Consider the following 132,230-nt stretch of genomic DNA (forward strand, 5'->3'; position numbering starts at 1 on the left):
AAAATGGGAGTAAATATGCAAACTATTTGAAAACCAATTAACTACACTTGTAGGACTGCAAGAAGTTTTGTAAGGAGAATTATATGAAATATTGCAGGGAAAATTTATGAGATTGATTGTAAGCTATGGACTATTAAAAGTACTGTAATAGTGAAAACAATGAAATGCAAGGCTAAGTGATGAAGACTGAAAATTAGACGTCATTGATGGAAGTCCTAGGCTTATAGCCAAAATGTTGTATAAGATAAGAGAAGATGTTATGTTTTGTTTGGAAAATGTATATAAAATAATAAAAAATATAAAAGAAGAAGAAGAGTGTTTGCATTTTGCTATAAACACCTCATATGTAAGTTCCATTATACTCTACAGTGATGCATATGGCAATGTGTATTGGTGCTTTCAGAAAATAATTTCATGTGGTCTGAAGTCACTTTTTCAAAGAGCATGGCTTTCCCCAAGTAATCTTGGAGAGTGTAGTTTAGCCTTCACACAATTAGAATTCCCAGCACCCTTAATAAACTACGGTTCCCATGATTTTTTGGGGAAAGCTGTGTGCCTTAAATCTGCATTGTAAATGTATGGTGTGGCCCTGAGACCTGAAGACGAGAGGTGAGACGCTCCCTTTACTACCCTTAAATTTATACCCATGTCTCCATGACTGAGCATCTCAGATTAAACCCACCATTATGTAGGGAGGACAGAGCACATGCTTTTCATGTAGGAGGCCCTAGGTTCATTCACTGGCATTTCCAAGTAGAAGCCACCTGCTTCTCAAGGCTCCAGAGAGCTGCTGCTAGCCAGCGTCGACAATACGGCACCATATGGTCCAATGGTCTAATTAAGAACAAGGCAACTTCATAAGCTCATGCCCTCATCCAGCCTGGGGACTAGTGAAATGACTCAAAAAGACTGAAAAAGGATGTCTGAATTCCAGAGAAAGACCAGTGTGAATTGTGGAAACAGTTTTAGCAGACTGGCAATGCACATAACACCTGTGGGGCTGTGTGTGTGTGTGTAGGAAAAGAAGACGACAAGAACAGCAGGCTTAAAAATGACAGTTGCTCTTTATTTGTCATGCAGCCATGCATGGGTCCATAGCCATTAGAATCAAGCATTAGAATTCAGTGTTACAGTTCATAAAACAGCAGCAGCAGAATAAGCAATCACGTTTTCCAATTTTGATTTCACTTCAAAGAAGGCACCAAATACGATTTTGCTGTTAAAAAATAAGCTCCGTGCATGTTACAACACAGGGTGAGAACAAGATCTTATCACTGGTGTCTCAAAACTATTTCCTTTTGGCAAGATCTGATGACTTTACGGGTCTACGGCTTTCCACTGTCTCCATTTGAAATTACAAAGAACATGCCCAAACAGGAGAAAATTACAAAGAACATGCCCAAAGAAATTACAAAGAACATGCCCAAACAGTGTGTGCAGGCTGATTCGTGCTGCCTATCTACCTGGAAGTTCCCATAAGCTTTGATGTTAGCTGTCTATTAAGCATAGCACTGAAAGCTGTTAATTCAACCAAGAACTTAACTTTAAGTACAAGCTTAAATCCGATTGCCATTCAAGGGACCTAAGGATGTATTTAAGGTTAACCATCTACTGCACGAACTTTTCTAAAATGGTATTCCCTTTTTTTACACACACCTAGGAGAAATCATGCAATCACTGAACAGTGAGACCCTGTTGCTTAGTAGAGAATTTTGAGATGTTTGTTTAAAGAGCTCTACGGATGGCTCACTTGATTTGTCAGCACAGGAGCTCACTGCCCACTGGCTGCAGCTAATCCAGGTGCAAAAATCTGCGATCTGAGTCAGCAGTGCTGGATCAGGGTGCAAATGTCTGGATCCACATTGCAGGCAAACTCAAATGGAAAATGTGACAGTATCAGAGGGGAAGAGCTTTGCTGAGCTATTTACACAGTGGGCTGAAGAGCTTCGATTTGCAGGTGGCAACGCTCATTGCCATTTCAGAAGTGGTGGTGGTTGTGGTGAGTTAACACTTTTAATAGACACTTTTCTTGCTCGAAGTGGTTTTTGATACAATTTTCACACTGGAGCTTCCTCCTCCTGCACTTGAGGAGACACGGCCCCCGCCAGAACTGTAGCTGCTACCCATACTGGCTCCGCCGCCGAACCCGCTGCCGCCGCCGAAGCCACTGCCGCCGCCGAACCCGCTGCCACCGCCGAAGCCGCTTCCACCACCTCCAACTGCATAGCCACCACCTCCTCCGAGTCCAAAGCCTCCTCCCATGCCGCCACCGTGTCCTCCTCCTAACGCAAGGCCACTTCCGCCGCCGTAGCCAGAGGTTGTGGTGCTGCTGACCACAGCTGGAAAATATTAACAACGGAAAGTTAAGTTCCTTGTGTCTCTTTGAAAGAGCCATGATTTCAATAGAATCTCGTTGAACCTATATTTCTCAAACTTGGATCTCCATCACCCCCAGCAAGCAGGACCAGTGGCCAGGGATGATGGGAGTTGCAGTCCAACAACAGCTGGGGACCCCAGTTTGAGAAACACTGCCTTAAGCAAACAAAAACCAGTACAGTGGTACCTCTACTTATAACTCTACTTACGAACGTTTCCACTTACGAACGGAGCTCCGTCCGCCATCTTGGATGAGGTTTAGATAGGATTTTTTCTACTTACGAATTTTTAGATAGGGTTGCTTCGACTTATGAATTTTTTCTCCCAATGCATTCCTACGGGATTCGACTTGCAATTTTTTTCAACTTACAAATGTGCGTTCGGAACGCATTAAATTCGTAAGTAGAGGTACCACTGTAGCTCACTTTTATTTTCAGAATGGTAACCAATTTATACCACCTGCTATTCAAATTTTTCAAGCTAAAGTGTCGTCCCAGCTACTCTTTTGGATCCCAATATGGATACAAGCAGATAATAGTGATTTAGATAAGATACACTCAAGTTTCTTGAGACGTATCCTCTTTAGGGAAGTTTTTAATGACTGAAGTTTTAATTTATTTTTAATATTTTGTTGGAAGCTGCCCAGAGTGGCTGGGGAAACCCTGACAGATGGGCGGAGTATAAACAATAAATTAAGCATCCTTCTCCTCCTCCTCCTCCTCCTCCTGGGGCTCCCAAGTTCAATCAAGTATAAGATGATGTGTGCAGAACTAGGTATACACACGATGGAATATTGGTTGTGGGCTACCGGTAGCACTATAAAATACTGGTTGTGTTGCCATTGGCAACCTTTGAGTCTGCTTTCTGACTTATTTAAGGACTCTTAGAAATCCAGGTGGTTCCAACTCTTACATAGCAAAATCAGATTCATTGGTATTGACTTGGAACTCTTGTATAATTCAAGTGAGCAATATATTTATCGTAATATTCAAATCAGATTACGGGACATGGAAAAACAAAACATCAAGTCAGCTGGAAATGAAATTTGCTCCCCAAGTTCTATGGTTTAAGTACAACAGATAACAGGGTCACTTGTATTTCAAAATTAATAATTCCAGTCCAAAGCAGAGCCTTCTATGTTAGCCCAACTGAATGTTTTCCCCTCAGCTTTTGTCAAGGGCAGATATTTAAACATCCCCAGAAACGACAGACATTGCAGATGTTCTTTGAATGTGCCAGATACAGTAGAACACAGTCTTTTCTACTGTCCATGGTGCAACCGGCTATGCAAATGTGTGCTGTTTTGGGTGTCTAACATCACGGCACAAGGAAAATATCAGATTCTATCTGTCTGATATTAACTCGGAATTAACTGCAATGGTGGCTGAGTTTTTATCAACAGTATCTCATAGAGTGGTGAATGGCACTATTTTGCGGGAAGAAATTCCAATGAAAATCCCTCATTACATATTTTTACATGGCTGTTTATTGGTATATATTTTAAAATTTTATATAGGGATGTTTTATGATGGCCTATATTTGTAATGCCTATTAAAGGTTTGGCGAAGTAAGTACTGTAAATACACAAAAACAGAAAGCAAATCCAGAAACAGAGATGGTACTTACAGTAGCTCACATTTCCAGGGCCTTCAGACAACCTAGGAAGATGAAAGGAGGACATAATTGGTATAATTAATTCGGTGGATTACTCAGCTTGTAGTAAACTAGGTCCCACATATTAATCTAATCAAGGAGCTATTGTGAAGGTAGAACTCTTGAGGAGTCATCTGTTCCTTAAAAGTGCATATTCACACAGCTCTTTTTTTAAAAAAACAAAGACAAAAAACAAACAAACCCCTCCATAGAAAAGTCAGCTCATTCTCCTTTTTTTGGTCATATTGCCAATTGCTTTAGGAATGCATATGTGCACAATTCTGTATGTTTAATTGATTGATTTATTGATTGATTAAGCATTTATTTGCTTTCCCTCTATTCTAAGCAGCTAAGGACAGGTAATTTAAAGCAAGCAGTCATCAGTTTTGAAAGAGAGAGAGAGAGAGAGATTAAAAGTAACAATAAAATAGGCAACAGGAGCGTAACCCCCACAATAATCACAGTAAGAGAAAGTCACCCACCAACATTCTCAAAAGACCTTCGCAAAGAGCTACAGTTAAACCAAACAGTGGTTATTGCATATATAATGATGGGACCAGATGGCCCCGCTGGAAAAGGCAAATGTCTCCTTAAACCAGGCAAAGGGGATCTGTGGCTCTTCAAATGTAACTGAACTCCAATTCCCATCCTCCCCAGCTAGCATGAGCAATGATCAGGGGGTATGAGAGCTACAGTCCAAAATCTTTCAAAGGATCATAGGCTGTTATACTTCCTTGCTATACTGTACAAGTATTCTTTCCCCATCACATTCCAACAAATGCTGAGGGTAGCCCCGACTAAGTGCCTAAACACAACTGCACAAGGACATGATATTGAGGTTGGATTGCCAAGAACCTTACTGGCACTACAAGCAAATCCATCAGTACCGTCTTTTAGCTTCAGGGTGTGATTTTTTGCCTAGAATTGAGATGATCTCAGAATGTTCTCTTTGGAGAAATTTAAAATGAATATCGACGGATTCTATTAAAAGGGGGAGATAACCATCAAGGGCATTTTTGCTAGAGATTTGTTGCTGCTGCCGGCCTACCTGATTTCCTCTCCTTCTAGCAGCTTCCTGTAGGTGGCGATTTCAATGTCCAGGGCCAGTTTGACATTCATCAGCTCCTGGTACTCCTTGAGCTGCCGAGCCAGGTCCTGCTTCGTTCTTTGCAGGCATTCCTCCAACTCATTCAGTTTATGCCTGGCATCCTTGAGGGCGAGCTCCCCACGGTCCTCAGCTTCAGCAATGGCAGCCTGTAGATTGGCACACTGCATACAAGGAGATTTATTTATTAATGATATGGGTGGCGCTGTGGTCTAAACCATAGAATCTAGGGCTTGCCAATCGGAAGGTTGGCGGTTCGAATCCCTGCAATGGGGTGAGCTCCCGTTGCTCGGTCCTTGCTCCTGCCAACCTAGCAGTTCAAAAGCACATCAAAGTGCAAGTAGAAAAATAGGTACCACTCCAGCGGGAAGGTAAACGGCGCTTCCATGCGCTGCTCTGGTTTCGCCAGAAGCGGCTTAGTCATGCTGGCCACATGACCTGGAAAAACTGTATGTGGACAAACGCCGGCTCCCTCGGCCTATAGAGCGCTGCAACCCCAGAGTCGTCCTCAACTGGACCTAATGGTCAGGGGTCCCTTTACCTTTAATAATAAGTAACTGCAATGTCTGGACAGTTTTTGGGACCATCACCAATAAATAATAATTGCAACTTCTGGGCATTATCACTATGGTCCAATCTTCCCTCTTCCCTGCACCAGAAGAAAATTGCTTCACCCAGTTAGCTTCTAAAGTTTTTGATTCTCCTGCATCAATCAGGACAAAGCAGGAACAGTGGCTCCAGATATTCCAGCCAATAGCCAATGTTGTGCAAGGATTAAAGCGGAGGATTTGTGCAATCAAAGATCTGGATGTTTTCTTTCACCAAATCTGCCAATGGGACTAATGGAATCCATGGAGTGCTTTACAAATAAAGTTTGACTGCAGCTCCTGGGGAGCACTTTCGGAATGGTTGCTGTGTGTGTGGCTGGGGGACGGGGGGACGGGGACGGGACGACTTCTGCATGAAAACTGTTACAATTGATGTTTTAGGGGAAATGCTCCTTCCAGCCCTTAATGATTCATGAGTAATCCCAGGAAAGTCCAATGGACAATGAATTCTGATGCAAGCCCTGAAATGGCCATGCTCACATGCAACAAGATGCTCCGTGCAGCTTGTGCTACCTGCAGAGGTAACCAAGAGGTATGGACACTGCGTGCACAATTGCATCTCCTACCAAGATACTGGTGAAAAGGTGTAGATCTAAAACCATAATAATAACTAGATTGACTCATTGTAGACACATGCTAGGGGTGCCTTATCAAGCACCCGAGCATGTGTGTGTGTGTGGGGGTGTTGTTGTTCATTTTGCCCATTTTCTGCAGTGCTAGAAATAAACCTACATTTGATGAGGGCAGATCTGTCCCCAAGCAGTGAGGCTGAGTGCAACTTTTTGCATGTAAGAAATATGATGCTTCAGCACAGCCTCCACTATACACTGTATTAATTCCCCGCTCCCCACATGCATGCCTCCATGTGCATACCTGCAGTAATTCCAAAAGCAATGCTCAGATTGTAAGCATTTTCAAATATCTATACCCCATGTCTTCTGTGCATTTATATATATTTATACATATTTACATATGGTTTTTTGTGTGCTGTTGTTCCTTTTTTTTTGCTTTGCAGTGCCCATCCCCTAAGAGTGGGTTAAAAGGCAAGTGATCAATATAAATAATAATTAGGTTTTCTTTTCTTTTCTTGACAATAAAGGAAATATATCAACACACACCTATTGTGAACTTTGTAGGGTGTGGACTCTTTCAGTACACTGTCTACCTGTGTGGTACCTAGGGAAATGTGGAGGAGGAGATTCCTCCTCGCCTTGGCAATGCCTGGGAGATACTGTAAAACAACTAATTTATGGTTTGTTCCACTCTCTTGCATAGACTCCCTGTAGCATTTGTGCAATGAGAGCTGTATTATTATCCATGATATCTATCAGCACAGTGAAACGGACTGATAGTGATGATTAAACCTCTGTTACAAACAGCACCAACAATAGCAACCAACACCATTTCTAAAGCCAGTTTCAGAGGAGGAGAAGGAGCCGGGCAAATTAGTACTCCCAGACCCTATTTCCATTCCTTGCCTGCTGCTTCTGTACCCACTTTGCTTGCCTTTCTTGTTTTGCCACTGCTAATGCAGCGACAGCGTACCTCCCCATCCTTCGCCACTCAACTGCACTCTGAGGAAGGGAAGGAGCTTCTTTCTCAGAGCAAGACATTCTGGGAGAGGTGGCCTGGGAGAGTGCCTTCACTGCCACATTGGGCTCACCTTGGCTAGTGCCCTGTCTTGTGCTTGCCCTGGTATGACCTTGATGAGGGAGACTTGGTTTGCCCAAAGTGAGTTAGCAGCTACACAATTACTATTCTGTGAAACAGAAGCAGCTACTGGTCTGCCCTGCATGCCAAACATAAAAAGATTGTACCTGTTTCTTCAAGGCATCAATTTCACTTCGCAGCCTCTGGATCATCCGGTTAAGCTCAGAAATTTCTTGCTTGGTGTTGCGAAGGTCATCACCGTGGCGTCCGGCAGAGACCTGTAGCTCTTCATACTAATATTCAGAGGAAAAGGAGGAAGGATTAGAATCCTATCCATTATATATGGTTGTCGCCCCCACAACACAGCTGGGAAATCAGGTGGGAGCAGGAACTAAATGTAGCCCCAAAAGGAGCACCAGATTGAGGGAGGCTGGGACACTGACTTTCAGATGATAGATAAATAAGAGTCGTAAGGTTTCAGTGTGATCAATTGTCATTGCATATGTCTTTTGCTGGAACGCGGGTGGCGCTGTGGTCTAAACCACAGAGCCGAGGGTTTGCCGATCAGAAGGTCGGCCGTTCGAATCCCTGCGACAGGGTGAGCTCCTGTTGCTTGGTCCCAGCTCCTGGCAACCTAGCAGTTCGAAAGCACGTCAAAGTGCAAGTAGATAAATAGGTACTGCTCAGGCGGGGAGGTAAACGGCATTTCCGTGTGCTGCTCTGGTTCGCCAGAAGCGGCTTAGTCATGCTGGCCACATGGCCTGGAAGCTGTACACCGGCTCCCTCGGCCTGTAAAGCGAGATGAGCCCTGCAACCCCAGAGTCGCCCACGACTGGACTTAATGGTCAGGGGTCCCTTTACCTTTACCTATGTCTTTTGCTAACCCTTTGAGGCAGCCACAACTGAGAAAGGGAATTAGCTAGCAATCTCAGGGTGTTCCATACATCTCTGTCTTGCATCAAATGACACAGTTTTGAAAAGCAAATCTGAGAAGTGAGGGCTCAGCTTTTGCAGGAGGCCTGCAGAGTCACCAGGCCAGATGTATCAGTCAAGCATTACTTCTGGATGAAGCTGCACCTATGATAGGGCTGGTGGATGAACCTCAACCTGCCCTCTACAAACAAGAGATCCGCTTGCCATTTAGGAGTAGGGCTGGCCAGAGATATTTTGAATTCTGAAGTGGAAAATCTAAATGGTTCTTCTCCTCTTCTAGTAAAAAAAAATTTTTTAATAAACGAAGTAACTTGCTCCATTTCAATGACACTCAGAATCTGCTGCCTGAGGCAGCTGCCTACTTAATAGTAGGGCCAGCTCAACCACAGAGGAAGAAAGCTGCCAAGATGTTACGGGGGAGGATTTGCTAAGTTTTATTTGCTAAGCCACTCTTCATTCAGGTCTCCTTTCCATTAATACTTTAGGAATGGAATCTCATTGCCACACCTTTTACTTTGCTCTGCCTAGACTGTCAAGATACATTCAAGTTCCTATTTGCTTTTTGTATCTGTGTTGCCGTGGTTTATAATTCCAGCTATTTATTTCTAGCTTGGCTTGTTCAGCAGCAGGACAACAAAGGGGGGCACATTTCCACCCCAATCTCAACCGTTTCACTCTCCTAGCCTTTGACACTTCTTTTAAGTGTTGCGAATATACAGTATACATGTTGCAAATCTTTTGAAGTTCCTTAGAGCATCTGACTGATGTATCTCCTGAGGAAGACGCTTCACATTTGCTTCAAATTTGACTTTAAGTTGAACCCAAGAGCATCTCTGAGTATTTCCAGCCTGTCTGGTTTATCATGTCAATGAGTTAGGAGGTAAAATCTGGCTGAGGTGGCAGACCAGGTGTCACCAGTGTGGTGTCCTCTAGGTGTTGTAGTCTCCAACTCCCATCATCCCTGATCTTTGACCATGCCACTGGGGCTGGTGAGAGCTGGAGTCTAACAACAGCAACATTGACTATCCATGTACTGCTTTAGCTTGCAGTTGGGTGATGCCATTTTGGAATGTTCCTTTATCAAAAACTTGCTTAGCTTAGCGGTAACTCCTAGTCCTTGAGTGGCCACTCACCTTGCTTTGATACCAGCTTTCAGCCTCGGTTCGGCTCCTGTTGGCAATGTCTTCATACTGCGCCTTGACTTCAGCAATGATGCTGTTCAAGTCCAGGCTTCTGTTGTTGTCCATTGACAGCACAACAGAGGTATCTGATACCTGCTGCTGCATATTAGCTAGTTCCTGCAAAGATTTAAATAAATAAATAAATGTGTCTGATTGTATGAAGCAATGGAACATGACAGTTTTGAATGTAGAAAATAAAAAACCTTCTGTAAATCCTCCAAGCCTGAATTTCTTTTTGCAAACATGTTCATTTATACTCTGATTTGAATGGCTTCTACTTTTCACCCTCCAGTGTTCCCTATGGTGGATTTTGTTGCATTCTGGAATGTATTGAAAGAAGGCAATATAAATGTATTTAGTAAATTGCCTACTTAACATGGTTGTTATCTAGGTAATTGTACTGACTGACCCAGGTGGCGCTGTGGGTTAAACCACTGAGCCTAGTCTCAAAACATCTGGAGGCCCAAGGTTGAGGACCACTGGTCTAAACCACAGAGCCGAGGGCTTGCCGATCAGAAGATCGGCCGTTTGAATCCCTGCGACAGGGTGAGCTCCCGTTGCTCGGTCCCAGCTCCTGCCCACCTAGCAGTTTGAAAGCACGTCAAAGTGTAAGTAGATAAATAGGAACCGCTACAGCGGGAAGGTAAACGGCGTTTCCGTGTGCTGCTCTGGTTTGCCAGAAGTGGCTTTGTCATGCTGGCCATATGACCTGGAAGCTATATGCCGGCTCCCTCGGCCAATAATGCGAGATGAGCGCGCAACCCCAGAGTCGATCACGACTGGACCTAATGGTCAGGGGTCCCTTTACCTTTACCTTTATCTAGGTAATTGTACTGACTGAGCAAGGAGATCCCCACATTGAACCCATTTTTTATGTGGATAGCCAGTGCAGATATATATATACCGTATATGCATCTTCAACCCCTGTAACATTGTGATGCTCATCAAAGCCCAATGAACCAACTGCTTTTTGATCGGCATCTCCAGCCGGTACCACCAATGCTTAAACATAACAAATTGTCTGTGGCATCAGGACCAAACACTTTCGCATTCTTTCAGACATGGGTGCAAACTAAACAGGACAACGTGCCAGTTCTACTAACACAGTATTATGAAAACTTTGGTTTATGAAAAAGCTGGCCTCCTGTAAGGAAGCTGTTGTTTTGATGGTGACCAAAGTGCACATGAAAAACTGGAAACTCTGGAAGATTTTTTTTTGCCCAATGGCATAGTCAGTGCAGGGACAGATACCTGGGGTCCCACTCGCCAGAATGTGCCGGAGGACCCCAAATATAGCAAGACCATCTTACACACCACTGTCTAGAGGACTCACTCCCAATAACGCCACTCAGCACAGAAAGTCTAAAATTACCAAACTGCATCACTGTCCCCCACTTTGCTTGAATTTTGACACTTTGAACTGCAGCATGAATGAAATAACTCTGCAGTTACCAAATCTTCCCCTTTTGAGACATAAACCTTCCATATACCATGTTTCTCACAAAATAAGACGCGCCTATAAAATAAGCCATGGCACGATTTTCTGGAGGCAATAAAATATAAGACATACCCCAAAAATAAGACGTACTGGGGTATTGTTAGTGGTGGGAGCAGGTCTGCATGGTGCTTCTGCAGCACGCACCTCGCCGAGTCCCGACTGAGCGGGACCCGGCAAGGTCAGCAGCACACGGGTCTCTCCTGGGTTCCGCTGGGTCGGGACTCGGCGCGGCGCACGCTGCTGTCTTTGCCGGGTCCCGCTGGGTCGGGACTCGGCACGGCATGTGCTGCTGCCCTTGCTGGGTCCCGCTCAGTCGGGGCTCGGCACAGTGTGCGCTGCGCCAAGCCCCGACTGAGCAGGACCTGGCAAGGGCAGCAGCGCGCGCCGCACGGAGCCCCGACCCAGCAAAACTCTCTGAAAGCTTAATACCGGTAAAAAATAAAAAAGCTTAACCAAAAAAAAAGACATCCCCTGAAAATAAGCCGTGGTGTGGTTTTTGGAGGAAGAATAAATATAAGACGGTGTCTTATTTTGTGAGGAACACTGGTATGTTTTGAAAATTGCAGTCTGATCCTCAGCTCGGCTATACATTGACACACACAGAACAGACAGGACAAGCCAAAGTACTATTTCTGTTTGCTCTTTCTAAAGGCTAAGAACATAAGAAGAGCCCCGCTGGATCAGGCCCAATTTTTAAAGGCCCACCTATTCCAGCATCCTGTTCTCACAGTGGCCAACCAGATACCTATAGGAAGCCTGCAAAATGCATCTCAGTACAACATCACTCTTACCACCCATAATTCCCAGTAATAAATAATAATACTGGGGGTAGGGGCATTGCTTTTGTTTGTTACTGTGCTATGTATTTTTGTGTTTTATATTGTGTTTTTATATTGTAAACTGTGATCCTGAGATGGAGAGCAGTATGGAAACTTAATAAAGAAGAATAAAAAGAATGCCCTCCAGAGACATGCAACTTCTGACAGTGGAGGTTAAATGGGGATAGAAAAAAACTTGTGGTTTTGTATCACCACTGCTGAATTCTAATGTGTGGCTTATCAGTTTATTATAACCACCATTATCATTATCATCTTCCTTCCGAACTGCCGGGAGCTGAACTCAAATTGCATTGAATAAGCTTCAGTTTTAAAAAAATTAAAAAAAGTTTCCTAATCAAAGTGATTAATATGACTTGGATCTTGAGCCAAGAGCAGAGGTGGATTTTCCAAGGCTTGCAAACATCAAGCCCAGACTAGACACTTTCCCCAAGGGAGAAGCGTTATTCAAATACAGCTCCCTGTCTTGTTCCAGTAAGAGCTGGAGGAAAGTATTCATACATTGCACAAGATGTGATAATTGATGCCAAGTTAAGTCTCTGCTTGCTTTAAAATCTATTCAAATGCATCAGCAAAGATAGGTGGGGACAAAAAAAAATAATAATCCCCAAAACCTCCTTGAGAAATGTAACGTTCCCAGCAGAAAATGCAACATGAAATCTTCCACAGTGGAGTATCTAAATGAGTGATGCGTTTATACAAGCTTCAACAAACCCATGTGATTTGCATGTCTCAGGAGTTCCCTCCCATACCCTCCTTTTGCTTTTCCATTAGCATTTTGTTTTTTAGATGGCCCTCTTTATGTTGTGTAAAGAGGTAATGTTAACTTAGAATGGTTTTGTTGCTGTTGTTGAAAGGGAAATGTAGTTTCAAGATGAAGGTCCAAATCTGAATTCATTTTCCTTCTAAAATGTTCTGCTGCAACTAGTGGAACAGCTTCCTAGCCCTATGATCATATTTATATATATACCTTCATCTGCCTGAGCTACAATAAAACATGTCTCTACACACACCACACACACACACACACACACACACACACACACAGTTTGAAAATGTGTCTGTTTCCAGTGAACTTTTCCGTAATTCCAGCTTTCCAATATTGTTCCTGCCTGCTTGAGGATGCATACAAATTAGAGAAGCCAGAATTCTGCTTGAAGTTCCCAGCACCTACTGGCTCAGTGCTTCTATGTTTTGTGGAGGGAGGATAGCACAGGGGTAGAGCACAGGCCTTCCATGCAGAAGGTCCCCAGTTCAGTTCCTGGTATCTCCAACTGGCAGGACCTGGAAAGCACCTGGCAGACATACCGCCAGTTGGAGAAGCAAGTATTGGACAAGATGCTTCAATGGCTTGGACTGGCTAGGAAGTTCATTTCAATTCTAGAAGGGGATTTTTTTCTGGTGCTTACCATCTCAAACAGGTTTTTCAGGAACAGAATTTCGTCATTCAGAGAATCTGCTTTGCTACCGAGCTCAATCTTGTTCATATAGGCACCATCAACATCCTGCAAAAAAACATGAGAAACATCAGTAATTTTTGAGGGATGGGGAGAATAAGAGCTATTTAGAAGAAGCATCTTTTGAAACAATGCAGCAAATCAGGCAAGTTTTGTTTAATCTCATGAAGAATCCAATATTGCAGACATTGAACGTTGCCCCTCATTTTTTAAAATTAAGTTTGGCTGGACAACATGGGCATTGAGCAGTTGCTGAAGGCCACAGCAGAATAGCATTATTAAATGTAGAAATTGTCCAAGTTCTGTCACCATCAACCTCTGGAGGTGAAGGCTCTTTGGTACTATGTCATAGCAAAGATCTGTCAATCAAGCCTGGAAGTTGTGTGTTAGAAGAGAACCAACACTTTGACTCAGCACAGAGCAGCTGGTCATTATTCAGGACCATGGATGGTGAACTTGTGGCCCTCCAGATGTTGTTGGAATCCAACTCCCACCAGTTCCAGCCAATGGCCAAGGATGTTGACTACAACGTTTGGAGAACCATAGGTTCCCTATCATTGCACCATGTTGCTTAAGATATTGTAATGATAAAATAAAAATGTACCTTCTTCAGCACCACGAATTCATTCTCTGCACCGGTACGCTTGTTGATTTCATCTTCATATCTGTTGGGGCAACAGAGAGCAAAGGTAGCACCAGTACATTTCAGGATGAGAACCTAGCATAGCTAGCAGAAAGAAAGCATGAGGAGGTCAAGAGCAATCCATTCTATTCAGAGTTCACACTTCACCAAGGCATTTGGTTCAAAGTGATTGGCTGCCAAATTATCTCATTGAAGCTCAACACAACCAGGTTATTAACCCTTGCAGAAGCACCATCTGCACAGTGCATGGAGTTCTCCTTGGAGGACTTCCACAGCATGTCGATAGATTACCAGGATCATGCTTTTAATGTCCAGCTGCAGTTGTCTCCTGATGGCCTCTCTCATGCTTTTCTTATTGTGCTCTTTTCTACACTACTGCAGAGAGCTAGTGGAAGAAATGTGTGCCTGCAATGGATGTGTTACATTCAGGCTGTCAGGATCCACCCTCCTCCTTTAACTGCTGGATACGCATTCATTGACCCTTCTTGCAGGATGGATTAGCAACAGTGTTTAAATGTCAAGCCAAATATGAAAACAGAAAATTCTCCAAGCACTTGAAGGGAAAGCCTGCGCTATAGATTTAAATTGGTTTAGCAATCCTCCCACAGGGAAACCTGGGAACTGTAGTTCAATGTGCAGGAGTAGACAAAAATGGCAGTACTCAACTCTCTGAGCAATTTCAACCCCCAAGCCATCTTGCTACTTGCCCCACCCAGTTACACAGAGGGGTGGGTGAATTAGTCAAATTCTGTTCTAAAGGTTCCTCATTTTTCCAATCCTAAATACAGTATTCCATATCTTCCACAGCAATTTGCATTAAAAAGAATTGTCATGAAAATCTGTATGCACTTTAAAGCAAATTTTAATGAACACATTTTTGTATTCAATTTTAATGTACACATTTTTGCAAGCAACTTTCCAGAGTATAATGCATCTTGGTATGCTATTTTCACGATTACTTTTGTCATTATGCACATTTCTCCCTAATACATGCATAGTTTGGTAGAAAACTGCAATGTGAAATTCAGAGAAGTGCAAAATTTGACAGGCGGCTGTGTTTCAGTTTGCATGTTGGTTCTAGAAGTGTGAATTAAGTAGGTTTCCCATGCAAATGCAAGAATGTCTCAACCATCCTGAGTTTTGGCTTGGCTAGACTACTTAGGGAGATACAAAGCAATTTGTTCTGCAAACGCTTTTCTGAGGAGGCACACATTCACTCCTTAAGCAATACTGAAAGGCTGTTTCATGCACCTTACACGTTTTTGGCATACATCTAATTTCCCCCTTTAAAAATGTTTTTTTAAAAATCTAATATGTTAATAAAACAGCCACATGTCTGGAAACATATCACTGAGAGCCAGGGATTGGCTGGTGACCCCAGCTGAGCATATATACTGACTTGCTCCCATTAAATTTGTAAAATGGCTCTGAAAGGCAGTAGATGCCCCTGTTGAAAGAAAAGACCTCTGTGCCACGGCATCAATGATGTGATGCTAATTCACTGTACAGTTTAATGGAATCTCTGATTGCTTAACTAGGTGTGGCAAGAGGAACTGTGGTTCTGTGTTAGAGGCATCCCTTTTACGAAACTTCATGACTTAGGGCCAAGTGAACCCTTTGGCTGGGCAGGGTGGAGCCGACTTGAACAAAAGAAAGACAGGAAGGATTTGCATCTCGCAGGTTCATCCTTAGAATGCTCTGATGACATATCTTTGGTCATTTAGTTTGCCTTCCAGGTAAATGGGAGTGGGGAATGTAGCCTTAGCCTCACCCATGAATTCTGCCAAGCCTTAGCCAACGAAAGTTTATACAGATTCAAGAACAGTTGTTTAGTCAAACAAAAGGAAGCATGTGGAAATAACTTACAGAGCCATATACTACTCAGTCAACCTGAATAAACATGCACTTCTATTTGCATGTTCAAGGAAGGTAAAGTTTAGTTCTCCAAGGCTCCCAGAAAGAAAAGGAGTGACTTTGCTTGCCACAAAACAGGTTACTCCAGATCAAAGGACTCCATGGACGTGCACAGGGATTTTCACCAGTGTGCTTGACCAGTGACCAATAGAAGGTGCTAGCCTATAAGAGCATTCAGATTCTTACCATATCTAAGGCTGCAGCCCTATCCACACTTACTTGGGAGTTAGACCCATTGAACTTAATGGGATCAACTCCAGGGTTAACAAATGCATAGGCCTGGGCCAAACCCCTAGCAGTAAATGTTACCCTTATCTCTCTGTACGGAGGTTAGACGGAATATTCCTATTTATGTGAATTGGAAAAGACAGGTTCTTACTTGTTCTTGAAGTCTTCCACCATGTCTTGCATGTTCCTCAGCTCTGAGTCCAGTCTTCCCCGTTCATTCAAAATAGAATCAAGCTGCCTCCTGAGGTTGTTGATATAACTCTCAAACATGGGTTCAATTCTTGTTTGTCGAACAGTTGTCCCCTGCTGCTGTAAGAGGTCCCATTTGGTTTCAAGGACTTTATTTTGCTGTTCCAGGAATCGGACCTGCAAGATGGAATGGCAAAGGCATTGGTGGTGCGTATGTAGGCAATCCACAAATCTGCTGGACAGAAAAGGATGAGCTGTCCAGTGAGATAGATGGAGATAACAAGTGAAGACCCACCCTTGTTCAATGAAGATGTTGCCTTAACCCCTTAGTCCTTGTCCCCCAGCTGAAACGGAAGCCTAAATGCATCTCCTCACATCTGTCCCTTTTTGTCCTCTCCTCTCCCCATTTGTCTCTTTCACCTCAGTGTTTAAGTTTAGATGGTAAGCTCCTTTGGCCAGGAAGCTCTCTTTTGCTTATGTTGCTCCCTAATGTGCCAGAATGGTACGACAGAGAACAGAAGGAATTATGAGGGATAAAAAGGAGAAAGAGCAAGGAGAGGACAGGGGATCAAGAAAATCAGGTAAGGATGGTGAAAACTGGCAGGAATGACTGGCAACCTCTGCTTAGACACTTTGCTACTACTACCAGCTACTCAGCAAGCAAGCACTAATATCAACCAACCAATCAAGAGTCACTCCAGAGAATATAGACCTAGAATCATGAGGGAGGAGTTGATGCTCCAAGTAATGTAAAAAATTGTGTACTTTTTATATGCATATTTATTGGCATGCCTTTAAATAATAATAATAATAATAATAATAATAATAATAATAATAATAATAATAGGGTATTAGATTTCCTTTATCACATTTAGATCTTGTTATACACCAAAAAAACTCTAACCAGCTGCACTCTAACCTCAATGGCATCACACTGCCATCTTGCAAAAGAGATTTGTCACATTGTTCTAAGTATTAACAGAACCATACATGGAGAGCATGCTCAGCTCCAACAACTGAGGAGCTGACTGTGAAACGGATGCCAAAAGCAAGCCTCTGTGACAGATGGTTCAGAAGCAATCAAAGGCTTCCAGAGTTAGACTACTTCACTCATGTTGCATTTCCCCACTACTGGTTTTGGAGACTAGAGATGGTCAGCTTCTCCATGATTGGGAACTTCTCTATTTTCCTTGGAGAGGTTTTTTTTTTTTCACTCAGCCAGTATCCGCACAGACAGTATGGCAGGAAATGCGTGGCTGGCCATCCCAGCCATTAACAATGAATCTACTCAACAATTGCATGCACACAATGTCTCTAGGAAGAATTAGAATGCTTAATCACTCTTAAACATACTCCTACACAGCCTCATGGAACAGCAACCTTTTCCTTCTTTTGCAGGTTTTAGATCCGAGACAAGGAATCAGTGGCCCCTCGTTTTGCCATTAGACTGCCACTTCCATCATCCCTGGCCATTGGCCATTCTGGCTGAGCCTGATAGGATTTGGAAGTCAACAAAGTCTAGAGGCTAACTCATTGACTACCTCTGATCTAGACCATCTTAAAGAGCCATTGTGTTGTTGGCCTGATTTGGTGACCTGCAACTTAGTGCCTTAGTGGTTAAGAAGTATCAATAAGGTATTAATTCTGGTACTTACCTTGTCAATAAAGGAGGCAAACTTGTTGTTGAGTGTCTTGATCTGTTCCCTCTCATGTGTGCGGACTCTTTGGATCTCTGGGTCAATCTCAAGGTTGAGGGGTTGTAGGAGGTGCTGGTTGACGGTCACCTCTTGGATGCCACCAGGTGGGCAAACTGGAAACCCTGGGCCACCTCTTCCACCAAACCCTGGAGAACCTACCATAAAACCACCGGCACCTCCCATCCCAGGCCCGCCAAAACCAAAGCCGCCACCGCCACCAACACCATAACCAAACCCAGCTCCCCCACCAGCGCCACTAACGAAACCAGGTTGGAAGCCCCCCATGCCGGCACCGTAAGAGATGCGCTTGCTTCCACCCAGGTTGTACAGACTTCGGCTGCCAAATCCACCGACTCCAAGGCCGCCGCCGCCACCTCCTCCAGCTCTTGCTCCTCCAACCCGAGCAACAGAATAGGAGCTGAACCCCGATCTTCCACCACCACCACCGCCGCCGCCAACTATTGCAGAGCCAGAGCTAAAGCCTCTTCTTGCCCCTCCGGAGGATGAACGAAAAGATGTGAAACTCATGATGGTTTCTTTCAGAGAGAAAATGCGAGGAAAGGGTTCTGACTAGAAGCAGAGCTGCAGGGGAAGAGCAGAGGATGGAGAAGACGGAACCCCTCTGATATAGAGGAGCCAGAGACCTCCCCTTTTATCTGCTTGGGAAATAACCTGGCACGGGATCTCAGGCAACCTGATCTACTCATCATCTTGATATGCCTTGCAGCAACTTGTCTCATTAAAACACACCTACTTAAGGCAGTAGTATGGAATTGCGGGGAGGGAGGAGGCACTTGTTTGCAATGAAACGATAGACGTTTCCCCCTTTTAATTTTTAGTTATGCGTCTCGTTAAAAGAAAAGAAAGAAAAGAAAAGGGAAATAAGAATAATTGTGGAAAATACTAACCACAATTGCCACCCGCCTCCTTCTCCAACAGAGCCTGTTTGCACAAGGGCAGATATAGACCACACTGTAAGATACAGATCACCGCAAAGTGTAGCCATGTGAATTTCATGACTCCATCAGGAGTCGTCTTATGGTTTTCAGTGAGATGGGAGCAAACTTTAAGCAACTGCCTGCCTGCAAAGGTGGTCTCCTGTTCCCTCTTTTGGCTTTTTTGGAGGTGGAGGTGGAGGTGCATAAATGATTTGTCATTTGAAACAACATTGTACTGACAACGGAGCTTTGATGTAGGAATGTAGTTTTTCAGCACCGTGAACTCTGTGAAGTAGACTGCGGCTGCCTGGCAATTGAATTACAGCTGTGGTCTATTTAGCTCAATCCTGACTTCTCTGACTGGCATCCTCTTTATGGGGTCTTACCCAACCCTGTCGAATGAAATCCTTTCCTGGGGATCCAAGGACTAAACTAGAGATGTCCTGCAGGCAATGGACATGCCTTGCCAGTGAGCTTTGCTCCTTAGACAAAGATAAACTACCCAAATGTCAAGGCTAAGCAGATGCTTGAATGAGGTTATCCTTTCTCTGAAGCCATCCACCGGATTGCCCCTTGCTTAACAGTGATGCATGCTCACTCACATAGAAGTAGGTCCCATTGTGTTCAATGGGACATAAGTCCCTTGTGAGCATATTTAGGATTGCAGCCTTAAAGCCTCAACTGTTGTACTGTAACGGCAGAGGAACTTTCACATGCGGCTATAGATCTTTGCATTATAATTCAAAGATGTTTGTAAGCTGAGCAGCTCCTTAACGCTGGTCTGGAAGATTTCCCGAGAGCGGAAAACCAAGCGAATTCTAACATTGCTTTTTGCTCAGGCATACAGCATTTTAAGACAGGAAGGGGGCTTAAGAGCAGAGTCAGTGCAAACGATTTGTGTAAGACTGGTTGTCTACAGAGCTCCCCTCCCTGGCATTAAACTACCACCCAGACAACACCCCATCACTGAAAATTCCAAATCACTGGAGGCAGCAACCAAGATATGCTGATACAAATAGATCCTACTTATTCTGTCTTTCCTCTTGTTAAAGTATCAGTTCTTCTCTGACTTTAGGTGGAGAAGCAAGCAGAGAGGGAGGGGAGGAATTAAAAGCAAATTGAGACCACCAACATCTGCTTTCCCAAAGTGCCTTACTTTATGTTGTTATAGTTTCTTGTATTTTGTAACATTTCAGTATTTTATTTTTCCTCCAAGGAGCTCAAGGTGGCATATGTGGCTCTGCCAGATTCCCCATTTCATCCCGACCACACTCCTCTCTAGGTCAGGCAGAGAAACAGTGAGTTGCCCAAAGTCATGCAGTGAGCTTTGCAGCTGTTTGGCGATTTGAAACCTGTCTTCCCAGGTCCTAATCCAACACTCTAACCACTATCCAACACTGTCTCTTATTTTTTAGAAGAAAAATTATTAACAAGAACAACAAAACAATCTGCACAAAAATGTTCAGTTTGAAATCTCCCACCCCCATTTCAGGTCAACATTACACATTAAATACAGTTGTATTTGTTACTCAATTTTCTTGCATTTTAGAAATTATGTTTCCAAAATATGTGTAATGGTTTGAGGTCAGTAGAAAATCTCAATTTTAAGTATGTTTTAAGAATTAAGCATCAGAGCAAATGGTGGGGTTGGGTTCTTAAATCTATAACTATACAGTACATGTAATTCTTAAACCAATTACTACAAAGTCGCTTTAGAGGCAAGGTTTCAGAATCAGTGGTTAGGAAATTGCAGTGTAGAGGTCACTAAGTGCAAGCTATTAGCCGTGAGAAAGCACTTCATGTGCATCCTTGCTCAAGGGGAATTTTTGACCTTGGCTTTCTCATCCTTTAAGAGAGTAGAATATTTGAAAGTGGGGGAAATCCACTTATGGATGTATACCAATAACCGAGCAATTTGACAGCTTGATCTTGTGTTAGTTGAACTTAATGCTTCCTTTTTTATTCTGTTCAACTGGGCTTCATTGTGGTTTATGTGGCCACAAGAATGCTAAGCAAGTCTCTACCTGGTCAACATCTGCATGGGGAACCACCATGGAGCCCAATGGAAGCAATTCTGCTCTATCCAAGAGGCAGAGCAGCTTGTAACTCATAGGGTCAGCATGTTTCAAGCAGACAATCCTTGCTTTCATTGTCGCTACATACAGAGCTGACGACTGCACAGCATGACTAGGATTGGCAGAGTCACAGCATGGGAATAGGAGCTTGCACAGTCAGACCTGTATGGTACAAGCCCAGAGATCGTATCCAGACTGAACAGCTGAAGGGCACCAGCATTGTCCCATTGCTGGAAACTTTTCCAAGATTAGGGTGGTGTTTTCGGTTCAGTTCCTCCCCGCCTCCTTTTCTTTTTTTCCAGACTATCAAGAGACTTGACAGAACCTGAATCAAGGGCCAATTCCATTTCGCACAGCAATCAGAAAAATCTGATGTTTGCACAATTCGTTCTGTTTCCAGGCATTCCTGTCCCTGCACACCATCAATAACATGAGTCATTCACACCCGAGGCTCATTGAAGGAGGATATGTTTGATTGCTGTTTGTATTATTTAGAATAAATCTGTTTCAGCTGCATGGGCAAGCCTGTACTGTAATCCTGGAAGTGTACAAGTTTGGGAGAGCATTACTCCTTGGGTGATCCTGGCACACTCCCACCACTCTGAGCCATTCCTTAGTCCTTGTGGAAGGTGTCAACGCAAATGTTGAAAACATTATTTAAAGTTGGATTCATTTTTGACCCATGCATGCATTCACTGTACAGTGGTACCTCTACTTACGAATTTAATAAGTTCCGAATGCACATTTGTAAGTCAAAAAAAAAATGTAAGTCGAATCCCATAGGAATGCACTGGGAGAAAAAAATCGTAAGTAGAAGCAACCCTATCTAAAAATCCGTAAGTAGAAAAAATCCTATCTAAACCACATCCAAGATGGCGGACGGAGCTCCATTCGTAAGTAGAAACATTCGTAAGTAGAGTTATTCGTAAGTAGAGGTACCACTGTACATTTGAATCTGCTTTTTTAAAACAACAACAAACAACAACAACAACAAAACGACAGTACATTTTGGCACGTCCTATTTGTTCCTCCCCACTACCCTGAAAGAGAGAGCGAATACATTGATATTTGATAAGTTGTTTTATTGTTTCTAAGTGTTATTCCTGCTTCTGATTTTCATGGCATCAGAATAGGTTTAGACGAATCCATTTGCAATTTTGATACATTGCCATAGCTGAAAACTTCATGCACATACATTCATTTGCATTCATGAGGACCCAGACATGTACAGTGTTTGTTATACAGTGCAAGTTCCCTAACATCAGACAGTTTTTCAAATACACGCATCTGACCTTTTAAGCAATGTTCTGCATATTTATTCTTTTTATATAACAGTTTAGCTCAAAATGGGTGAGTTTGTGTGAGTTGGGGTGGTGGTGGATCAGATTCAGGGCTGCTCTTTTAGAACAATTCATTCATGGTGATTGGTAAGACTTACACCAATGCTGGCAGGAAATGGGGGGGGGGGGAGAACAGTGGTACCTTGGTTTGCAACCGTTTTGGATTACAACCCCTTTTTTGGGGGAGGCCCCATTGTTGAAAGCACGCCTTGGGTTACAACCTGTTTTGGTTTACAACTGGACCTCCGGAACGGATTATGGTTGTAAACCAAGGTACCACTGTATGTGTTCATTTTCTTGCCTTGCTCAGGTTGTTGGGGATTCTTTAGCCTTTAGCTCTTGATGCTCTTTTGACTGGTGGAAGTTTTAGATATAATTTTCACACCAGAGCTGCTTCCTCCCCCGGTGCCTTTTCCACTCCCGGAGCTGAAATTGCCACCTCCTGAGCTGAACCCACTGCCTCCACCTCCTCCTCCACCAAAGCCAAGTCCACTTCCCATGCCACCTCCCCCAAAGCCCAGACCACCAAATCCCCCTCCTCCTCCTCCAAGACTAAGACCAAGACCGCTAAATCCACCGCCGCCTCCTCCTCCTCCAAGACCGAGACCAAGACCGCCAAATCCGCCTCCTCCTCCACCAAGACCGCCAAATCCTCCTCCAAGGCCGCCACCTCCTCCTCCTCCACCACCTGCACTGGAACTGACAACAGCTGTGGGGGAAAAGGGGAAAGTTTATTAGGCGCCCATGGGGTTGACAAACTGGACAATTCCATTTCCCCGCCCCAGTTATTCATGTTTCTAATAATAAGTTCAATTTCCACACCAGTTTGCACATGCAGTCATACCTTGGAAGTTGAATGGAATCCGTTCTGGAAGTCCATTCGACTTCCAAAACGTTTGGAAACCAAGGCGCGACTTCCAATTGGCTGCAGGAAGCTCCTGCAGCCAATCGGAAGCTGTGGTGGACATTCGGGTTCCAAAGAAGGTTTGCAAACCAGAACAATCACTTCTGGGTTTGCGGTGTTCAGGAGCCAAAATGTTCGACTCGCAAGGTGTTTGACTTCCAAGGTACGACTATTTTGAAAAGTTCTGGAAATTCACCAGTGTTTTAGAGCCCATTACAGTGGTACCTCTACTTACGAATTTAATGCGTTCTGAACACACATTTGTAAGTCGAAAAAAATTGTAAGTTGAATCCCATAGGAATGCATTGGGAGAAAAAATTCGCAACCCTATCTAAAAAATCGTAAGTAGAAAAAATCCTATCTAAACCACATCCAAGATGGCGGATGGAGCTCCATTTGTAAGTAGAAAAATTCGTAAGTAGAGTTATTTTTAAGTAGAGGTACCACTGTATACACATTTTTGCAAACAGTTTCCATATGCATTTTGGTATATAATTCTCCCTCATTGCATTTAAAGGCACGTTTTCACCCAACATACGTGAATTTTGAAGGATAGCTGTGTTTCAAGCTTGCACATTAGGGTGATGACTTTTTCATTTTTTTCCCCTCAAAAATTATTTCCTGTAGCACAAATGGATGAACTTTTGCCTATTAATGACTAAAATGAGGTATATTCCATTGAAATATTAAAAAAGGTTACGCACAAACCGTTTTTTAAAAAATTGTATGCCGTTTTACCATTTCATAAAATTGTAGTAACAATTCTATATATATTTCGTATCAAATTTGGACACAACACCACATTACACAATGGGGAGTGTTCTTAGCAACATAGGGTATACAAATGTCACACCTGCGCAAGGTAAAAGCCCCTTTTTGGGACCTCAAAACTCAGCCAGCAGACCAATGGTGGGAAAAGAACCTACAGGAGAGGTAGCAAAACATCGTCCTCTAGCGGCGTCTATACTGTTACTGCAGCTAAAAAAAGCTTCCTTGTATAATGTTGTATATATGTGACTCTAAAGCAGGGGTCCCCAGACTTACCGCGCGGTGGGCCGGAGGGCAGGGGAGTGCGCGTGCAGCGGGCCGGAGGGCGGGGGAGTGCGCGCCCGTGCGCATGCGCACACGCACACGGGCGGGGAAAAAATCGCCGAAAATCGCTTGTGCGCATGCGTATGGGCCTCCCCCGACCCGGAAGTGCACCAGAAATGACCTCTTCCGGGTCGGGAGAGGCCCATACGCATGCGCACAAAGGATTTTCGGCGATTTTTTTGCCGGTTTTTTAGATTGTCGCTGCGCCGCGCGCCGTGAGAGCGGGCGGCGGCAGCGGGCGGCGGGGGTCGTCGCGGGCCGGATTGGAAGGCCGATTGGGCCGCATCCGGCCCGGGGGCCGTAGTTTGGGGGCCCCTGCTCTAAAGCTTGGGTTCAATGGTCAAAAAACTGATAAATAATTTTTTTAAAATCATTTTGTGCATGAGGTTTTTTAATCAAATCTCATTGAAAGTAAGATTTTATCTCATCTTTAATGAAAGCTCACCAAATTATGATACAGGGAAATGAGGTTGTAAAAAGGCCATCACCCTATTGCACATTGTTTCAGGAAATTATATAGGTTCACATCAAATTGAGAACTGAACCAACTTCCCCCTCCATTCCTAGGTACCAGGTCTAATAATCAACTCATAGTCTAAGACAATTGCCAAAATTTTCTGATTTTCTTTTGCTATTTTAGCTCCTCTGGTCTTCACCACTGATGGATGCAACTATGGATCAGTGAAGGAGGACATGTAAAAAAAAAAAAAGGTAAAGCACCCCTGGATGGTTAAGTCCAGTCAAAGATGACTATGGGGTTGAGGTGCTCATCTCGCTTTCAGGCCAAGGGAGCCAGCATTTGTCCACAGACTGGTCATGTGGCCAGCATGACTAAACCACTTCTGGTGCAACAGGACACCATGACGGAAGCCAGACTGCATGGAAATGGAGTAGGTATGGATAGACAGCATGATCCAGTGGTGGGTAGGAGTGAATGGGGAATTCCCACAGCAACTGTACTCATCACTCTCATGAGCTACCCAACTGGGATTTTGATCTGGACATCTCACCATAGGTGGAAGGCCAGAAGAGGGGAAAGATACTCCATCCTATTTGAAAGCAAGAAGAGAGCTTGTTTGCTGGTGATAAAAGGAGAGGGCACGGCTGAGGAAGAAGCCACTTGGAGGAGACTGGTAGAAGGAGGAGGAGGAAGATTGGGATGAAGCAGCAGGCTTTCCTCCTGTGTTATGGGACTTAGGGGGGGGGAAAGAAAGGTGCAGTCCTGGGATCCTCAGCAGAGTGGATGTCCACTGCACAAACCAACTTGCTGCTTTTATGCCACCCCCTGCTGATCCAAGGCAATCTATGGGAACTTGCCACTCTAAGGGCCTTGGTTGCTTACAACACAGTCACTGTTGCCTTCCCATGCTGACTGTGGGAATCTCCCTGGGAAAAAGGGACCAGCCTTTTCCTTGGAACAGCCCCAGCTGTGTGCTATTGTTCCCAGCTGGTAGTGCTGGAAGAAGCTGCTGCCTGGAATGCAATACTAAGGAAGGAATCCGATCAGGGTGCCTAACTGGGATGGCAGCCCTTCAAGATCTTCTCCAGGGTTTCCAAAACATTTGGCAGCTGGGGCATAGCCTCTCCCTAGATTAAAACTGCAAGCTCTTTCCACTTTCACACACCAAGAGATGCATCTCCCGCCTTGCAACTCTGGGACAGCCTGTTTAATCTTGTCTCCTGGCATCCCTCTCTCCTGTTCGTTTGCCCAGTCATTTGGGCCTCAAGGATGGGATGCTGCTTTCTGAATTATAGGGGTGCTGCTGGGACTCCCCCACATCTATGCCTGATTTCTGTAGTGCAGGAATTCCCTGTGCATCATTACTCCATTGCAATGATGCCAGGGTCCAGATGTTGGCAGAGGGAGAGAGAAAAAGAACAGAGATCAATGCTGCGTGGAAAGAGTCATGCAAATGTCTAACATGGCAGCTTAGTTCATCACGACGCACCAGCTACGCCCAGAGATCTGAAATATTCAGTTTCTCTCAGCTTCTAAATTTTCGAAGTCTTGGGTCAGGACAGGGTGGGCCCAATCACAGGGATGAGCCGGGGTGGGGGGGAGGAGGGGCGGGATAGGTAATGGGTCGGAACAGGGTGGGGGAGTCACAGGGATGCGCCTGTGTAAACATAACACGTGTAAAACAGGGGGACTCTGAAGGTGAGGGGGGTCTGAAGGGGGACTCTGAGGCTCCATTTAACTGACTGAGCCACAGCAATGCGTGGCAGGGCCAGCTAGTTTGGGAATAAATGAACCAATCCTCATCACATTCTTAATAACTTATTCTGGGCCAGGAGCCCAGCAAATAAAATAAAATGCTCATGATACTTACAGAAGCTTACGGGATTGACTCCTTCTCCAGTTAGCCTGTTGGAGAAGAAATAGCCAGATGAAAAATGGCTCATCTATTACAATGAATATGGTCTGTTGTATATATAAGGGACAATGTTATCTGTTAAATAGAGTTTCCAACATCTACAACAATATATTTCCCTATTTGGCTTCCTGTGTGATATATACAGTATCAAAAAAAAATCTACTGAAGATGTACTTAAGATCTGCAAGAATTTGGAAAAATAATTGATGCACAATGGAAGCAAAGATATTGATGCTTAAGATCTGAGCTGTGTTAGAGCAATACCTCAAAGACTCTCAAAGTCCATGCCACCACAAGGAGTATTTCTTTCCCTACTGCAACAAACACTCCATCACAATTCACAAGATTAGCGAAATGATTTGTGTACTAAAACATTTTATTTTGTGTTTGAAGAAGATAATCAAATGTTGTATTACTTATTATTGCAATTTTTTATAATAATAATTTGATTATCTATAGCTCGCCCTTCTGGCTGGGTTTCCCCAGCCACTCTGGGCAGCTTACAACATATCTAAAAACATAATAAAAACATAAATCCTTAAAAAATCTTCCCCAAACAGGGCTGCCCTCAGATGTCTTCTGAAAGTCAGATAGTTGTTTATTTCCTTGACATCTGATGAGAGGGCTACTGAAGGCCCTCTGCCTGGTTCCATGTAACCTCACTTCTCACAGTGAAAGAACCGCCAGAAGGCCCTTGGAGCTGGAGCTCAGGGAGGCTGAACGATGGGGGTAGAGACTTCAGGTATACTGGGCCGAGGCTGTTTAGGGCTTTAAAGGTCAGCACCAACACTTTGAACTGTGCTCGGAAACGTACTGGGAGCCAGACAAAGCAAACTTAACAGGCATCCGTTGACAGAGTTGTGGCCATTGCAGATATTGTTTCATCTCCACATAGAGTCCCCTGCAAAAAGAAACTGAAGCAGCTCATACGGTTATGATCTCTTTAACCAGCTCACCTATTCTCCTCCCCTTCCAGCAGCTTCCTGTAGGTGGCAATTTCAATATCCAGTGCCAGTTTGACATTCATGAGCTCCTGGTACTCCCGCAGTAGGCGGGTCATTTCTTCCTTAGCTTTCTGTAGAGCATCTTCCAAGTCAATGAGTTTGGCTCTGGCATCTTTGAGAGCTAATTCACCTCGCTCCTCAGAATCCGCAATAGCTGTCTGCAGATTTGCACACTGTAAGAAGGAAGGTGTTGTTAAATTCCTTGTCCTCTTTAGTCATTAGTATTTGTACATTCATTATTATTGCTATTATTGCTATCATGATTATTACTGTAAATATTGCTGCTATCATCATGTGTTAATTTATTTCTTAGTCTTTGAATCAATTAGGCTGCAATTCTATTTTGTAAGGAGTGAACTTGCTTTTGAGTCAATGTACACAGGGCTGCTCATTTTGGGGTATAAATTTTATTTCCGTCCTTCCCAGATTCTATTGTCAGTTCAAAAATGGCAGTTTTCATTTTAATGAATTCCCACACTTTACAAAGTTCCAGAGCCCAAAACAGGACTTCCTTTCCCCGTCACCCCACAAAGTAGTGACAAGGCTATCCAATGCAGATGGCTTATGTCATGTGACCCTTAACCAACAGTTGCCTTTGAAAGCATTGTTACATTGCCTACTGGGAGAGAACATTGCATCAATTACAGATTTTCTTACCTGGTTCCTGGCGTTTTCAATTTCTGACCGTATCCTTTGAATCATCCGGTTGAGCTCTGAAATTTCACCTTTAGTATTACGCAGATCATCGCCATGCTTCCCTGCACTAGCTTGGAGCTCCTCAAACTATTACAGCAGGGAAGAGAAGGGAAGGCAGAGATGGGTTGAAGGAAAGACACAATTACACAGCCCTGGTCAGCAATGAATGCCCCCCGATCTGAGAAAGCCCATTTTCAAAGATTCTGCTCATCCACAATCCTCATTTCTGGCATTGGCTGTTGGGAGGTCCAAATGACATCACCAAGGGGACTGGATTGAAGAAGCTAAGCAGAGCTCTGCTGGATCTAGCTAGCATCCTGTTTTCCCAGTGTGGCCAACTAGATACTTATGGAGGAAACCTACAGGCAAATCCAGCAAAATGAATAGTTCTCTTTCACTGTTTTTCCTCACTGACTGGTATTAAAAAGCAATGATGCCTTTCATCCTTCAGGCAGTTCACTGGTTAATGACCAGTTAATTTTGGGACTGCCAGTTACTGGCACCTAACACTCGACTCAGTCACATCTCAGCTGAAAGGACATGCCACATGGTTGAACTTTGCAAATTTGATATCTGAATTAGTCTCTCGTGTTCTGAATGTGTTTTGGCTCAAGATATTAGACTACTTAGAAAGTTAGAGTAGCTCGTGTGGACTTTCTCTATTTCTCCTCAGGGAGCAGGATTCAAACTGTTATGCAAGTGGATTTCTGGGACTATCCTGGCTACAATCCAATACGGAGATAAGATTTATAACAGAAATCTTGGGACTAGATTGTGATATCTTGTAGACCAAACTAGATGTGACCTGTTAAATGCACCTTTGCATTTCATAGACACATTCTTTAAATTGGAAATAGCAACCACAGTGGCAGAGGAGAGACTGAGAATTACAGTGCGACCTCGACTTACAAACTACTCGACATCAGACGTTTTCGACTTACGACGAGCGGAAAAAGTGGCTGCGTGCTTACGATTTTTTCGACATCTGAATGGAAAACCCGTTCGCGGCTAGATGCGGTTTCCTCGACTTATGAGTTTTTAGATGCGGTTTCCTCGACTTACGAATTTTTCCAGTTCCAATGCATTCCTATGGGAAACCGCTTTTCCTATGGGAAACTCGACTTACGAAGTTTTTAACCTATGAGTGTGCATTGGGAACGGATTAAATTCGTAAGTCGAGGTCCCACTGTATTGGGATCACAGCAGTTGGGGAGCTGGCATTTAATTATTTCCTTCCCTGCTTAACTATGACTGCCCCCCCCCAATTACTTCATATTTACTCCATTCCAACCTCCCCACCAAGCTTAAAAGATCTTAAGCATCTCCAGACCCATGTTTTATCAGAGGTGTCCCTTGGACGTACCAGGGCCCAAGGGCCACTTTCCATGCTAAATCTGCTCACCTTAGTTTGGTACCATGCCTCTGCTTCAGCTCGGCTCCGGTTGGCAATGTCTTCATATTGTGCTTTCACCTCAGAAACAATGCCATTCAGGTCCAAGTCTCGATTGTTATCCATTGAAAGGATGACAGCAGTATCAGACATGGAGGCCTGCAACTGACCTAGCTCCTGAAAAACATAGAGGACCAAATCTGGCTAGAAAACATTTCATATTTTGGGCGTTATTGGGGTGGGACAGGATCAGATTGGTAGGTGACACACATCTGTAAAATAGTCAGCTTTCTAGAGAACAGGGTCACATGGGGGAGACCTTGACATTCATAACAAACAACAACAATAATAACAACTGACGATTCCGAATTTTCAGTGGCAGATGGATTTTGGAGCTCTGGTGTGAAACATCAAATCTTTCTTCTATACATCATTAACAGCATCTAAAATTAGGACTATTGTTTGTGAGAAATCACATTAAGACAATGTAAATCCAAATGTTTAGGGGGGAAAGCAAAATGTAAAAGAAAGGATGGTATTTAGAAATGTCTTGCTTCGTCACAATGCTGTCTTAACATTTATCAGCCTGATTTTTAGGTCTATGTTTTGAAGGTAAGAAGAAGACTGAATACCGCTTCATAGAGTGCCCTCAGGAAGTTGAGCTCATCGGTCAGGGAATCCACCTTGGCCTCCAGCTCCACCTTGTTCATGTAGGCAGCATCCACATCCTAAAAAGACAGTAAGGAACCAATTTTTTGTGTTTTTATATTCTAATTTTGTTCCGTGAACTGCCCTGAGACCTTTGGATATAGGGCAGTATATAAATTCAATACATAAATAAACTTTGCTTGGATTTCATTGGAGAGAAAACAGTGAATGGGCACAATAATAATATAAAAGGATCCAAATGCCCAATCTTAAGGAGATTCATGATTGAGTTACAAAGGAAATGTTCTTTAGAAGCATTTGTTATTATTTCTCTCTCCCTTTTTATCTCAAAAAGAGCCATCTTTGTCAGCACAGACACTATTTTGGGGAAGAATAGGGACACCAATATGCCCAAGTCCATTTACTGCTTATTTCCTTGCTCAGCAACTAGTCTCCTAAAGGGTGATATGTGGGATAGTGGGCGGTGCCTTAGTCCAGAAAATGGCCTAAGAGCAAATTAAGGGTTTCAGAGAATTGTATTAGAAACAGAAATGAGAGCAGAAGTAGACACAATTTGCATATTCACCTCAGGTCAGGAACCCAAACCACACAAGCAGATGTAAGTAGCATCTACTATCTTTGCTTTTTTAAAAATCCACAAACGTTATACAGTTACATTATTTTCTGCATTTTTTAAAAAAATGTTTCCCTTCCATTGAAATGTATGGAGGTTAATTGTGTAATTAAAGGTAAAGGTAAAGGGACCCCTGACCATTAGGTCCAGTCGTGACCGACTCTGGGGCTGCGCGCTCATCTCGCATTATTGGCCAAGGGAGCCGGCGTACAGCTTCCAGGTCATGTGGCCAGCATGACAAAGACGCTTCTGGCAAACCAGAGCAGCACATGGAAACGCCGTTTACCTTCCTTCCTATTTATCTACTTGCATTTTGATGTGCTTTCAAACTGCTAGGTGGGCAGGAGCTGGGACTAAGCAACAGGAGCTCACCCCGTCACAGGGATTTGAACCGCCGACCTTCTGATCAGCAAGCCCTAGGCTCAGTGGTTTAACCCACAGCGCCACCTGTTTCCCCAATTGTGTAATTAATTACATATTTAATTGCATTAGTTTTGGCCATAGTGGACAGCAAGATGAATAATGTAGGTTATAGCAGAAGTTGAACTGCAGTAGAATACAAGCAGGGCTGATTGTGTTGAACACAGGATAGGATGGAAATCACTGCTTCCTTACACTCCTAGAACAAATTCACCTCCTCCTGATGCCAGTTTCTCGACTCTTTTGCTCCTAAGTTTGTAAGTGGGAGGCTAGTGGAAGATTTGGTTCCAGGTGCTGACCCTTTGCTTTCTTCAAAAGTCACTCAGAATATAGAACCAGTGAGATGCTTGCTACAGATGGTCCTGGGGAATAATCACATGTGGAGAGGGAGAGCTACCACCTTCCTTAAATGGTGCCCCCACATATTCTCTTTTAAAGCTGGCACAGAATGCATGCCTTATGTGTACATTTCCCTCCAGCTTAGTACAAAATGCACCAAGAGAAGTCACACCAAGCCAACAAGTCCTTTTCTTGCTGAATGAAACATAAGCTCAGATATAATATTGGGTCCCTCTTACTTAACCCAGCTGGTCATCAACCTTCAGAGCACGAAGCCTCACCTTCTTGAGCATGACAAACTCATTTTCGGCAGATGTGCGCCGGTTGATTTCCTCTTCGTATCTATCAGTACAAGAAGCAAAAAGTTTCAGTTTGTAACTGTATTACATCTATTCATCGTGCCTTTAGGCATTTCAAAATGAACCACAATGATAATGTAGTACATAGCACATACGGCACCTATTGCCATAAATCACCTCTGAAAACTTTTATCTATTTCCAGTGTGTTCCAAGTGGGTAGATATGATGTTAGGATATGAGCCCTGATTGCAGAGCCTTTGACATTGTACTCTGCTCACCCTATATATCTGCGGAAAAATACCCCCAAAGTCAGGGTGTTGTTTAGAGTGTGCCTGCAGATCATGGACCCCCAGATTTTTTTTTGTATGTTTCTGATTGGTACATGAATTCAGGGGGAAATTAATGGGTGTGTTTGTGATTTGATTTACTCACTAAACTGATGGTTGGTGGGAATAACTTAAGATGGTTTTATGTAGTGATGTTTTTGATATAATGGATGGGGATAATTGAGGGAGCACTGATTTGGTATGGAGTAGGATGTTTGGGAAATCAACTGATGTACAAATTAATTTAAGAATTTATCTGGGATCATTTGGATGGAAAATTAGTTGGTTCAGCTTCTGTGACATTTAAATTCAACAGTCACGCCCATATATCACAGTAGCATATGAAAATATTATGCAAGTATATGTCTGTGGGCCTCCAAATTTCAAAAACATTATCAAAATATTCAATTACCATTGAAGTTGCCTTTAGTCAACTGACTAGTATCCCTTAAATTCTTTGAATGTATCACTCAAGGTGTATCCTCATTCCCCACCCCGAGGCATCATTTGGTTTCAACTGCAAGGACCACCAGCTCTCACAGGAATCTCAAAAGTCCTTCTTGGGGAGCCTTTGTCATGAAAGGTGAGGTGCATGGCAACTTGGAAAAGGGACTTTCCTGTGTTGGCACCCCAACTCAAAAATGCTTTCCTCCAGCCTGCTCACTTTGTTTGCTGAGTTTTATGCAGCAGGCTATGGCTTTTTATTCTTCTTCAGGTTTCTAATGTTTCATTGAGTTAAGCTGTTTTACATGCCTTTATTGCTGCTTTGTAATTAATGTGTGTGCTTTTGGAATGGCTATTTTAATAGTTTTGTTTTTAAACTCTGGAAGCCACCTCAATTAAAATAATCATAAGAACCAAACAAGTAAACTATTGAGTGTATGTTTTGCCTATCAGGAGTTAAGAAAGCATGTAAAGCTGAAGCCAAAGGTTCCAACTTTCATCTGTTAACCTTAACAGTCAAGGAAGATGCTGTGGGATTTGGCTGGAGAGGTTGTGGCACTCCTTTCCCCCACTGTGACAGTGTCCATTAGTTTTCAGGCTTGGAGCTGAATGACAGCCTGGGTAATTGAACTTGGGCTCCAGAGGCATTCCTCTCCTGATTTCTCTGCTCCAGAACAAACGGCTGTTTAACCTTGGGGTGGGGGGCTGCTTGAGGAATTGTACATGCCAATGAAAAAATAAAATCATACAAGAAATGATGTTCATGTTGGTAGCATAGCACAAAACCAGTAGCCCATACCTAGCAGCCTGCACACAGCAGAGGTGCATAGAAGCAGAGATGCGCTTGCAAAGCAAATCCCCCCCATGGATGACTTAAGCAGGTGAGGTAATCCACAAGCTCCAGACGAAAGCAATTAAATCCCCAAGTCTCATTAGCCAATCTGATCTGGAGACAAACTCTCACATTAATTCCACCTTTGAGTGACAGGTCTCATTGTGTCATCGTGGTGTGGTCTGAGATAGTAGCCCTCATTGTGTCATCTGAGGTTTGGGAGTTTCCCCTGTGCAAACTGGTTTTGTGCCAATTGAAGCCTTTACGAGTTGCTTTATCTTTGCACCAGCTATGAGAACCAGGACTGGCCCTACCATTAAGCAGCGAGGCCATCTGCCTCAGGCAGGGATGGGGGAGAAATCCAGTTTTATTTGCACCTTGATGAGATACCAACTAATTCACACTTGTCAAACCAATATGCAAACAAAAATTGTCCTTGAAAGTTCTCTAGTTTGATGCCGTTCTCCAGCCAGTGTGTTAAAATATGCATATGTTAAGGCAGTGTGCAACAGAATGCATACAGCAGTGAAAGTAACATGCAAGATAATAGATTATACAGTCACAGAATGCATTATATATTAGGGAAAATTGCTTGCAGAAATCTGTTTATTAGTAAAACTGCATCCAAAATAAGTGTATCAGGAGAAATTCTAATTAAATTCTGTTTTTATTAAAAATCAAATTGCTATGGAAATGTGGAGAACTGAATTTAATATTTTAAAAATGAGAAAGTGAGAGAGATCAAAATTGACAGATTTGACCACTCCTAACCTATGCTGACAGATTTTGACACCCACCCACACCCACACCCACACCGTTTTCATGGAGCATTAAACCCTTCCGTTCAGACCATTTCGGTCCCCAGCTCCAACTGTTAAAGAGTAACAATCATAGTAACATCAAGATGGTAATCAAAGTGGGCATATCTGGCCTGCCACCAAGTCTTGGTGGTACATTGCCAATTGGCACCCTCATGGAATCATAGAGTTGGAAGAGACCACAAGGACCATCCAGTCCAACCCCCTGCCAAGCAGGAAACACCTTCAAAGCATTGATCTAGATGCTATACTCCTATTGATGCAGCCCAGAATTGCATTGGCTTTTTTAGCTTCTGCATTACACTGTTGACTCATGTCAAGTTTGTGGTCTACCAAGACTCCTAGATCCTTTTCACATGTACTGCTCTCTCATCCAGGTCGTTGTTCTAGCATGCACCAACTTGGCACTCAACCTCAATGGCTTAACAACCAATAGGAACCAGCATAGCTTCTTTGTGGCAGAGGCAAATTCCAGAACACACTTAACCCAGGTGTTAGGGACAGTTGACCTGTCATCAGTCCCATCATTCATGGCCAATTGCTGGGGATGATGGGGTTGTAGTTCAGCAACATCGGGAGGGCCAACGGCTCCCGACCCTTGGCCTAACCCTTTGTTTCCTACACTTGGCCTGCCACTCTTTGTTCACCACTTTTGCCCATGCCTGTCTTACATTCAAATCCCCTTCCAAAAGCTCTCAGGGACAAACAAAAGAAAAACAAAGAATATTAGTATCTCTGACCCAAGAAAAGAACCGTCAAGCAAAATAGTCCTCAAAGCCTAACTACTGTCTCACTTCAATTGTCAGGACTAGCAGATGTTAAGGTAAAGGTAAAGGTAAAGGACCCCTGACAGTTAAGTCCAGTCACGAACGACTCTGGGGTTGCGGCACTCATCTCGCTTTACTGGCCGAGGGAGCTGATGTTTGTCCGCAGAGTTTTTCCGGGTCATGTGGCCAGCATGACTAAACCAGAGCAGTGCACGGAAACGTCGTTTACCTTCCCACCAGAGAGGTACCTATTTATCTACTTGCACTTTGACGTGCTTTTAAACTGCTAGGTTGGCAGGAGCTGGAACCGAACAATGGGAGCTCAACCCATCGCGGATATTCGAACCGCCGACCTTCTGATCGGCAAGCCCTAGGCTCAGTGGTTTACACCACAGCGCCCCCTGCGTCCCTTTAGCAGATGTTACAATGCCCCTAAATTGGATTTTCTCTCCCTCTCAGTGAGGCCTAGTCAGTGTACTAAATCCGTCTCATAAGGTAGGTTTCCCGGCCTTGCTCTTGCAGAAGGGGCAACAAAACAAAGTCTCAATGATACAGAGAAGACCAGCTACCAGAGAGTAATGCTCCTGTCCTTATTCCGCAGGGTGTAACCTGTCTTGGAGTATCTCTGGTGTTTAGGTGGAGCTGCTGCACAGATGTGTGTGATCATGGCAGTCCAAGAGAAGTATCTCTAAGTGAAGGCGGTCTGGCTTCCAGCTAATTCAGCTTCTATATGTTTATATGTGTATGCCCCACAAGCAGCTTTTCCATATTAACGTCTTCCCGGTTACTTGAAAAGTTGGCTTTTTCAGCCAGTAGCTTCAAAAGGGCTGAACCAAGCCTTGAGGCAAAATGTCCAGATTGTGATTCACCATATCCTTGTTTGACTCACTTTGAAAAGATTTGCCACTCTGCATTCTGAACTATTGTTGCGGCATTTGAAAAATTGGCCCAACATGCCAAGAATCTCCGAAAAGGCCCCTTTCTCTTGATTTCAACCACATCAAAATTGCATGACTGCATGACTCAGTCTTGAGTCAGTAGCCAGTTTCCACTACTCCCTGGTATTATTAGTAATTGCTTCTATAAAACGTTTTATCAGCATACGCTTATATTAGTCAAGTTGCCTTTGACATTTATTTATTTGCCATGTTGTTGCATTTAGGGAAGGGGTGAGAGAGTTGCTTATTTTCATATACTGGAGATATTCAAGAAAGGTCCTAGTCATATAACTTGTCTGAGACAACACAACTCTACATCTGGACCAAGAGAAAAGCATTGCTCTATCACGACTGCAAAGTTATTTTTTCAGAAATGACAGTATGAATCCAATATACACAACTGGAACAATTTTATAGCACTAACATACTCTTTTAACATCTAGGGAAATGCGATTAATACAATGTCATCACTGTATATGACAAAATGCAAGATAAACAAAACAGTTCCATGTCATTTTGTATCAGGAAGTTTTTAATGTTTGACATTTTAAAGTTTAAGTTGTCAAGTTTGATGTTTTATTATGTTTTTATATGTGCTGGAAGCTGTCCAGAGTGGCTGGGGGAACCCAGCCAGGTGGGCGGGGTAGAAATAAAATTATTTGATTATTTATTACCAAATATATTATGTGTATACAGGAGTTCATAGTGCATACAGGAATGGATGCTTGCATATGTCTATGACAGTAGCATACATCCCATTGGTAGAGTCTACACACCAGAGGGAATCTGAACAGCCTCTGTGTTTAGCCCGCTAGGGTACTGTGAGGGGGAAACAGTACAGAGAGCCCCCTCCCATCTTGAGGAGCAGTTCCTCCACCAGCAGCGGAGCTAGCGGGGAGGGGGAAGAGTCCAGTGGGGAAGGAGGAAGTAGGAGACAGGGCTCTGGCAGGATAGCAGAGCCCCTGTTGCACGTGAGAGAGGAAGAGAGAGCAGGGGAAAGGGGGGGAGAAGGAAAACATGGAAAGGAGACCCTTTTTTCCTCCGGTTCCGGAATTACGCAGGAGGAAACGCGGAAGGAGATTTGGGGTGCCCAGACTCTTATGTTGGAAGAAAACGCGGGAAGCGCCATTCCAGGGTTCTGGGTCAGACTAAGAAAATGTATCCTGTACAGCTCTAGCACTGTAAATAGCCTGCACACAATAAAAGCATGAAAAGGCAACGGTCTGGAGAGTCGTTACTCTAGAGTAGTCGCAACGCCTCCTCTGTGACAGGTACATTAAAGCGGGCATTATCACAGCTACTCTGCTACTTTCTATCTCTGCCTATGAAGATGGTTCGAAAACCTCAGCTAGTACAGAATTCGGCAGCCAGGTTAATCACCAGGGCAAGATGATTTCAGCATATTACACTGACGCTGGCCCAACAACAGTGGCTACCAGTTAGTTTCCAGGCCCAATTCAAAGTGCTGGTTTTGACCTATGAAGCCTTAAACGTTTCAGGACCGCAATACCTCAAGGACCGCCTCTCTCCACATGAACCTACCTGGACCATGAGATCATCCTGAGGCCCTTCTTTGTGTGCCTCCTCCACATGAGGTCCAGAGTGTGTCAACACAAGAACGGGCCTTTTCTGCAGGGGCTCCCTGTTTGTGGGGTGCTCTCCTCAGGGGAGGCTCGCCTGACGCCTTCATTATACACCTTTATGCACCTGGTAAAAATGTTTCTCTTCTCCCAAGCCTTTGGTTGATTAACATTCTGTGTCCCTTTAAATGTGTTTTGTGGGATGAAGAGGCTATTGGTTGCTTTTGTTTTTATTTTGTTGTGTTTTTATTTTGTGTTTTTATTTTGTGACCCACCCTGATGTCTAGGTAAGGTAAAGGTAAAGGTAAAGGACCCCTGGACAAAAGGGGGTTGCAGCGCTCATTTTGCTTTCAGGCCGTGGGAGCCGGCATTTGTCCGTAGACAGCTTTCCAGGTCATGTGGCCAGCATGACTTAACCACTTCTGGCACAACGGGACACCGTGACGGAAACCAGAGCGCACAAAAACGCTGTTTCCTTTCCCGCAGCAGCAGTACCTATTTATCTACTTGCACTGGTGTGCTTTCGAACTGCTTGGGTGGGCAGGAGCAGGGACAGAGCAATGGGAGCTCACTCCATTGTGCGGATTCAAACCGCCAACCTTCTGATCGACAAGCCCAAGAGGCTCAGTGGTTTAGACCACAGCACCACCCTTTAACCCTGAGATCTGCCGATGAAGGGCGGGATACAAATTTTAATAATAATAATACTAATAATACTTTCTAACTCTGCACTCTCAAGTCTGCTGGAAGAGCAGATAAATATCTGCCCCCCCCATCAGATATTCACTTACTTGGTTTTGAAGTCTTCAACAAGATCCTGCATGCTCTTCAGCTCCCCATCCAGCCGCCCCCTCTCATTCATCAGGCTGCCCAGCTGTTTCCTTAGGTTATTAATGTAAGCCTCAAAGAATGGATCAAGGTTGCTCTTGTTGGCACCGGATTTCAAGCCTTGATCCTGCAAGAGGGTCCACTTGGTCTCCAGAACCTTGTTCTGTTGCTCCAGAAAACGGACCTGAAACAAAGGAACACATGAAGCTCTTTCTACTGAATCAGAATCCCAGTTCAACTAGCCCAGTCTTAAGAAGAGTCCCTCTGGATCAGGCCTAAAGCCCATCTAGTCCAGCATCGTAGTTCTCACAGTGACCAGTCAGATGCCTCTGGGAAGTTCGAAAGCAGGACCTGAACGCAACAACACTCTCCCCACCTGTGATTCACAGCAACTGGTATTCAGAAGCATGGCACCTTCAACAGAGCATTGTTTTCATGGCTAGTAGCCATTGATCTTTCTCAACATTGCTATATGAGATCCTCTTAACTGGAGGTGCCACAGGTTGACCTACTGCAGGTGCATTGAGCTACAGCCCCTTCACAGTTGAAACAGCTTGTGTGGGTTTCTTTTTCCAGGCAACCCTCGTGAAAAATGTAGATAACATGTGGCTTTGACATTGGTATGGTGACCCCCATCCCAATTTAGCCTCACTATTTTATATGGTTCTTACTGTGTGGTTTTATGTATTTTGCTGTAAACCACTTTGACATTTTTTAAATGAAATGGCAGTACATAAACATTTTTATATATAAATAAAAGCAGTAAACTGGGCAGTGCGATTGCCTCATCGCATCTTCAAACTGAAACTCATCAGACCCTGAAGAAAATCTTGCAAAGGTGCAAGCAGGGATTTGGGAAGTTGTGGTCTGGAGAGAGGCATGTTAGAGCAGACTTCACAAGGAACAGATCACAGGAAGCAGTCTTAAACCTGATGAGGGTATTTGTAAATTTAGCCTAATATTGGTTACTCTGACTGGCAGTAACTCTTCAGGGACTCAGGGAGATCCTTACCATCACCTGAAATCCTTTTAGATGCAGATGCCAGAAACTAAAACTGAGGCCTTCATTAGGCAGAACATGCTAAGCTAAGTAGTAAAGGGGGTAGAAATTGTGCAATTATTCAGTTAAATGGTAGCTTCTGCACCATGAAAAATAGTCTAAATCCTAGTTTTTCTTTCCTAGACAAAAGGAAGAGAGCCAAAATGAATTCTGAGTGAACAGAAAGCTCAACCAAATCCTCCCCCCAGTTTAAATTTGCTCACAAAAATGTTGAATTTATCTTCTCCCACTTGAGTCCATCCTCCACAATATTTCCAGTTATGGTTGATGGGTTTTAGATTAGAATGAAGAAACAAGACTTTTAACTATTCAGTTAGACTACTCTTGGGTGGGAGGGTGGGGATATCCTAACCCTTGAACTTAGAAAGTGAAATTCAAATTCACTTTCTGATGATTCGACAAACACCCTGAATGGGTTTTTTTGTGTGTGTATTGTTATAACACACATACACCTGAATTCCTAAGCCAGCCAGCCACCCAGACTCAGCTTGTCTCTATACTTACATGTTAAGACATACAGTATGCATTTGTCTTGAGTCTACCTCCTTATCCTCACATAAGGCATAAACATGGTTTTCTTCTCTTCCTGTACTATCCTACAACAGCTGAATGAAGTCTCACCTTGTCAATGAAAGAAGCAAACTTGTTGTTCAGAGTCTTGATCTGCTCCTTCTCCTCTTTCCGCACCTCTTGGAGAGAAGGATCAATTTCCAAATTGAGCGGTGCCAGGAGACTTTGGTTAATGGTTACTTCTTGGATGGTGCCACCAGCGCCAGGTCCACCGCCACCAAAGCCCAAGGAACTTTTGGATCCACCAAATCCACCACCAAAACCAAATCCTCCTCCTCCTCCTCCACCACCACCCAAACCAAAACCACCACCTCCAGCTCCCCCGCCAAAGCCATATCCACTACCAGATCCTCCACCAAAACCCAATCCGCTGCCACCGCCACCGCCACCAAATCCACTGCGGAGGTTGCTTGCTCTGCTGCTGGAAATTCTCCTAGTGCCACCAAAATTATAAAGACTCCTGCTGCCAAAGCCACCGCCACTACCGCCGCCACCACCAATACTGATCCTTCCAAAACTGCTGCCTCCGCCTCCACCACCAATGCCAATTCCGCCAGCTCTGGCAAGAGAAAGTGAGCTGAAACCAGATCTATTGCTACTTGGGACAATGGCAGAGGTGGTAGTGAAGGCCCTGCTGCCACCGCCACTGCCTCCTCCAGCCCTGATACTATAGGACTGCCGGTTCATCTTTGTGGATTGCCTCCGAGAGACGTTGCTACAGAGGAGGAAGCCTAAAGAGTGGTGCTCTGGTGGGAGAGCCCTTGAACATGCCTTCTTTTATCCTCCGGGGCCCCTGGGTTTGGCCGCTTTGGAAGTCAGGAGATGAATTTAGCGCATTCATGATTTTGACACACCTGGAACGCAGGTGTCCAACTGGACTTGTTCAATGCTAATTTGAAGAGAACACACACACACACACACCCCTATGTAGGGATATGTGCTTGCATCGCCTGAGGCCTTATGATCAAATTACCAAGTATTCAGAAACCAACCATGTGTTAAGGGTTAATCTAGCCAGAAGCTGTCAAATATTTAAAGGAAGTTCTCCTTGCTTGCTGGCTGGCTTGCCTTTCTTCTTCTTGAAGAAAATTCTGCACAGCATCATAAATTTTATGCAACTGAAACATTGAGTTTGAAAGGGGATTGATCAGCTTTGGCTGTCACCATTCATTTGTGTGCATTATGTTTTGTCATTTCATAATACTGCACATGATCTTGTAATGTGTTGGTTCAGCAACTTCATGTGCCTTGCTGAGATTATGCTAATACAGGCATATCTCGTTTTATTGCGCTTTGCACTTCACAGATATTGCTGTTTGTGAGGAGGCAGGTGCAGCTGCAGGCAGTCTGGCCGCTTTCAGGGGAAGGGAGACCCTGTCCGCCCCCCCCCCTTCTGGCTCTGGAGGTTGAGCTGGCTGGGGCTAGGGATAGGTTGCCAGACTCAATAGTGGACAGGACTTCTGTGCCTTTAATTGCCCTGCTCTCTTTTGAGTCTGGAAACCTTAAAGAGAAACCAGCAGACCCTTTGTTTAATTTCCAAGCAAAGGGTCTGCTGGTTTCTCTTTAAGGTTACAGACTCAAAAGAGAGCAGGGAAATTAAAGGCACAGAAGTCCTGTCCACTATTGAGTCTGGCAACCCTAGCTAGAGATGGTTTTTTGCCCTCCTGCCCCTGCAGTGGTGGCAGGGGTTGTTGGGGTGGAGCTGGCTTAATAGATTGCAGTGTAGTGCAAACATAACTTTTCACTGGGAAACAACAGAAATGGTGTGGCTTGCTTATTGCAATATTCACTTTATTGCAGTGGTCTGGAACCAAACCTGTAATATATCTGAGGTTTGCCTTTACACCCATATTACAGAGCTGCAAAATGTATAGAAAAAGGCACTCCCACATTCTTGGGTTACCAGGCACATACCACACATACCATTTAATCATAACTGAATTCACAAAGCTGGAAAAGCCACTACTTTTAAGCCTGCTTTCTTTAAAACTAATCCCCTTACCATCAATAGGAGTTCGAAGAAGTACGTTTAAGGTTGGCGTGCTGAAATATAATGTTACCCCCTCCCGTCAGGTATGTACTTTGATCATTCTGTGAAAATCCCCCCTTTTTTTTCTTTCTAGTGTCGCCACTCCAGCTGAGATGTTCACGAGTTGGATCCCGTTCTCTATCAGCAAAGACTAAAGTGTTTGAGATGTTTGAGATTGCAGGTAGTGGTGGGGACCATGATTAAGGAGTGAGCATGCTAGATGTTCATAAAATTATGAATTATGAACTGGGGGATGGATACAGAGTAAATTACATAAATAGAAAGGCTTCAGGTTGCCATTTTAGCTAATTTGTGGGAGGTTCAAGAGACAAAAAGGGACCCAGGTGGCACTGTGGTTAAACCACTGAGCCTAGGGCTTGCTGATCAGAAGGTCGGCGGTTCGAATCCCTGTGATGGGGTGAGCTCCTGTTGCTCGGCTCCAGCTCCTGCCAACCTAGCAGTTCGAAAGCACGTCAAAATGCAAGTAGATAAATAGGTACAGCAGGAAGGTAAATGGCGTTTCCGTGTGCTGCTCTGGTTTGCCATAAGTGGCTTTGTCATGCTGGCCACATGACCTGGAAGCTGTACGCCGGCTCCCTCGGCCAATAATGTGAGATGAGCGCGCAACCCCAGAGTCGGTCACGACTGGACCTAATGGTCAGGGGTCCCTTTACCTTTACCTTTACAAGAGGCAAAAACACACAAAGGTTTGACCCTTCTTGTCCTCTCTCTTCATACATTTCTGACCACATCAAATGCCAAAATATTAGCAAGTGTCTTAATCTTTTGAGCTTGAGGCCCTTGCCAAATGTCCTGCCTGCCTGCCGCCACCGTCAATTGGCCCTGCAGGCATAGCTGCCAAGTACCCCGTTTCCCCCAGGAAATCCCCATTTTTACTTACCTTTTCCCAGTGGTTCCCCGTATCACTTACCGTGTTTCTCATATTATAAGACACGTCTTATAATTATTTTTTCCTAAAAAAAAAAAAACACTATGGCTTATTTTCAAGGGATGTCTTATTTCTTTCCTCCTCCTCCTGCCGCGGCCGGCATTGCTGCTGCGCCTATCACTATGTCTTATTTTCGGGGTATGGCTTATATTCCTTGAATGCTTAAAAATCCTGCTATGGCTTATTTTATGGGTATGTCTTAAAATATGAGAAACAGGGTAGTCTCCCGTTTTTCTCTGTTATTTTCTCCTTCCAGCGGCCATTTTTTTCCTTTCCAATTTGTCCTTCTATTGGCACCAAAAATGGCTGCCGCCGGCTTCAAAAGTCGCATCCACGCATGTCCGGAAGTGCATAAACGCGACTTCCGGTGTCGGCGGCGGGCATTTTTGGTGCCCATAGAAGGGCAAAGCGACACCGGAAGTTACGTCGACGCAACTTCCGGTGTCACATGGCTGCCGGTCCCGGATTCTGCAGTCTGGGACTTGGAAGGTAAGCCTGCAGGTGATTGGTTATATTATGCTGATTTTGCTCATGTTATGTTTTAGTTAATTAGTCTTGTGATATGTATTGCACATTATGTGACATGTTGCTTTTTTCTTTCTAACCTTGGTCTTTGGGAGATGTAGTTATTCAACAAATCTAAAATCTAATTCACCCATTCCAAAGTAGCTTAGATTCACTGTTGCTTCAGTAAGAAAAGAACATTGTTGTAGTCGATACTATTTGTTCAAGGAAAGTCCTCAAGCTACACAGTTTAAATGCACAATTTAAAGACCAAAAGAAATGATCACTAATTATGCTAGCCATAGACAAGGTTCTACTCATTTCCATTCATTTTATTTCAGAACAGTAGGCATGCATGATTCATCATACACATCAATTAGTGCCTATGAATGGCGATGCTTTTTTTTAATCCAGTGGTCCAGACAAGCATCAGAATGCAGGTGAAATATACATATGTATCCACTCATCAGCTGCATAGGAAATGTTTTGAGTATCCAGATCTCCCTTCCTGGATGTTTGTGTTTTGTGTGTGCCAAGCTGGGGGATATCAGAATTTTCAGTTGCATATAAATACTTGCCAATAAATAGACTGCAGGAAAGAAACTGTTGGTTAAATAAATTCCAGAAGTGCATCAATAAGCAGCTGTTTGAAAAGAGAAGGGTGGCTGCACATTGGTTTGACTTGACTTGAATGTAATCAGATCCGTTTAGGAGGAAAAGAGCTGGCGGGCAGAGCATGTCAGCTTCCAAGTTTTGATGGCTGATTTCTCAACCCTTTCTTGTAGTGCAGAGGAGGAGCCATTTCAAGTCCATCAAACTTCCTGTGCACTGAGGGGGAATCTCCTTGGGCCTACTGAAAGGTCTGCTTGTGTTTTGAGGGGAAGGTGATACAAGCTAGAGCTGTTGAGGAGGAATAAATGGAGATGACCTTTGCAGGAATTTTGCAGGAAACGTCGTAGGTTTGTAACGTAATAAGTGTTGGAAATGTAAAAAAGCGGAAGGAACTTTTTTTCATATGTGGTGGACCTGCCCATTGGTAAAGACTTTCTGGGAAATGATTTATAATGAATTGAAAAGGATGTTGAAAAACACGTTTATTAAAAAACCAGAATCCTTTCTATTGGGCATGGTGGGAAAAGAATTACCGACTAAGGATACCAATCTGTTTTTATATGCCACAACGGCAGCCAGAATATTATTAGCAAAATATTGGAAGACACCGAAGATACCGACATTAGAGGAGTGGCAAATGAAAATGTTGGACTATATGGAACTCGCTGACCTGACCGGAAGATTGCGCGATCAGGGAGAAGAGAAGATAAAAGAGGAATGGAGCAAATTTAGAATATATTATAAAAAATATTGTAAAATTGAATTATGAAGAGAAATATAAGCAATTATGTATGTTGCAGGTTGAAATTTAAGGATAGTTTAATGAAAATTGAGAAATAGCAACTATAGATATAAAATATGAATAGAATCTGCATGTAAAAGATAGGCAATGAACCGCTAAATAGGGGACACGGGGAAGTCCCTAAGGGAAATTAAGTTAGAAGTCGTTATGAATTGGGTTTTGTATATATTCCTTTCTTTTTGCTTATCTTTTTTATTTTTCTTTGTGTACGATGATGTGAATGTTCGATCTGTTGATTATTTGTTGTTTTCTTCAATATAAAAAATTTCTTCAATAAAAAATAAATTTAAAAAAAAGGAAACGTCGTAAGTTTGAATTCTTAGCTAAACATTTTAAAGTTTTGTTGGCTTTCATAGTATTTAGTTAATGTTTACATTTTTTCCCCAGTTTCATATGCTGCCTCAGACATCCTGGTGCCCTCCAAATATTTTGAATCAGCTCTAACCAGCATGGTCAGTGGTCAGAGGTCATAGGAGCTGCAGTCCAAAAGCATATGGAGGGCACCAAACTGAGGAAGGGTACTCTTGTGCTATTGGACTCATTTAAATAGTAAGCAGGGACCCAGGTGGCACTGTGGTTAAACCACTGAGCCTAGGGCTTGCTGATCAGAAGGTCGGCGGTTCGAATCCCTGTGACGGGGTGAGCTCCCGTTGCTTGGTCCCAGCTCCTGCCAACCTAGCAGTTCAAAAGCACATCAAAATGCAAGTAGATAAATAGGAACCGCTACAGCGGGAAGGTAAACGGCGTTTCCATGTGCTGCTCTGGTTTGCCAGAAGCGGCTTTGTCATGCTGGCCACATGACCTGGAAGCTATACGGCGGCTCCCTCGGCCAATAATGCGAGATGAGCGCGCAACCCCAGAGTCGGTCACGACTGGACCTAATTTCAGGGGTCCCTTTACCTTTACCTTTAAATAGTAAGCATCAACCAGGCAGAGGGCCTTCTCGGTAGTGGCACCCGCCCTGTGGAACACCCTCCCATCAGATGTCAAGGAAATAAACAACTATCTGACTTTGGGAAGACGTCTGAAGGCAGCCCTGCTTGGGGAAGTTTATAATGTTTGATGTTTTATCGCATTTTTAACATTCTGTTGGGAGCCGTCCAGAGTGGCTGGGGAAAGCCAGCCAGATGGGTGGGGTAAAATAATAATAATAATAATAATAATAATAATAATAATAATAATAATATCATCATCATCATCATCATCAAAGGGCATTCATTGGCTTAGCTCTACATCACATGTATACCCTCCAACATTCTTTCGGAGTCTTTCTGAGCAAAGTAACAAAATGTTTACTCACATTTCAGTTCACGATTTTATCCCCGAAAGAGTGAGTTCATCTCATATGGAGACTGAACTCATGTGCTGCTGGCCGAGGGCCAGCAGACAGCAAAATTACATTTAGACAACAAAATGGCTGCAGGAGAGCAGCATGGCAGCAAGAGACAGAACAAGACAACAGAAAGACGAAACAGGCTGAGAAAATGGCTGCGTGTCTCGGCTCTTTTGTGGAGTTAGCCAGGGCCATGCCCATCTCCCAGGTCACATCCAGGGGGAGGAAGCTCCAGACCAGTGGAAGAGGAAGATACACTGACTGGATGTCCGCCTGCCTGTGCCCACTCTAGGGAAACAAGGAATGTTGCATTTGACTGCACCAATGGATCACATCCAACATACAGTGTGTTGTTGTTGTTGTTGTTGTTGTTGTTGTTGTTGTTGTTGTTGTTGTTAATTGTATTTATTTCTGACCTTTTTCTCCAAGGAGTTCAAAGGTGGAATACATGGCTCTCCACCCCACCCCCCATTTAGTTCCCCCCCATTCTCCCCTGTGAGATAAGTTAGGCCGAGAGGCAGTGAGCCATAGCTGAGTTGGCATTTGAGCCCTGACCTCCCAACGTCCTAGCCTGGCACTCTGACCACTACACCACACTGGTACATCTGGCATTGCCCTTAGGATTGACATTGTGTTCTGCATGCAGCTCTAGCTAAACAAGGGAGCGCAAGCTTTGCGGATCCAGGTTAAGTCATTGGCATCCGTTTTTAAAAGGATTTCCAGTTTCAGAGCTGGGGGAAAGCTTCGGTCGGAGAGGCTTCAAAAGTCTTTCCTGGAGAGCTGCAGGCGGATCAGTTATCAAACACTTCCTAACCTCCCAGGAAAGAGGAAATATTGTAGAATGGATGTATGTGATCTCGCTGCATCTCAAACATGAGGAAGATAATGAGATTAAGGGCGTGACAGGGTCCCACAAAACGGTGGAAACTCTGCCTTCAGGCTTTCAAACTGCAGCTCACTGCGTGTAAGGTATGTGAGCAATACGAAGGCTAGGAAGCACGAACAATTTCCTCAGCTGATTCTCTTCCAGGGCTGGCTCAGCTTCAGTTGTGGGAAGCAAGATTATGATTCATTTTTAGAACAACAAAGGCTGCAGTTAAGCTCAGGATTTAAGTCGATGCAGGTCTCAGCTAGAATGGCATGGGGCAGGTTTGGATGTGGAAAACCCTGGATCAAATCCCCGTTCAACCTTGAAGCTTGCTGTCTGGCTTTGGGTTAGTCTCTCTCTCTCTCTCCTTACCCTGCTGCACTACTAAAAGATTAGATGAGATGGTCCTTAGTGTAATGGTTAGCGTGTTGGACTAGGATCTGGGAGACCAGGATTCAAATCCCCACTCAGCTATGAAGCCACAAAGACTGACTTTGGGCCAGTCACTGGTGGAATCTAGACACATATAAAAAACGTTGTGAAAATACTTTTTTTAAAAAAAAAACATTTCAAAAAATATATAGAATCTGCTATAGCTCACCATCGCCATCTAGTGACACATTTGTATACTTTAAAAAGGTAAAGGACCCCTGACAGTTAAGCCCAGTCGCGAACGACTCTGGGGTTGTGGCGCTCATCTCGCTTTACTGGCCGAGGGAGCCGGCATTTGTCCGCAGACAGTTTTTCTGAGTCATGTGGCCAGCATGACTAAGCTGCTTCTGGCAAACCAGAGAACGCCGTTTACCTTCCCGCCAGAGCGGTACCTATTTATCTACTTGCACTTTGACATGCTTTTGAAATGCTGGGTGGGCAGGAGCAGGGACCGAGCAACGGGAGCTCACCCCGTCACAGGGATTTGAACCGCAGACCTTCCGTTCGGCAAGCCCTAGGCTCTGTGGTTTAGCACCACGACACACTTAAAGTGTTTTATTTGCAGCTGTATATCTGAGTCCGCTGTCCCCCAGTCTAACCTACCTCACAGCATTGTTGTGAGGATAAAGTGGGGTGGGCAAACCATGTGTGGCACCTTGGGCTCATTGGAAGAAAGAAGGGATATAAATGCAATGCATGGATGAATAAAACTGCCAAGTGCCACCTATCCCAGAAGTGAAGTAGGTGACAGTGCAGCAAAGGAGCGCTCCTTTTCAGCTGTAACACCCTCCCTTTTTTTAAAAAAAAACCCTCCTTTTTATTTTATTTTTTAAACGCAAACCACTCTGGGGTGAAGGATGGTAAAAAACAGGTTGTTTGTGCAGAGGTATATACACACAGACACATTCATTTATCCATGAACACACACACACACACACTGACAATGATGATGATCCTTGAATAACGGTTTAAACCAATTCATGGAATAGAGGTCTATCGGTGGCTACTATCCATGATGGCCTTGCTCTGCCTCCATGGGCTGGGGACAGTTATGTTTCTGAATATGAGTTTCTGGAAACCAAGCGGGAAAGTGCTCTTGTGCCAGATCCTGCCTGAGGGTTTATAGCAGGGGTCAGCAACCTTCTTCAGCAGGGGTCGGTCCACTGTCCCTCAGACCTTGTGGGGGGCCGGACTATATTTTGGGGAAAAATATGAATGAATGCCCCACAAATAACCCAGAGATGCATTTTAAATAAAAGCACACATTCTACTCATGTAAAAACATGCCGATTCCTGGACCGTCCGCGGGCCAGATTGAGAAGGCGATTGGGCCGCATCCGGGCCCCGGGCCTTATTTTGGGGACCCCTGGTTTATAGCATTCATTTGGCTGGCCACTGTGAGAACAGGATGCTGGTTTGCGTGGGCCATTGGCCTCATCCAGCAGGCTCTCCTTATGTTCTTATGACAACGAGAAATATAATAACTATATTAAGTAGTGCTATGTGCACCATTCCTGAGGAGGCAGAGTGAGGCACAAATGTATTAAATAAAAATAAAGTACAACAAAATGTGCTTTTCCCCATGACAGTTTATTGGCTATAATACAGAAAACTACAGCAATGAGCAAAGAAAGAAATAAAGAAAGCATACAGGATCTTTTACAGAAAACAGTACTGGTGCTTGAACTTTCCAATCCCTTGTTGCCTTTCAAATTACACACATTCAACATTATATTACACCAGCCTTCGCCACCTGGTGCCTCCCAGAAGTTTGGAACTATGGCTCCCATCAACCCAGAAGGGCCTGGTGGGAGTTGTAGTTCAAAGCATCTGATGGGCAACAGGCTGGTGAAGCCTGTATTAGGCACACTGACTCAGGCCCAGCAGATAATACACACACACAGAAAAAAACAGAGTTGTGCGCACACAGTCTGCTAAACAAAGCTGTCATCTCACTAACCAGACGTCTGTTGGAGAAAGGAAGGTTGGGAGACTGAATCCAGGCTCTCCAGCTCCACCTTTCAACAGCTGATTGGTGAGACTCTATCTTTGATTACTGGGCTATCTGTGTGCAGCCCCGTTTGTAGTGCATGCGATTCCCTATCCAGCTGCTACCCGGACCAGGGAAACTGTGTACTACAGGCATCCCTGACCACTGGTCCTGTTAGCTAGGGATCATGGGAATTGTAGGCCAAAACATCTGGAGGGCCGAAGGTTGCCTATGCCTGGTGTACTAGATCACAATGCCTTAAAAAGCTACTTTTATGAGGTAGTGGCATATATTGCTCCTTTACAGAGCTGATCCAGATATTGCGGCTTGGAAGATTTGGTTTTCATAAGCTATGGAGAAAATTCTGGGGGTGCATTTACAACCCCCCCCAACAACATAATGTTCCAGAATCTCTCTGGGACTTTAGAAGCCCAGTTTCAGTGGATGAATGTCCACTGTCCACTTTCCGTAGTTCTGTTCAGGGGAAACAATTACATGTTCTACCCATGTGTGAATTGGGGAGTAGGGCTGCACCGACAAGCTCTGCCCTCAACATGGCGTCCTCACACCTAGCACAGATATCTGTATGGAGGGAGTCTTCATGGGTACAGCTGTATACATGAAGATTCCCTCTTTGCAGCTATCCAGGCTCTATGTGTGGATGCCCAGGGGTGGAGTAAATCAGAGGACATAATCCTGGGGGCAAGATGAGTCATTTCGATCCTAATTCTCTGCTAACATATTGACAGAATGTGCATATGGTTTGCTTGAATATGACTGTTGTGTTTTGGTGGTTTCCGGGAAGCAGTGGGTCTCACTGCTCAAGTGCAGGAATTGGGCAACATTGTTACCAACCTTGGCACATGGATGGCATGATGCCCTCATTGGCAGGGGAGGTCTCTGCACATGCACAGTAAGGTTGATTACATGCCTGGAACCTTTCAGACATGTGACTAGGAAAAGAAGCATCTCTCAATTTTGGTTCTCTCAGTTTTACGTTTTTACAATCTTGAGTTCAGTTCTCCACATTTCTGCAGCAATTTGTGAATGTTTTAATCATCCCCAAAATTGCACAGAATTTTATAGTGATTTTTTCTCTCTCTTTCTCTCTCTCCACACACACACACACACACACACACACACACACACACACACACGAGAAACACGGTATGTAACTGTCACTGATATGTTCATTTGGAGAACTGCATTGCAAAATTCAACTAAGTGGGAATTTTGAAGGATGGCTGGGTTTCAGTTCTCATATTATTTTGGAAAATCCAAATTTGATAGATTCAGGCATAAATAAGAACTGAATCAAAATTCTCCCCCGTAATTTACATGTGACAGACTGTTCTGGCTCTGTTTCATGCCAGTGAGCCCCCACTATGATGTGACTTACTCTGTCAGAGGCAGAACGACCAAATTTTGTGTTTTCTTGGAATCCAATAGCTTCCCTTCTTGTTGCTGCATAATGTGCACAGTGTCCCTGAGTATCTGTAGCCCAACCCTTGTTGCTTTAGCCAGCTCTACCCACATCACCAAGAACCTAGATAAGCTTCCCCTTCCTGCTATTTGAGAAATGGCGGGTGGAATCGTTGACGTTAAACCTGACCATATTCTTAGTGAAGTCTTACTTAGCCTTAGCTCTGCTTGACCTTTGGTACCCAGTGGAGTGCCTTCCCCTTTGACGCCTGTTCTGGTTGCATCTGAAAGCAGACGCTGCAACTCTTAAGCTTTCGGATCCACAAGCATCGACCTCCTTTGGACAGCATTCACCTCCTGGTTTTGCAGCATTTTGGGAAGTGCATGGGGCATTGGCTACAGCTGGAAAGGAAACACATGCAGTGGTTATTGGGGCACCAAACTTCTTTGGGGCATGAAACATGGATTCTGATCTGCAAAGAACAGGATAAAAGAACAAGGAAGGCTACTTACATATGCTGACTGAGTTTGCACAATCTTTGGACATCCTGTGTGGGCAAAGATAAAAGAATATAGTACATTCTCCTTCGATTACAGACACATAATCCCCAAATCACATCTTCAGATGTTTATTAAAAGATCAAGTTTGGGGGACCGAGCACAATTCAAAGTGTTGGTGCTGAGCTTTAAAGCCCTAAATGGGCTCGGATCAGTATACCTGAAGGAGTGTCTGCACTCCCATTGTCCAGCCCAGACACTGAGGTCCAGCTCTGAGGGCCCCCTGACAGTTCCCTCCCTGTGAGAAGTGAGCTTACAGGGAACCAGGCAGAGGGCCTTCTTGGTAGTGGTGCCCACCCTGTGGAATGCCCTCCCACCAGATGTCAAGGAAATAAACAACTACCGGTATTTGATTTTTAGAAGACATCTGAAGGCAGCCCTGTTTAGGGAAGTTTTTTATGTCTGATGTTTTATTGTGTTTTTAATATCCTGTTGGAAGCTGCCCAGAGTGGTTGCAGAGGCCCGGCCAGATAGGTGGGGTACAAGGAATAAATAAATAAATAATAATAATAATAATAATAATAATAATAATAATAATAATTAGTAGTAGTAGTAGTAGTCCAAAGGGTGCATTCAGTCTTGGGCAACTTCTGGAGGTGGGGTGTATATCAGTGGTGGGTTGTGCCAGATGGAAAAGTGGGCAGAGCAATGGGTGTGACTCTTAATTCAGTAAAGTAAGTTACATTCCAGCCACGCAGAAGCCAGAGGCTTCTGTACACACACACACACACGCACACGCACCTCCATCCAGGAAAGGAAGAGGCATTATGATGCTTCAAGGACACAACTCAGTACTCAGAGAGGGTGAGTCCTGTAGGAGTGGGCATGTCCTGGGGAGAGTTCTGAGAACCAGTTTGAGGGCCCTCATTTTATGAACTCCATTTGCAGCCAGGATTCTCTGGATGCAACCAAAACTCTGTATTCTGAATGACTCCAAATATTACACCCATTTACTGCTTTGAGATCACTAAGTGCAAATTAACCCTTAGTTAAAGGTAAAGATAAAGGGACCCCTGACCGTTAGGTCCAGTTGCGGACGACTCTGGGGTTGCGGTGCTCATCTCGCTTTACAGGCCGAGGGAGCTAGCATACAGCTTCCAGGTCATGTGGCTAGCATAACTATGCCACTTCTGGCGAAACAGAGCAGTGCACAGAAACACCGTTTACCTTCCCACCTATTTATCTACTTGCACTTTGACGTGCTTTCGAACAGCTAGGTTGGCAGGAGCAGGGACCGAGCAACAGGAGCTCACCCCATCGCGGGGATTCAATCCGCTGACCTTCCGATTGGCAAGCCCTAGGCTTTGTGGTTTAGACCACAGTGCCACCCGTGTTAACCCTTGGTTAATTTTCTGTTAACATAACTTTTCATTGTGATCCCACTGCCATTACTCTCCCAACAGTTTGCAGGCTCACCTCTCCTCTTCCCCTTCCAGCAAGCTTTTGTAGGCTGCAATCTCAATATCTAGGGCAAGCTTTGTATTCAGTAGCTCCTGGTAGTCACACACCAGGCATGCCAGTTCGTCTTTGCCATTCCGAAGGGCCTCCACCAACTCAGCATATTTCTCCTGAGCATCTTTCAGGGCACAGTCACCACCTTCCGTCCCATCACAGACGGCCTTCTGCAGCTCATCATTCTGCAGTGATTACAGAAGATGGTCAGGTTAGCCTTCATTTCCTTGTGCTAGATAACCAGATCGCAAAACCCTTCAGTGTACAGATTTGGGGTGGTTGTGCAGTGGCTCAGTTTCTCCATCAGAAATTTGGACTAGTCCCTGCTAGTCCCTTTGGCCACAAACAAATTATTTTTATAGCTATTTGCTCAGAAGGAATTTTATGACTGTTTGCTAAAAGAGAAATTATTCCAGCTGTTGGAAGTGGTCTTGTTGTGATCTCTGCTTGGTCTAACTCTAAGTCTTGCCTATATTCACCATACTACTCATAGCTATTCAGATTGTGCAACAGAAACAATTAAGAAATAATAAACTACTTTATACAAAATTGTATTGCATGTGTAGTCTTATGCAGTGTTTTTTTCTGGGGGGACACAGGGGTATACATTCCCCTAAACATTTTGTGAATCTAAGTTTGGCCTCATTGAGGGGCAAGTGTTTCAATATGAGTAAGAAAATGAAAGTACCCTTAAACATTTTTTTAAGGAGGAAAAAAGCACTGGTCTTATGTAGAGTTGTTGTTGTTGTTGTTGTTGTTGCTGCTGCTGCTGCCAAATTTTCAAAATCTTGTTGCCTGACCTGTACACCACCAAACTTACCTCCTTTTGCACACTCTGAATTTCACACTGAAGCTTCTCAATCCTCCTTGTAAGTTCTGAAATCTGCTGCTTGTATTTCTTCAGGTCTCCCTTGAAGCAGCATCTCTTGCTTTGAGCCTCTTCATACTAAGGGTATAAACATGGTGGCTGTTTAGCAAGAGCAGCTATAATGAGAGAGATCAGATGCACAGAGCATAGGACCAGGTCAGGCAGAGTGAAACAGCCACCTCATGCAGCAGGTTCTGGGAGGGTGGCAATGATAGCCCCTCCCCCCCGCCCTTCCTTCTGAGCCCCCACCCCACCCCAGCCACACTCATCCACTTGAACTGACGTCCTGGCAGTTTATATAGCTTTATACAGCTACAAGTCAATGGACAAAATAAAGAACCCCATTCTTACAATGCTACAAATAGAGAAGATATAAAAAGCATCCAGAGAAATATTTGTGAAGGATGAGGGCAACCTGAAATATTTCAGCAAATGAGTATCCCCTATCATGATTGCATAGTACTTGTGTCATTAAGACTTTTTTTCTTTAATAGACCACTTTTTGAATTTGTGACGTTTTGTTTAAGCTTCAACGCCCACCTTGTTTCAGCACCTACCTTGTTTTGGTAAAAGGCATCTGCCTCGGCTTTGCTCCTCTGGACAATTTCTTTGTACTCTTCCCTGAGGATGGCAATAATGCTGTCCATGTCTAAACCCCTGCTGTTGTCCATTTTCACAACCACATCCAAATCTCCAGTGTGATGGTCCAGTTGAGCTTCCTCCTAAGTGTATTGACCCAAATGCATCATCATTTGTTCTTTACAACCTTATCTAAAATACTGTACTTCTTTCTCTCTGCTAACTTTGCTCGAGTTGTAACAAGGCAAATCTGTAAAGCAGGTGCAAATGCTAGCACCTGGTTCACATGGGCAAACACATTGCTTGAGCTATTACTTCCTTGCTCAGCTCTTTGTGGTGACTCTTAGCTGAACATGTGAATTGACGTCAGTGCAAAGCATTGCCTTTTAGTTGGAGTTTGGGTTGGTTAATCTGCAGCCACTCATTCACACATGTGTGGTGCTTTAGGCAATGAGCATGCAGGTGAGGACTGGGCCCAAGCACAGCTTTCTAGAGGGAAAATATATATGGAAAAAAAGATCTTCATCTGAGGGAGGCTTCGAGGAAGATGACAAGGGTTCCTTTTCAGGGAACACACTCACCAGTGAGGTCTGCTTAGTAACTACGCTGGCATCATTTCAGTGTCGGGTAAAACTTCCCTCCGTGCCCCCAGCTTTTGATGAGCTACAATGACATTATTTTGCTGCTGGTATGTAGCCCAAGCTACTTGGGATGTGGGTGTGGGGAGGGGCTGCTTGGAAGGTCCAGGGTTGAGGCATGTGGCTTTGCATGCAAAAGGTCCCAGGTTCAATCCTTGGCATCTCTAGGTAGGGTTGGAAGAGTCCCTTCTCTGAAATCCCAGATAGCTGCTGTTGGTTGGTATAAACACTTGGTATAAGGCAGTTTTAAACATTCATTGATGGAATTTTTTAAAAAAAATCTAACGGAATGGTCCAAAGTCTTCTTTTTTTTTTTTTAAATTTATACAGTATCATCTGGGCTTTTTTTGCTTTCTTAAAATCTCTGCTGCTACTGTCTTGTTTTGTTTTATAATTTGTATCTGTAGTTCACATGTTTTTAAATGTTGGTAGCCACTCTGGGAAGTGTCTACCTGAAGAGCACCTTATAAACTCATTAAAGTAATAAATGAAGTTAACTACCCTTAGATGTTGCTGAGGCCAATCAGGCTTAAGTCAATACAATTGCTTTAACCTGTTGACTTAAGTGCAACTATCTTTAGTTGGACTAGAACAGGCATCCCCAAACTGCAGCCCTCCAGATGTTTTGGCCTACAACTCCCATGATCCCTAGCTAACAGGACCAGTGGTCGGGGAAGATGGGAATTGTAGTCCAAAACATCTGGAGGGCCGAAGTTTGGGGATGCCTGGACTAGAACTATAGATGCCCTGTTAAAGGAAGCACTGGAACAAAGTGGTAGATCATCTGCTTTATTGAGTCTCTGGCATCTCCAGGTAGGACTAGAACCACCCCCTATCTTAAAAACTGGATTGCTGCTGTCAGTCAGTGTAGGCAATATTGAGCTAGATAGACTAATGCAGGCTTCCTCAAACTCGGCCCTCCAGGTGTTTTTGGCCTACACCTCCCATGATCCCTACCGTAGCTAGCAGGACCAGTGGTCAGGGATGATGGGAATTGTAGTCTCCAAACATCTGGAGGGTCGAGGTTGAGGAAGCCTGGACTAATGGGTCCATAGGAGTCAACTCCCGGGGGACCAAGGTCCCTTCAAGGGTACGCAGTACCAGCACCTCTTTTGTTGTTAAAAAGTATGGCACTTACTGTAGCAGCTTCATGGTGAGTACTGGCACCTATTTTTTGGGGGGGGGAGCACTGGGTGTGGTTGCTTTGTGGTTGCTATGAATTGCATGTGTTTTTGTGCAAATGTGTTTATATTGCAATGTACCTATGCTTATGCTTTTGACTATGCTGTAAGTCGCTTGGAGACTTTTTTGCATAGCAAGAGTCTTAACAATTTTAATACAGTGGTGCCTCGCTTAACGAATGCCCTGCTTAACGAAATTTCCGCTTAACGAAAGGTTTTTTCTAGCGGAGGTTGCCTCGCTAGACGAATCCGTTTTATGAAAAATTCATCTAGCGAATCGCGGTTTCCCATAGGAATGCATTGAAATTAAATTAATGCATTCCTATGGGCAAAAATAAAATAAAAATCCAATGCATTCCTATGGGATTCGCTAGACAATTTTTTCATTATAAGAAAAGACCCGTGGAACGAATTAAATTCATCTAGCGAGGCACCACTGTATATCATAATAACACTGCTCAGAAATCTTCATTGTAACCTGAAAGTAGGCCTAATTCACTTGCAAATCCAGGCTAGGTAGACCAAGATGCCCACTAACATGTCAGCCAACCACTGGAATTTACAGAGCCGGCCCTATCATTAGGCAAAATGAGGCAGCAACCTCAGGCAAACAATTTTGGGTGTCATTATGGCAATGAGTTATTAGGGATCTAAATGATGATGACTCACTAACAGGGAGGGAGGGAGGGAGGGAGGGAGGTACTTAAGGCTTTTATTTTATTTTTTTTGCGTTAAGTTCAACGATAACTTGACTAGATTTGGATACTCTTGACCTTTTCTTGTGAGGGTGGAGACCACCATTTGCAGCTCTGCTCCATTCAGACCAGCTTTAGGAATTTGCTAATCAGATTCAGGAAGCCTTCCCCCTCCCCCATGTCCATTTCGTCTTCTGTACTTACTAGGATTTGAATGGCACCTTGAGATATATAGGTGAAGTAGAGATAATATGGGGTGTCTTTGCATGGGATGTCTCCTTACTTACCTTCAGATATATGCATCTCAGGAACTCGATCTCTTGGGAGAGGAGACTGACTTGTATCTCCAGCTCTGCATTGGTCAAAACGACACAGTCTCTATCCTGCAAGGATGACATTTCCCTGTTATTTATATTCTACTGTTTAGATATGGTTTCAAAGGAAAGGGGGCAAAAACACCTAGAGCAGGGGTCAGCAAACTTTTTCAGCACGGGGCTGGTCCACTGTGCCTCAGACCTTGTGGGGGGCCGGACTATATATATATTTTTGGGGGGAGGGAATGAACAAATTTGTATGCCCCACAGATAACCCAGAGGTGCATTTTAAATAAAAAGGCACATTCTACCCATGTAAAAACACGCTGACTCCTGGACCATCCGCGGGCCGGATTTAGAAGGCGAATGGGCTGGATCCGGCCCCAGGGCCTTAGTTTGCCTACCCATGACCTAAAGTGTGCTTACATGAACAAACCTATGAAACATTTTATAGAGTGTAAATCCATTTTATAGAATCATAGAACTGTAGAGTTGGAAAAGACCACAAGAGTCACCTACTAGTCCAACCCCCTGCAATGCAGGATACTTTTGCCCAACATGAGGCTTGAACCCCCACAACCCTGAGATTAAGTCTCATGCTCTTCTGACTGAGCTGTTTTCTACTGTCTTGAATTAACAATCTTACATAGGTCCATAGCTGCCAAGTCTCCCGTTTTCACCAGGAAACCCCCATTTTTAAAGCCATTTCCCGCTGTCATCGCAAATGGCGAAATATCCCGTAATTCCCCTGGATTTCTTCTGGTGCCGCTCTGCCCTTGTCTGGGCACCAGAAATCGGGCAGCGCCGGCACCGGAAGTTGCTTCTACGCATGTCTGGACTTCTGGTGCTGGCGCTGCTAATCCCGTATTTTTCTAACCGGGACTTGGCAGCTATGCATAGGTCCTTGGTCTAATTTCACAACTCCTTTTTATTTACTTATTGCATTTATGTCTGACCTTTTTCTCCAAGGGGCTCAAGAACTGTAGCCAACACTGTTTTACTCAGAGTAGACCTATTTAAATTAATGGACTTAAGTTAGTCATGTCCATTAATTTCAATGAGACTGTTCTCTGTATGGCTAACATGGAAAGGGTGACAGCACAGAAATGCATGAACAGAGTCTTGGGGGCCCAGTGCTGCCACGTAATTGCTGTCCAAAGGGGTTACAATGTAATAAAAGACGGAAATAAAGCAGAATGTTTGCGATCTAAAAAGGTACGGGATTTTGCCAAGCGATTTCAGGATATGCATTGATTGGAAGTGAAACAGTTTGACTACCCCAAAACCCTTGCAGGTACAAAGAGTATTTTGCAAACACAATCACAGGTGGCTGTCCCAATAGTATCATGACTACAAATAATCATAAATGCATAATAAAAATGATGTCTGATAGGGTCCCAATAATCCATAAACCATGGTCTCCATCCCTTCACCTGGCAGCCTACTGAGCTGGGAGGAAGCAAGATCGAGGGCTGTCAGATGGTGATGACGGCAACAAACAAAACTGAGTTATTAAAAAAATGAAATGGGGAGATTTCTCATTTTTAAAACATAGATATTTCTGAAGTGAGGAGAAAACCTCATTATTTTTAATTGAAATGTTTCATCAGACTATACCTGTTTTATTGTGTTTTTAATATTTTGTTGGAAGCTGCCCAGAGTGGCTGGGGAAAACCAGTCAGATGGGCGGGGTATAAATAATAAATTTATTATTATTATTATTATTATTATTATTATTATTATTATTATACAAATGACTTCTTCTTCTTACCTTCTTCAGTTCTCCAAATTTGTTCTCTGCAGCACAGCGTTGGTTTGCTTTCTCTTCATACCTGTAAGGTATGAATAAAAATGAAACTACAAAGGGGTGGTGATCAGTTCAGTAATTCACTCACTACTAAGAACAGAAGAACATATTATGAGCCCAGCTGAATTAGGGCGAAGGCCCAGCGAGTCCAGCATCCAGTTCCCACAGCATGGACTCCACAAGTAGACTCCATGTCTCTGGACTCCCGCAAGTAGGATATGAGAACAATAGCATTCCCCCACTGCTGCTACCCAGCAGCCACTGGTCAGAGGCATTTGCGTGTGGAGGTCCCCCAAACCACCCCTCAAATAACTCACACCATAGACAGAATTTTAGTTTAATGGTTTTTGGCATGAATTTGGCCACAACTTTATTGAATACAAATCAAACCAGTGAGTGGTTGTGTAGGCATTGGTTCTCCAACTGTCACCTAAGGACAGAAATAAACTTGCCTTGTCAACAAGGGGAAACCCTACAGGGAGAGACAGGGAGTCGGGTCCAATAGGCTCTCCCCTCTCCCCTCAGGCTCCCAGGGGCCCATGCATGTTGCTGGTCCCCTACCGGGGATATGGACACTGCATAGAGCCCCTGTATTCCTGACTGGAATTTCCCCTAACTCAGGCATTAACACAAGGGGCCAACGAAGTCAACAGACCCCAAATACAACCAATAACCAATGCCTAACCGCCAACCTTACAAGTTGTGACTTATTTGCTGTGCAGTAGGCGAAAAACCAGATGGCACCAGCCAATCAGCCAAATGGAAAAAATTCCTACCAGCCCCTGAATACAGGCGGCGCTGAAGTCACAGCAATGTCAACACAGAGGCCTAAAAAACAGCGGAGGGAGGGTGGGGATCCGAAACGCAGCCAAAGAGAAAAAGAAACCTCTTTCCTTTGCTTTTAAACCCAGGGGGCTGACCCAACAAAAATCGCAACATCGGAATTTGCCCAGCAACAGAGGAGTGACCACTCATGCCCCCACCTTTGGACTGAGGAGTGGTTTGATTAGCCCCCACCGCAAATCGTGCTCACCATGATGGTGAACTCGCAATGCCCTGCTGACAATCTGATACTCCCTCTGCACTGAGCTCACCACTGCCTGGTCCCTTCCTATTGGTAACTGGCAGTGATGTGGCATTAGGAAGCCAGGTGACCAGTGCCCACCACACCAGCCACTACTGGGTACTAACTACAGAGGATTTCCCCATTTATCAGGGATAAGTGGATTTCCTGGCCTGGATGGTGTTTCCATTGTAATCCAATGACATCTGAAAGCACCACATTATTTACCGCAGTGGTTGGCAATAGTGGGCTAGAAGTATTGGACTAATTCTATATAAGAACACTATGAATGTGGCTTATTTCCTCCTTCAGATATGCTGTACTTCGAGGATTCACATGTTTGTTCAATCTCATGGTGGTCACTTAATAAAACGTGACTGTGTGTTGCAATTCATTCCTTGGAGTTTGCCAAGTGGAACATGCTGTCTATGTGAATGATCCTGGATTCAGTCCTTGCCATCTTCTGTTAAGGGAATCTAAGGGACTGGGAAAGACCTGTGCTGGACGTCTTTGAGATACTGAATTTGATAAACCAATGATCTGACTTAATATACAGCAAATTCAGATGCTCCCCTAGAGAGTCTTAAAAAGGTAAAGGTAAAGGACCCTGCCCTGACAGTTAAGTCCAGTCGCGAACGACTTTGGGGTTGTGGCGCTCATCTTGCTTTACTGGCCGAGGGAGCTGATGTTTGTCCACAGACAGTTTTTCCGGGTCATATGGCCAGTATGACTAAGCTGCTTCTGGCGAAACCAGAGCAGCGCACGGAAACGCCCGTTACCTTCCCGTTGGAGTGGTACCTATTTATCTACTTGCACTTTGACGTGCTTTTGAACTGCTAGGTTGGCAGGAGCTGGGACCGAACAATGGGAGCTCACCCTGTCACGGGGATTCGAACTGCCAACCTTCCAATCAGCAAGCCCAAGGCTTGCACCACAGCACCACATGTGTCCCCTTTACAGAGTCTTAATTCATTCCAAAAACCGGAGAGAAACAAAAGTGTGCAGAGGAGAAGCACAGTTCTGTTAAGTCTCCATTTATGAAGGACAAAATCCAATTTATGGAGAAAAGATGGAAAACCCTTTATATCAGGCATCCCCAAACTTCAGCCCTCCAGATGTTTTGGACTACAATTCCCATCATCCCTGACCACTGGTCCTGTGAGCTAGGGATCATGGGTGTTGTAGGCCAAATTATCTGGAGGGCCGCAGTTTGGGGATGTCTATTTTACATTCTTAGGGCCATCATTTCCTTTCTTTGCACAATTCCAGAACAGCCGATTCCATGAACATGTCAACTCACCTGCACTTGCAGTCCTCAGCCTCCTCTTTTGAACACTCACAATCAGTCTCCAGTTTTCCCTTCTCGCACAGCAAATGATCCAGCTGCTTCTTCAGGTTGCAAATGAACTGCTCGAAAATAGATTTCAGACATTTTGTGGGTGGTTTGGCTTGTTTCTGTAGGAAGGACCATTTGGTTGCAAGCAGCTGGTTCTTCTGTTCCAAGCACTGCACCTGAAATCCAACATAAAGCAAATGAATAGATATGAATAAGATTTTGAGATATTACCTAGCAATGCTTAGTGCTCATACTGTTTCACAGGGTACATCTGTATTACAACGTGGCTGCAAATTTAGTGGTTTAGCAAAGGTACAAAATGGATTGGTGCAGCTAGCTAAGAAAAGAAAGGCCTTTGTGAGAATATCAGAAGCAAAGAGATCAAAACAAGGATTAATCTATATATTTAAAAAGGTTTGCTTAGTGCATAGAAAAGATTAAGGCAAACATATGCCAACTGTTTTCCAAGGCTTTAAATCAACCTTGCAAATAAGTCCACCCAAGTTACTAGTTTATAACAAAAGTACGGTACTTGGCTAACTAATCACTTTTTGGTCAACTTTGGTAAAACTTTCGCGTGGAAATAATTGCTACTTGATTCAGATGATAGATCTTTTACTAGTACGCTTTAAGGACTGTCAGGAAGAAGAGGTCTAGCAATGATCCATCCCACCTATAGATGCTACAGCACAAGGCTGGAAGAGATCCTGCAACTCATGGACTCTAGCAGTGCACCTCAGTGGTCACCATATTGATGAAATCAGTGTCGAAGGAGTGATGGTGCTGCATGCAAGGGTTGGGCCTGAGATTTGTTCCAGGAATAAGGGGTATGGCACCAGTTTCACCATTGTACAAGGACAAGGAGTCTTAACCCAACAGCTGCACCTATTGCAGATACCAGGACCAGGCTAAACATTACTTGAATGATTCCCAGCAGCACTGGCTATGGCAATAGTCTGGTGGTGGAACGAAAGCCTCCCATTCTGATCTCACCTTATCAATGAAATCAGCAAATTGGCTGTTAAGGTTCTTCATCTGCTCCATTTCCTGTTGTCTCACTTTCTGGATCTCAGGGCAGATGTCTACGTGGAAAGGCTCCAGCAGATGTTGGTCAACATGTACCCCATGGATGCTGTATCTTCTATGCATGCTTGGACCATCAGCTCCGCAGTTGCCACTCTTGTAGCCTCCACACAGCAATGTTGTTCTTCCACTAATCCTAGACATACTTCTGCTTCTGTAGCTGCCAGGATGAAACCGGGAGGCTGAGTTACTTGTGGAGAGTTTGGTGAAGGGGCTTCTGGCATGTTGTCTGCCTGCTAAGAGCTGACGGCTCATGTTGCCTTATTGTTGTGGACGCGACTGCAGAGGAAGATGTAGAGATGGAGACCCAGCAGCTGTGATGGAAGACCTTGGAGCTGGCCTCTCTTTTATGTGTTGGAGGAACTGGGCTTGGTTGCAAAAGGGTTACATCAGGACTCCTGTGGCTGGCATGCCCGCCAGCAAAACACAGTGCTAAGCGCAGAAGAGAACTCAAAAATAAATTACAAAAAAAAACAAAAAAATGCATGGCTTGCAAGATCGTCATGAGAGGATATTGTTTAATTAATCTGCCTCCTAACTCTAATTACAGTTTAGGTAAAAATGTTATCCCAAAAGGGATCTTCATGGTCTGACATCAATATCTCTGGCTCTTTTTACTTTATTATGGGAGAGAACACCTTTGTATACATTACTGTTATATCAAAAGTGCTGGAGAGTTGTACTCAAAAGAATACAGGGACAAAAATAGGGCAAAGCATAGTTCCGTGTCAAAATAATAATTATCTTAGGTGTCAAGATTGTGGATTGCTTCTGATTTGGGCCTGGGCAGAAGTCACTGGCCCAACCAATACGGCCAATGAAGATTGCCATGGGATCATCTGCGGTTTGGTGGAAGAACAGTATCACGTGTTGTGGATCTATAAGGCTATTGCTTTAATTCCTGGTATCTTTCATTTAAAAATTCTCTGGTTGCACAGCTGAAAAAGACCATTTGAGGCCTTGGAGAACCACTGGGGTACATGAGACACATGGTTCTGGGGTACATGGACCCAAAATAGTGGCTCATATTCTCTCCCCACCCCCATCCCACAATTTCCAGCATCCTTAACACTCTACAATTACCAGCATTTTAGGGGGGAAGGCCTGTGCTTTCTATGTGCTTTCAGTGTGCATTGTGGATGTGACCATGGCACATATGTGTTCATGTGTGTTTTCTGTTTGTTATTAGTGTGTGTGTTAGATTATGGCTACTAATTGGAGAGTAACCTTTGCTGAACATACTGAGACATACTTTGGAACCATCATGTATAGAAGGTGTGAGGAACCTTTGGCATTCCAGAGATTTTCAGAACTGCCACTCCCATAGGAGACAACTGCTAGGGGTCAAGGGGTCTTCACCCCCTCCCAACAAAATATTTGAGGGGGCCGCCCCCAAAAGTTGATGGGCATTGTCATTCGAATGGTGTGTGTGCACTGCATAAAATGATTGATTATGTGAGGCAGGACTTTCCTGCCCCCTCCAATATTTCATTCAAGTTGGCACCCCTGGCCACTCCCATCATCCCTGGCCATTGGCTGTGCTTGCTAGGAATGATGGGAGCTGTAATTCAGAAGCAGATTTAGGGGAGTGCAATCAGTTTGGGGCAGAGTCTCAGGGACACCGCAACTATGATGTAGCATGGAAGGTGAGAGGCAGGGATGCCAAATTTTGGTGTTGCACAGGGTACTACTGAAATTTGAGACCCCAAGGTCTGCCAATTGTATAATTCAGCAACTTCATTTGCCGGGTGCGGGGGGGGGGGAGGAATGATTCCGTGCTCCTCCTAACGTATAGAATTTGTTGCACAATGCTTGCCATCACAAACATTTTTCTATAGAGAGAAACGGAAGATGATGTATTGCACAATCCAATGTGCATGATTACTCAGAAGTATGTCAAATGTTATTGGATCCCTCTGTCGGGTAAATAATGACTCGAGTTAATTTGACTTTTTATGAATGGCTATTGTTACCTGCTGTTTTATTATGCCCTTTGATCTCATATGTTGTATTGATCTACTGTCAATTACGCCATTTACGTTTTTATGCTACTTCTCAGAACTATAATGAAGCATGGAGTGAGACATCTAAGCTCACGGTAATTACCAACAAACTCTGATGATGAATTCTTTATGTTAATTATACTTCATTGTGAAGGGAAAGTCGTAACATTCTATGGGCTAATTATAATTCTTTCATCAGTACCAGATCAACTGCTGAGCAGTTCCATTGGGTGACTTTGAGGCCTGGAATTGTGTGTGAGAGAGGCAAAAGTCTAGTTCAGGGCTGACCAGTATGGTGCCCTCCATATTTTGTTGGACTCCAGCTCCCATCAGCCACTGCTAGTGTGGCTCATGATCAGGTATGATGAGGGCTGTGGTCCAACACTTTCTGTAGGGCACCATTCCCTGGATCTAGTCAAATTTCGCAGCCAGCCACACTCTTTTGTCCCATCACATGAATGTGCAAAGGTAGAACCAGCCCTTGCCCTTCCAGAGCTGCAATCCCCTATGAAGGAAATAACTCTCAGTACACTTAACAACCTACAGCTCCCAAGACTGTAGGAAAGCCATGACTGCTTAAGTGCTTTAAATGAGTTGTGTGAATGTGACCCATGAAAGCTTATGCCATACAGTATTAACACTTGATGGTCATCTGGTGGTCAGTAAGGTTCCACAAGAGTTTTGGTTGTTCAGCTGCATTGGACTAACAGAGCAATCCACTCTCCTAATCTGGAGCTGGGAAGGAACAGAGCTGGTCTGGTCAAAGAGCTATGCTGAATCCTAAACGGGTCCAACTATCAGCAATAGCGGATATAGCAGGCTTCCTCAACCTCGGCCCTCCAAATGTTTTGAGACTACAATTCCCAGCATCCCTGACCACTGATCCTGCTAGCTAGGGATCATGGGAGTTGTAGGCCAAAAACATCTGGAGGGCCGAGGTTGAGGAAGCCGGGATATAGCAAACCAGGATAGGGAAAGTGAGCTACAGTTTCCAGATGTGACTTAACAAGCAACTTTTTCTTCTCGGGGAACTCTGCGAATTGTAACTTTGTGAGAGGAATCTAGGGGTCTCATCCTTAACAAACCACAACTCCCATGACTGCTCAAAGTGCTTTAAATGTGTGAATGTGTCCTGTGAGGGACAATGTTGAGATACTTCTTGGCAGGTCTGTCTATAGGACAAAATAGCAAGAGTTGGTCACAGGAGTTGCCAGAAGAGTTGGTGGAACAAAAGGTCTGTTTGATCCATGCAGTGCTTTTCCTGATGGGGCTTCTCTTTTGTGTGTGGTGCTCCAAAATGGTACTTGTGAGTAACAGAAGGTGTATTGAACTGCTGCCAGTAGGAATACCTGGAGACTGACAGTGGTGGCTGATGGAATGGGGCCATTGCCATTCTGGTTGGGTATGTGGTCATAGAGGTGTATGTCCCTCTTGTTGTGAATTCATTGCCTGCCTGGGGGGAGGGGGCTTGTCACCAGCACTACTTCCGATTGGTGGGCACCCTGGCAGAGTTTCCAGATATGCTAGTGGGATTTCTCCCCATCACTCAAAAATTGTTCTAGCTGTACATGTTTTTACATATAATAATAATAATTTATTATTTATACCCCGCCCATCTGGCTGGGTTTCCCCAGCCACTCTGGGCAGCTTCCAACCGAATATTAAAAACAGTACAGCATCAAACATTAAAAACTTCGTCAGTTGTCTTCTAAAAGTAAAATAGTTGCTTATTGTCTTGACATCTGCTGGGAGGGCGTTCCACAGGGCGGGTGCCACTACCGAGAAGGCCCTCTGTCTGGTTCCCTGCAACCTCACCTCTCGCAACGAGGGAACCGCCAGAAGGCCCTCGGTGCTGGATCTCAGTGTCCGGGCTGAATGATGGGGGTGGAGACGCTCCTTCAGGTATACAGGACCAAGGCCGTTTAGGGCTTTAAAGGTCAGTACCAACACTTTGAACTGTGCTCGGAAACGTACTGAGAGCCAGTGTAGATCTCTCAGGACCGGTGTTATGTGGTCCCGGCGGCCACTCCCAGTCACTAGGGTTAGCTAGCTAGCTAACTAGTCTAGGGTTATAATCGTACGTACAAGTATTCACATTTCCCCTCCAGTCTCCAAGTCATTACCCCCACCCTCAGTTTTGCTGCTGCTTTGACACGAGCTCCCACTTGGCAGCTGCTTCTCTCTCCTTCCTGGTTTAGCCACATCATTAATCCCAGCCATATTATCCCACAAAATATGACCTGTCAGGAGCACCAGAGCCAAAATGCACACCCACCCTGCTTCTCATTGTAGGTTATACTTGTGGTGGGGAAGGTGTCTCCTTCCTGCACTCCATAACCACACGGATCATGTATGCACTTATGCTGTGTATATGAATTGGCCCTTAGACCCAATGGGAGTTGCTGAAGACTTCATTCATTCATTTTGGTGGTGACTCCAGAGTTTGGTGTGAGGATGCAGCTTCGCACCATTACCATGCTGTGAAAGGATTCTGCAGGCAACAGCAAAATGACATTACCTTTAGGGCATTGTGGTCACTGTGCCATCCTTTGCTTTGTTCATTTGTTGACATTTTGACCAGTGCCAAAGCACATTTGTTTCCAGTTCCAGAGATCATGGCCATCAACTGAAAGAACCCACACTCAAAAAGGACTAGCATTTCCAAATGTCCAGGAAGTGTAACAGACAGTGCCAGATTTACATATAAGCTAAACAAGCTATAGCTTAGGGTCCCACTCTCTTGCCCCCCCCAAAAAAAAATAAAGGAAAAAAACTGGGTGTACATTTCTAAAATATAAGATTAAAAAAACCCCACCCACATTCAGCAACAATGTTTTGTGAGGGCTGTGGTCTAAACAACTGAGCCTAGGGCTTGCCAATCAGAAGGTTGGCAGTTTGAACGGGTGAGCTCCCGTTGTTTGGTCCCAACTCCTGCCAACCTAGCAATTCGAAATCACGTCAAGGTGCAAGTAGATAAATAGGTACCGCTCCAGCGGAAAGGTAAACGGCTTCTCTGTGCACTGCTCTGGTTTCGCCAGAAGCGGCTTAGTGCTGGCACATGACCTGGAAAAACTGTCTGCAGACAAATGTCGGCTCCCTCAGTGAGATGAGCACCACAACCCCAGAGTCATTCGCGACTGGACTTAACTGTCAGGGGTCCTTTAGCTTTACCTTTTGGGCACCTATAATGTACGTAATGGGCCCTGCCTGCTAGCCTGTTCCCTAAAATATCACTGGTTTGCTCATTTCTATATACAGTGGAACCTCGGTTTACGAACACAATTGGTTCCAGAAGTCTGTTCATAAACCGAAGTGTTCGTAAACCGAAGTGAACTTTCCCATTGAAAGTAATGGGAAGTTGATTAATCCGTTCTAGATGAGGAAAAACACCCCCTAGAACGGATTAACCGCTTTGCTCCGATGCCTTCACGGAGGCCGGGGAGCGTTTCCGCGACTGGGCTGCAGCCGCGAAAGCGGTCCCCGGCCTCTGCAAAGGCATCGGAGCGAAGCCCCAGCCTCCGATGCCTTCCGGAGGCTGGGGCTTTGCTCCGATGCTTTTGTGGAGGCCGGGGAGCACTTTCGTGACTGCAGCCCAGTCACGGAAACGCTCCCCGGCCTCCGCAAAGGCATCGGAGCGAAGCCCCAGCCTCCCCGAAGGTATCCGACGCTCCGATGCCTTTGGGGAGGTTTGGCCTTTGCTCCGATGCCTTCAGGGAGGCCGGGCCTTCGCTGCGGGACTCCAGGAGGCATCGGAGCGAAGGCCCGGCCTCCCCGAAGGCATCGGACGCTCAGTAGACCTCCGGCACCTCGGTTTACTAACTTCCGGGTTAGGATAGTTCGTAAACCGAAAGTTCGTAAACCGAGGTGTTCGTAAACCGAGGTACCACTGTACATAACAGCACCCATTTCCAAAATCACATTAACATGCCTGGCATCTGTATCTTAGATCTGCTTATGCAGATTAAACAAATTAAGGAAGAGATGTAAACCGCAATGCATCTCATTCTGGTCTGGCAGAGATTGCATACATGCCAAGCTCCTCTGTCCTCCGATGACTTACACGTTGTTTAATTCGCAAAGACAAAATGAAACCTTGGCTTTGTTTAAATGAATGCAAGTTTCCCACTGGCTAAGCAGGAAAAAATATAAATGGAATTGGGGGAGGGGGAGTGGAATAAATTTATTGCACCATAATATATGCAAGTAAATTAGAGTAATGTGGATTAAAGAATATACTGTAGAGTTGTCCGAGTTAAATATAATCCTCTCTTTTAAAATCATGTGTCGCTGTGTGTCTCAGTTTGCCTCCATTACGAAGAAGGGGCTAGCTACTCTCTACTCCCAACTCAGGGATGGGGACCCTGTGGCCCCCAGATGGTTTTTGTTGTGACGTGGGGTTTGTGATTTCAGCTCTCTTGACATAACATGCTGGAGACAGTTCTCTAGTAACAGTTCTTTATTAAAGTGAACAAGACTGACTGTGAGGGCAGGAAGGCTACATTTATAGGGACAGGGAACTAGCTAGAAAGGGATACATTTTGGTGGGAACAATATCAGGCAATCACAGTGCTGCCTTTTGGAGGGAACCAATAAGACAGAGGATCCAAATACAGCAGCTTACATGAACCAATAGTAGCTGTAGCTTCTGGAACCAAAAGGCAGTTACTTTATCCTAATGCAAATACAGACAATAATAACACAGAGATAAAATCCTTTGACTCAATACACAACAGTTTTCACCTCCAACTTCCATCAGCCCCTATCAGCATGTCCAGCAACATCTGGAAGACCATAGATTTCCCAGTGTAAGCACCAGCCTATGGGCCCCACGCCTTTTAGGGGCCCTATAACAGCGGATGAATATAATATTGTGTAATCAAATTTGCTTGTTGAAATTGTTGGTTGGTAAAATCAAAAATCTTATTAGGAGATCATTTCCAAGGGGCTCCGCGAGATTTTGACTGAATACAGCCAAGGCTATTGTTAAAAAATAAATAAAAGGAAATAAAATATTCTGTCAGGAGATGGTAAAATCTGAGATCACTAAGTTGCATTCAGTGCCAAGGAAAGAGTGAGGTTCTCTGAGTTCTAGTCCAGGAACAGCTGCTTCTTGCAGACTGTCTCTTGTACCTACAAAAGAATAAATGCCTGCGAGAGCCCAAATGGTATCAGTATCCTGATCTGTTACCAGGGCCGGATTCAGGTTTGACGAGGCCCGAAGCTACTGAAGGTACTGGGGCCCTTTATATGTCCAGCCGTCCTTTGTCAACAACAAATTGTTGCTGTTTTTTTGTGTTGAATATATGCTATGTGGTAATTTATGGACCTAATAGGTAGGCCCTATCTAAATCCATTTGCACATGTTGCCATGCAACCAGTCCATGCAGAATGTAGGCACCCTATACTGTATTATGCATCATTACCATAGTCATAGGGACCCAGGTGGCGCTGTGGTTAAACCACTGAGCCTAGGGCTTGCTGATCAGACGGTCGGCGGTTCGAATCCCTGTGACGGGGTGAGCTCCCGTTGCTCGGTCCCAGCTCCTGCCAACCTAGCAGTTCGAAAGCACGTCAAAAATGCAAGTAGATAAATAGGAATCGCTACAGCGGGAAGGTAAACGGCGTTTCCGTGTGCTGCTCTGGTTCGCCAGAAGTGGCTTTGTCATGCTGGCCACATGACCTGGAAGCTGTACGCCGGCTCCCTCGGCCAATAATGCAAGATGAGCGTGCAACCCCAGAGTCGGTCACGACTGGACCTAATGGTCAGGGGTCCCTTTACCCTTTACCTTTACCATAGTCATAATTTTCAATTCACCACAGTCCCAAATTTAAAAGTGTGGCTAATCTCAACTATGGCTTGACATCAACTTGTTTCAAACAAACTGTAGCTAAGATCATGCACACTTTGTTGGGTCTGAATGATACTATTAATCCACAGTTAATAACAAGAGAAGTAGAGGCTAGGCGAGACTTGTTTTCATCATGGTTTATCATAACACAGCCATTATCTCCTATGATTAATTTTATGGCAAAAACCCAATTCATTTCTGATTTAATCTGCACATGTACTGTTGAAAGACAAAGCATCCTTAGAAATCATGTAGGTTATATGTAGATTTTCTTTTGGAGTTTCATTGCCAATCCTGAAAACAACAGGACACTAAAATTCCCTAAGTGCATCCAATGTTTGCTTCCATTTCAGTCTACTGTTTCACACCATGGACCGTGTTGTGGACTGCACAAGAAGTGTTCACCACGGCTGCAAGAGAATGATATATTCCGTGAATCAGTCTTACAGCATGTCACAGACATCAGGGGCTGTTAATGTAGTGAAACGAAATCTTACAGACTACAGAAGAAAATAAGAATCCTTGGGGTCCTTACCCAGACTCACAGGTGCTCCGGTGCATATTCTTTTAGAGACGGGCCAGGCAGCGGGGGAAGAAAAAGAATACAGGTTGGTTATTATTTATTAAACTGAGGGTGTTTATTATGGGATGGGTGCCTTTTTTGGGCAGCGTCTGTGAAAAATGTTATAATCAAAATGCCAACCCCTGCCCCGCACAATCCAATCTGAATTTATGCTTCCCTGGGGAAATCCCATAGTTTTTAAAGGAAAATCTGTTGCCAGTAACCCATTTGTAATGTTTCAATGGCTTGTTTATTATTACTCTTTGGTAAATTTGTATAGTACCCTTTATCTGTAGATCTCAGTCCTGTTCACAGCTGTAATTATTTGCTACTAAGTAAATTATTAATAAAAGAACTTAATGTTTATATACCATATACTTAGCATTCAGTGCAATTTCACGATGCAATTCCCCCCCCCCCCCAAGAAAGCACTTTTTTTGGACAGTAGTCCTGTGCAGTGCCCCCAAATGGATGCTTTTGGGTGCCATGCCTGAAAAAAAAGCTTTCGGGGGGGGCACACAATATCATGGCAACCAAAGTTGCTGCCATGCTCTCGCAATAAAAACCAAGAATATGGTGCCCTGGATTTTGGCTTGAAAATGTTGGAGGGTATGGCATGTGTAGGTGAATTGCTCCATTCCAGGCTCGAAAACGTGGAAATACAAACAGAATCCTTACTATCTATAGATGGCGTATATTGCATTCACCTGTTCTCTTCTCCTTCCAGTAATGTCTTGTATGTAGCAATCTCAATATCAAGGGCCAGTTTGGTATTCATGAGTTCATGATAATCCCTCAAGAGGCCAGCCAATTTGTCCTTGGAATCCTGCAGGCGCTTCTGGAGCTCTTGTTGCTTTTCCTGGGCATCTTTAAGAGAATGGTCACCTTGTTTTTCAGTGTCACCAATGGCTGCCTGCAGAGAAGCCACCTGAAAAATATGGGAGAACATTGTCCAAATGTAACACCAGTATCACTCCATATTGGAGTCAGTCCCTTTCCGCCTTCCCATTCCAACAGCAATTCCGGGCAACCAGGAATTTCCTAGGATCTTATCACAGGCTCTTCAATAGCAAGATCACTAAGGGAGGAGAGCTTCCCCTGAAAGATAATCTGCCTGCCCCTGGTGTTGAACTCCCTTCAGAGGAGTCTTGGGTAGGATGCACCCTCAGGTCATGCAAAGTGATGCAAAAATCACCTGATAGGTGAGTCCCTTTCATGAGGGCAAAAGTGACGCCCAACAATCCTCCCCGGTTGTTTCAGCTCAGGGACCAGCTGAATTAGTGATAGGTATGTTCTCCCAGTCTCATTTGGTTTGGCTCGAAACAAGCTAAGTGATTTCTGCCCCAAACTGGAAAATGGGAAATATCCTAACTCCCTAACCCAACACCCTCCAGATACGTTGGATTACAAACTCCCATTAGCCCCAATCAGCACTGCCTGTGGCCAGGGTAGCGCTAATCTGAATTAATAAGGGCCCCACTGATCAGGGATCAGAGTCTTATCCTGCATTCCTGTGAGCTTTGAAGCTGCTGCTCACCCACCATAACTCTTCTTCCCACTCACCCACCTACCCACCTATAAACTTCCAAACCTCCTTCCTCTCCCCTTTCACCTGCTTACCTAGCTGCCAAATCTGGTAGCAAAGGTCTCCTCCCCATTCATGCCTAGAGTTACTTCTTGAAGGACTATGCATGTGTCAGACAGGGGTTAGGGCAGGCATCCCCAAACTGCGGCCCTCCAGATGTTTTGGCCTACAACTCCCATGATCCCTAGCTAACAGGACCAGTGGTCAGGGAAGATGGGAATTGTAGTCCAAAACATCTGGAGGGCCGAAGTTTAGGGATGCCTGAGTTAGGGGCTGGATGCATGGAGGGGAAAAGGAGTTGAATTCTTCTCCAGCTCAGATTAAAACCTGAGCCAGAGAAGAATTTATGGGATTGTAATACATCTCTCACATTTGTAATGAGTGTTATGAACATAGCTGCCAAGTCCGGATCGTAAAGATCCGGGATCGGCAGCGCGCGCATGACCGGAAGTTGTGTGACGCAACTTCCGGTGGCGCTTCGCCCTTCTATGGGCACCAGAAAATGGCGGCGCCAGCGCCAGAAGTCGCTTCCGCGCATGACCGGAAACACGTAAAAGCGACTTCCGGCACCGCCGCCGCCATTTTCTGATGCCCATAGAAGGGCGAAGCGCCACCGGAAGTCGCGTCACACAACTTCCGGTCATGCGCGGAAGCGACTTCCGGCGCCGGCGCCGCCATTTTCTGGTGCCCATAGAAGGGCAAAGCAGCACCAGAAAAATGGCCGCCGGGAAGAAGCGAATTTAAGGGACAATGCCGGGATTTTCTGCCAAACGGGAGACCGCCAGGAAACGGTGAGAAAAAAGGGGTTTTCCCGGCGGATACGGGATACTTGGCAGCTATGGTTATGAATGTGCTCCGTGTTTTTTTCCCAGGAAATACAAATTTCAGAAACACCTTTAAGTAGCAGGTGGTTACGAACCATTAGTGGTACCATAGAAAAACCAGCAAGTTGTGGCCTTCAGTTTTTGAAGGCAGGCCTTAAGGTCTGACACTCCCACCAAACCAGGACCAGGGAACACAAGGGATTCCTCACCTTCTTCTTCTCATTATCTGTCTGGAATTGCATTATCTGTATCACCCGTTTTAGCTCAGTAATTTCATTGTTGTTTTTTTCCAGATTTGCATGGAACTTGCATCGTTTGCTCTGGAGATCCTCAATCTAATATTCAGAGAGAGAAGGCAGAAGAGCAGAGGTACAACTTAATGCTTAAATATTGCGAGAGAGGCAGTGATGGCTCCCCCCTCATTGGCTATGTCGGGAGGTTGGACCCTTGTTAGCCAGAGGGCCACAGTCCTTTGTGGATAATCCCCCAGGGGCCAGGGGCAAAAAATGGGTGGAGCAATGCCTATGGCAATTACCTTTGTAATTGGTGACATTACAATCAACTTACCTCTCTATCTTCCATCTACGCAAACAAAATGCACTGTCATAATTCAAAGATGCCTCTATCTGGACATAAGCACTTGAGGAGGCAGTGAAGCAGGGTCAATGTGAGGCATGGACTGGGGAGAGGGCTAAACAGAGGGGCTTGGAGAGTCACATTTGACAGCCAGGCCTGAGGCCTGCCCCCACCAGGGACTATATAAAAACTATGCCAATCCTCAGCTACCAGACTAGAACCACCTTCCTCAACAGAGTTCCTGTGAACACTAAGTTCTTTGAAGAAATGCCCACATAATGGGTTGAAATTAAAATAAAACAAAAAGTGTGCTTCAACCATGCATACCTAGGAAAGTTTCTAAACAGCTAAGAGGTGTTCCAACTCTGAGAAGTTTTCATTTTATTTTGTTCTGGTTTTGATCCTCCACCCACTGGTGAATGTGTTGATTGTAGTGTGAAACTTTGTGGCTGCCTCACGGTGAGAGAGGAATGCTAGGAATGTATTTTGATAAGCAAGGACTGTATGGATCTCAAAGAAAGCACTCAATATGGTGAAAATATTGAAAAACACCCCACTATGTCATGCAGCAACTATTGCATGAACGATGAAAAGAGCTCAAAGCAAAGGAGTGGAATGAAACCATGGACCCTGTGTGAGAGGAAGAAAGAAAGGGAAGCTGCCAGGTGAGGGCTGAGAGAGTTCACCTCTTTCTGTGTGGGACAAGAGTTAAGATCTGCATTTGAGAGAGGATTTTGCATTCTTTTTCTTCCTTTGCTTTTGTTTTTTTTTTAGATCAGTTTGCTTTTTATTGTATTATGAAAAGTCTTAATAAAATCTTATTGAAAAAGGAAAAAGGAAAAATGCCCACAGATTCCATATGAGGAATTTACTGAGATACAACATTAAGTTCCCCGAAACTAATTTCTGAGATCTTTGCTAGGACTAGGAGTACATCTGGGAGTGCCTGTAGCGGAATGAGGATTTATGCTTGTTAAAATGAGGACGGTTAAAACAATAGTATAATCTTTTAAGTTTGAGGAGGACAGATTGCTTTAGCACAATAAAACTGATAAACAAGATAGATGGTTGCATCTGAGGCAAAAGCTGTTCATATTCAATGACATACAGTATTAGAAACTATTCAGAAGGAACCTGATGGAGATTCAGACTTCAAGATTCTGTGCCTCCACTTATCAATTCACCAGAGCAATTCACCTGGCAAAATAACTTTCTCTTGGGCCTTTCTGTTTCTAAGCTTGCAAACTATGCCAAAACAGTTCTTTGAGGGGTCTGGTTTCTGCAAAGGTTATATATATTGGCCATGCATACTGAAGACATGAGAGCCTTGGAGGTGTGGCTGACAGTCAGCACAACCTTTGGGCTGAAAAAGGTTAGCTATCCATGTTTTCACCCTACATCTTGTATATCCACCACATTTTCTCCCAACAAACCGTCACTGTGTCACTGCCATTGCCAATGAGATTACTCTAAATATAATATAACACAACACAACTTGTACCACACAAAGATATTTCATCTTAATTTGGTCACCTTCCTGTTGGATATATGACATCCATCCAGCTAAATATCTCAGTAGTTATTCACCATACATTGAGCTTCATAAATTTATGTGTGATGACCAGGGTGATTTAACAAACAGGAAAAATAATAAAAATACAATGAACACCAATACTCAATTAAAATAATAATAATATTGTAGTCTAGACTTTCCTTGGAATCCCCACCACATTTGTAAAAGAACTCACTAACTAGTAGCTGACTTCCAAAGGAGAAACTGGTTTCATTTTAGTTAATTTTATTATGTTATTATGCTCCTAAGACTTGCTTCGTGAAACAATAAATCTGGTTTAATATATGGCTTTAGATGATCAAAATGTGGACCTGGCAGTCATTTCATTGCACTGATTTTAACAAATGGATAGAACAGCAGAACTTTTTCTATTTATTGAGAAATCTGAGAGCTTGAAGTTGGCAAACCAGGATGTGAAAATTGAATTGCTGAAAATCTAGGGTCTGGTTCCTTTATTTTCTGATTGTCTACATTCCTTTAAAAAAAGAAGAGTGATGTTGGGCTCCTGAAATAGCAGAATTCTGAATCTATTTCACCATCTCAACCCATTCCATGTCTCTTGGTCATACCTGGCTCTTGTAAAAGATATTAGCTTCTTCTTTGCTTCTTAGTGCGATGCTCTGATACCATCTTTCAATGTGCTGGATCAGGGCATCCATGTCGAGGCCTCTGCTGTTGTCCATGCTGACAACCACAGATGTATCATAAAGTTGGCAGTCTAGCACAGTGCGTTCCTGCAGGTTACACAGAATTTGAGTGACATCTTAGTGCCCAGCAGTAGAGAAAGCAACAGCAAACTATAATAATAATACTAATAAATTTATTATTTATACCCCACCCATCTGGCTAGGTTTCCCCAGCCACTCTGGGTGGCTTACAGCACATAAAAAAATTGTAAAACTATCTCGAGGTGCAGGACCAAGCCTAACTTATGTGTCTTGTTTGGAGCAATTGATGAGATTCACATATCATTTTGTTGAACACTACACATTATTAGGGACGCGGGTGGCGCTGTGGGTTAAAGCACAGAGCCTAGAGCTTGCCGATCAGAAGGTCGGCGGTTCGAATCCCCGCGAAGGGGTGAGCTCCCGTTGCTCGGTCCCAGCTCCTGCCAACCTAGCAGTTCAAAAGCACGTCAAAGTGCAAGTAGATAAATAGGTACCGCTACAGCGGGAAGGGAAGCGGCATTTCCGTGTGCTGCTCTGGTTCGCCAGAAGTGGCTTTGTCATGCTGGCCACATGACCTGGAAGCTGTACGCTGGCTCCCTCGGCCAATAACGCGAGAGGAGCGCTGCAACCCCAGAGTCGGTCACGACTGGACCTAATGGTCAGGGGTCCCTTTATCTTTACCTTTACACATTTAAAACATCTACTGAAAAAATGTGGAAACTCTAGTTTTTTAAGGGTGCTGTGAATTGTAGCTCTCTGTGGGGGGGGGGGCCGGCGGTAAACTCCAGCACCCAGTATTCTATCTGAAAAGATTGTCGCACAGATCTAAATATTGTGATCCAAAGCATAAATTGCTTAGAACAAAAATCCAGCGGAACCAGAAGGACCCCTGTGTTGAAATGAATAGCATTGCCTATAGAAGGAAAGGATCGAGATCCATAGCTCAATGATAGGGCCACTATTGGGCATGCAAAAGGTCCATGGTTCAATTCTTGGCATCTGTCCAAGTAAGGCTGGGAAAGACTATCCAAAGGAGCTGCTGCCAGTCAGTGTATGCAATGCAGAGCAAAGTGGGCCAAGGGTCTGGCTAAATATAAGGCAGATTTCCATTGCTACACAAGAGTCAAGTCTGTTTTATCTGGCGCTAGAAATAATGGCAGTGGCGTCACATCCTAGGGCTGTGGGGTGCCTGATTTCCGAAAGATGCACAATTGAAATATCTGAATTGAGGGGTAAGAGCAGCTTTTTTATGCTGCAACTTATCTTAACAGACCTCTGCAAAGAAAGCTCTCAGGAATTCTACAGTCTCTTTCAGCAGCTCCTTCTTCATTTCCAGTTCCTTCTGATGTTCATACGCAGCATCAACTTTCTAGGGGAGAAAACCTGAGATTAAATTCTCATGCCATTCCAAAGCCAACACTATTCATTTATTTTATAGCATTTATATACCACTTAATATTTAAGACTTTCTCACACACACTGAAATACATGTTTGTAACAAGTGTATGTGCTTAGGCTGAGTCCCCTGCAATTTCAGAGTTCCAAATTGCAATGGAGCCCTTTCACCATGCTTTTCATAAAAGACCGTACAATTCATGGTTATATGGAGATATCTGATGGCTCCTTAATGCATTGATATAGCCAGAAAGAGGTTATCCAGGTATGTACTTTACTAGGACATCTGTGCTTATCAAATGCCTTTTCTTCCAATGAAATGAGGCTGGCTGCTTGTTACATGTACTTTCATCTCTTGAAGACATCAGCTTCAAGTGGTAATGAGAAATCAAGTGATGTACATTGTTTCAGCCCTCCATTTCTTTCACGCTGATACATTTTTGCAGTTCAATAGGAATGCTGGGTCTTCGGGATCAGCACTGTGTTCATGCTGAATTATGGCAGGCTATATCATTCCCTTTAGTGGAGCAATTTCCCCATCTCTTCTACTACATCTCCCACCAATTTGGAACAAGAAACAACTGCCCCCAAAGCATCCTATAGTACAGGGTGCGGAACCCGTGTACTATAGCTGTAGAACTACAGTTTCCATAATCCCTGACCATTGACTGGCTGTGACTGATGGAAGCTAGAGTCCAAGAAAAAACGGAGTGGCTTTAGGAATTGCTTCTTAGACCACGCCTGAATACTTCTTCTCCCTCCCACTCCCCTTGCAATTTGTGGGAAACCCAAATTGGCATTTTTTATTCTAATTCAACATTAAAGATCAGGTTTTCCTGCGGAAAGTGGACTTGGATCAGGAAAGTGTAGCTCTGTACCTAGAAAGCATGGGGCAAAAGGTAAGTGTGACTGAGCCCAGAGATGTGCATCACAACCTGGAATTGACTACAGTTCCTAGCTGATGATCAATGCCCCCAGTTGCCTTTACTTATGTAAATTAAAATTGAAATGTGTAAATCTAGAAATCCCCATTTTGTGCTGGCATGCACATTTTACTGTGCAGGCCTACCTAAACCACTCACCTGCTTGAGCAGGACAAACTCATTTTCTGTATTTGTTCGTCTATTCAGCTCTTCTTCATATCTTGCAGGATTTGAGAGGGAGAGAGAGCAAGAGGAGGAAAGAGAAACACTTTATCCAAACACAGCAAGCAAGCATAGATTACACTTAACCACATGTACAAAGTCCCAATGGTCATTTGATGTAAAGAAAAGCAGTTCAGGATGGGGGAATTTTGAGCCAAGAAACAGCAGGGACAGCAAAAGGAGGAGTTAGCCGGATCCCATTATTTACTGGCCTCTTTTCTCTTCCACATCCCTTTTCCCGAAGCTGCTTTTATTAGCCCCCACAGTGTTGCAGAAGTAACTAAACATGTCTGTAACCCTGCACGGGGTGGTGGTGGGGAGAGGAGCTTGGAGATGTTATTTTTAATAGCTGGACTGGCATGAAAAGGGTTAAGCACTTTTGACCTCTTCTTCTGCCAATCCTCCAGTCAAAATTGCCCCCTCCTGAAACAATTTTACATCAGACCAAAACAAAGCCTAACAACCAGTCACGTAGTCTTTATGGCATGCATTTTCATGCAGCACATAATTAAAATGTGACAGGAACCATTAATCCTGTGCTGTAGAAACCAGGATGAAAAGAAGGAGGAACTGGAAACAGAACAAATTATATCACATTTTAAGTAGCATACAGCTCAACTTCTCTAGACAACAAATCTTTTCCAAGATAGTACTTGCCGGTTTCGAATGTCAGTGTTTCAGGGGGGAAAGAACATACATACATTTAAGTTTAGTTAAAACACCACAGGACTAGTGGAACTATTTGGTCAATGATAGGTTTGAAGATTGCACTCTCTTGCAAAAGTACAAATGCCTTTGGTGGCACTATGGAGAGGGAAGGTTGAAGCCATGGTAGGTTTCAGCCTGGCTTCTGACATGCTTTAGATGTTAAATAGCAGGTGAAGGGCTGTTGCCCAAACTGAAAATGCCACATCCCATTCTCTCCCCTACTTTCTAGCAATGCTTAAGCCACCTTAACCTGTTAACAACGTGAAGGTAGTGCCATCCATTGAAGGAGCTATGCCACTTTTCCAGCTCTGAGGCCTCACCCACACTTCCTTTTGTGCCATGTTTCTCAGCACAGGTCTGGGCTTTCCAGGTCTGCGTCAGAGCCAAGAAACAGCAGGACAGCTGTTTGTTTTATTTGTTAATTTGGAAAAATTGAATAAAAATTATTATAAAAAAGAAAGAAACAGCAGGACAGCAATGCTTCCCCCCAGGAAAAGCCCACATTTTACCACTGAATCAGAGCAAACAACAAGCAGGTTTTCCACAGAGCCAGGCGATATCAGAAACTAAGCTAGCGTCATGGCCTCGCTGTTTCTTCAATATTTGAAGCCCACTTCACATGGGTACTCCATGCCGTGTTGGGGGAAAATGGCACGATGTTATCATGTGGCAAATTCCTGGCGGTTCATAGGAAGCAGCCATTGGATCAGAATAGGGAGTAATCACAGGGTCCTCATGTCACATGTTCAATTTCGTGTGACTGGAGAGAGCAGGTAAGAGAGGCGGGGCTGTTGCTTTCAGCCATAACATCTAGTTCTGGCTAGGAATGGACAGAAAGCAGCATTCTACTTATTATTGGTTATTTTATTGCATTCATATCCCACCATTTCTCCAAGTAGTTCAAAGTGGTGTACACAGTTCTTCCTCTTGTTTAATCCCCTCAACAACCCTGAAAGGAAGTGACTGGCCCAGGGCCACCTAGTCAGGGCCAGCCCTATGGCCAGGCTGGGGGCGCAGGGTGCCGGGGGGGGGGGCGCCGTGCTGTGGTGCCTGTGGCAGCCGTGCTGCGCGCTGCACCTGCCCACCAGCCGTGCGGAGAAACGGGGCGGGGGCGCTGGAGGGATCGTCGCACCACGGCGCCCGGGCACCCGATATGCTTAAGACGGCCCTGCACCCAGTGAGCTTCTTGGCTGACTGGGGATTTAAACCCCCCTCTGCCCAGTTCATCTGTTGTTTGGGGGTGCACAAATTAGATAGTCTCGCCTTAAAATGTAGAGTGAAAGCATTTCCCCACCCCACTCCTAGTTCTGCGGAAGTCATGCAATGTAAGGTCTGCCACCAGTCTTGGCTCACTAAGTGTAAGGAGCTGGCTGTGGACATGGCCTCTGCCTAGAGAGGTTAACTTACTTGCATCGGTTCTCCTCAACCATGCTGTGCGTTGTTTTTTGTTGGTTTTCGAGCTTCTGCTTCTCACACAATAAGCAGTCCAGTTTTTTCCTCAGCTTACTGAGGAAATTTTCACATAAAGGCTTGAGATCTTTCCGAACGGTAGGAACTGTCTGGTTCTGCAGCAGCTTCCATTTGGTGACCAGCACCTGGTTCTTTTGTTCCAAGGATCGGACCTGAAATCCAAGCAAGAAAAGGCCAGTTGCTGTGAAGCTGTTGCAACTTTTGATAGCAAATAAATGCATGAATGAGCCAGCATTTTGCTGCTACGGGATTCACTTTTAGGTGCTGAATATATCCTTGGTTGTTGTTTTTCAATACAAAATATAGCCTATAACCACAAAGCCATTATGGAAGTGATTCAAATGATAGATCTCACGCATATAATCGAAATCTTACATTATGGTTCTAGGTGTACTCTAATCCATTGTTCATAGCTGATAATGAAAACACCTCAGCCCCACCCTTCTCACCACCTATGGTGTTGTTAAAATTCCTATACTGCCCTTCATCTGAGGATCACACGGAAATTTAAAATATGAAAACCCACAAAAAATGTGTAACACAGTAACAAACAAAAACAATAGCCCTACCCCGCCGTTTAAAAGACCATAGAGAGTTTAATTAGCCAAAAGCCTGGGAGAAGAGGATTATTTTGCCTGACACCAAAATAAATGTAACCAAGGTGCCAGGCAAGCCTGCTTGGGGAGAGCATTCCACAAGTGAGGAGCCACCACAAAAAAGGCCTGCATTTTCCTGTGTCCACTGTATATTGAATAAAGTATACTTTCTACCTATTTCTGCTTGCACTACAGCCTCGAACCAGCTCAAAATTGCCCTCCCAAGCCACAGTTAGCCACAAAGGGAAAAGCTGTCGGCTTAAAAAAGCTACCCATCCTCTTCATGTTGGGGTGTGATCATAAAATCACAGAACTGTAGAGTTGGAAGGGATCCTGAGGGTCTCCTAGTCCAACCCCTTGCAATGAGGAATATGCAACTGTCCCACATGCGGATAAACCTGCAACCTTGGCATTATCAGCACCATGTTTCAACCAACTGTGAATGGGCTGTCACAGAGGTTGTACTACTACTACAACAACTACTAGCGTTAAATTTGCATACCACCCTTCATTCAAAGATCACAGGGTTGTTCACAACATAAAAATATAAAATGAGAATCTAAAATACATAATAAAACAAAAACAAACCAGTAATCCCCCTCCCATATGAGTTTGTAGTGTGGCTATGCTGAAAAATGGCACGGAGCTTACATAATATATATATATATATATATTTAACCATTGGGTAGTTCTGCACCGAGAAACCTTGAAACGAAATTTGAAGGCTGCTGGGTATGCTGCAGTCTAGCAAGCAGTAGCACAAGCCTTGTATGGAGAGATGTAAAAACCATGGACAGAACTTTTAGCACATGATCATCCACTAATACAGCACATTTCAACTGAGTCAATTCACACATTCTTCTGTCAAGTGTACAGGTGTGAATCAGACCTTATCCTTCAAAGTCTCCAGATTCAAAATTTGCTCTCTGCAAACATATCACTTAATGTGGCAGCAAAATTAATTAGAACTCTAACTCTGCTTCAAATATCTGAATGTTCAGCCCTTCGGTCTGGGATCACCCCCACCATCATTAATGGAATCATCTCACCTTGTCAATAAAGCAAGCAAACTGATTGTTGAGGTCCTTTATTTGCTCCTTCTCCCGTGCTTTTACTTGATGGTCATGTGGATCGACCCCCAGGCAGAGAGGTTCCAAGAGATGCTTGTTAATGGAAACCTCGCGGATCCTATCGCTTCTACAGCTGGCAGAAGGACTTGTTGTGCTTCTATGTCCAAAGCCCCTTGCAAGTATGCTATGGCCCACCACTTGCCCTGCTTCCATATCGTTTCCATAACTACTTCTCTCGGTGCTCACACAGCAAGAAATCTGAAGTCTTCCACCAAAGTTATGGAAACTTTTGCTGGTGTTTTCCCTTCCTGCCAGGTGGGTGGCGCCGAAAGGCTGGCAGGTGGATGCCTCACTGATTCTGATCCCTCCGCTGCCTGCACCAGAGGAGGCAGAGGTAAAACATCTCTGAGGAGAAGAGGCGAAGAACTGTTGGCTCATCATGTTGGCTCCGTCTGAGAAGGACTCAAAGGACAAGGGGGTGCACAGAATGAGAGCAGCAGAAGGAGCTACTCCTTATATGCAGCAGATTAGTCAGGCAGATCTTCTGAAATTTGCAGTGGTAATTTAGGATATTACGGGGTTTGCCTTGCCTGGCAGCAAAACATTGACCTTCACAGGCTAAAGGATGAAGTTAAAAAGTGCTAGACAAACAGTAAACAGTGTGGTACAGGAAACACTTTTTTAAATGCCCTGTTGGCAAATTTTGATTTGGAAGATGTTTTCCTTTATGAACCGATTGGCTACTCTTTTGTCAGAATTAGCATGATACAAGTGAAATTGCTTGAGGGCAAAGGCACTGCAAGAATCTAAAATGCTTCTTTCTTCCTACCTTGGTTTTGAATGCTGATCTCCAAGTTTCCATCTGTGGTGTTGTGCTCGCCATTGTTAAATGGGTGGACTGGACTGTGACAATTACCAAGTGTCGTAGGAGCCAACTCCTATGCCGCCCATAAAATATTTGAGGGAGGTGCCCCCTCAAAGTTTATGGGCATTGGCATTCAAATGGGGTGTGTGATCAATTATGTGGGGTGGGGCTTACCTGCCCCCCCATATTTTATTCAAGCTGGCACCCCTGCTACCTGCACTAGTCATTAATTTGTCTCTTTTGGGTTGATGAACATGCTCAGTTGACATGCTCTTTATGTAGGAGGGGGGACCGGCCCATGTGTGCAGTGTGTGATGTGGGCGCTCTCCACAAAAGCTTGCACATGGGCAAACTGGATTTGCATGACTCGCACAAATTGGGTACCTCTGTGTTCAGGAACTCCATGGGTCACATACTTCATTATGTGTGATATGGAGGAGAGGTATATGCGCTCACTTCCCCAATACAAGTAAACTGAATTTGTTTGTTAAGCGTGTGAATTGTGTCGGACCATTGTTCCATCTAGCTCAGCATTGTCTACACTGACTGGCAGCATCTCTCAAGGGTTTCAGACAAGGAACATCTCCATCCTTGTCTGCAGACACGAGGGGTTGAAACTGGGACCCTCTGCATTCAAAGCAAATGGTCTACCACTGAGGTATGGACCTTCATGATTGGAAGATTTGGAAAATACAAAGTGGAAGCTATCTACTGCCAACACACAAAATAGACTCCACCTGATTGAATATTTTATAGGTATTAGTCTAAACTAGAATATATCCAGTGGTCCCATTTCTATATCCACAAGGAGAGTAGGTAGGGCTATGCACACAAAATCTTGTTGAACAAGTAGCATTTGTGCCAGTGCCAAACAGTTTTTTTTTGGCAGAGAGGGAACAACAGGGGGAATGGAACCCAACACTCACCTTCAGAAACTTCTAACCTGTGCTATCACCATTTTGCCCTTGCAGCAACTCTGTGTGATTGTTGTTACAGGTAGGTAGCCGTGTTGGTCTGCTGTAGTCGAAACAAAATAAAACAAATCCTTCCAGTAGCACCTTAGAGACCAACTAAGTTTGTCATTGGTATGAACTTCAGTGTGCATGCACACAAAAGCTCATACCAATGACAAACTTAGTTGGTCTCTAAGGTGCTACTGGAAGGAATTTTTTTATTCTATGTGATTGGTTAGGCTGAGAGACAGTGAGTGGCCCAAAGTCACACAGTGAACTTCATGGCTGAGTGGGGATTTGAACTCTGGTCTCCCAGGTCGTAGCCTTATAAGGTGACCACTATGCCACACTGGCTGCAAAGACAGAGCCCTGATAAGCTGGTTTGGGGGAGAATCATACATACAGGATTCAAGCACTGAAACTGTTTTTGCGTGTGGAGCCCTTTAATAAATTCAGACATGACTCAGATTTTTGGTTTGGTTTTTGGCAGAATTTAGTCAACAACTTTATTGATTACAAATCAAGTGAGTGGTTGCATAGGCTCTGGTTCCAAAAGCTACCAAGGGTAGCGCTGACTCAGGACGCACCTTGAGTCAGCAGCCAGGTTCACACCTGGGACGGGGGTCCTAACTAACGCCTGCCAGCCAGGCCCTGATTCCCCCATGTGTGCCCAGAACTCTGGAGAGGGCCAGTGGCGGAGCTTCATGCTCTGGCACCGGGGGCAGGGTTGGCGCCCATTCTGGGGGCGGGGGGCGCATTCCAGAGCCGTAGCGTGGCTCCCGGGGGCACGGCATCCCTCCCGGAGGGGCGTGGCATGCATTCCAGGGGTGGGGCGTGCCTCCCGGAGGGCTGTGGCACACATTCTGGGGGCCTGGCGCGCCTCCCGGAGGGGCGTGACACGCGTTTTGGGGGCGGGGAGGGCGCCCGCGATGGTGCCCCTTGGAGCCCGCCGCTCGGGGCAGCCCACCCCTACCGCCCCTATCTTCCTATGCCCCTGGAGGGGGCACACCCTGCTTGGGGGAATACCAACCAGAAGTCCAATGGAATCCTTTAAGAGGAATACCTATGGATAGGATGGTAAGGGATCATTCCACCCTATCAGCATGAACCAGAACCTATCCACCAACCTTACAAGTTGTGATGAATTGCTACGCGGCAGGTGAAACCCAAATGGCAACAGCCAATCAGCCAAGTGGGGGGAATTCCTGCTGTGCCCCTGCAACAACGGCAGACGACACATGACGGCATAGCAAGGTCAAGCGAAAGCCCTAAAATTAGGGAGCAGTGGGCGGGTGTTCCAGTGCACAGTTCCGGAGAAGCAGGCTCTCTACAGACACGTGCAGCGGTTAAATAGTGGTCCATCTGACTCTTTGATTGGCATGCCCTCGGCCCAATTGCACCCTGTCAGATGGACCACCAATAGGGTGTTGTGGCTGCTCCAATTGTCCCTGCCCCAACACCTAGACCTTGTTGCCGGGCCCACCACAACGCATGCCCTCTCTTGCAGGGAGGACCCGATATATGGCCTAAATGGATCAGGAATAGAACTTTGTGAAAACAACACCTTTATTTCTATAGAACTTTATTTTCTCCCTTTCATTTATTTTAGATAGCCATAGAAAAACACACAAAGTGCCCCAGATTTCCCTTACTTTTCTGAGCAACCTCTGCATGTATAATTTTTCATAAACAAGTAAACAATTCCCATGCACATTTTAGCAGTTGGCAAACATCTGGACACATTAATGAATGAGAACTTGGGTTTCATGCACCATACTATACATGTTCAGCATTAGTTGTGTGTGTTATTTAGTTGTGTATAAACAATGGCAAGCACACAGGTGAAACTGACAGGTTTCTATCACCTGCTTATCTTGGTAGCAAGTAAGAAGAAATCTGTTCACCAATGAGGTGAAACGTACATGAAATTTTAAATTCCTTATCTATTTCACTTGTATAGGAAAGGTGGTCAGTTTCACTGACGCACTTTCCACCCTTCCTCCACAATTCAGCAAACTTGCTTGAGATGATCCACATCAAATTATATCTGTTTTTCTCTCTCCCTCTGCCCAGCATTTTCAAGAGTTAGTGCATCCAGCTACTAACATCTCCCCCTCCCCCCCAAAAATATCAGAAATCAAACCTTGCAGATTACTGTAGCAACCATACTTTCATTTATTTGTAATTGTAGTTTGAAGAATGGCCCTTGAAATGGCATTTTCCTGTCTGTTAAGTCCACTTTTCTTAAGTGGTCAGGTGGCATTGTGGCCTGGCCGCTGGCAGCCAGCTGGAATTGGCACCAGCCATTTGGTTTTTGTCTACCTCAGGGATCAGCAACCTAAGGCCCATGGGCCACAAGCGGCCCATGGGGGTTGTTTAACTGGCCCATGGATGCCCGCTGCCTGCTTGAAGATCCCCACCACCCGCTCGGTTGGTTTCCATATGCTGTGCTAAACCAGTGCGGAGCCTTCCACAATGCTGGCCGGCTTTCCATTGGCTGCAGGAAGCTCCTGCAGCCAATGGGAAGCTTCACACGCCTCCTCTGTGCCGGAAAGAGCACCGAAAATAGTGTTTGTGCATGTGTGTGTGCACACACATACACTCCGGCCCACTGCGGCACCTGCGGGACCGTAAACCGGCCCAATCCACAAAAACTTTGACGACCCCTGGTCTACCTAATAACGATCATCACAACTTTGTGAGGTTGGGCATTGGGTAAGCCTTAGTCTTGGCTGGTGGGGTGGTTGTAGCCTCTGCCTGCCCCTCCTTGGTTAAGGGATCCTTGAGGAGTTGCTTCTGTCCGATGCCGAGACGGAGGCTAGGGCCATAGAACTCCTCCAGTGGGGACCTCTTGGGGGGTACTTCTATTTGATGTAGGTCATAGGGGCCCCCATGTTGTGGTTTACCCTTTGATACACTCCCAGCAGATGGGGGGCTTCACCCAATGCCCTGTGAAACGTTTATTGCCCTAATGAGTGGTTTATGGCTCATTAGGGCTTTCTCACTCGCCCGGCACGCTTCCTTGAAGCTGCGTGCTCTCGGCAGTGAAAACACAGAGTATCTTCTTTCTCTCCTTCTTGCACAACGGAAGCTTGTGTCACCTTCGGAAGAAGCTCTTTAAAAACACCACAAAGTCCAGGTTCTTCTACTCACTACTGAACATTACCCCAACATGCCCAGCCAACAAAGTTGTGGCCTCTTTGAACCCCAGAATCCATATTCTGCTGTCTAGTCTGGTTATTTCATCGCGACTGGGTCACAGGGCCTTGGCACACACTACTGTACCTTACAGACCCCAAACCTGCAAGTGGTGCGGGTGATGGTAACCTGAAGTTTTGGTCATTCACAACAATATGCCCCGTGGAACCATAGTAGAAGGGGTGGTGGTGGGATATCATGAAGAAATTGTAGTTGCATCTATTGCAATTAAGTTGCATTGAAGAAACAATCTCCAAAAATAAACATTAGCAAATTTAGTTTCGCCGCAGCAAATTATGTATGTATTTGTGTGTGTGATTCAAATACAATGACAAGGATTTTAGATACTTTCATAAAACAGATGAAGGAGTAGCTGTGGAGAGAAAGATGAATGCAGGTGGATATGAATGAATGTGTTCTGTGTGACTGATGCTCTGCAAATGCCTTTTTAAAGTGACACATGTTAATTATTATAATAATATATTTCTTTTGTCCCTTTGCACCTTCAATATAGGAAGCAAATATGAATGAATGTTTACAATGACGCTTTGAAGTACTGTAATTTACCCCCTGCTGAAGGAACAGGGGAACAAGGAACGTTAATTAAAATGTTTGGGGAAAACTTGACACTTGACACTGACATACAAATGTTCATGCAAATAGCTCCTTTTCAGGCGATGGTCCCCTTTGAACCACCTGTTCACAACTAAGGATCATCGCTAGCCTGGTGCAAAGGCAAACCTGGGTTTTCCATGGACTGTATACTCCACAAGAAGTTACAGACAGTGGAACCTCCGTGGAGAGTGTTTCTGTACAGTCTGCGTGTTTGCAAACATGTATTTGTTGTGATCACACTTTACATGTTTACCCTAACCCTCATTTTTTGCTATCTAAATTTTGCAGTTTCCAAATATCTTAATTTAACACCATAACTCATATTTTAACACAGGAGCTGTGTTGTGGCAGGTCACCTTTCCTATTTCCCCTACCCCAAAGAGCTGAGTGGCACGATTGCCGATCAGACCAGGGTTACCCATGCACAGCAATTGCTACGGTGCTTGCATGATGCTGGATCACCAGCGCCAGTGGCTTCATTCTGCATGGTGCGCCTCCAGTGAGCCCTATGTGTGGAAGGTCTGCCCCACGAATTGAAGGATACATGGGCGTAGGCAGGGGGGCAGGAGGGGGCAGTTGCCCCTCTAGAAGCAGGGCCGCTGGCCAGCCTGCCCCGCTGCCCGGTGCCGTCTCCCTTCTCCCTGGCTGGCTGTGGGGCGGGTGGAGGGAAAGCCCCAGAGCCGCGCAAAGCGTTTGTCTGGCTTTCCCTCCGCCCACCCCGGCGATCGTGGAGGGGGAGGAGGGGATCGGAACAGCCTGTTTTCAGGCTGATCCTGGCGCCCCCTCGCCCCTGCCGATCGCAGAGGGGGAGGAGGGGGTCAGAACAGCCTGATTTTGGGCTGATCCTGGTGCCCCCCTCGCCCCTGCCAGTCGAGGAGGGGGGGAGGGGGTCGGAGCAGCCCGATTTTGGGCTGATCCTGGTGCCCCCTTGCCCCTGAACGGCCATGGCTTTCCTTGCCCCACTGTGGCCCCTCCCCTCCCGTGCCTTGGCCCCGCCCCTTGCCCCCCCTAATTTTGTTCCTGGCTACGCCCCTGGAAGGATACTCCATGATGAATGCAGTGGGGAGGTTCTGCTATGTGTGCAGAACATCTGTGAATCTCTCTAATTTATATCCCACCCATTATCTGTGATGGTACACTATGCTTCATAAAAATACACGGGTGGCGCTGAGGTTTAAACCATTGAATCTCTTCGGCTTGCCGATTGGAAGGTTAGTGGTTTGAATCCCCGCAACGGGGTGAGCTCCTGTGGCTCTTGTTGGAATGCGCTCCTGGGGGGGACGGTAGACCCCCAGTACCTCTGAGCATATCCGGGAAGGCACATCTCTAGAATGGCATTCCCCTTCACTCCAGAGTGCCTCTCTGCGACACTCCTCCTTGGAGAAGTGCACACAGGTCTTCTGGCATTTTTCAGCAAGAAGAAGAAGATGACATCCATAGGTCTAAACTATGTTTTATTCACACTATATACAAAGGATCCACAGTCAAGTCTGTGTTCTCCAGCTCAGGCAGAGCAAGACTGTTGCATATTGCAAAACTGAAAGTATTCTAACAATAACACGCTCAGATGGAAGAGATAAACCAGTCTTCCATTCCCACACTCTTCTCAGACATCTCATGTGGTTTATACCAATCACACTACCCTGCGTCAAGGACTCAAAATCCTAACAGCTCTGTCCCAAGCTGCCGCCAACCTAGCAGTTTGAAAGCACACCAGTGCAAGTAGATAGATAGGTACCACTGTGGCAGGAAGGTAAACAGCAATTCCATGTGCTCTGGTTTCCACCACAATGCCCCCTTGTGCCAGAAGCGGTTTAGTCATGCTGGCCACATGACCCGGAAAGCTGTCTGTGGACAAACGCCAGCTCCCTCGGCCGGAAAGCGAGACGAGTGCCGCAACCTCATAGTCGCCTTTGACTGGACTTAACCGTCCAGGGGTCCTTTCCTTTACCTTTTTAAACACCTACAAGACATATAAAACAATAACACCACCCTATGTTAGGCCTGAGGAATCCCCTCCCTCCCCCCCCCCCCGATGGCAAGAAGAGGCAGGGAGGAAACAAGAAAGTTCTTACGATTGATTGATCGATTGATCGATTGATTGATTCAGTCAGTCATCAAGGTAAAAGGCAAAGAATTCCGGTCATTCCTCCACAATGGAATTGCTCACTCTGGCTCCCCCCCTCCCCCTTTCCTAACAGCACCTGATCCTATGGAGGCCCCCCGTGGTTAAATGTCTCTGCGTTCGTTGCTCTTGCACCCTTAACGAACGTTGTGTTCTGTGAGATGGCAGATCTTCTATGCTGTCTAATGAAGTTTCTGCTGCTGGCAGCTTGCCAGTCTCTGCCTTGCTATCTCCCTCATAGCGCGGCTGTAATTGAAACTGGCCTCCCTCCTCCATGTCAGCTACAGGAGAAGGAGGAGGCAATCTCCATCATTCTTCTTCCTCTTGATTCCAGTCCCTGACACACTAATATTTTAAAGGTAAAGGTAAAGGGACCCCTGACCATTAGGTCCAGTCGTGACCGACTCTGGGGTTGCGTGCTCATCTTGCATTATTGGCCGAGGGAGCCGGCGTATAGCTTCCAGGTCATGTGGCCAGCATGACAAAGCCGCTTCTGGCAAACCAGAGCAGCACATGGAAACGCCGTTTACCTTCCCGCTGTAGCGGTTCCTATTTATCTACTTGCATTTTTGACGTGCTTTCGAACTGCTAGGTTGGCAGGAGCTGGGACCTAGCAACGGGAGCTCACCCCATCACAGGGATTCGAACCGCCAACCTTCTGATCAGCAAGCCCTAGGCTCAGTGGTTTAACCACAGCGCCACCTGGGTCCCCCTAATATTTTAGGTTAGGGTAAAAAATAAATACTTCTGTAAATATGCCCAGTATTTGTTCCATGCCCAGTAAACACCTTTGCTTGGTGTCGCTGTGATCCATAGATTGCAGCAAAATACTGGGCAAGGTTTTGTATTCTGTGTCGGGGTGCTTTGTACAGACAGCTGAGCTCACAGTACTCAATTTGCTCAGTGGGCAAGCACATGCTTTGCATGCAGAAGATACCAGCCAGGTTCAATCTTCGAGATCTCCAGGTGGGACTCCTCTCTGAACCTCTGGAGAGTTGCTCCCAGTCCGTGTAGACCAGTGATGGCCAAACTTGGCCCTCCAGCTGTTTTGGGACTACAATTCCCATCATCCCTGGCCACTGGTCCTGTTAGCTAGGGATGATGGGAGTTGTAGTCCCAAAACAGCTGGAGGGCCAAGTTTGGCCATCACTGGCAATACTGAGTTAGATGGACCAGTGGTCTGACTCAGTAAAAGGCTGAGTCAGTCCTATGTGTAGACTGGAGCACTGCACAGGTTTGGATTATGACTGTGAGCTTCAAAACAATGTCCCTGCAAATATTTTAGCATTAAATGCTAGGATTCCCCTCCCCACCCCACCCTTTCAACACTCAGCATCTTGCACTTTTAATATGGGCAATTTTTATAATTTGTTTATTTGATCTGATTTCTCAGTCGGACAGATGCACATCTGACAGACACACTCCAGTATCAGGTGCAAATTCAACACACGCCGGCAACTTGTAAATACAATATAAGGAGAAAAGCTACTGTAACTACCTAATTAATAGCTTCAGAAGCTATTCTCCCTAATTGGTATTTACAGGTTGGTATAAGTACCTGACCTGGAGAGTATAAACTAAGTGTGTTAGTCAACGCTGGAAGAAAGTACATACAATTTGGCAGGGGCATAGCAAGGGGGGCGGGGGCGGGGTGCCCCGGGTTCCACCCTGAGGAGGGTGACACTCGGCGCGCCCCGCCCCGCCCCTCGCCTCCACCTATACGGGCTGCTGCTGGTGGGCGGCGGCCTTGCGGGCTGCCGCTCTCATGCGGCACCTTGTTACGGACCGCCGTGCACCAGCAGCACCCCGTACGGACTGCGCATGTGCAGCATCCCTCGCATGCGCACTCCATACAGGGTGCTGTACATGTGCAGTCTGTATGGACTGCTGTCACACACCGGTGGCGGCCCATACGGACTGCGCATATGACGCGCCAGCCTGCGGCCACGGCACCAAGCGAGACTTTTTACTGGGCGCCGCCACGGCGCTCGGCTTAAGAGTCGCGGGGGGGGCACCCCACGATGCAGTGTTGCACGACGTCTGCGCATGTGCCAAACATCGCAATGCTCTGGCTTCCTATGCCAGTGGAATTTGCCTTCCTGAGACAAATCCCTTCTTGAGTTTAGTCCCACATTCAGGGCTCACTTCAGGGGTGATATAGCATAAGTGCACAACTTCCTTTGACGAAAGGTCACTTCCGCCAGCTTGGTTTCCAAAGGAACTGAAGGAAAGCATTTTCACTTGTGGATATTGTTGTTGTTGTTGTTTAGTCGTTTAGTCATCTCCGACTCTTCGTGACCCCATGGATCAGAGCACTCCTGTCTTGCACTGCCTCCCGCAGTTTGGTCAAACTCATGTTCGTAGCTTCGAGAACACTGTCCAACCATCTCATCCTCTGTCGTCCCCTTCTCCTTGTGCCCTCCATCTTTCCCAACATCAGGGTCTTTTCCAGGAAGTCTTCTCTTCTCATGAGGTGCCCAAAGTATTGGAGCCTCAGCTTAAGGATCTGTCCTTCCAGTGAGCACTCAGGTAGGGCTGATTTCCTTCAGAATGGAGAGGTTTGATCTTCTTGCAGTCCATGGGACAGTCAAGAGTCTCCTCCAGCACCATAATTCAAAAGCATCAATTCTTCGGCGATCAGCCTTCTTTATGGTCCAGCTCTCACTTCCCACTTCCATACATACATTGTGGATATTAGTCTCCATCTTTTTAACCTTGTCTGCCATTCTCTGTTAGAAATATATACACTTTTCTGGACACTAACCAGTGCAAAGGATTCCTTCTGAACTTGCAACTTCCAGGACACTTTGGCCCATCCCTTTCCAAACACATACAACAAATAGCTAGGTGTTAAGCATAGGGTACATGGCATTAGGCAGGGCCAGCCCATTACATTTTGACACCTGAGGCAGATCCCAAAATGACGCCTCCTTTCCTGTCAGGTTAAGAAAGGGTGATGGAAGATCATCATAAGGAACAAGGGGCAGGATAGCTTTCCTCGTTACACAACATTTTACAATTCCCATGGCTGGGACTGATGGGAGTCGCTGTCCAAAACATCTGGAGGGCACCAGGTGGGGGAAAACTGATTTAAAATCGGCAGGTGTTTCTGAAGACTTGTGGAAAGCTAAGTTGTAATTATAATAGGAGAGCAAGTGCTGCTGGGCCCCAAGGGTGTTTTGCCACAGATGTTCACAAACCTTCATTAGTACCTCATCTTAGTGGTAAGCCGTGCCCGGTACTGGTGCTATGAAGATCTTAAGGGTGGCCTGTCTATAGTGACATTTCCACAGGACAATTGTTTACTTAGGTTAGCCTTTTTTATAAATATCTGCATCTGCACATGTATGCATGTGGATATAAATCACATGGAGCGGAAGGTTTTTCTTTCTTTCAAGATAAAATGTTGGATTCTTGTTCTCGCTTTACTCTACAATAGTATTAGATTCTGGTAGGTAGCCGTGTTGGTCTGGTGCAGTTGAAATAAATAAATAATATTGTCCAGTAGTACCTTAGTACTTAGTGGGGACGCAGGTGGCGCTGTGGTTAAACCACAGAGTCTAGGGCTTGCTGATCAGAAGGCCGGCGGTTCAAATCCCTGCGACGGGGTGAGCTCCCGTTGCTCGGTCCCAGCTCCTGCCAACCTAGCAGTTCGAAAGCAGCTTTGTCATGCTGGCCACATGACCTGGAAGCTGTACGCCAGCTCCCTCGGCTAATAATGTGAGATGAGTGCGCAACCCCAGAGTCGGTCACGACTGGACCTAATGGTCAGGGGTCCCTTTACCTTTACCTTTAACCTTAGAGATCAACTAAGTTTGTTCTGGTATAAGCTTTCGTGTGCATGCACACTTCTTCAGATACACATGCACACGAAAGCTTATACCCAGAACAAACTTAGCTGGTCCCTAAGGTGCTACTGGACAATTTTATTTATTTATTTCGTCTATAATGGTATGAAATTCGTGTCTGTGGAAATTAACCTTTCTCTCTTCACCTGAGAGGGTTAAAGGTAAAGGTACCTCTGACCGTTAGGTCCAGTCGTGTCCGACTCTGGGGTTGCGCGCTCATCTCGCTCTATAGGCCAAGGGAGCCTGCGTTTGTCCACAGACAGCTTCTGGGTCATGTGGCCAGCATGACTAAGCCGCTTCTGGCGAAACCAGAGCAGTGCACGGAAACACCCGCTGGAGCAGTACCTATGTATCTACTTGCACTTTGACGTGCTTTCAAACTGCTAGGTGGGCAGGAGCTGGGACCGAACAACGGGAGCTCACCCCATCGTGGGGATTCGAACTGCTGACCTTCCGATCAGCAAGCCTTGGGCTCTGTGGTTTACACCCTTGTTCACACTGAATTGCACCAGTTGGGATATCCTTCTGCTACACTCATGAGTAGTATAAGGGTACTACCGGCATTTCCTGTCAAATGCTTGTGCCCCACCCCTAGAGTTTGATTGGTCCCCCTATACTACTGTCATGCCTAGAATGTTGGGCAAGTGACATAATTCGTCCATCTTCCCACCCACTAATTTTCTTGTTTGATGCTAGTGTGGTTATTACCAACCCATTTCAGAATGTGAATCAGGGAGCTATTTTTCCACTGCCATAATTAGGGATGAGTCAGAACTGCTCATGCTGTTCTTTTTGGTTTGTGTTGAAAAGCACCCCCTGCTTTCAGCAATGCACTTCAGGCATCCATGTGGTTTGGATGCTGTTCTTCTCGATATCATCATTTGGCTTCATTTGATCCCGGGGTGCCATCTTGCCCTCAGGATTGTGGGTGTGCAGGAAGGAGGAGAAAAAGGAGCTACTGCCACCGGCCGCCACAACACGGATGTGCAACATCACACACACACAACTACACGTAGTGTGTGTGACATCACATGCACTACGTGCAGGCATGTGTGTGTGACATCACACGTTTGTGTCATGGCGGCCAGTGGCAATGGCTCCTCTTTTCCACAGCCAGTGAGGCATCCTTTTCTCTGAGGAGAGGCTCAGTCTTGGAGGCAGAGAGACTCTGCCATTGTGTCCAAGCCCCTGTCCCAAAAATGGGTCCCTTGCTGGATGGCTACGGAGGGCAGAGCTGAACTGCTTCTCTCTTAGAGGCAGCGCCTGCTGGATTTTCTCATTGACTTTGTGGGTGCCCAGCCCCCACGATTATATTATTGCAGGTGCCCAAGCACCCGTAGCTCCTGGAGTTGCCTCCTATGTTTGATCCACTGCCATTTAATCCAGTTGGATGTAACAGTTTTGTCAATGGAGTCACAACTAATGGTCAGGGATGGTGGAAGTTCAAAACATATGGAGGGCGCCATGTTGATTACCCCTGTCTTGACAGGGGCTGAATATGGAACCTTGGTGTGCAAATAATGTGTTCAGCCACCGAGTGATGTCCCTAAACCATTAGAGGAGGCCTATATAAGTGGCAATCTATTTAGCCAATCAGCAATGTGGGGCAGGACCCCAGGGACTTTATAAGTCTGTTTTTGCTATTCTGCACAGCAAAACTAGGGGGGTTGTCAAGCACTTTAATATGACTAAAGGGCTTGGTGGGTTATCAGTAGTGTTCTAGTGGCAAGTTGTCCCAGCCAACTTTAGTAGCATGATGGTGATAATAATAAATTGGATTTGAACAATGTGTACAGGCTTGGGTTGAGAAGGTGGGTATTGTCCAGCTTCAACTGTTGTTCAGTCTTGCTTTGACCTTTTTATTCTAGGAAAAGCCAGAACCGGGCAGGGTGTGTGTTCTGGTGGTTGCATTAGAAAGGTCCTACAGATGAAAATCACTAGCCACATTGCGGCTGGCATATCGGATGCTTCTTGTACTACAATTGGATATCTAAAAGCATGGCAAGGAAATCCGCCTGCCATAAGTTATATAGCATTTCAACATTGTAACAGTCCATCCAGTCCACCTGGTCTTTTGGGATCCATTTCTGGATGCTTCTTCAAAAGACTTCTTCAAAAAATGCTTCAATTTTTTTTTATGTGAAGCAATTTCCAAGGGGGGGAAAGAAAGTTCATCCACCTATTTTGTTGTTGTTGTTACTCTTAATCACGATCCATGGCCTCTGTAATTTCATGGGATAAATGCAAATACCCAAGCCAGGGAGATCAAGCAAAGGATTTCCTTCTAAGCATACCTCATCACAGGGCATAGCCGGTGGATTTTCTTTTGGGCCATTTTATGAGATGTCCCCATCTTTTGTTTTACACCTATTGGGTTTTCGTTATGAAGTTTAAGAATATTTCTCAGCAAACCCACTGACAATTCGTTTCCTGTATGTATTCCATTTGTATCCCAGTATTTCTAGCAAAGCAGCCTCAGAATTTAGGATCAGACAAGCTCATTCTTCTGTATTTGTAGACCAGGCCTCATCCAAGCAACTATGGACCCCTCCAGACACCCTTTTTATTGTTCATTTTTGATTATTTGAGCTCATGATGCTTTTGGGGGGGTCATGGGTGACCCCACTTTTGATATTACTTGCTGCTGCAAATGTTCTGGAGTGGCCATATTGCTCCATTTCTAATGTGTGCATATCCCATTACTTCCTGCTGAAATCCTGTTCTGGTTTGTGGTTTTTTTTGTCTCCATTTTGTTGCACTGTAGCTCCTGCCATATAGCAGTTATGTGGTCGCATTGGCGAAGCATTGCAAGACAGACTAATTGAAGCAGAATAAATCCACCAATGATCCACTATTATTGCATCAATAATGTGTTGCAAAGCACATTGCAGCAACATACTTGTCCCAAGTTAGGGTCTGTATTAGCATATATAAGTTTAGTTACATGTTGCTGTTTTCTCAGAGAGAGAGGGGGGGGGGAGTGGAAAACACTTATGTAAGACAGAAGCCAGGTGCATGCATGCAGTTTATTTAAAATGCAGAAGAGGGTTTGGAGTTCTTGACAAGAAGCAAAGTGTAGGTAGTGATGTTACAACTGTGTAGATACAGACAGCACAAGATATTTTGAACCAGTCTTTAAATGAAAAAAGCAATGCATGCATTGAACTGTGGGTAAAACATATAAAAGTGCTTAATCGTTACTAATTTTTATTGCAAGTAGAGCTGAAACAGAATTTCACAGAACAATTCTGAAGATTTCCTGATGTATTCTTTGAATTTCATAAACAGCTTTTAGGAAGGCTGAAACGCAATTCTTGTCACCAAAACCAGAGTACTGATGCACAAGTTAACTGCAGGTAAACACACCACACACCCTCACCTTCCCCCAACCCTCAAATTTGGCTTCTAACAATTTTGGATTAATTTGACCTCTAAGCACCCACATCTATTGCAGGTCTAGTTGCAACAATACTGTAATTTATATCAAAGGGGGCGTTCTGGTATGATGCATGCAAAGCAGGGTCAACAAAAACCAACTGAGTAAAATATGCATACAGCTAAATGCCATTCCTGTGCAATGCAATTGGAAAGAGAAATGCTATTTTGCAATCTCCTATTGGACGGCGAGGTCATTGCTTCCCCTTCTGAAATGCTTTGCTGTTCTAGCAAGGAGGGGGGAATTTCTGGATCCAAATGTAGTGAGTCCTCGTTTAGCCTGTGCAAGAAAACTCAGGGGGTGAAAAGGGGGGGGGAGGAGAAACCATGGAGGGAGATTGCTTGCATAGCCAAAATAATCCCCAAAGATAGCTACCGAGCCATTGAACTCAAGCTACGGCAACCCACAAGAAATCAGAAACTTCTCTGCTAGAGATCGTATGTTGGGTAGGGCTGTTACTTTAGCACATGGCTGCCACTGGCCACAAATTGAATGATTCGTGCAGCTGTCTACAGGTGGGCTTCATTCCTTCCCAACAGCTGGTCTTCAATGGATGCATTTTCTGGATGAGGAACTGACAGATGTTACATGTACATTTCTAACACCGGGGGTGCAGTCCCCCCGAGAACCGCCATATATAGCTGATAGCATGCCTCCACCAGACCCGGTGCCATAAGCCCCTCCAGCAGCCAAGTTCTGCACTGCAACCCCGTAGCCCCCGCTCCCAGAGGAGCTAATGCCTCCGGCTCCCCCTACTGCGTGGTGAATCCCACTGTGGTGCCCACCGCCACAACTCCCTTCCGTAGAAATGCCTGAGCTGTGCCTCCCACCCCCAGAGGTCACCTCGTGCTTAGCGGTAGTAATGCTCGAAGCGTAGCCTCCGCTTCTGGAACTGAACCCTCCTGCAGCTCCTACTCCAGCGCTATGTCCAATCCCATAACCGACACCGGCCGCTCTGCCTACTGAGCCAGCTGCAGTTCGGGAGCCCATTGTGTGGACGCATCCTGCACTTCCAGAGCTGAACCCGTCCCCAACGCCGCCGTAGGCGCCAACTCCGTGTTCTACGCCTCTTCCTACAGCAGCTCCAAAGGCCATTCCAGCTCCCCCTCCAGGTGCACATTCGCCAACTGGGAAACCGCCACTCACCATAGCTGTGAAGGAAGACCAAGAAAACAAGTTCTGTCATTTTGCCGGTAGATCTACAAATCCAAACAAACAAGCAAACAACCCCCCAGTAAGCTGTTGGTATTAATATATATATATATTTGAGGAGGTATATGTTGAATATACGTACCAACACTGACAGGGTTCCCTGCACATATCCTGTTAGGAACAGAGAAACAAAATGCATTCATTATTCTGCAACTAAAGGTGGCTTACATATGGCATTTTTGTATGGTTGCCATATCTTGAAGACGAAAAAGAAGACCTTGGTGTGTGGGGGAGTCTAACAGAGGCGCGCATGCACGCGCACACACACACATGGTCTATATGCCTTTTTTATATAAATAATTTTTATTCAATTTTCCAATCAATAAACAAAACAAAACAATATTTTTTATACAATTCATCTTAAATTCACCCAATATCTTCTTGCTCTGCCGAGCTGTGACTTCCCTCCCTCCCTTCATGCAGACTTAGCTAGACTGACTTGCAAGATCCGAGACCAAGGAGAGACAAGGTTCCAAAAAGACTGGAGTAAATTTGTGGACTATATGGAGAAAAACTGTAGAAGTTTAAAAACACTTGCAGGATTGAAATAAATCCTACGAATTGACTGAAAAAAGGACAATAAGGAACTGCAAGACAGGAGTTAATGGTCTATATGCCATTTAATGCACTCTTTACCCCCAAACAGTGGTACCTCAGGTTACAAATTTAATTCGTTCCAGAGGTCCGTTCTCAACCCGAAACCATTCTTAACCTGAGGCACGCTTTCACTAATGGGGCCTCCCGCTGCTGCAGCATCGCCGGCGCGCAATTTCCGTTCTCATCCTGGGGCAAAGTTCGTAACCTGAGGTACTATTTCTGGGTTAGTGGAGTTTGTAACCCGAAGCGTTTGTAACCCGAGGTATCACTGTATGTGCATTTTTGCTCACATTACTTGGCTGGAAAACTGCATCACAAAAGCCAGTGAAGTGCGAATTTTGCAGGATGGCTGTGATTCCGTACACACTATGTTTTGGAAAGTGGGAAATCGGCAGATTCAACTTTGAATGTGACCTGAATCAAGCTTTTCCCACATTCCTACCTATGGTCCTCCATTTGCTGTGGGTCTGCAACTTCCACCCTCCATAATCATTGCCCATGCTGCCCGAGGCAAATGGTAGCTAGAACCCAAAAACATATCCATTCAATTATATGTATATATTCGAAACGACACCCCACCTGTTCTCCTCTCCTTCCAACATTGCTTTATAAGTAGCAATCTCAATATCCAAAGCCAGCTTGGTGTTTAGTAGCTCTTGATAATCACGAAGCAGGCAAGCTAATTTATCTTTGGCCTGCTGGTAGGCTGTCTGCAGTTCAACATGCTTGCTCCGTGCATCTTTTAGGGCAATGTCACCTCGCTGCTCAGCATCACAGATAGCTGACTGCAGGCTTGCAACCTGGGAATGGGGAAAAGAATAAAAATGAATGGTTTGTTGGGAAGATACTCAAGATAAAGCTAAAAGCAGAAGGAAATGGCATCTTCGTGGCTTCTTGCAGTGCTGATCAATTAGTGCAGGGATAGGGAACCTGTGGCCCTTCAGACATTGTCGGACTCCAAATCCCTCCAGGCTCAGCCAGCATAGCCAATGGTCAGGGGTGGTGAAATCTGACAACATCAAGAAGGCCACTGTTTCCCTACCCCTGGGGTAGTAAAAGCAAACACTGGCTTTCATCTCTGCTGCTGAAACTTGTCTTTTAGGGACCTTGCCAGTGCAAAGAATAGAAAAGGGCTATGTGATTATTCTCAAGAGCTCTTCTCATCATCCTTTTCAATGGTTAGTCATGGATATGGTTGAGATGGCTTTCTGAATTCTCCTCAGCAAATATTCTTCAAATATCCCCTGAACACTCATATATCATATTATTATATAAATATATATATATATATATATATATATATATATATATATATATATATATATATAATAAATATATAAATAAAAATTATTATTATATTTAAAAGGCATCTGAAGGCAGCCCTGTTTAGGGAAGCTTTTAATATTTAATGCTGTATTGTTTTAATATTCAATTGCGAGCCGCCCAGAGTGGCTGGGGAGACTCAGCCAGATGGGCGGGGTATAAATATTATTATTATTATTATTAGACAATCTGTAATGATGACACCCAATGATATGTGGTTTACAATCGTACCTTGGAAGTCAAACAGAATCTGTTCCGGAAGTCCATTCGACTTCCAAAACATTCGAAAACCAAAGCGCAGCTTCTGATTGGCTGCAGGAAGCTCCTGAAGCCAAACAGAAGCTGCGTAAGCCCCACTGGACGTTCGGCTTCCAAAAAAAGTTTGAAAACTGGAAGACTCACTTCTGGTTTCCAATTGTTCAAGAGCCAAAACGTTCGGCAACTAAGCCATTCGAGATCCAAGATACGACTGTATGTCTTGGAGATTTAACTTTGAGATTTGATTTCAGTCCTTGAAAATTTGCAGTACAGTGGTACCTCTACTTACGAATAACTCTACTTACGAATGTTTCTACTTACAAATGGAGCTCCGTCCGCCATCTTGGATGCGGTTTAAATAGGATTTTTTTCTACTTACGAATTTTTAGATAGGGTTGCTTCTACTTACGAATTTTTTCTCCCAATGCATTCCTATGGGATTTGACTTACAATTTTTTTCGACTTACAAATGTGCATTCGGAACGCATTAAATTCGTAAGTAGAGGTACCACTGTATCTGAATGGCTAACATGTGACGGGGTTTAAATATTTAATAGTTCATTTGCAATGGGCGTTTCAGATATAACCATCTTTGATAGTTGCCATGTGCTAGTATTTCGTAGTTGGCAGTATCTGATGCCTTATGACCAAAAGATCAAAGCCACCAAAAGATCAAAGAGTACATTGGGCATGCCTTATACCAAGTCAGACCATAGCTCCATCTAGCTCAGTAATAATCAAATGATCTAATTGTATCCTATACAGAGGCACAGCAAAATCATTCCCAGCAGAGGCAACAGGAAGGGAAGGGAAGGGAAGGGAAGGGAAGGGAAGGGAAGGGAAGGGAAGGGAAGGCAAGGCAAGGCAAGGCAAGGCAAGGCAAGGCAAGGCAAGGCAAGGCAAGGCAAGGCAAGGCAAGGCAAGGCAAGGCAAGGCAGAATGTTGCTACATCTGGGTTCTTTCTTGCAGCACACCCTCCAACCATTCTCACAGTTGGGGAACTACTATATTAGTCCTTTGTCTATGGGTAGCTTGTGATCAGCACCATTGCCGTTACAGGAAGACAAGTTCATCTGCTGAGCCAAGTGGCTAAAACAAGACTTGCTCTACCTGCTTCTTTGCATTGTCAGTATCGGTATGCAGCCTCTGGATCACTCTGTTCAGCTCTGTGATCTCATGCTGGTTGCATTTAAGCTCTTCGTTGAATTTGCCCCGATGGTTCTGCATTTCTGCAATCTAGTGCAAGGAAAACACAGTTACTCCTGGGAATCAGCACCACTGTTGCCACTTGAATAGCTGCTGGAGTGTCAAGGTAAGAAACCAGTACTTTATCTCCTATAATGCATTTGCTGAAAAAAAGGCAGATAACTGTGCACTGACTGAAACATGCACATTTTTATTTATTTATACACAATGGAGTATCCAGTTAATTACTTCCACCAGTGCAAGAATTTCTGCTTGTACAACTGAACTCCCTGCCCCTCTCCCTGCATGCCCTTGCACTCTCCCAAAATCTGATCTGGAGGCCTGGGGGAACCTCCAGAGCGGATTTAGTGTGGTGTGCAGTGGGGCACAGGGAGAGGAGATGGCGGGAAGTTCCACTGCACAGCCAAAGGTCCTTTTGCTAGAAGAGAGAGTACTTTGCTGGATACCACCCACAACTTTGATCTTTAATCCAGCAGGATGAAAATAAGTGCAGGTGTTAGCACTCAAATAAATCTGAATTGTGCACTTTGTGTACATGCTGGCAAGTCTTGAATTTGAAATGCTGGATTCTATTGGCACAGCCTGTTATTGGGAATTTATGTACAATGTGTACTATAATGATGGTTGCAGTATAACTCTTAAAGGATAATGACTTAACTTAGCCAAAACTGAGGCACAATCCAAAGTGCATTTATAAGAGAATAAGATGCACTCAATTTTAAGGGCTTTATTAGGATCACACTTTAATTCTAGGCTGCTTTATGTTACAACAGGCTTCCCCAAACTACGGCCCACGAGACTGATTTATGTGGCTCCTGGCAACCGCCGCTGCCCGCTCTTACTGGTGTGGCGCAGCACAGCTGCCCACTTCTGGGTGGCTGGAGCATTGGAAACAGCTTGTGCACATGCGCAAGCGTCATTTCCGGTGCACTTCTGGGTCAGAGGAGGCCTGTGCGCATGCACACAAGCTATTTCCGGTGCTCCAACCCAGAAGTGTGCCGGAAATAGCGTGTGTGCTGGAAATAGCGTGTGCGTTCCCCTGCCCTCCAGCCCGCCACACATTTGGCATGGCAGGCACTGGCCCAAAGCTGGGTAAGTTTGGGGACCCCTATGTTACAACTTGTGTGTGTGTGTGTGTGTGGCCAAATAGCCTCTAGTTTTGACCTAGAGCAAAGGACCACTATCTAGAGCAGGGGTCGGCAAGGCTTACCGGGCATGGGCCAGATCACTCCCGCAGAGATCCTCCGTGGGCCAGGCTGGTGTAGCACGACGCCAGAAATTGTGTCTGCGCATGTCCGCAGCACCAGAAATTGGTTCTTGCGCATGCCCAGACGCCAAAAATTGTGCCTGCGCAGAAGCGATTTCCGGCACCGTGGACATGCACAGAAGCAATTTCCGGAGCCATGGAAGAGAATCCCTGCGCTGCGCCATGCTGGTTTAGCACAGTGCACGGTTACTCGCTGAGCAGGCAGCTCAGTTCAGGGGCGGCTTGTGAGTCGGTTAAACAGCCTCCGTGGGCTGCTTCCAGCCCATGAGCCTTAGGTTGCCGACCCCTGATCTAGAGCTCTACAGTGCTACATTGTGCACATAGATCTCTAAACCATAGCTGCCAAGTTATCCCTTTTTTACAGGGATTTCCCCTTATGCTGAATAGGCAGCTATGCTCTAAACGATCTTCCACAATAGTTTCAGTTACCATCAACTCCATAATCAATTATTTTAAAAAATCAACATATGCTTCAGAGTCAATAGGTTTGCTGCAGGATGGAGAGATCATTGCTGCCGGACAATCTGCAGTCTGCTGCCCGAGTGCTGATGTTCAAGTCAAGCACTTGTGTAGCCACATTCCAAGCTGCACTCCAACATCATAATGGTTCCTTGGGCTGAAATGGCACTGTGACTGTACATTATAGTATGAATGAAAGGGCAGCTGTATTCTTGTTGCGCTAAATACTGATAATCTGCGGAGATCCCTAAATGGGGATTAATTATGGTACTCTGACTCACCTTGTTGTGGTAAAAAGCTTCAGCTTCTTGTTTGCTGGTATGAGCAATATTCTGATACCAGGCTTCTACGTTTTTAAGGATGAGGTCCATGTCCAAGTCTCGTGTGTTGTCCATTTTCAGAACCACCGAGGTGTCACCAATCTGGTTGTCGAACTGAGCCAACTCCTGCAGAACATGATATGGTCTCACTGTAAGATTGCACATGGCTAACCTTTCCTGTTTAAACATCATGCTCCCACTTTGGTCAGGCAAATGAGTTAGACTACTTACTGGGTTTTTCAAATTGCTCTTATTAAGACAAATTCTGTAAAAAAAAATGTGCTGGATCGCAATAACAACAGTTGCTTCCAAGCTGTCTTCAAAGATACATTTGTAGGGAATAACTTCTACCCAATATTAAAATTGGAAATATTTAGGCAAATGGAGACATTCCTATTGAGTATGGTGGGAATAGACTGAATTTGTAGGATCCAACCTCCATCCATCCAAATAAATATGCCCTTTTCCCTGTTTTTGTTTTCATTTCTACCATCTTATCTGCAACATGGCTCAAGCTCCGATGCATTTGGTATATAGCTCTTCACATAAACAATAGTTTCCTCTTCCCTTCAGTTGTTCCTTACAAAGCTCCAAACAGGAGATTCCACAGAGGTGAATAATGACGTGGGACTTTGTGACTCCCATTTTACAGTTAGGGAAACTGAACAGAGTCTGACATGGTGGCTTGCCTCAGGCACCTTCAGTGAGTCTATGTAGCACTTGTGGGGGATGGCCAAGCATACCTAAATCCCATTTTGTATAAGATGTCCAAGCAATAAGTTCCTATTTCTTTAGGGACAAGCTTCCCACATGGTTCATATTAAATCGTACCTCTGTAAAGACACATCTCAGGACCTCCAACTCTTGTGCCAACACATCTACTTTGGATTCTAGCTCTTCCTTGGTGAGGAATACGCTGTCAACATCCTGGAGAGAGAAGGAGAACACAAAGAAAACATGAAAGGAAGGAAGGAAGGAAGGAAGGAAGGAAGGAAGGAAGGAAGGAAGGAAGGAAGGAAGGAAGGACTGGTAGTACAGTGGTACCTCGGTTTATGAACACAATTGGTTCTGGAAGTCTGTTCATAAACTGAAGCGTTCATAAACTGAAGCGAACTTTCCCATTTAAAGTAATGGAAAGTGAATTAATCTGTTCCAGACGGTCCGCGGAGTACTTAAACTGAAGCGTTCCTAAACTGAAGCGAACTTCCCCATTGAAAGTAATGGAAAGCGGATTAATCCGTTCCAGACGGGTCCGCGGAGTACTCAACCTGAAGCGTACTTAACCCGAAGCATGGGTGTAATTGGTTCCGGAAGTCTGTTCATAAACTGAAGCGTTCATAAACTGAAGCGAACTTTCCCATTGAAAGCAATGGAAAATGAATTAATCCGTTCCAGATGGGTTCGCAGCGTTCGTAAACCGAAAATTCGTAAACCGAGGTGTTCATAAACCGAGGTTCCACTGTATTGAATTTAATAAAGCTAAAAATAATTCTGTTCTTTCTATCTTGGAATTTGCATTTTCATGATTCCAGAAAGCAGAAACATCTCCAGGCATCATTTCCTGCTGTGTGTGTACAGAGTATCTGCTTTAACTGCATAGGGGAGCCTTTGTGGGCAAAGTATCATGTGCACAGTTCCAGGTGCTCCATGGTATTTGGACAGTATGTGTGTAATTCATATTTTCCAGGCCACAACTTCTTACCTTTTTGAGCACCACAAACTCATTTTCTGCTGATGTGCGTCTATTGACTTCCTCTTCATATCTGTTTTGAGAGAGAAGGGGGAACACGTAGGGGTATGCTCTTACTATTGGAAGAATTTAACAGAAAACCTGCTTTGCAAGAACCATCAGTGGAACCAAAGAAAGGAGTGTTTACACTAAGGGTCAGCAAGGTTTATCTTGCCTGGGCCAGATCGGTCCCACGGAGATCCCTCTGTGGGCTGGATTGCGTGTGCAAATGCACACACCCGCAATTTTCAGAGTCTGCGTGTGCGCAGACGCAATTTTCTGCATTGGCGTCTGCACTGAGGCAAAAACCAAATTGGAAGTGATTTTCTTAAACAACTTTGGCAGTTCTGGAAGATTCCCCCATTGGCTGATTTTCCAGAGATTGCATGAAAGTGTTTACCACTCCAGAGTGAGAGCAATCAGTCATCCAGTTGCCTAGAATCACCCACATGACTGATATAAAGATATATTGGCCTCACTCTGAATTGGCTTCAGTTATCCACACTGATGTAATTATGCAGTCAAATCTGATAGGCTACCTAGTCCCATGAAAGAATGATGGGATCATGGGATCGAACAGGGCGGGGAAGCAGTTATCCGAAGAACGAAATAGCACTAATTGAGCAGCACAGAGGATGGAACAATGGTAGTGAACAGAAACCAGCTGAATTTTTTAAAATACATTCAGTCTTCTCAGTGTATACATTTTTTTTGTAGGCAACTGTGCTTAACATACACGTTTTTTTGCAAAACAAGCTTCCCGCATATAATGCATTTTGTGTGTTATTTTCACAAATATATGCATTTTATTCACATTTCACCCTAGTACATGCATTTTTGTACGCATTGCTTGGTTGGAGAACTGCACTGCATAATTCAGACAATTTTGAAGGATGGCTGGGTTTCCCTACATGCACTTTTCCAGAAAGTGCAAATGAGTAAGTTTGCCTTTAATTGTTCTTCCCCATCTCTAGAGATGGCTACAGATTCAAATGGCAACGTATATGAGCCCTTCAGCATCAAACAATCTTATCTTGAAAAGCAGCTATGCAGGTTAATGGGTAATATAAAATCTTAGTCATGCATAAAGCAGATGAAATAAATTAAGTCCATTGATTTCAGTGGGGCTACTCTGAGTGTGACTTAGTTGGCTTTCTCCCAATGTGCAAAAGGGGAAATTGGACTAGAAACTTCCCCCCCCCCCAAAAAAATGAATTAAAAATGGCTCCTCTAGTCCTGTGTGGGAAGTTAGGCAGGCTGCAAAACTTTCATCTAGTGCAGTGGTCCTCAAACCTTTTTTCTCAGGGCCACATTTTCAGAACAAAAAATTGATCACGGCCACACCAAATTTTATTGATGAGAAACACACTGGAAAACAAAACAATGCCCAGCAGTGCTTGATTTTGAAAAGATATCTATCCATATTCTGCATATATATAAACTACCAGCGGCGTAGCGAACCGCTGCAACACCCGGGGTGGCAAATTGCCATGCACCTGGGGGGGCGTTGCTACGTAATGACGCATGCGTCACTACGTAATGACACATGTGTGCTACTTAGAGGGGGATCACGCCCCCCCTGCGACTTCTAAACGGAGCCTAAACGGAGCGTCCAGGCTCCAGGTAGATAGCCGAACGGGCTTTTTACCGGGAGGCTGGAAGAGCTCGCCTTGGGAGTCGCTGGGTGGGGCACCCGACTGTCACCCCCCCATAGTGGAACCCGGGGCGGCCCGCCCCCTATGCCCCCTAGCTCCACCCCTGTATACTACACCAGGCACGTCCAACTCCCAAGAGACTGTGATCTACTCACGGTATAAGGCAACTGACCCATTGGAAACCAAAATTGTTGAGCTTTTGTTACGAACGTAAAGTTGTTGAGCTTTTTTTTGGGGGGGGGTACATTGCTGGGGGTCCACAGATCAACCGCGATTGAACAGTAGATCGTGATTGACCCGTTGGACATGCCTGTACTACACTATATTACAGTGGTGCCTCGCTAGACGAATTTAATTCGTTCCACGGGTCTTTTCTTATAACGAAAAATTTGTCTAGTGAATCCCATAGGAATGCATTGAAAAAAAATTGAATTTTTTTTTTTTGCCCATAGGAACACATTAAGCGAGGCACCACTGTACACTGAAATGTTTAAATGCTTCTTTGATTGTCCTTGAATTTTCCCACCACACTTGCCATCGTCTCCTGCCACACCCTTTGCGAACCACTGATCTAGTGAATGCGTTTACTTACTTTGACCTGTATTCCTCTACCAGTTCCTGCATGTTCTTCTGTTCATGTTGCAGTTTCTGTCTCTCACTCAAGAGACATTCTAGCTGCTTCTTAAGTGTGGCCAGGAAATTCTCGTAATAGCCTTCAAGGTTCTTCCTTGCAGGTTGGACACATTGGTGCAGAAGCTCCCACTTGGTGGCAAGCACCTTATTCTGCTGCTCCAGGGATCGGACCTGAAAGGAACATACCATCTAGTTATACTTCCCACTCTGGTAGGTCTCCCAACAAGGCCTAATTTCTTGCTGGGCGTAACATAGCACAATTCAGAGGTGAGAACACACTTTCTTGCTCATGCTTTTTCAGCAACAATCCAAAATGAAATCTCACCCCAATGCAAATCAAATTGCAAGGCCTAAAATCTTATGGGTAGGCTATAGCTCAGTAGCTTACCGGTACTATATGTTATCCCAGTTTGGATAAATGCCTTCAACCAGGCTACTGAAAGACTTCAGTTTTCCTCTGAAAATTCTTTGGTGTATCAAATTGTGTCCCCTATGCTGCTTTATGTCTAGAAACAAACCAAACACTTTTAGAAACAAAAGTTTCATTCCTAACTATTAACTTTCAGCTGTGGCTGCATTACAGATGTGGACCTAATATTCTTGTTGTGGCCATGTTAGCTGAATACCAATAATCAGGATGGTTAAGAGGGATAAAGAACAAAATCAAACAGATAGGAATCCCACTAGATTCCTTGTACTGCTTATCAGAAAATCCTGTGTTTGAGATAATTAAATGCAGATTGTCAGACAATGGATTTCAAGAATTTAGTAGCCAAAGCAGGAATAGGGTTTGTGCAAGTTTGCGGGTGGTGCGATTCGAACAGTCAGTGGTGACTTATCTCTGCCAACCGACCGACCAAAATCAATGAAGGGGCTACATGCTACAAACGCCGCTGATCCGCACCACCCATGGTCTGAAGAGGTAACATCCTGCATTCTGTCACCTTGGTCTACCACTTCATTTTGCAGTGTGTGTGTGTGTGTGTGTTTTAAAACAAACCCTCAAAACTAAGTACAAACAAACCTTTCTTGCCAGTTAACTTATGTGTTGAACAAGATAGTCACCCACTTCCTACTGGGAATCATAGAATCATAGAATGAAATAATTGCAGAGTTGGAAGGGACCACAGGGGTCATCTAGTCCAACCCCCTGCAATGCAGGAATATTTTGCCCAATGTGGGGCTCAATCCCAAAACCATGAGCTAAAGAGTCTCAGTCTACTGACTGAGCTATGAACGAGTCGTTCAAGTTAGAAGTTGAAATTGGGCATGGGAAACCTATGGCCCTCCAGATATTGGTGGACTCAAGTTCCCATCTTCCTTGACCTTTGACATACCTTCCAACATTTATCCAATGAAAATAGGGAGGCCCCATTCCATAATGGTAAATTTACTATTTATATCCCAGCCACTCTGGGCAGCTTCCAACATATATAAAAACATAACAAAACATTAAACGTTAAATTAAAACATCCCTATACAGGATTGCCTTCAGACGGCTCGGGGGATGGATAACTCCATACCTTCAACATTTCTCCAGTGAAAATAGGGACATCCTACCACACCCTCCAACATTTCTCCAATGAAAATAGGGGCATCCTAAGGAAAATTGGGACATTCCAGGATCAAATCAGAAACCAGGACGGCATCTCTAAATCAGGGACATCACTGGAATATAGGGACACTTTGAGCATCTTCTTTGAACATGCTGTCTGGGAGTTGGAGTCCAATGGGAGTTGGAGTCCAATGACCTCTCTGTGCTAGAAGGTTCTTAAGTGCTTAATTCAGTTGGGGTGGGCACCAAAGATAAGACTTTCCCACCATTTCCAGAGGTTCTCATGGTGTTAGATATAACAGTTCTGAAACAAACCATAAGCTGATTCCCCTGATACAAAGCTCCCTGGTGCTTGTTTGAATGAAGGAACGCTCTTGTGGGTATGGAACTGGTTGTTAAGGACCCTTCTATCCATAAGTAACAAATGAATTGGAATTCAAATGTTTAGTTTTTCGGGGAACTTATTTACCATGCAGAAAATAAAGAATGCAGCATGTAATGCCTTGCAGATAAAAAGGTAAAGGGACCCCTGACCATTAGGTCCAGTCGTGACCGACTCTGGGGCTGCGCGCTCATCTTGCATTATTAGCCGAGGGAGCCGGTGTACAGCTTCCAGGTCATGTGGCCAGCATGACTAAGCCACTTCTGGTGAACCAGAGCAGCGCACGGAAATGCCGTTTACCTTCCTGCTGTAGCTGTACCAATTTATCTACTTGCACTTTGACATGCTTTCAAACTGCTAGGTTGGCAGGAGCTGGGACCGAGCAATGGGAGCTCACCCCGTCGCAGGGATTCGAACCGCCGACCTTCTGATCAGCAAGCCCTAGGCTCAGTGGTTTAACCCACAGCGCCACCTTGCAGATGGATTGTACTAAATGTATGAGAAGATTTCCAGCAAACAAGAAAAAGAAAAGGGGTGGGAGTTGTTAGATAAAAAATAATCCGAAGGATCAAGGAGAAACTAGTAGCTTTATAACCTCCCATTTCTTTTTCTCCTGTGCTGCAAATAGTCTCCTGAATCTAAGGCAACCAATCTGCAAGCCTGTGATATTAAATGCTATGCATTTATTTCCTGGATGGAATATAAGTTCTCTTAAACTACCCTGCAAGCAACTGGGTTGCAGTGATTCAGGATATCATTTTACTTGTATGCAATCCGAAGTTTCTTCCACTACCCAGAAGTCTTAGTAACTGTGTGAGTACAGAACCAAAATGAATTTTGTTGCAAGTAATTCCCGCCCCCACCCCCCAAAAAACAAGTCTTGCAACTTGCGTTCGCATTTTCACTCCACCTTCCAGTCTCGCCCAAGGGAATTTGTGTGTGTGTGTGTTTAAAAAATAATAATAACCAGTTGCCTTTCCTCTATGATACTTGCAACATTTTTATAGGGAAATATAGGCTATCCAGTTTGTCCAAAAAGAGGCCAAATACATTCTCCTGGAGAAACAATGTCATTTCTTTTCATCACTCCATGAGTTGAAACTGGAATGAGAAGCTCCCTGAAGAACCAGCGGTTTTTACAACTAACGTAAGATGGACAAAAGAAAGCAGGAGGGAGGGAACCAAATCTGTTTTGGATTTGACATACAAAGTAGCACGTCAGGGAAATGGAGCAAATGGCAAGCACTGGAGGGCTTCTTTAGTGAGTTAGGAGAAGGAACTATGAACCAAGAAGCTCATGGCTCAAATGTTGTCTTTTAGGCTGTGTATACACCATACATTTAAAGACTCCCCCCCCCAACAGCCAAGAATCCTGGGATTTGTAGTTTACCCATCACATTGTTACAATTCCCAGCACCCTCAACAAACTACAGACCCCATGAGACTTCCCAGGGGTCAGGAGAATGCGCTTTAAATGTATCTCTTAGCCTCCCTCCCCAACTCCACTTCTGCAATAGGAGCATAATCTTTATAACAAGCTTGTTGTAAAGTTTCCTGAAATAATGCAGTGGGTCCTTTACAGGGCCGGCTCTAGGTATAGTCCTGGTGGCGCGGGGCGCCAGGGCGGCAGGCTGACAGGTGGGGCGCTGCGCGGCTTCACCGTGCGGAAGCCATGCTGCACGCTGTTAGGGCGCTGGAGAGATCTCCGCGCCTCAGCACCAGGGCGCCCGATCTGCATGAGACTGCCCTGGTCCTTTAAATCCGAAAGTGATTTATATATGCACTAGGAAGCCTTTTAAGAAGTAGATTTCATGGTGGGATTTGAGTAGGAAATGATAAATAGATGTGATTGGAGGGCACTCCTAGGACTAGGGAGAAACCCAAAAGAGGAGAAAACCCAAAAGAGGAGAAAAGGGAAAGGAGCAAAGGCGGAATGAACTACAACTAAAAGACGTTGGGGTCCAGAAGAAGAAGAAGAAGAAGAAGAAGAAGAAGAAGAAGAAGAAGAAGAAGAAGAAGAAGAAGAAGAAGAAGAAGAAGAAGAAGAAGAAGAAGAAGAAGAAGAGTTTGGACTTCATATCCCGCCTTTCACTCCCGTTAAGGAGTCAAGTCTCAAAGCGGCTAACAATCTCCTTTCCCCTCCTCCACCATAACAAACACTCTGTGAGGTGAGTGAGGCTGAGAGACTTCAGAGAAGTGTGACTAGCCCAAGGTCACCCAGCAGCTGCATGTGGAGGAGCGGAGACGCAAACCCGGTTCACCAGATTATGAGTCCACCCGTCTTAACCAATACACCACGCTGGCTCTCTTCTCTTCATTTAAAAATTGCCTTGGGGAGAAAACCCATTGGATGCCCAAGCTCTTACCTTATCGATGAAGCAGGCAAACTGGTTGTTCAAGGTCTTCATCTCCTCCTTCTCATGTGTCCGTGCTTTCTGCTCCTCTGGATCAACTCCAACCGAAAGTGGCTTCAAGAGGCGTTCATCCATCGAGACACCTCGGATCCCTTCGCCTCTGCATGGCATGCCACCACCCAAACCTCCCATCCTACCATAACCTGCAAAGCCACCCTGACACCCTTGGCCACCCATGCCCATGCCTTGGCCACCCATGCCCATGCCTTGGCCACCCATGCCCATGCCTTGACCACCCATGCCCATGCCTTGACCTCCCATACCTATGCCTTGACCACCCATAACCATGCCTTGACCACCCATGCCCATGCCTTGACCACCCATGCCCATGCCCATACCACCAATACCACCATAGATTTGTCCTCCATAGCCCTGACCGCAAGCAATCCTTCGACCTCCGCCACCAAAGTTATTAAGGCTCATGCTGGAGTAGCCACCAGCTCCCTGCGTCCTTGCAACTGGCTGGCACATAGAAGCACAGCTCCCTCGACCACCACCCAGGCCACCAGTGACAGAAACAGAGGAGAAGCCCCTTCGTCCACCAAGATATCGAGGACCACCACATATGTTCATGGTAGCTTTTTGAAAAGTTAAGCAAGCTGGTACTATAAGTGAAGCAATGGGACGAAGGAAGAGCAGAGGACGAAGTACAGAGAATCCCTTTGATATGAAATCAGGAGCTCCTCTCTTATATATGGCTCAAGAGCTGCATGGGGTGCAAAAAAATTAAATGAAACAGCATGGGTTTGGTTTGCCTAGCAGCCAGAAAAAGTTCCTTTTAGTGCAGCCTCTGCTCCAGAGCAAACACTTATCATATATGAAATAGTGTGAAATTAAAAAAACTTGCTTTGCTTGCAAGCTTTCTTCTCAGCGGCCTTTGTGCTTTACTTTAATTAATCTGCTTCCTCAATGTGTAATTATCTTTCAGCAAAATACTTCAAGTGGCTTGTTTACAGGTGTGTTTCACTTGCAGCTTCATCCCTTTTCATGTTTAATTATGTCAGGGAACATACCATTATTGGTAGTGAGCAATTTTTCCAGGATTACTGTCCTCCATCCAGATAGAAGGACGGACTTGGGGGAGTTTTCATCCCGAATTGCCACCAGCATTTTGCTCAAAGGAGAATCTGAAATGAATTTGAGGGGTACCTCCTTAATCAGAAATCACCAAGGACAGAAAAAGTTCCGTAAGATATGGGATTTCTCCGGGAGGGGGACTTCCAAAAGGCTCTGACTTGCTAGCAGACTTTTGCCTAAAGCAAATCTGGAAGTGCACCTGGAGGCTGCTATGTTAAGCAAAACGTCTGGCATATAAGAACGTTGAGAGAATGGGGGGGGGGAGTCAGGGATGTTTTGTACACACCTAGTTGTATCTATCCCATGAAACGAGGAACTTGCTAATAGCAGTAAAGGGATGCTGGCTGAAATAGGCATGACCTAAAGTAGAGGTCACCTCATCTGTCTCCTGAGAAATCTCTATGTGGGACAAGAAGCTACAGTTAGAACTGGATATGGAACAACTGATTGGTTCAAAATTGGGAAAGGAGTACGACAAGGTTGTATATTGTCTCCTTGCTTATTTAACTTATATGCAGAATTCATCATGCGGAAGGCTGGACTAGATGAATCCCAAGCCGGAATTAAGATTGCTGAAAGAAATATCAACAACCTCAAATATGCAGATGACACAACTTTGATGGCAGAAAGTGAGGAGGAATTAAAGAACCTTTTAATGAGGGTGAAAGAGGAGAGCGCAAAATATGGTCTGAAGCTCAACATCAAAAAAACTAAGATCATGGCCACTGGTCCCATCACCTCCTGGCAAATAGAAGGGGAAGAAATGGAGACAGTGAGAGATTTTACTTTCCTGGGCTCCTTGATCACTGCAGATGGTGACAGCAGTCACGAAATTAAAAGACGCCTGCTTCTTGGGAGAAAAGCAATGACAAACCTAGAGAACATCTTAAAAAGCAGAGAATCACCTTGCCGACAAAGGTCCGTATAGTTAAAGCTATGGTTTTCCCAGTAGTGATGTATGGAAGTGAGAGCTGGACCATAAAGAAGGCTGATCGCGCCGAAGAATTGATGCTTTTGAATTTTGGTGCTGGAGGAGACTCTTGAGAGTCCCATGGACTGCAAGAAGATCAAACCTATCCATTCTGAAGGAAATCAGCCCCGAGTGCTCACTGGAAGGACTGATCGTGAAGCTGAGGCTCCAATACAATACTTTGGCCACCTCATGAGAAGAGAAGACTCCCTGGAAAAGACCCTGATGTTGGGAAAGATGGAGGGCACAAGGAGAAGGGGACGACAGAGGACAAGATGGTTGGACAGTGTTCTTGAAGCTACGAACATGAGTTTGACCAAACTGCGGGAGGCAGTGGAAGACAGGAGTGCCTGGCGTACTATGGTCCATGGGGTCACGAAGAGTCTGACACAACTAAACGACTAAACAACAACAACAACAAAGTAGAGGTGGGGAGCCTGTTGCCCTCCAGATGTTGTTGGACTCCAACTTCCATCAACCAGCAAGGGCAGTAGTCAGGGATGATGGGAACTGTAGTCAGATTCCTTGTCCATGAATTAAAGAGACAATGGAATGGTTTCAACCTGCAGATAAAATCTTCTGCTTATGATTGACAGACACACTGTCCAATTTCCAGTGCTACTGAATCAGCGCTCCTGTGTTGAACTGGCGGGGGTGGGGGGGGTGACACTTTCGGTCCTGGAAAAAATTGGGAAATGGCACTTTTGTTGTTTTTGTTGGCATGGCGAGTAGAGAGAACTTTCTCCTCCTCATAATATCCAAACTTGTGGCCTCTCAAGCGAAACCAACCAACAGCAGTCTATTAAGGCAGCCAAATACTTTCTCTCACACAATTAGTAATTAACTTACAGAACTCCTTGTCAAAAGATGTGGTAATGGCCACAAGTTTGAATGGCTTTTAAATTAAATTAAGATGCATTCATGGAAGATGGCTCTCTTGTAAGCTATGAAGTCTCCCAGTTCAGAGTCAGCATGCCTCTGAAGACGAGTCTCTGGGAATATCAGGTGGTGGCCTTGTGCTCGGATCCTGCTTGGTGCTTCCCACAGGCATCTGGGTGGCCAATGGGAGGAAAGGATGCTGGAGCAGATGGGCCACTGGCCTGATCCAGCAGAGCTCTTCTCATGTTCTTGTGCTCTGACGCTTGAGGACTTCCCACAGGGACCTGGTTGGCCATAGGAACAGGATGCTGGACTGGCTAGGTCTTCGATTTGATCCAGATGGGTTCTTATTTCTTCAGGACAGGGAAAACTTTGCTGCTGAAGATGTTTCTGGACTCTAATACACATCAGCCCCCATCCATCATGGCCAGTGGTTAGAGAAGATGGGCCTTAGAATCATAGAATCATAGAGTTGGAAGAGACCACAAGGGCCATCCAGTCCAACCCCCTGCCAAGCAGGAAACACCACCAAAGCATTATTGACATATGGCTGTCAAGCCTCCGCTTAAAGACCTCCAAAGAAGGAGACTCCACCACACTCCTTGGCAGCAAATTCCACTGCCGAACAGCTCTTACTGTCAGGAAGTTCTTCCTAATGTTTAGGTGAAATCTTCTTTCTTGTAGCTTGAAACCATTGCTCTGTGTCCGCTTCTCTGGAGCAGCAGAAAACAACCTTTCACTCTCTTCTATATGACATCCTTTTATATATTTGAACATGGCTATCATATCACCCCTTAACCTTCTCTTCTCCTTCACTAGCACTCTTTCATCTGGTTTTTAAATCTACTTGCTTATTTGTCAAACATTGGTCTGAAATCACAGGAATGGAACAAAATGAATATGGTTGAGGCTTGTGCCCAGTTCCAGTGAGACAGTTATTACAGACACAACTATCCACATCTCAAAATCAAGTTGCTAAAACTTGTATATTTTTTATTTTTTGACTTGTTGGGTTTGTGAGCAACTTTTATATTTCCAGTAAGACTTCAGGTTTACCTCAGAGTGCAAACATTCCTCTGTTCTAGGGCTAAAACTACACTTCACTTTGTCACTCCCTGCCCCTTGACATCAGCCAGGCACCTTCGCTATAGTCTTTTTGGTGCCTGGCCAAAACACTTTTGGTTTAGCCAAGCCCATCCACACTTACAGACTGTGGGCATATGTTTTAATCTGTTGTTTTTTTCCAAGTTCACCATTGCTTTTAATTATCTTTTGAATGTTTTAAATAGTAGTTCAAAAAAAAATTACTGGTTATTTCATTGATTTATTTTTTTTGTAAACCACCTCAAGGTGGTATACAAATTTCATTAAATGAATAAAATTATATATATATCACATGTCACAGATAAAATAACAATATTGTTGTTGTTTAGTCATTTAGTCGTGTCCGACTCTTCGTGACCCCATGGACCAGAGCACGCCAGGCACTCCTGTCTTCCACTGCCTCCCGCAGTTTGGTCAGACTCATGTTCGTAGCTTCGAGAACACTATCCAACCATCTCGTCCTCTGTCGTCCCCTTCTCCTAGTGCCCTCAATCTTTCCCAACATCAGGGTCTTTCCCAAGGATTCTTCTCTTCTCATGAGGTGGCCAAAGTATTGGAGCCTCAGCTTCACGATCTGTCCTTCCAGTGAGCACTCAAGGCTGATTTCCTTAAGAATGGATAGGTTTGATCTTCTTGCAGTCCATGGGACTCTCAAGAGTCTCCTCCAGCACCATAATTCAAAAGCATCAATTCTTCGGCGATCAGCCTTCTTTATGGTCCAGCTCTCACTTCCATACATCACTACTGGGAAAACCATAGCTTTAACTATACGGACCTTTGTAGGCAAGGTGATGTCTCTGCTTTTAAAGTCTAGGTTTGTCATTGCTTTTCTCCCAAGAAGCAGGCGTCTTTTAATTTTGTGACTGCTGTCACCATCTGCAGTGATCAAGGAGCCCAAGAAGGTAAAATCTCTCACTGCCTCCATTTCCTCCCCTTCTATTTGCCAGGAGGTGATGGGACCAGTGGCCATGATCTTGGGTTTTTTTTTGATGTTGAGCTTCAGACCATATTTTGCGCTCTCCTCTTTCACCCTCATTAAAAGGTTCTTTAATTCCTCCTCACTTTCTGCCATCAAGGTTCTGTCATCTGCATACCTGAGGTTGTTGATATTTCTTTCGGCAATCTTAATTCCGGCTTGGGATTCATCTAGTCCAGCCTGTCGCATGATGAATTCTAAAAAATAACAATATAGATAACAATATTATGAACTTTCTAATCCCATGGCGGCTGATCTCCACCACCTCAGTCTGTACTCCGACAGCCCCCCTGCCCCTGTCTTCTGACTTCCAAACCATCCAGAGGGTGGCACTGGCTGTTGCCTTTGTAGAGCTCAGCAAGGAGGTTGGGGACAAAGCTAGAATTAGTCTGCTCTGCCTGCCATTGCAGCAGCTGCCGTCTGGGCTCCTTGCCTCCTGCCCTGCCAGTCCTAAGGGCAACCCTGAGGAAGAAGCTGATCTGGATATAAGAAACAAGGCAGGCAGGTGAGGCTGGTGGGGCAGTGACCAACCTCCACTGCCAGCCACCAAGGTAATCCCAGACCTATAAAATATTAATTTATCGCGTGGAAAAAAACTATTGTACTCGTCAATATTTATATTATATCTATTCTATATGGTTTCATTTAAAGGATTCTGTTTATCTCTTTTATTTCCAGCAATGCTTAGTCTAAGCAAATTTGGGGAGTTTACATGCCTGCTAGTTTTGCTGGCCATTCTCTTGTTGGCAGTGACCTCTTCTTCCATTTCTGTGTAAGGAGCATGTGAGTGGCAACTATTAAGTTCCATTATCAGCTCTTTATGCTTGACTCGTTCATCCAAAGTTAGGGCATTTCATTGTTGGCATCCATCTGTCTTGGGAGACAATGGAGGAGTGTGTCTTTGGGGGTGAAATCAAACTGTTGGAAGAGAGACATGTTTTGTTGCAGCTGGGGCAGATGAAGGCATCCAGTTGTGCTGCTGCAGATGCACCAAGACGTTTCTTCTCTCTGCACTCCTACCAATGGTAATTTCTCCTCTGGTCATTGCTATGGATACACGACTTCACTGTTTGTCTCCAGGCACTGCAGTCACTTGCAGGGGTTACCCACATGGCAGGGTTGATACTGCCAACCTTCATGCCACATGCAGAGCTGGTCTTCCAATGAGCCTGGCTGACATTTTAGAGGGGTTTTTGAGTTAGCCAGTCTGCTTATGGGTTTTAAACTGCTTCCCAACAAGCACCTTCAAAGCATTGTACAACAGTAGTGTAAAAAACTACAGTGGTACCTCTACTTACAAATTTAATGCATTCCGAACGCACATTTGTAAGTCGAAAAAAAATGTAAGTCGAATCCCATAGGAATGCATTGGGAGAAAAAATTCGTAAGTAGAAAAAATCCTATCTAAACTGCATCCAAGATGGCGGACGGAGCTCCGTTCGTAAGTAGAAACATTCGTAAGTAGAGTTATTCGTAAGTAGAGGTACCACTGTATATGCATTTAAGATTAAATGTGCATAACAAAAACAACTCTCAAATTACAAAATGTCATCTAGTGCAAAATATGACATGGCTGTTTCATGAGGGATGAAGTTTTGCTTTTATTGTACTGTACTCCAGTATCTCTGTTATTGTTATCTACTGTCCTAGGATCTGTTTGGATGATGAGTGGATTAGATTCGGAGGAGGAGGAGGAGGAGGAGGAGGAATAACAGCTAGCAGTATAAGCTAGATCTGTAATGAACTTGCTAGAAGGAATTCTTAAATGTGGAATGTTTCCATTAAATGCACAATACTTGATTTCATATACACATTCATATATACGTGCTGGATTTTGGTTTATGTGAAATTTCCTTGCAAGCACATTCCAGTGTCCAGACAACAGTTGTCTCTGTGGGAAAGGTGAATCTGATTTAAGTGAAATTAGTTCTCACACACCCTGCAGATCACTCCTTTATTTGGGTAAGATTGACTTCTTTAGCCTTAGCTGAAACCTGTTCCTTGTCATCTAATTGCTTAGAAGTGGGACACATCAATGGCATTTTTCTGTTTTCTAAAGGGCTTTGATCTGTGAATGTTATGCTCAACCACAGTCAGACTCATCCTCAACACTTCTGCAATGTAACTGTCCTAGAGCCATTTCCATAAGCAGGTTTGTCAACAGGCAAGGTGGTAACTCTGGGTGAGCTGTGAAGTTATTCTAGGTAAAGGCTTTGTCCAGGCTGCGGTAGGATATACTGCAAGACTGCTATGGGCATGGGGCAAGTAAATTAGGAACAATCCACATGTTCAAAGTGTGCAACAAGGACCCATACTGATTTGTATTGGTTCCAAAATGAGTACAGGGGGTTCCCTTCTGCAGAGGGGTGTCCCTGAATTCACTGTGTCAAGATCCAGCCCAAGCCAGATCTCAGGGATACATCCTCTGAGCAAGAGGCATGGGATTCCCACAGAGGTGCCACCACAACTGAGGAACTGGAAGAACTCACAAAAGTCCCTAAGATGCCCTGAACTGATTTAGCTCATGTGTGTTTCACCCAAGCCCCACAATAACCTCCATGACAATTACCTGATCCCTGCTTTTTCCACCTGAGCTGCAAAAGCAAAGGCAGCAGAGGACCCAGTGGGAAGTCAAGAGTTGGCCTGTTTGGCTATCAGGAAGTTCTAGCACCAGGGTCCTCCTCAGGTGCCAGGGTCTCCTCAATAGGAGGGAAAAGGTGGCTGTGGACAATGGCCTAGAACAGGCATCCCCAAACTTCGGCCCTCCAGATGTTTTGGACTACAATTCCCATCTTCCCCGACCACTGGTCCTGTTAGCTAGGGATCATGGGAGTTGTAGGACAAAACATCTGGAGGGCCGCAGTTTGGGGATGCCTGGACTAGAAGCTGTGCTGGAAGAGGAGGACTCGTCAATGAGAACAGCTCCCTGTAGAACTCTGTCTTGACTAGTACCTGGGCAACTTCAGGACTCCCTGGCTTAGCCTTGTCTCTCACACTAGGTGCTGGTTCCCAGTGTGACAAAGAATAATGTTGGTGAAGTAGCAGCAGCTTACACACAGCTCTTCCCACCCATGTATTCATTTATGCCCCTTTGTGAATGCCTAATAGGGTTGTAGAAACTGCACATTGTTAGGGAAGGTATTCTCACCATTGCAGGCAAAAGTGTTCTCACAAACTTCAGTGTTTGTGTGTATGTATGTTGTTTATTTTGCAGGCAGCCTTTGACATAAGAAAAGAACAATGCCTTTCATTTTGTCAGGAGTATGGGACCTGTAGTGCAGGACTGGGGCCTGTCTCAGCTTGTGCTGGAGAAGCTAGGAGTGGCCACTCAGGTGAGGCCACTTGATAACTCACTGCACCTGGTGCCAAGAGCTAGGAGGGATAAAAGCTCAGCATTTCCCTTCAGCTCTTTGCCACAGCAACGCTATCCCTGCCTGGTTGTATCTGGCCTCCTGTTCCTTGAGCCTTCGCCTTGCCGACGCCTTGCCCCTCGACCCTTGGACCTTTGCCTTGCCGACGCCTTGCTCCTCGACTCCCAGACCTTCACCCGCACCTTGCTCCTTGACCCTCGGGCCCTCGCCTCCGTGACGCCCTGCTTCCCAACCTTCGGTTCCTTGACCCTGCGACTGCCTGCTGCTGGACCCTCAGCCCTGTGCCTGTTCCTGCTTCCACACCACCATCTTGCCCCCGGTCTTGACGTCCTCAGGCGGGCCTGCTACCTCCCGCCAACCAGACCGTGACACATTTTGACGTTCTCCAGTTCTGGGTGATGATTAAGAGAATTCCTGCGATGTGTTTGGTCTAGGCGAGATATACAGAGCTGCTCTTCCCAACCTCACATCCATGAAATGTCACTAGTTTTATTGGATATCTTTTGGATCTAGGGGAGGGGAAATCTGAGGAACAGTCCCCAGTTTCACTTCAGAGGTGGACAATCTTTCAAAGGCATTCTCTACACATCAATAATGATTTTATTTGAATTTACTCATTTGAATTTAAAGCCTGCCATTCCTCCCAAAGATGACCAGAGCAGCAAGCACACCCGCAATAAAACTCTTTTTTTAAAAAAGCATTCTAAAAACAGTTTTAAATTTTAAAAAATAGTCACAGTTTTTTTTTAAAAAAAATCTAAGACATTCCAGAAACAGTTCAAAACATTCTCTCATCCAGGGATCTCAAGGTTGCCAGGAACAGTACCCTTCAGCCATCAAAGGCCTGGGTAAACAGGAATGTTTTTAAATTCCTCCTGAAATGCAGAATTTGCAGATGCAGATGCACCTCACCAAGGAGAGCATTCCACAGATGGAGAACCACTTCTGAAAAGGCTCTGTCCCAGGTCAACACTATCTGGGCAGTCTGGGCAGATATAGATTTTTCTCTCCACCAATGCTGGGGAAACTATTGCCCTCCAGATGTTGCTGCCCCTGGCTGAGATTGACATGAGTTGGGAGCTGGAGTCTAACAACAACTGGAAGACCAAATCTTCCCCACCTTTGCACAGTGCTATCAGTTCTACTCTTGTCATAGAATTTTTCACCTTCTCTACCTTCTAAAATCTGAGAGATTTTACTTTCTTGGGCTCCTTGATCACTGCAGATGGTGACAGCAGTCACGAAATTAAAAGATGCCTGCTTCTTGGGAGAAAAGCAATGACAAACCTAGACAGCATCTTAAAAAGCAGAGACATCACCTTGCCGACAAGGTCCGTATAGTTAAAGCTATGGTTTTCCCAGTAGTGATGTATGGAAGTGAGAGCTGGACCATCAAGAAGGCTGATCGCCGAAGAATTGATGCTTTTGAATTATGGTGCTGGAGGAGACTCTTGAGAGTCCCATGGACTGCAAGAAGATCAAACCTATCCATTCTGAAGGAAATCAGCCCTGAGTGCTCACTGGAAGGACATATCGTGAAGCTGAGGCTCCAATACTTTGGCCACCTCATGAGAAGAGAAGAATCCTTGGAAAAGATCCTGATGTTGGGAAAGATTGAGGGCACTATGAGAAGGGGACAACAGAGGATGAGATGGTTGGACAGTGTTCTCGAAGCCACCAACATGAGTTTGACCAAACTGTGGGAGGCAGTGGAAGACAGGAGTGCCTGGCGTGCTATGGTCCATGGGGTCACGAAGAGTCGGACACGACTAAACAACAACACCTTCTCTACAGTTTCTTTTGCAACATGTCCTCATTCCTAACATGTTGGGTGGCTGCCTGTGGCACCAAGCAATTTCCATGTTGTGCTTTGAGACCTGGGAGTGACTTGTGGGTGTATTCATGGGAGTGACTTGTGGGTGTAAACATGATCTTTAAGAAAACATGAACATGTAACTGGGAAATAGCCCTCAGATACATAGGCAGAAGTACCAATTTGGTGGGGTTCCTGCTCAGGAGAGAACTTAATGTTATTCCAGCTTTGAAGATAATGTTGCCAATCATCGTGAAGGAACCACTTGAAAATCAGGACCATCCTTCACTGGGTAGTAATTGCAAAATAAACTAAAGATCTTGACAGTAAATTACAAGGATCAAGTTTTCAAAACCAGTCTAACCAAGTAGTTTACTTTTGACTGGAACAAGTGGGAAGAGAGCAGGAAAATGTTCTTTTAAAATACAGTGGAACATCGTGTTATGGACGGGAACCGTTTCGGAGGCCCGTTCATAACACAGAACTGACGTAAGCTGAAGTGCTGCGTCTGCACATGCACGGAGTGTGATTTAGCGTTCTGGTACTTCCGGGTTGCTGTGGGACACAAGACGAAAACACGCAACCCGAAGTGGACGCAACATGAGGTATGACTGTAAAATGTACAGAAGGAATCTGGAGGAGAATTTACTCCAATGTAGTGGAATAATTGGAGATTCATGACAAATAAAAGGAAGCAGTTCTTCACACAGTAACTAATTATATTATGGAACTTGCTACCACAAGTTGTAGTGATGGCTGCCAACTTGGATGACTTGATTAGATGAATTATAGGAGGATAAGACTATCCATGGCTACTACACATGATGGCTACATATTACCTCCGGGATCACAGCATGCCAATAAATACCAGTCACTGGGGAATAATAATGGCAAGAAGGCAATTGCACTCATGTCTTGGTTGTGGACTTCCCATAGCTTGACCACTTTTTGAGAAATAGGATGCTGGACTAGATGGGCCTTTGTTTGAATCCAGCAGGACTCCTCTTAAATGTTTTTGGTGGTTTTGAAGGGGCTGCTGGGAAGAGGAAGGAGCCTGAAAATCATATCCCACCTACTGCCTTTCACCAGTACTTCTATGGACTGAAGCATTTGAATACAGCATTTCATACTCATGATTCAAATTTTGGATGTGAGAGTTGAATAATTTGCAGGCAATCCTATACACATCTGGTTTGAACAGAGACATAAGATTCTTATCTCATTATACATGATAAAGCGATCTTCAGCCATCCCAACCCTTGCTTTTTCATGCAAGACCATTTGCAGTCGTTCACAGTCGTCAACAGCTATCAGTCAGTCAATCACCCATTTCCACCACCCTTCTGAGTGATACTCCACCCCACCCTTTCCCTACATAAGCGCCTGGGGACTTCTGCTTCAGTGTATCTGAAGAAGTGTGAATGCACACGAAAGCTCATACCAAAAAAAAAAAAAAAATACTTGGTCTTTAAGGTGCTGCTGGAAGGAATTTTTTTTATTTTGTTTCGACATCTGCCTAGAAGCCAGTCCCATTCCATTTTGTAGGGCTGAGAATAAGTGAATATATGATTTCGACCGTAAGAGTTGTTCACATTTTTTAAAATTAAATTTTGATTTTTGGCAGGAGTCAAATATGAAATCTCAGAAGCAATCAAATATTATTAAATGTGAAATGCTACTGCATATCACCTCTCAGATACTTTCAAATGCTAGGATGACAATGGATTCTATCAATACTGAAATACAATCTCAAAGTTAAATATCAGTTCTGAAGATCAGAAAACAATTTCAGTTCTGGTGTTAATAAATTAGATCAGGAGCACTGGATAAACAGAACCACCCTTGTTTAACAGGAAAAACATTGTTCTGGATGCAATCTCTAACAACCTTCTTAGGTTATCAGATGTTCTCTCAAACGTTTAAAAAGCCTCTCCCTTATTTCAACTGGGAAATGCATTCAGAGTACTTATTATATACCTATTTTCTTTAAGCAGTCAGCATTTCTCGTACTTGAAGTTCTAAGAGTACAGGCTTAGCATTTGATTCCCAAGCGAACAAATATTTCCAGATTCTTATCTTGAGTTTTAGGGAGATTGTGGAAAGGAACTCAAGGGATAGCCACTTGTGGTTTTAAGCTGATGGGTGTTGATTAAAACCTCATGCCAAGCAAAGAATGCCCAAGGACAGGAAGCCATCCTTCAACTCCCATCAGCCTCAGTCAGTAAAGGAGGATGAGAGTTGTAGTCCAACAACCTCTGGAGGGTATAAGGTTGTACCTGACTGGAATATAGATCCTCATTCCTCCTTTACAGATCAACAGGGCAGGCACATGCATATGTATCATGTCTTTGTAGGCCCAGAAGTGAGAGCTAGAGAATTCCCAGCTCCCATGGTTTGTACACAGTAGGCCTTCTGAGACAAGAATTTCAGTATTCAGTGCAAGCATCTGTTTAGAATGGCTATGCTCAGTCTATGCTTTGTGTGGGGCATATGAGTAACAACACACAGAGATTTCGAACCCACACGGAGAGCATTTCTCTTGCCACTGAAAAACCACAGCTGACTCCTCCAATCTTGTACTTGTAGAGATGCTCGCAAGTTGCTGTGACTGGCATATTTTTGCAAATGCTGCTCCTGTGAACAACTCATTCATTGGAACATTACAAAAGTGGCCAGAGAGGAGGATACCCAGATGACCACAGCACAGGTGAGCAGCTTTTGGGGTGAATAGGCCAGCTGCAGTAACACCTGCACATAGGGGCCTAGCACATGGTTTTTAAAATATTTGCAATTTGATCCATAGATCCATGAGAAGAGTATTGGTTGTGGATCCTTTCCTCGTTTTTTCCTTAACAAACAGATGGGAAGGTGCAGGGTGGAAGGGATGTTGGCGTGGTGCAAATGCACCAGCAGGAATGCCAAATGGCTCCACTAGTGTGTTTGCACCATGCTGACCCTTTTGCCAATTCACCCTTTCTCCTCCCCCTGACCCACCTGCCAGGAAGCTAGCCTAGTGGCTCTGTCCCCACCATCCTTGCCCCACAAGCCACTTCTGGAAAGGGGTGACCAAAATTTTCAGTGTACAAACTGAAGTATAATATATAGATTGACTCTTAATGTAGTCAGTTTTGAGTCACTACACAAATAGGTAGGTCTGGTTTTCTTTTGTAATAACTATGGCACGAGACCTGAGCACCTTGAGTTTCACAACCATAACTTTAATCGTGGGCTGTCAGTGGATGGAGCAAATAATTATCCAAAGTTTATGTCCTTTAGACAAAGCATCAATGATTTTATATATTGCTGTAAACCACATAGAGGATTGTGTTAGGTTTAACAACCAAGCAGTGTGTATTTTTAAAATAAATAAATAAGGTCAGGAGTTACAACTGCGCTCAGCTGAAGTGAACATTCTGATTTATAAAATCAGCAGACTTTGTCCCCAATTTATAAAGATGACATGATATGACAGTTATGCATTAGAATAAAGGTCACACTTTTATCACTTAAACTATATGGTGTGGGATCATTAAAACATCCATTTGGAAACGTGCTTATTAGGGGGAAAGCAGGTGAGTGAGAAAAACATCCAAAAATGCATTTATATAGGGGGGATTGCAAGCAAAAATGTGTACATTAAATAAAAATTCTATACAAAAATGTATATACTAGAAGCGCACACTAAAATACTGACAAATATTCATGAGGATTAAAAAGGATTTAAAAACAACAACCACAGACTGCTATAGGAATTTAAGATTGCAAAGATGAGAAGTCAGGAGCAACAAATATTGACAGATGCATCCATCCCTTGGGCAGATGAAACCCAGCATACACAGTGGTACCTTGGTTTACAACCATATCCATTCTGGAGGTCCGTTTGTAAACCAAACAGGTTGTAACTCAAGACACGCTTTCGCCAATGGGGCCTCCCCAAAAAAAAAGTGTTTGTAATCCAAAAAAGGGGGTTGTAATCCAAAAAAGGGACGCAGGTGGTGCTGTGGGTTAAACCACAGAGCCTAGGGCTTGCTGATCAGAAGGTCGGCGTTTCAAATCCCTGCGACGGGATGAGCTCCCGTTGCTCAGTCCCAGCTCCTGCCCACCTAGCAGTTCAAAAGCACGTCAAAGTGCAAGTAGATAAATACCCTGTTTCTCCTATTTTAAGACGTAGTCATAAAATAAGCCATACCAGGATTTTTAAGCATTCAAGGAATATAAGCCATACCCCGAAAATAAGACATAGTGATAGGCGCAGCAGCAATGCTGGCTGCGGCAGGAGGAGGGGGGAAAGTAAGACATCCCCTGAAAATAAGCCATATTGTGGTTTTTTGAGGAAAAATAAATATAAGACGGTGTCTTATTTCTGGAGAAACACGGTAGGTACCACTACAGCGGGAAGGTAAATGGTGTTTCCCTGCACTGCTCTGGTTCACCAGAAGTGGCTTTGTCCTGATGCCCACATGACCTGGAAGCTGTACGCTGGCTCCCTTGGCCAATAATGCAAGATGAGCGCTGCAACCCCCGAGTCGGTCACGACTGGACCTAATGGTCAGGAGTCCCTTTACCTTTACCTTTAATCCAAAAAAAGGTTGCAAACTGGGACACACACTTCCGGGTTTGACGTGTTGTAATCCAAAACACATGCAAACCAAGATGCATGCAAACCAAGGTACCATTGTAAAAGCAAATGCAAATATTAGTGAAAATAATATAAAAACCCATTATAATGGGAGCAGTTTCTTTGTGATAGATAGGTGATGATGATAGATAGATAGATGATAGATAGATAGATGGCAAAATTGCATACAAACATGTATACTAGGAGAAATTTGCACTAAAATGCTGGTGACATTTTCTTGAGGAGTTTTTTAAAAAAATAATTTGCAAATTACCGTAGAAATGTGGAGAACTGAACTTTAAGACTGGAAAGCAGCTTTGGATACTCCATTATCCCACCACAAGCATCTTTAGACATCCCAGAACAATTATTCTTAAATTTTCCTCTCTTCACAGACCACTTAAACATTGCTGGTGCTCTCAGCAAACCAGTTAATATGGTACTACAAATCAACAAATATAGCTCATTACTAGACTGTTATACCTGCTTATGAAAACCATGGCACCCAGATCTGCCTTCTCCTGACCCCTCTGCCCTAGTAATCCAGCCCTGGACAAAACCACCTCAATCTCCATCATTAAACAATGAAGTAAATCAAGTACAGTGACCAGTACAGGTGGGTGGTTTGTTTTTTTTAAATGTTCTGAAACGTTTCATGGAATGCCTTAATGGAGTTTGTGGAGCACCATTGTTCCATGGACCACAATTTGAGGACCTCTGCCCTGTATCTCTAAATCCAACCAAGATCATCTTATCTTTTGAGCAGAGACAACTGCTGCAAAGAAGGAAGCAAAAAGAAAAAGCTGTAGCTAAGCACATGTTTTCTTCCAGTATTTGATTCCATGACACGTAATTAGTAAAAGATCACAAGCAACCATTTGGTTATCCAAGCATTTTATTGTAGAGAACAGCAGAGACATAGAGATTTCTGGCAATGCTCCAGAGCCGAATGCCATGCTGCAACAATTTTATGCACTGAGATGAGAAATAACCACCAACCACAAATATTGCAGGCACAGAACCCGGAAAGAAGACTTGGGAAGAACCCCAACCTCAAGTACAGAGCTTGTGTAATCTAATGCATTTTCAATGATGGCAAAAAGAATGATACATGAAGAAGGCCTTTTGGTTTTACACAATGACCTTCACTTAAAGGGAGTTTTCTTGTGATGTTATGAAAGGCAACTTTTGAGGGAAACCCATCATTTGCCATGAATTACCGTAATTACTACTTATAGGACATCTAAACATTTCTGTGGTCACTTGTCATTAACCTGACAGGGGAAGAATGTGGTGGCACAAATTGAAAATAAACCAAGTCAAGATTTGCATCTCTTTTTTTGAGGAGCACATCTCTAGTCCTTATGATGATGGGGAAAATTCTCTGTTTATGGTTCAGCATTCAAAAGCCCTTAGAATATGTGTGTGTTTGGAGGGGAGGTGGTGTTAGTGCTTTGAGTGGTCAAGATGCTGAGCTTCTTATTCTTGGTTCATCTTTCTTGATGGACACCGATCCCTTTCTCTCTGTCCTTACATACTATCTCTACCATTGATCTCCAGTTTTCCCTCACCCGCTTTTCACCACTGCAGTCTTTCCCAATAAATTCTATATTCCCCACCCTATCCATTTTGCACCACAAATCAGTTAGAAATACTATATGAATACTTGTTGATTTTGTGCATTTGGATTTCTGAAGCTGTTTTCTGCTTGAAATATTTTGCTTTGTATTGCAAAAGAGTCTGACACTGATGTTGTACCATTACATTACCAGAGTAAGAGAAGGACATTGTAGTCAAAACATATGGAGGAAAAAATGAACTAGGAGGGGGAAACTATTCATATCCTTGTATTAGTCAGAACGGTACAGAAGCGAAGGTGTGATAAGAGTCAATTAAAGTTGTCTACATCAAAAAGAGAGACTTTTAAAATGAACCAATGCACAAAACCTTTATAAAGAGGTACTTGTAAATAAAACAAAAAATATGATTGATTTTATTGAGGGTATGTTTCATAAAGATGTCAGTGTCAAAAATAAAAAAGGAAGAAGAGGTGGGAAAAGTACAGGTATATGTGACGCAGCAGCAGACACCTTACTTTAAGGAAGAAGTGGATTCATTAGAGTGCAACTACAGAACCGCCCAAGGAATGGAGGAATGTTGTTAAAAAGATTTCATGTGTCACAAAATCCTATAGCACTGGCAGCATAGCTGCCAAGTTATCCCTTTTTTACAGGGATTTTCCCTTATGCTGAATAGGCTTCCTCGTGAGAAAAGGGAAAACTTGGCAGCTATGACTGGCAGGGGCCCCAATCACTGCTTCAGGTATGTAGTTTTCAATCTGCAAGCACTGATTCAAAAAATGAGGAGTTTATATGAATCATGTTAAATTGCAGTATTTATGAAAGGACCTACTGCTCCAGGGTAGCACACTCCTACATGAGCTCCTACTGCTCCAGGATAACACACTCCAACAGGGGCACCTACTGGTCCAGGATAACACACACCTACAGGAGCACCTATGGCTCTGGGAATACACACACCAACAGGGGCGCCTACTCCTACACAGGGGTTCCCCCCAAAGCCAAAACCTCCTATAGATGGGCCACCTACCCCAGGCTGGCAACCCACAACCCCCAGGCCACCTGCAATCCTAGGTCCAAATCCAGCTCCAAATGGGATGACACCAGGTGGTCCATAACCCCCAGACAGGTAGCCTCCATCTGAGCAACTTCCTCCTATACTCCCAGTGGCATACCCCTTGCTCGCTGATCCTTGTGCACTTCCTGAGCTAAAACCTGCACCAGGGCCACAGTCTACCCCTATGCCAGCTCTTCCTCCTGTTGTGGGACTGTCAGTGCCTACAGGAGAACTTTGTTTACAAGCAGATTGAGACACATTCTGGGAGCTGTATCGTGTTCCGGAGTAGATTTCTGCATCTGCAGAGGCATGTCCTGCATCTACATGGCTGTCTACAGTCCTTGGGTGGTTTCCAACACTTCTGGAGCCATTGCTCCTTTTGTATCTCCCATGACCTCCTGCATTATAGCCTCCATGATGTCCTCCACTGTATCCAACACCTGTAGGACCATGTGCACCTGAAGAAGTGAATCCAGCAGAGCCCTCTGTATAGGGTGGCTTGAAAACATCTGCAAGGAGGAAACATTCAGAAGTGAGATTGCAACTGACGCAGCCAGAAAGAGACCTGATTATCACCTTATCTTTGCAACATTGTTGTTGCTGAGATGCCATGAGGTGAAAACTGCATTGGAAATCTCCCTGGCATTCTCTCTCTGTGTGTGTGTGTGAGAGAGTGAATGAATAGCAATGACTGAATGAAGTGGATTTCATTTGGAGTAGGTCAATTTGAAACAGATGAGTGCAATGACTTGAAAATCAATAGTTTTTCTAAACACAGTTCAGATCACCTCCAACTCAGGTAGGAGTTTAACACAGAGACATGACACTTTCAGTGTTGGCACAATCATTCATTAGCTATCTAAGTGGCCAATATTGGACAAAGTTATGTGAGAATCAGTTCTAACTCTATGATCCATCAGTGTGCTCTCATGCTGTGCCCTCATGTTGCAGACTAGGAATTGACCAAAGAGCAAAAGTGGTTAACCAGGTGGGCTATCTTTCCAGCAGATGGGCTGCTGCTGCTTACTGGCAGAAGGAAGGTTGTAGGCAGGTTGGTGCAGTGCAAACACACTGGCAGAACAAATTCAGTTGCACTACACTGACCTCACTTTCCCCTCAGCCCATCCCCTCTCCCTCCCAGGAAGCAATAATGACCCACCTTCTGGAAAGCTACTGTTACAGCTCCACCCAACCCAACGAATCACTTCTGCCAAAAGAGTGCACCATATCGAGATTCCTCAGGACAATAAAGGGCATGGTCTGGTTGATTGCTAGAAATTATTTACGGAATGCCAAATAATCATCTGTGAAAACTAGCCAGTGAAGCATAAAAATGGCTTGTGTTCAGCAGATCTAAGCAAGAGCACAAAGCAAGAACCTGGAGAAGGAGTGAAGTCACACACACACACACACAAGCACTTCAGTCTCCAATTGTTAAGGATGCAGAAAAGTTATAAAGGCAGCAGATGTGAAAAAGGAAACAACAAGAGCATGTAGTAGGTTGCCCTAGCCCAGCACAACCTCATTAGTTTTACTCACCTATAGCAACAAGATTTCCTGTGACTATCCTGTTGTGGATAAAAGAAAATGCATAATTGCTGTTAGTTTACCTTGATTATGGATTTGATCCACCCAGGCACTTCTGCTGCACATGCCTTTCGCAAAAGCATGGCAAGTACAGGATGGGATTTGCCCCTACAACATCCCTTCATTTGAATTCAAGAAACTAAATAAGTCAAGATCTTATTTGGAAAGTTCTAGTTTCTATACAATCAGACAAGTTCAATCTTAATTAAAATCACTTACTGCTTATCTAAGGCCACACTAGCACAGTTGATTGTCATATTAATCTACCAGATTGCCCCATCACGGTTTCCTATTTTGATGCCTGTGTTTTACAGAAATGTTTG

The 132,230-nt window shown here is 44.6% G+C and overlaps 5 protein-coding genes across 5 annotated transcripts; all 5 read right to left on the reverse strand.

Annotated features, from left to right (window-relative positions):
• Positions 1-1,045: 1,045 nt before the first annotated feature.
• On the reverse strand, positions 1,046-40,973 carry LOC118077351 (keratin, type II cytoskeletal 5-like). Its single transcript, XM_060272109.1, has 19 exons — positions 40,338-40,973; positions 38,620-38,840; positions 32,105-32,165; positions 30,415-30,510; positions 29,795-29,959; positions 28,354-28,479; positions 27,649-27,869; positions 26,648-26,682; positions 22,965-23,030; positions 22,779-22,856; positions 17,927-18,426; positions 16,234-16,448; positions 13,902-13,962; positions 13,250-13,345; positions 9,459-9,623; positions 7,560-7,685; positions 5,078-5,298; positions 4,003-4,034; positions 1,046-2,339 (listed from the first exon to the last, which is right to left on the reverse strand). Exons 1-19 carry the CDS (start codon positions 40,971-40,973, stop codon positions 2,014-2,016), a joined length of 3,447 nt encoding a protein of 1,148 aa, XP_060128092.1. The 3' UTR covers positions 1,046-2,013.
• A 10,759-nt stretch (positions 40,974-51,732) lies between these two features.
• On the reverse strand, positions 51,733-62,867 carry LOC118081544 (keratin, type II cytoskeletal 4-like). Its single transcript, XM_060271070.1, has 8 exons — positions 62,712-62,867; positions 61,683-61,894; positions 59,284-59,344; positions 57,486-57,581; positions 54,663-54,827; positions 54,058-54,183; positions 53,202-53,422; positions 51,733-51,775 (listed from the first exon to the last, which is right to left on the reverse strand). Exons 1-8 carry the CDS (start codon positions 62,865-62,867, stop codon positions 51,733-51,735), a joined length of 1,080 nt encoding a protein of 359 aa, XP_060127053.1.
• Positions 62,868-69,415: 6,548 nt separating this feature from the next.
• Positions 69,416-83,266, reverse strand: LOC132591656 (keratin, type II cytoskeletal cochleal-like). The gene is made up of 10 exons (XM_060271071.1): positions 83,028-83,266; positions 82,805-82,943; positions 81,097-81,311; positions 78,919-78,979; positions 77,715-77,810; positions 76,343-76,507; positions 73,834-73,959; positions 71,923-72,143; positions 71,185-71,217; positions 69,416-69,554 (listed from the first exon to the last, which is right to left on the reverse strand). The coding sequence occupies exons 1-10, from the start codon at positions 83,264-83,266 to the stop codon at positions 69,524-69,526; spliced, it is 1,326 nt and encodes a 441-aa protein (XP_060127054.1). The 3' UTR covers positions 69,416-69,523.
• A 16,956-nt stretch (positions 83,267-100,222) lies between these two features.
• LOC132591657 (keratin, type II cytoskeletal 5-like) lies at positions 100,223-103,017 on the reverse strand. The gene is made up of 2 exons (XM_060271072.1): positions 102,366-103,017; positions 100,223-100,474 (listed from the first exon to the last, which is right to left on the reverse strand). The coding sequence occupies exons 1-2, from the start codon at positions 102,480-102,482 to the stop codon at positions 100,223-100,225; spliced, it is 369 nt and encodes a 122-aa protein (XP_060127055.1). The 5' UTR covers positions 102,483-103,017.
• A 1,268-nt stretch (positions 103,018-104,285) lies between these two features.
• Positions 104,286-113,448, reverse strand: LOC118077316 (keratin, type II cytoskeletal 8-like). The gene is made up of 5 exons (XM_035100921.2): positions 112,828-113,448; positions 108,484-108,695; positions 106,210-106,270; positions 105,339-105,434; positions 104,286-104,633 (listed from the first exon to the last, which is right to left on the reverse strand). Exons 1-5 carry the CDS (start codon positions 113,446-113,448, stop codon positions 104,286-104,288), a joined length of 1,338 nt encoding a protein of 445 aa, XP_034956812.2.
• Positions 113,449-132,230: the final 18,782 nt, after the last annotated feature.

This window comes from Zootoca vivipara, chromosome 2 (assembly GCF_963506605.1).
Source record: "Zootoca vivipara chromosome 2, rZooViv1.1, whole genome shotgun sequence".
NCBI lineage: Eukaryota > Metazoa > Chordata > Lepidosauria > Squamata > Lacertidae > Zootoca > Zootoca vivipara.

Coding starts and splice junctions, on each gene's coding strand:
- LOC118077351 (XM_060272109.1), bottom strand. CDS start 40,973: ATGAACCGGCAGTCCTATAGTATCAGGGCTGGAGGAGGCAGTGGCGGT. Junction 30,511..32,104: donor AGTTTGTCATGCTCAAGAAG/GTGAGGCTTCGT, acceptor CTGTCTTTTTAG/GATGTGGATGCTGCCTACAT. Junction 23,031..26,647: donor AGTCAATCCCGTAAGCTTCT/GTAAGTATCATG, acceptor TTTCCCCCACAG/CTGTTGTCAGTTCCAGTGCA.
- LOC118081544 (XM_060271070.1), bottom strand. CDS start 62,867: ATGCATAGAAGATACAGCATCCATGGGGTACATGTTGACCAACATCTG. Junction 57,582..59,283: donor AATTTGGAGAACTGAAGAAG/GTAAGAAGAAGA, acceptor TCATCCTTGCAG/GATAGAGACTGTGTCGTTTT. Junction 54,828..57,485: donor TGAGATGCATATATCTGAAG/GTAAGTAAGGAG, acceptor CAATACACTTAG/GAGGAAGCTCAACTGGACCA.
- LOC132591656 (XM_060271071.1), bottom strand. CDS start 83,266: ATGATGAGCCAACAGTTCTTCGCCTCTTCTCCTCAGAGATGTTTTACC. Junction 82,944..83,027: donor GGAAACGATATGGAAGCAGG/GCAAGTGGTGGG, acceptor TAGAAGCGATAG/GATCCGCGAGGTTTCCATTA. Junction 71,218..71,922: donor CTGGAAGGAGAAGAGAACAG/GTGAATGCAATA, acceptor CGTCTCTAAAAG/AATATGCACCGGAGCACCTG.
- LOC132591657 (XM_060271072.1), bottom strand. CDS start 102,482: ATGCAGAACCATCGGGGCAAATTCAACGAAGAGCTTAAATGCAACCAG. Junction 100,475..102,365: donor CTGACAATGCAAAGAAGCAG/GTAGAGCAAGTC, acceptor CCCCATTCCCAG/GTTGCAAGCCTGCAGTCAGC.
- LOC118077316 (XM_035100921.2), bottom strand. CDS start 113,448: ATGAACATATGTGGTGGTCCTCGATATCTTGGTGGACGAAGGGGCTTC. Junction 106,271..108,483: donor GTAGAGGAATACAGGTCAAA/GTAAGTAAACGC, acceptor CTCTCAAAACAG/ATATGAAGAGGAAGTCAATA. Junction 105,435..106,209: donor AGTTTGTGGTGCTCAAAAAG/GTAAGAAGTTGT, acceptor TTCTCTCTCCAG/GATGTTGACAGCGTATTCCT.